This window comes from Mytilus trossulus, chromosome 10 (genome assembly GCF_036588685.1).
Source record: "Mytilus trossulus isolate FHL-02 chromosome 10, PNRI_Mtr1.1.1.hap1, whole genome shotgun sequence".
Classification (NCBI taxonomy): Eukaryota; Metazoa; Mollusca; class Bivalvia; order Mytilida; family Mytilidae; genus Mytilus; species Mytilus trossulus.
Window position 1 is genome coordinate 50264876 of NC_086382.1, and position 144179 is coordinate 50409054.

At 32.5% G+C, this 144179-nt stretch overlaps 4 protein-coding genes across 4 annotated transcripts; all 4 read left to right on the forward strand.

Moving 5' to 3' along the window:
- The first annotated feature begins 6092 nt into the window (after positions 1-6092).
- Positions 6093-50913, forward strand: LOC134687984 (protein mono-ADP-ribosyltransferase PARP4-like). The gene is made up of 28 exons (XM_063548448.1): positions 6093-6146; positions 7411-7546; positions 10579-10777; positions 11861-12003; positions 12935-13069; positions 13723-13875; positions 17234-17371; positions 17829-17996; positions 20211-20371; positions 20943-21080; positions 22723-22821; positions 23231-23414; positions 29018-29162; positions 29681-29814; positions 30645-30869; positions 31753-31908; positions 33866-33958; positions 34268-34402; positions 34790-34976; positions 39170-39243; positions 39493-39680; positions 40481-40580; positions 43069-43233; positions 43916-43996; positions 45007-45087; positions 45718-45819; positions 50503-50599; positions 50882-50913. Exons 2-28 carry the CDS (start codon positions 7418-7420, stop codon positions 50911-50913), a joined length of 3642 nt encoding a protein of 1213 aa, XP_063404518.1. The 5' UTR covers positions 6093-6146; positions 7411-7417.
- A 1700-nt stretch (positions 50914-52613) lies between these two features.
- LOC134687985 (charged multivesicular body protein 4c-like) lies at positions 52614-63603 on the forward strand. Its single transcript, XM_063548449.1, has 9 exons — positions 52614-52732; positions 54451-54594; positions 56148-56447; positions 57188-57376; positions 58381-58558; positions 59421-59505; positions 61766-61874; positions 62806-62878; positions 63477-63603. The coding sequence occupies exons 2-9, from the start codon at positions 54525-54527 to the stop codon at positions 63601-63603; spliced, it is 1131 nt and encodes a 376-aa protein (XP_063404519.1). The 5' UTR covers positions 52614-52732; positions 54451-54524.
- An 8906-nt stretch (positions 63604-72509) lies between these two features.
- LOC134687564 (uncharacterized) lies at positions 72510-113506 on the forward strand. Its single transcript, XM_063547959.1, has 15 exons — positions 72510-73135; positions 73893-74294; positions 74787-75320; positions 76775-76930; positions 80324-80428; positions 81146-81271; positions 93151-94108; positions 94687-94786; positions 95180-95287; positions 108072-108110; positions 108893-108940; positions 110220-110424; positions 111128-111252; positions 111698-111797; positions 112643-113506. Exons 1-15 carry the CDS (start codon positions 72520-72522, stop codon positions 112969-112971), a joined length of 3951 nt encoding a protein of 1316 aa, XP_063404029.1. The 5' UTR covers positions 72510-72519; the 3' UTR covers positions 112972-113506.
- A 22974-nt stretch (positions 113507-136480) lies between these two features.
- On the forward strand, positions 136481-138082 carry LOC134687986 (uncharacterized). The gene has a single exon (XM_063548451.1). It carries the CDS (start codon positions 136481-136483, stop codon positions 138080-138082), a length of 1602 nt encoding a protein of 533 aa, XP_063404521.1.
- The last annotated feature ends 6097 nt before the right edge of the window (positions 138083-144179 follow it).

Consider the following 144179-nt stretch of genomic DNA (forward strand, 5'->3'; position numbering starts at 1 on the left):
TCACTTATTAACGAAAAAGTTTCAAACTCCAATGAATACAGGTCTGCCAGCTCGCCCCACTTATAAAAAGATTTGCTTCCTTTAAGTATGTTAAATAACTGTTAGTTCGTATCCCTGAGTCGTATCCAGGCGTCCTGGACTGGTGTAGTGGTATGTGTCGTGGCTTGATGTGTTGAAGGTCTTGAGTTCGAATCCCACCATATACACTGGAGTTTTTCTACATGAAGATAGTCTCCGTATGATTAATTAAGTTTTATAGTGGATTTGACATTCCCGCTAAAATGTTCAAGAACTATTGGTGTTCTCCTGAATTGATTAGCTTTACCAATGTGTCCTTGGGCAATCTACGAAGTTATGAAAGGTATCAATCTTACAATTTGATACGCCTGAAGTGCGTTTCGTCTACATACGACTCACCAGTGAGGCTCACATTTAAAAAGTGAAAAGTCAAACAAGTACAAAGTTAAAGAGCATTGAGGCTTTAAAAATTCTGCCAAATATGGCTAAGGTAATCTAAGCCTGGAATTGGAATATCCTTAGTATTTCGAATAATTCACACTTTTGCAAACAGTCAATTTATACAATTGATATGCATGTCAACATCGAAGTGCTGACTACTGAGCTGGTGATACCATCAACTCAGTTAGGTCGTCTCTCTCCAATTTTAAATAGTTGAAAAGCGCTTGTCTCTTCTCGAGTTTCTTTTCAATAGCTTCCGATCGAAAACCCTATCAAGATCAAATTCCGTAATGGTGTTCTCCTGAATTAATTGACCATACAATTGATATGCATGTCAACACCGAAGTGCTGACTACTGAACTGGTGATACCATCAAGGACAAAACGTCTACCAGCAGTGGCATCGACATTGTACCCCATCTAGCCTTCTTTCCTTTCCTTACTGTTTCGTTCACCAGCATCTTTCTTCCTAGTCAGAGATTACTCAGATGTTCAACGGCTGTTTTGCTAGAAAATCTGGGGCCATGGGTCCTGTTGGACGTCAGAATAATCTCGGACTACTTTCTTCCGATCTCTATATTCCCATCGACCCAGTATTTGAATTGGGTTTTTCTATGTCTACAACATATGCATCTGTTCCATACTAGTTTGCTCATACAAAATCGCTTCTTTCTCTCAAGTGGATTTCTGCAATTGTTTGGTATTCGATCCTTGTCTTTGAAATAAACAAGGGAAATTCACTCTATTAAGATCTCAAATGCTCTAGTCTCGACAGATAAGCAGATCCTGATCCACATGTGGCATGCGTCGTGTTGTTCATGTAAGTACAAAAACGGGAAAAGACAGTTGATACATAACCTCCGTACAGCAATATTTACGCAAATCGAATGTTCTAAAAACAGAACCATTGACCGGTGATCACAGTGTGTCTTTATGGCCTTCTCATGTAGCTCTTCTCTGTTGCGTTGTTTGCCTCGTCCTCTGTTGGTCATTCAGAAAGAATGATATCATATGATCCATTGTTTTATTTGTACTGGTTGTAGACAGGACCTTCTTTAAAAGAATTAAAAGAAGCTAACATTATCCATTACCTTCACTTTCCATTATTTAGATAATTTTCTCACATTGGAATAGACACTTTCCGTTTTGAATTTCCTCGGAGTTCGGTATTTTTATAATTTTACTGTTCTCTCCTAATATGTGGTGACTTAGTTGAACGCATCGATCCCATCGAACTTGAAATAAAGGATTACTCACCTAATGTTAAGTCTGCCTAATATCTTATTTTTCTACTACATCTACTTATTGACAATGAGAATTGACAATGAGGGTTTGTTATGAATAAAATTTTATGACATATGAGATGGTTTCAGTTCACAGTTGTGAATACTCATTTTTTTTTAAATCACATTTCATCAAGATGAAGTATATGTTTTATGAGTTTGAAATATCAGCTAAATTAAAGCCTTGGCAGCATTCACCTCTTTAATAAGGTGGGTTTCATTAGAGTCCAAGCGTGACGCGGGATTGTCGATTTTTAGTAAGGGCGACACGTGGAAGTCTCGGAAGCGTATTAGGGACATAGAAAAAAATAAAATTGGTAGTGACTTTTTTTTTTCAAAGTCAAAATTTTGGCTTTTCAATCTCAAAATTTCGACTTTAACTCGAAATTTTAACTTTTCTTATCTTGAAATTTTAACTTTCTAAAATCTTGAAATTTCAACTTTTTTAAAACTCGAAATTTCGACTTTTTCTAAACTCGAAATTTCGACTTTTTCTTAACTCGAAATTTCAACTTCTTTTAAACTCAAAATTTTGACTTCTTTAAAACTCAAAATTTCGACTTTTTAAACTCGAAATTTCGTCTTTTATTAAACTCGAAATTTCGACTTTTTTTAAACTCGAAATTTCGACTTTTATTAAACTCGAAATTTCAACTTCTTTTAAACTCAAAATTTTGACTTCTTTAAAACTCAAAATTTCGACTTTTTAAACTCGAAATTTTGTCTTTTATTAAACTCGAAATTTCGACTTTTTTTAAACTCGAAATTTCGACTTTTATTAAACTCGAAATTTCAACTTTTTCTAAACTCAAAATTTCTACTTTTTCCACACATTTTGTCAATTTATATTCGTAATTGGTTTTGTTCTTAAATTAAGATATTGATCAGCATTTAATATTGAAGAAATCATTCGTAAAAAGAACATGCATGTTGACAGAAACACCCCCCCCCCCCCCCCCCCCCCCATATTTCATTTTTAAGTTTCCACGACACTGTCATAGGATCGTCAGATCTGAGGACATTTAGCATCACAGTTTCAAAGGCTTGTTTGGTATCCCAATAGCAAGTCACTGACTTTGCCTTGTTTAAACAAAATGCCATTCATATTCAGGACGACCAATGAGTTGCTCAGTTTTCTAGTTTTGGAAGTTTGCATTCTTATAACACAACTATTAACCCTTGTCTTTATATATTAGACTGTTGAATAAAAGTATGTCGTAATCTAGGTGTGTCGGAATAGCGGGGTGTCTTGATACATATATCTGAAGTTCAGACTTAAAGTATGTATTCGAACGTGAAACATATTTTATTTATTCTTCGCCAAGAACAAGATTTTCTATCTAAAACAACCTCTCTAACATGGTTTAATTTATTAAAATATGCTTATGAAGTTTGTGATGTATATGGCTCTCCGCCTTACTGATATAAATGACTGTGAATGTGGTAATCGCAAACGTATAAATATGGGGAAAAGTCGAAATTTTAAGTTTAAAGAAAGTTGAAATTTCGAGTTTAAATGAAGTCAAAATTTCGAGTTTCGAAAAAGTCGAAATTTCGAGTTTAAAAGAAGTTGAAATTTCGAGTTAAGAAAAAGTCGAAATATCGAGTTTAGAGAAGCCGAAATTTCAAGTTTAAAAAAAGTCAAAATTTCGAGTTTTAAAAAAGTTGAAATTTCAAGATTTTAGAAAGTCAAAATTTCAAGATAAGAAAAGTTAAAATTTCGAGTTAAAGTTAAAATTTTGAGATTTGAAATGCCAAAATTTTGACTTTGAAAAAAAAGGTCACTACCAATTTTATTTTTTTCTATGTCCCTTATACGCTTCCGTAGAAGTCAAATTATTTTGCCGTGAAAACGTAAATGAAGTGTAGCGGGACACGGGAAATTACAAAAAAAAGAATTAGTAACGTACATAGTGTACTATAGGCGAAATATAGGAATCTGACAAAACAGTAAGCGTGATCCGGGATCAGACCCTTTCCCCATGAAACCCCCTTAAACACTTCACTTTTTAGCTCACCTGGCCCACAGGGCCAAGTGAGCTTTTTCCATCACTTGGCGTCCGTCGTCCGTCGTCCGTCGTCTGTCGTCCGTCGTCCGGTGTCGTTAACTTTTACAAAAATCTTCTCCTCTGAAACTACTAGGCCAAATTTTACCAAACTTGGCCACAATCGTCATTAGGGTATCTAGTTTAAAAAATATGTCCGGTGACCCGGCCAACCATCCAAGATGGCCGCCATGGCTAAAAATAGAACATAAGGGTAAAATGCAGTTTTTGGCTTATAACTCAAATACAAAAGCATTTAGAGCAAATCTGACATGGGGTAAAATTGTTTATCAGGTCAAGATCTATCTGCCCTGAAATTTTCAGATAAATCAGATAACCTGTTAGTGGGTTGCTGCCCGTGAATTAGTAATTTTAAGGAAATTTTGCTGTTTTTGGATATTATCTTGAATATTATTATAGATAGAGATAAACTGTAAACAGCAATAATGTTCAGCAAAGTAAGATTTACAAATAAGACAACATGACCGAAATGGTCAGTTGCCCCTTTAGAAGTTATTGCCCTTTATAGTCAATTTTTAACCATTTTTCGTAAATCTTAGTAATCTTTTACTAAAATCTTCTTCTCTGAAACTACTGGGACAAATTAATCCAAACTTGGCAACAATCATCATTGGGGTATCTAGTTTAAAAAGTGTGTGGCGTGACCCGGCCAACTAACAAAGATGGCCGCCATGGCTAAAAATAGAACATAAGGGTAAAATGCAGTTTTTGGCTTATAACTCAAAAACCAAAGCTTTCAAAGCAAATCTGACATGAAGTAAAAATGTTTACAGGTCAAGATCTATCTGCCCTGAAATTTTCAGATGAATCAGTCAACCTGTTGTTGGGTTGCTGCCCCTGAATTGGTAATTTTAATGAAATTTTGCTGTTTTTTTTTATGATCTTGAATACTATTATAGATAGAGATAAACTGTAAAAAGCAATAAATGTCGACAAAGTAAGATCTACAAATAAGTCAACATGACCGAAATGGTCAGGAGTTATTGCCCTTTATAGTCAATTTTTAACCATTTTTCGTAAATCTTAGTAATCTTTTACAAAAATCTTCTCCTCTGAAACTACTGGGCCAAGTTCATTATAGATAAAGATAATTGTAAGCAGCAAGAATGTTCAGTAAAGTAAGATGTCCAAACACATCACCATCACCAAAATACAATTTTGTCATGAATCCATCTGTGTCCTTTGTTTAATATTCACATAGACCAAGGTTTTTCGAAAAACTCAAAGTTTTGTAAACAGGAAATTTATAAAAATGACCAAATTATTGATATTCATGTCAACACCGAAGCCACGAAACATCCACCAGTATCGACCCAGTGGTGTAAATAGTTGTCAAAGGTACCAGGATTATAATTTAGTACGTCAGACTCGTGTTTTGTCTACATAGGACTCATCAGTGACGCGCATATGAAAATAGTTATATGTTGAAGAGCATTGAGGATCCAAAATTCCAAAAAGTTGTGCCAACCCTGTTACTTATCGATAAAATACATTAGACAAAGAGAAAATAAACACATTAATTAATTTCATACTATAAGTACATACCTTGCAGGAGATAGCAGTCATGTTGTATGTTTTTTTTATATCTCTTTAATTTATATTGATTACGGTAATCCATGGTTTAAAGATGCACTCGATTATGTTAAAATGTTATGTGAATCTGGTTTAAAGGTGCACTCGTTTATGTTTTTATAATGTTATATTATTTACCACTAGTAGTACATTCTATAAAGATATTCCTTTTTCACTCATTGTCATATAAAAGAATATGAGTATTATAACATGTATGCTATTTTTTTCGGATAATACAGTGCACTTTTTTCAGCCTCCTGCTTCCCGGACAGTTGGTTTAAATGTAAACGGGAATCCACAGTTTGCATCCTGGGCAACTGAGGAAATTGTAAACAGAAAATATTTGGAATAAACAAGTATCAATTTAAAAAAAAAAAAAAGTTGTGCCAAATACGGCTAAAGTAATCTATGCCTGGTATAAGAAAATCCTTAGTTTTTCGAAAAATTCAAAGTTTTGTAAACAGGAAATTTTCGAAAATTCAACTTTAAAATGTGTTTTTATATAAAACCATCATTCACGCAATTAACCTTCAAATTTCATGCAAGGACCGAAGCCCCTAAATTCGGCAATTAATGTGTTAAACGCAAGACTTCAGGAATGTCCGTAGAACGGACAACCTTGGTTCGGAAGTTGAATTTTGACCTGTGAACTTTACTAATACTTTTAAAATTCCCGCCATTTAAACTTCAAATCATTTCTATATTTAGAACGACAGGAAGTTGTGAAAGAAGAAACTGAGTCAAACTGAAAACTGAAACATCAACATGTAATTCTTGCCAACATTCGCAGTGTTTACCTGTTAACTATCTCATATGTTCTTATAGCCACTTTTCCAATAATAGTTAAAAACTCTTCAGGTAAAAATTGTTGTTGGTGCCGAGTTGATTTATTTGTGCGTCGCGTAAAAAATATTATGCTACAAAAGGGGATTTCCATGTTTCACGACTCTGATCCAAATCAGCAAAAAGTGACTGACTTGTATACTATAGTCATGAGTCAATTAGATAAACATGAATTTAGACATGATATCAGAAGACACTAGATTATAAATACATTGTACATTACAAATGCATTAGGATCGTGATATGGTGTAGTATACTATATATTTTTATGAACAAATAAGAAAAATCATCTCCTGCTGTGAGTGATCTAAGTGTAGTGGGGTTGCTTCCCATTAGTACAGGTAGAACATATATAGCTAGTCTTAATCAACTGAGCTAGGGAATCGATTCTTTGGCTCAGTGGGTGAACGCACTGCGTGACTGTCACCCAGATGACAAGGGTTCGAATCTGGGTGATGACGATATGAATTTGTAGAGTAGATCTATACGTGCTATCCGGTGACATTTGGCGCCCGACTAAAAAATCCACGATGGTTATCTGGAGTATAGCCAGGGTTTGTGCTGTTAAGAGTCATATATGAAGATATGATGACTCTTGTTGTGGGGGAATAGTGTAGGGGGATTGCTTCCCCTCAGTACAGGTAGAACATATATATTGCCAGTCTTAATCAACTGAGCTAGGGAATCGATGCTTTGGCTCAGTGGGTTAACACACTGACTTCACCTAGACGACCAGAGTTCGAATCCCGGTGATAACGATATGAATTTGTAGAGTAGATACGTGCTCTCCGGTTACATAAGCATCACTTTATTTTAATTCAACAGATTTTCACTTTTCACCTAAAATAATGAAATATACAGTGACAATTAAAGCAAGGATTAACGCATGCAAAAGGGGCGTAAATTAGACCTTATTCAGTTATTCTGGATAATTTGAGACCTTTAATGATTACGAGGGGCGTTAAATTAAAATGTCTTGCAAGTTGAACTTTTAACCGATTTCATAAAACACAGTGAAAAACAAACTTTTTTTACGGATGCACTTTAAATATTGGATTTTCATCGAACTATGCAGCTATCTCAGATATATATTAAGCTTACTGAACCCCAGGTCATTTTGTTTTTTGTTGTATTGCTGAAAGTTTATCAATAGAAAATAAGAAAGTAATGATATATTTCTGTTTTCAGATAAAAAATGTCAATATTTAGTGATTGTCAGATAGTCCTGGACTTGACTACCAGTGTCAACTTAAAAAAAAAGACAGAAATCAGGAAAAAGATCACTGAAAATGGAGGAATTATTTCTTACCTTGTCACCAAGAAGGTATGTACAAGGCAATAATAAATTTTGAATGAAAATTTGCTTGTTGAACAATTCATATGAACTACTATTCAAAATTTTATTCAAAGTAATAGACCACTTTCGAGTTCATCCGTCACCGGAAAAAACTCGTCAATTATACGCGCCTTTATCATCGTCATTTGTGCGTTTAGGGGCGTCGTCACTTCCTTCCAATGTTGAGCGAGTGGTTGGAAAACTATAATTCTATATTGTACGAATTATTCGGCAAATTGAATTCTCAAAATTGACAATCAACACTGCTGTCATTAGGGAAATGTCAGTAAGTACCTACAGAGCAACCATTATTTCTAGTTTATCCTGCACAAAGACGATCACTAAGACGCTTGATGAACGTAAATAGTGCAGGGATACAGGCGAGCCCCTCTATCTGGTAAATGACGTCATAAAGGCGTGCATAATTGACGAGTTTTTGCCGGTGACGGATGAACTCGAAAGTGGTCTATTCAAAGTAAAAATTAGCTTCAGGTCACCCACACAATTGGTGTCCCTTTGATCATAGTTTTTGAAGAGATTTTATTGTAAAGCAAATATCCATCAGAATTTCAGTCTTATTTAACTTTATAAAAATAATGAGATGTGGTATGATTGCCAATGAGACAACTATCCACCAAAGTTCAAATGAAGTGGATGTAAGCAATTATTGGTTTGTTTTTTCTAAAAAACTAGTAATTACGATGCGAAATATGTTCTTGTTACCCCCCTTTGGCCGATCATTTGATATTCTCGCATAACTGATTTTGAATTGTGTTCACTCCACCTTTAGTTTTAAAGTGAATTCTTTTTCCTAGTCATTACATTAGAATATGTTAGAGTAATCAGATCGAAATACATGCTATTAATCATATGTAAATAATTTAGTATTTTGTATTTTGTCTTCATGTATGTCATTATTATTATTTAGTTTTTATAGGCTAGCCTAAAGGGAGTGTTTCATTCCTTAGGTGTTTGAATTTTCAAGGGAGTGTTTCATCCTTTGGATTCATCAGTGTATATATGTCTCTTTAAGGTACTCTACTTTTAGGAGAGATTTCCGTGAGTATCTCCTAAGTAGATCTAGCAGCTGAAGAAGTGTTTTATTCTTCCTGCTTGGAGTTGAACTTTCAAGAGAGTGTTACATCTCTTGGGTTTAACCACATCTGTAACTTGTTTGGTTTTGTTTGGCGGGCTAGTTTGGCGGATATTTAATTTTTGTGGCCCGCCTTAATTTATATTATTCTAGTTTAACTGAATAAGTATTAATATTTGTATATGTATTGGTAATTGTTCTTTATATTATTGTAATTCATGTATGTAAAGATTTATGTTTTCGGCCAAATAAATTTATATTATTATTACAGTCTTTTATGAAGCCAAGAAGTAATTGGTTTGTTTTTTCTAAAAAACTAGTAATTACGATGCGAAATATGTTCTAGTTACCCCCCTTTGGCCGATCATTTGATATTCTCGCATAACTGATTTTGAATTGTGTTCACTCCACCTTTAGTTTTAAAGTGAATTCTTTTTCCTAGTCATTACATTAGAATACGTTAGAGAAATCAGATCGAAATTTACCCACCCGCCCTCTCCTTTTTTTTTTATTTTTGTCAAATTTCTAGTTTATTTATTTTATTTTATTTTTGCATTTTATGCATCAGTAACTTATGTGGCGGATATTTAATTTTTGTGGCCCGCCTTAATTTATATTATTCTAGTTTAACTGAATAAGTATTAATATTTGTATATGTATTGGTAATTGTTCTTTATATTATTGTAATTCATGTATGTAAAGATTTATGTTTTCGGCCAAATAAATTTATATTATTATTACAGTCTTTTATGAAGCCAAGAAGTAATTGGCATCTGTACATGTAAGGCTTATATATGACAACAAGAAAAATCCATGCTGTTTAGTCTGCTATAAAAGTCTCCAAACATGAAAAATTAGAAAACAATTCAATTCAGCAAACACTGAATTACAGACTCTTTGATTGGTTATTAACTGCGCCCTGGTGTGTTGTTGTAGCATGCTTGCCTCAAGTGCAGGAGATTGTGGGTTTGAAACCAAGAAGTATAACACAAAAGACTTTATTATTGGGTATTTGCTTCTTTTCTGTGATGCAACCGCATTAAAAAAATAAGAACAAGGACTGGTTTACCCTGAGTAAGAATTATGTGTTAAGGGTATACTGAGATGATCTGATTAATAGGGTAAAATTAAATAAATCAAGAATTCAAAATTGATACTTTTAGCTTGAAGAGTATTAGTTCAGGATCAAAATAAGCTAAAATTGATAGGTCATGTAGCTCTTTTCAAGATATTTGACTTATGAAATATGGCAGAAAAAGGCTGACTTGGACTTTAACATTATATATGCAATGGTATTTTTTAGGTCTCAAATCAAAAGGAAGAAAATTAAGAATCTGCTTAAATTTTGTCAAATAACCTTTTATGAGCTATTAAGTCTCATGTAAAAAAGATAGATAGGTGTTATTGGGCAAAATATTTTACCTTGTTTGTATGGAAAATCACATTCAAGGAATCTGAACATTTGACACAAATTTCAAAACCTCCCTAATGGCTACATGTCTTCCGTAGAGACTCATTATCATCTTTATTGTCTAGCTTGTTATATGTTTCTGGTTTATTTACAGAGTACACATGTTGTTTGTAATGACCCAGAAAAGGCAGATATCAGTTACAAATGTAAAATGGCCACAAAGTATGGATTACCAGTAGTGTCACTTGATTATATCCATGATTGTGTAGACCAGGGGAGATTACTCAATACAGATAATTACATCCTTGTTGTCTAGTTTGTTATATGTTTCTGGTTTATTTACAGAGTACACATGTTGTATGTAATGACTCAGAAAAGGCAGATATCAGTTACAAATGTAAAATGGCCACAAAGTATGGATTACCAGTAGTGTCACTTGATTATATCCATGAGTGTGTAGACCAGGGGAAATCACTCTGTTGTCTAGCTTGTTATATATTTCTGGTTTATTTACAGAGTACACATGTTGTATGTAATGACCCAGAAAAGGCAGATATCAGTTACAAATGTAAAATGGCCACAAAGTATGGATTACCAGTGGTGTCACTTGATTATATCCTTGATTGTGTAGACCAGGGGAGATTACTCAATACAGATAATTACATCCTGGTTGGAAAGACAAAGTCACAAGAATTCAGCAGTGGCAAAGTACCAGGTAAGTATTTATGCCCCTGCCATAGGGGAGGGGGCAATAAAATTTACCCTTGTCTGTCTGTACCTCAGTCCATACATACATGTAGGTCCCACAGTTGCTTTCCGTTCTCTAACTTTATTTTGCCTCAACCAACTGTTATGAAACTTATACACAATGCTTAATACCACCAATTACAGATCAAGTTTGAATTTTGGTGGTGTCACTTTAACTTTTCTAGAGTTACAAATGTATGCCCCTTTACGAATGAAAACATTTCTGAATTTTTGTTTCCATTCTCTAACTTAAGTTTGCCTCAACCAAATAGTATGAAACTTTATAATACACAATGCTTATTACATGTACAACAAAATACAGATCAAGTTTGAATTTTGGTGATGTCACTTTAACAGTTCTAGAGTTATGCCTCTTTACAAATGTTATAAAACTTATTACTACAAACCCAGATCAATAACAAATTTGGAAAGTATCACTTTTGCCATTCTTCAGTTATGTCCCTTCATATGATATACAAGTGGGGGCATAATCTGTGTCCCATGGACACGTTCCCAATTTATTTATTTTTAAATTGGATAATTATTAAAAACAAAAGAAGTTTTTATCGGTATTTCTCGTTAACTTATTAACTTTTAACTTGGGTTGGCATATCTTTTATCATTTTTCTGTGACATGAAATTGTGTAACCTGATAAAAAGGTATACCAAGGAGAGTACATCAGCCTCCCTCAATAGGAGATCACTCTGACCTACATTTAACATTTTATCTACAATCACATCTTGTAGAATAAAGTAGACTCCATGAAAATAAATGACTCTAAACTAGATTTTATACTTCAATGACTCTATTTAGTTTTATCTCCAAAGTCATAGGTTTAAAGTTTCCTGATATTATATGAAGAATTGTTTGGTTATATATGTATAGGAATGTAGCAGTATCTGGCAAAAAGGGCACTAAATTTTACATTATAATTTATTTTGTAGACAATAAGTGACTTTTGGTTCAAGGGGAGATAAGTGCTGTTATATGTATCTTCAGTTTTGATAAATTAATTTATTTACATAACCCTGTTACTGTATTATTTTGTAGCAAGCAAGTATCAAAGTAAAGATGTGACAAAGAAGAAAATCAAAATAGATCCCAAAGGTGTTAAAGTGTGGCACCCTGGTAATAAAAATTCACCTGATTACAATGAGGAGAAATATGAAGTGGCCAAGTTTGCTATGTTTCAGGTAATACTATTTACCAATTATCACAATTTGATATTTGTATTAATTCATACATGATACATAATGATTGCAGTGAGTGCTATTAAAGCAATGTATTTTGATTTTTTTCAGATTAAATTTCTTGTAATTTTCAATTATTTTTTAAGAGGCCTATTCTTTTTAGTTTAAAATAATGGAGAATGCAAAGGAACAATTGTTGTATAGTTTGATCGGCCTTACTCTGTTACATTTGTATGTCAATCTGTGTTTAAGGAGGCTCCTGGGTACAAAAATTTTAGCAAAAAATTAAACCTTTACTTTTTCATTACAAATTTTATTTATTACACTATAAGTTGTTACTTTATGACATGGTACAAAAAACAACCCACAAAAATGATTTGGTTTGGCCCCAGATGACTTTAAAACTTGAAAAAGCTCCAAATTATCTCCCTTTGGTGCGAAAATGCCATTTTTTGGCCTTAAATTTGAAATATCTTGTTTAACTCATCGGTGACCTATATTTTTTATTATTGTTTTCAAATAAGCTGTACATAAACTAAATTATTGTAAAATTTAAGCGATTTTTTATATTAGGTTATTTTTTTATTTCGATATTTCCTCTTTTTCTCCTATTAGTTCAACAGAAAAAAAGGACATTAACAAAAATGTATGCTTTTTCCAGAGGCAGATTTTAGCTTAAATGAACGGTGACCCCATTTTTTTATTTCATTTTTCTTTTAAGTATATGATAAAGTTCAGTTATGAAAAAATATAGCGAAATCCTATATTAGAAAAAAAAAATCATTTATACCCAGGAGCCCCCTTAAGGGCTGGAAGTTTTTTAAAGTGTTTTAAAGAACTATAAAATAGTACCATTCTTTTTCTATTTATTAGAAACCTTTTTGTTTTATCATCCAAAATAAAATGAAGGTTCTATGAAGATTTTATATTTCAGAAATATGACAAGTTAAAAGAGACCACGCTGTTTTATAATTTGGAGATACATGTAGCTGAGCCGGTGGATTTGAACAGATCAGACTGTTATAGATTCAGGATATATTCACACTATGGTTCTACACAGGACATACAGGTAATGCTGCACATAAATTATCAATCAATAATAATACATTTCTTGTATTTTAAATATAATCAAAAGCATTCATCTGTTTCATAGTGGATCACAAGACCAGGTAGAGTGAGTTTTACTTTTGCACTTTAATTGTACTAAATGTATTTAAAGATAGGGATTTTGCATTTTCAGAAAGGTATTACACTGTTGAATAGCACTTAAGATTGTATGAAAGTCATGGAAAAAGGCAATTTAAATTTTCAAAACCAAAGTAATAATCTTAAAGATGAAGTGGACAGAAAATTCACAGATTCAGTCTTTTTTACCTGTCCTAAGTCAGGAATCTGATGTACAGTAGTTGTCGTTTGTTTATGAAATATATACGTGTTTCTCATTTCTCGTTTTTTATAAAGATTAGACAATTGGTTTTCCTGTTTGAATGGTTTTACACTAGTAATTTTGGGACCCTTTACAGCTTGTTGTTTGGTGTGAGCCAAGGCTCTGTGTTGAAGGCCATACATTGACCTATAATGGTTTACTTTTTTAAATTGTTATTTGCATGGAGAGTTGTCTCATTGGCACTCACACAGCATCTTCCTATATCTATTTTTGTTATTTTTAGGAAGTTGGCAGTCAACAAAGTAACCTACCTAATAATAAATTTTTATTTCCAGGAAGCTGTTGTGGAATATCGCTATATCATTACATCAGATGATGCTCTACATGTGTATGCTTATCTGTATACTGAACAGTCAAGACCTCCACGTAATATGAATGTCATTTATCAGCCAATGATGAGAAATATTGGATCTAGAAAATTTCAAAAGGTATATCATTTTGTTAAACAGATAATTGTATCATTAATAAAGTAAATTTTGATTTAAATAAATATATAGAAGTTTAACTTTTAAATCTTGAGAAGGACATAAGAAAGTGATGAATTCAAAGATAATGATGCATGTTCACACAGTAATATGTGTGTGAAGAATTATTGAAATCTGTGGATGATGCTTTGATAATAAAATAAATGCTTTAAAGGGAAACTTCGCAAAAAATCAAAAATTGATATTATGTCCATTCTGTATAAAAATGCTCAAATTTATAAATATTAAAGTTTTATTCCGCTAGATAAGAGATCACCATCGATTTTAAATTTTGAGTATCAGTTCTCTGCCTTCCGCCATTTTGTTATCTTGTCCAAATAAAAATCCCGATATGTCTATAAACCACAAAGACACAAAACTACAGTAACCGATGTAGTCTTTATTACGTGATGATATCTTGTCAATCGTACGATTGTTTTATCTGACTAACTAACTTGATACGGAAAATGTTCTTATTTTTTTAATAACCATATAGTCTGTTATTTTTAAACTGTTAATATTGGAATTAGTTAAAAAGTCAAAGTTCAAATCATAAATAAGTGTTCCGTGAAAATTGTTTTCGAAAATCTAATTCGTTCATAATTCTTTAAAGTAATATACTTTATTCAAATAAATTAGGATCTTCGCTCCACTGGTCACCCGCATGGCTTAAGGTATTACTCCCAAAGGTATTGTGAGGGGTGTAAGGTGACACGTCCAGGTATTCAAGCGATTTCCTGTCGGGCTTGCAAGTTCATGCATCGTTTCACTTCTGTAGGTATTGATCAGTGTACACGGCCGATAACTTATAACTTTCCATTTTGAACTATCAGGTGCATTTATAATATACATCTCTGTCTTGCGTGTCCGAAAGTGATGTAATATACTAGTCATTACTTAACTCATACGCTTGTTTATAAATAAAATTTCTATTGTAAAGAATATTATTTAAAAAAAAAAAAATGATACAAAAAAAAAAAAAAAATGGAGATATACAAATATACGCATTTTTTCCAAGGGTTAATTTGGGAAAATCAGAGACATATAATTGTATTATATGTCTCTGGGAAAATGTAATATTTACTCGTTGTCAATAGTAATGGACATAGTTGGATCATTCCAGAAATGTTGATAAAAAAAATGTGCGCACTTGTCGACGATTCGTTTATACGCCCGGATAGAAAGTTACGGAACTACAGCGCAATTTAAAATGTATACATGTATACATTGAAAGAAACATACCTTTTGTGCAAATTGGGGTAAAAGTTTTGTAAATAGACTAGTCCACGTATACCAACAGTATGTAATCATCCAATTCGATAGACTATCATATACCAAAAGAAGAAGAAGAAGAGGACCAATTTGATTTAAATACAGGTCGATCTATAACTTGCTTTGGTTCATCGAAGTTATGAACATAGTAAAATCACAGATTTATATATCAATTAGATTGTTCTCGAATAATAGATTGTTCTCGAATAAAGAAAGAAATTTGTCATCACCATAATTGTTCCGACATATGCACCTGGACGTACACTAATAATCCCCGAAGGATGTGAATATTTTCTAGGAAAGCTATTGAGTATTAAAGTTTCAAATCATTTTCGGGATTTATTTTCTTTCTTGATATTCAATGACAGCAAATTTAAAGAATAAACTGCTTGTCAGATATTTGTCCGCTTTAGGGGTATTCTTGCCAGTTGAACAGACTTATAATTACATTCAAAAATAGGGAAAGATGACATTAAATTCGTTGTCTTTTGTTTTTAAACATCTTTGGTCAAATAGTTATTAAGTATTATACGTTGTGAGACGAAGACTATTTTAATAAGGACGTCCCCGATTATGATTAAATTTGGTTGACCTTTTTCACACTTGATAAAAAAATATCTATTCGTAATTTTTCGATTCCTTTCCAAGAAGACCTTAAATTTGCTGTCAATTTTTTAAAACTTCTCAAGTAGAAAAATATTTTTTCTTTATTCGTTCATATTATATTCTACTTCGGTAGAGTTATCTTCAGTGAGTTCCAGTTATTAATTTATACGTGGCTTTTAAAAAGTCTAAATCTAAGTGTTCTCATTCATTTATTTGCCTAATAAAGACAAATAAAAATACTTTGGTAAAGCTATTTATAATTTCTAAGTACTCCTTTTTATTAGACATCAATCAAGGACAAAAGGTGTAAATCATTTTGATCGGACATATGATTTAAGTTTCCCTCTTTAACCGAAAATTGTGTATTTCTTAGTAAATTAACTTATTTAGATTCAAATAAATAATAGCACAAAACATAATTAAATAATTCCACGGCGATCAATTTTTATTTGTCACCAACTTGAATATATATTTTAAATATGTATATTGAATGCTCCCTTGTCTTATAATTCACTGATCCGAATAGACAGTCACACCTGGCAAAGTGTGCCCGAGAGGCGTGGTTAAATACCGAAGTGCAAATAACAATTTACCTTTCAACAAGCCATCTACGAGTATTGCCACAGAACCGTGAATACACACATCCTATCAACCAAGTCATAGCAGAGATAGTAAAAGGTCGATAAGAGTACACCAACATATTGTCTTTACAGATTATTGTTCTTTACTTTGTTCACCTTATCAGTCCGAAAATATATTAATTAAAAATAAATTTATAACTTTTTGTGTTGTCTACAAAAATAATTCGAATATATACGTTTAACATAGAAAATTTATCTCATGAATATGTACAATTGAATGTCTGTGCGTTTTATCTTCTTATTATCGGATGGTTATTTAGATAAAGCATAAGTCATCGGCGCGCTTACGATTACGTTAAAATATGATTAAAAACCAAGACTTTTAATGATTGTATTTTAAATCCCGGCATGCAAAAACCAGGAGAAAACGTCACGACCTACAGGAAGTAGTTAATATTTTTTCATTAAATATTGAATTTCTCCTTTATTACTGCACATATAGCGATAAAACTTTGTGAATATATATATTATGTCATAATGAACATATTTAAACCATAAGTAAAAAATCGTGAATTTTCCCTTTAATGACCATCATATACATTGAGTTTCAGAGGTATGGCCTTTTCATTGTTATATTTGTGTTTTAGGTAATTATATCTTTTCACCAAAACACAATTTGCTTTTGGAATATACAAATCTATGAATACAAATTTAGTTGTTTTAAGCTAGTTTCATTTTAGATTTTTTTTATTGATTTTATGCCTTTTATATCAAAGAATTTCATGAAGTTTGAAGGTTCACACTTGAAGTTTGACATGATAACTACCGGGTAAGTCTGATTGCATTAAATGTAAATTTTGTAGATGGTAGAAGAATATGGAATGGATACTCGTCCCTTATCTCCTTCTGTCGTAGAGTTGATGGAACATATCTGGAAAGAGGCTACAGGTGAAATTGAAGAAGTTATCAGTTCACCCTTACAGAGCCTCAAACTAGAACAGGTAAGTATATTTAAAAAAGAAGATGTGGTATGAATACCATTGAGACAATGTCTCACAAGCAACTAAATAACACAAAAAATTAATAACTACAGGTCACTGTTTGGCCTTCAACAATGAGAAAAGCTTAAATACATAGTCAGCTACAAAAGGCCCTGAAATGACAAATATAAAACAATTCAAACAAAAAAACACAAAAACAGCCTAATGTATGTACAAAAAAAATGGTTCATTTAAACTATCATTATGTCAGATCCATAAAAATTATTACTAAAAAATCACATAAATTTCAAAATTCATTTATTTGACCTATTTTATCAAATTTTATCCTAACTTTGAGTGAATTATATAAATTCATACACTGACACAGACTTATTCACTGCTCAATTACTTTAACTTTTAGTATTCAAGATCTGTATTTTATTTGTATATGCTATTTAAGTTTTTGTTACCATTTTAGATAGAGAAAGCAGAAGCTATTTTATTAAAATGTAAAAATTGCGGTGACAACCAACAGAGAACAGGTCTAGTCGATGAATTCTACAGCTGTTTGCCACATAGGAGAAAACATACACCATCAGACACAGAACTTAAAGCTTGGCTTTCTCAGAAACAAGATATATGTCAGGTAATGGTCGCATTTGACTGGTTAATATAAAAGAAACACTTTCTACAAAGTAATTACTATTAAAAAAAGATTGGTAGGTATCTATTTTTAATTGTTTATTTTTTTTCTGACTCACCTATTGCACCTAGGGGCATTATGTTTTTTGGTCTGTGCATCTATTAGTTCTTCCATCCTTCTGTCTGTTTGTCTGTCTTTGCCACTTCAGTTTAAAGTTCTTGGACAGGGTAGTTTTTGATGTAACTGAAGTCCAATCAACTTCAAAATTAGTACATGTTCTTTATGATATGATGTTATTTTAATGCCAAATAAGAGTTTTTACCTCAATTTAGAGGTCCACTGAACATAGAAAATGATAGTGTGAGTGGGGCATACATGTACTATGGAGATATTCATGTTTTATGACAGTTTCCTTGATAGCTTACATTATGGTTTTGGTTTTGCTTATTTTTATGCCCCACCTACGATAGTAGAGGGGCATTATGTTTTCTGGTCTGTGCCTCCGTTCGTCCCTTGGTCCGTTCGTTCGTCCTGCTTCAGGTTAAAGTTTTCGGTCGAGGTAGTTTTTGATGAAGTTGAAGTCCAATCAACTTGAACCTTAATACACATGTTCCCTATGATATGATCTTTCTAATTTTAATGTCAAATTAAAGTATTGACCCCAATTTCATGGTCCACTGAACAAAGAAAAAGATAGTGTGAAGCTCAGGTTAAAGTTTTTAATCAAGGTAGTTTTTGATGAAGTTGAAGTCCAATCAATTTGAAACTTAGTACACATGTTAACTATGATATAATCTTTCTAATTTTAATGCCAAATTAAAGTATTGACCCCAATTTCAGGGTCCAGTGAACATGTAAAATGATAGTGCGAGTGGGGCATCCGTGTACTATGGACACATTCTGTTCAACTTTATTGTTTACATCCTTTTCATTAAGTCTCGTGTGCAATATCTAATAAGCATATGACATTTCCATATTATTGCATAATAATTACATTAGATGTAAGTTTCATTATAATACGTTATTCTGATTGGCTAACATGTTATTCCGTAAACAATTGCATCAGACAATAACATTTATCATGCATGATGACACGAGGTCCCACAAAAAAGTGCACAGGTGAATTAAATAAAACTGGATAAAAATCGTGTTTTCATGATTTTAGCTAAAAAAAATGTAATTATTAGTATTGAATACTTCTTTTTGAAACTTTATAGGGTTGTAAAAGCGTTGACCGTGCGTACATTTTTAGAATGAAGCGCTTCCGCGCTTCATACAAAATGTACTTCGGTCAACGCTTTTACCACCCAATAAATTTACAAAAAGAGGCATTCAATTCTTAATTACTTGTCTCAAGATTCATACTTTGCACTCTATAAGTATAGATCATCGGGTTTTCTGCACATTGATATCGTAAATATCAGCCGTAAGCCACAAGGCCTAAATTAATATATTGTTTGTTTCCCCAATCCCAACCCTGCCAAGCAAGGTGTGGGTAGGTAGGTAGGGAAATCATTTTTTTTTTTCCAAAAAGCCTGAATAGTATCATAGTATTGGACGATGCTGCAAGCCGAAAAATCTGAAATGAATAAAATAATTTTCGACTTAGTTTTGACAATAAAGTTTTATGAGTAGCACCGTTTTTGAAAGGTTGTTCAGGATTGGGGAAACAAACAATATTTTATTTTAGGCCCAATGTGAACCTTGTTGGTGAGTGAGCTCAGGCAATGAGCAAAAAAGCTTCACATTGTGTGATATTTTACGTATCTGTTTGAAGAAAACATGATTATCAGTTTATCCTTCTTTTACTGTTTTTTCCCCCTCCCTAAAACAGTTTTACACTTGACAAAAGGAAGCTTGATAATGTCTCCTCTCTCATTGTGACGTTGCTGATAACTATTTGTCAGACATTGTGATGTTGCTAATAATGTCTGCTCTTTTCTCAAAGCCATGATACAAGAAATATGGAGCGACTAAGGAGGGTGATATATGCATAGGGAAAGAGGATAAATTAACATACAGCATAGCAGCATTGGAATATCAAGCAATTGAAACATTTTGTGAGAACTAATTAAAGTAAATTTACTAATTATTTTGGTTATATAAATAAGTATCTGTAAATCTGTCAGATTTTTCACATCTTAAGTTAGGGCTATGTAGATTAAACAATTGAACATATAGCTAGGCTAAACTTTAATTTAATTTGACATATTTCAGATGATTAAAGATATGGTAGCTGTGAGTGAGTCTACAAACTGGTCGACCAGAAGTAGTACGGAGGCCAAGTATAAAGCATTACGATGTAGACTGGATGGTTTAGAGATTACAGATACAGAATATAAACAGATCAAGGAACACATTATACAGTCTCTAAAACAGTTGGTATTATACTTGACATATTTGTGATTCAGTTATTCAGGTGTAAAATTTATTGAATTAGTGACTTGAAATTAAAAAATTACTTTGTGTGTTTATAATTTCAATTTTGACATGATTTGAGATTAATTATGGCAATTTCTGAATAAAGCTGCATACAGATATAATTAAATTAGTTAAAGGGCTTTTTTACTTCAGGAAAACTTTATAAAATATAGATTGACATATTTTAAAAGTAAATGAAGAGATGATAAAACCATTAACAAAAGAGGGACAAAAGATACCAAAGGGACAGTCAAACTCGTAAATCTAAAACAAACTGACAACGTCATGGCTAAAAATGAAAAAGACAAACAGAAAAACAATAGTACACATGACACAACATAGAAAACTAAAGAATAAACAACATGAACCCCACCAAAAACTAGGGATGATCTCAGGTGCTCAGGAATTAACAATTTACACAGTTGCATTATTTCTTACATGCACTACTGGATAAGGAATTATTATTTGTCAGAAAACAGTTTAGTGAACCTTTTTATTTTATAGTACTAACAATCACATTATTTTCAGAAATGACCAGCTTATAGTAGAAAATATATTCTGTGTTCATCGACAAGTAGAAGAAGACAATTTTAGGAAAGATTTGAGACCTCAGAAGTTGTTGTTTCATGCCTCAAAAGTACAGAACTTTGTAGGAATATTATCTAGGTGAGAACATACATATCAGAATAGAATGTTGATTTGCATTTTCTTAAAAGCATGTACATTTTTGTAATGAAATTGAGAATGGGAATTTTTTAAAGAGACAGCAACCTTACCAAAGAGCAGAAAACATCCTAAGGTCCACCAATGGGTGTTCAATCATGCAAAAAACTAAAACTGGAAGGGGCTTTTGCTGGACCCTAAACACAAATGTGTACTAGTTTAGTGAAAATTGACGTTACACTATAACTAGGACTATTTTCAATAGATAACAGTACATTAAAGAAGTTTTTGATATGCATGGAGTAAAAAAATTAAAAAAATATAACAGTAAGCTCATGAATATTGACCAACTAGATGATCTTTCATGTTAATTATATATAATTACATTAGATGTATGTTCATTATAATACGTTATTCTGATTGGCTAACTACACATCACATGTTATTCCGTAAGCAATTGCATCAGACAATAAAATTTATCATTCATGATGACACGAGGTCCCACAATAAAGTACACAGGTGAATTAAATAAAACTTGATAAAAACCATGTTTTCATGATCCTAGCTAAAAAATGTAATTATAAGTATTGAATGCTTCATTTTGTAACTTAATAGGGTTGTAAAAGGGTTGACCGTGCATACATTTTTAGAAGCGCTTCCGCGCTTCATACAAAATGTACTTCGGTCAACACTTTAACACCCAAATAAATTTACAAAAAGATGCATTCAGTTCTTAAATAATAAGAAAAAACACATAACATGATATGCCTCAATACTCAATTACTCAATATACTGTGGGTATTATTAGTTATCTTGGTGTAATCAGGGGTGTACGGAATTTTACACCGTTGTTGAAAATTTATACACCCTGAGGCGCAGCCGAATGGGTGTATGAATTTTCAATAACGGTGTTAAGTTCTGTACACCCCTGATTACACCAAGATAACGAATTTATCTCTTATGAGCAATATTCCTTTACTCATTTTGAAACCAGGATGTAAAATTGTAAAAATGGTAATGAAAAATTTCCAGCGTAATATTTTTTCAATGTCCATGCTGCTGCACATTGTCAAATACTTTTTTACTTTATTTTTTGGAAAAAATTCAGAAAATTTTGGTGTTTTAAGTTTACAAAAAAAAAAAATTTTCAAATTATTATTCATTTTCTTAATTTTCTTTATTTTTCTTTATTTTGGCAAATTTTTTGGGCAAAATTTCATTTTATTTTTAAATTTGGCAAAATTTTATTTATCCCTGGGTGAACTAGGGTGGGGTGTTATTTACGACGGGGTAGTCAACCAATCAGATTGCAGTATTTTTGCTGCATAAGAAATAAGATTTTTTATTGCTTGATGATCAATTGTATTTTTATGAATTTTTAATTCATGGCTTTAGCAAAGACTTCATACCAGCAATTAAATTTTCATTAAAAATTTGAAATTGTAGTTTATTTAAACCAATGAAATCTGTAAAATTATTTTATCCCACAATAGAAAATTATTCCACAGTAGTTACAGAAAAAGAAATTATATTAGATAAGATAACAAAATGTTTACAAATATAAAAGGAGACACCAATTTCTCATTAAACCTGCTCTTTAAAACACTGAAGGAAATTTTACTTTAAATGTAAATATTTTTTGCAGAGGATTAATGCTGCCTAAAGTTGTAGTGGACGATTTTGGGGGAACAAGAACAGATGCAGGAATGCTGGGAAATGGTGTCTACTTTGCCAGTTCTGCTAGGTAAGTAAATGTAATTCTGTTTAGATAGACGTGTAAATGCTACTTTGACTGCTATATATATTTAAGGTAAGATACATGTGAATAGAAATAGTGGAATTTCAGAAACTATTGCATGCATTTAAAATTGTCATTTTTTAAGATCTATTAACCAAAATGTGTGACTGATAATTCAATTTCAGCTTATATCAGAACATGCAAGTTCTTATTAATGCAATACTCATCCAGTCCCATTATTCACATTTATAAAACCCTTGCATCAATTTACTTAGAGATTGAAACATAAATGTTTGGAAATGCAACTTACTTTTATTTTTCAAAAGTGCAAAGTGCTAATTGTATAATTGGGTGCCAAAAAAGTTGATGATATCAAAATACATAATTAACAACACCTGGTACCTTTATATTGCAGTACCAGTATACAGTACTCAGACCAAAGTAAATGTAAGGGAACCAGGATGATGCTAGTCAGTAATGTTGCCCTTGGCAACTGTAAAGATTTCACAGAATACCACAAAGATCTACAGGGGCCTCCAGAGGGGTATGATAGCTGTCATGGTGTAGCGTCATCAGAAGAGCAACCATCAGAATTCAAGGTATAAAATCAGAGGCAAATGCACCTTCTATGTTGTGATGAAATTGAAAATAACTATCCTAATGTTTTGGGTGGTTTTTATACCCCCGCTTTACCCGCTTTAAAAAAGGGGGTATACTGTTTTACCTCTGTCTGTCTGTCCGTCAGTCCGTCCGTCAGTCCGTCCATCAGTCCGTCCATCAGTCCGTCCGTCAGTCAGTCCGTCCCATGAAACTTTCGTCACATTTTTCTCAGGAACTTACAATATAAGGATTTCTGAAATTTGGTTTCAGGGTTTATCTAAGTCACCTATACCGTGTGATGCGTTTTCAGATTGATCACTTGACAACTTCCTGTTTACCGAACACTTGTATGATTTTATACATGATAGCCAAGTTGAAAATTTTCGTCACATTTTTCTCAGGAACTACAATACAAGGATTTCTGAAATTTGGTTTCAGGGTTTATCTAAGTCAGGTATACCGTGTGATGCATTTTCAGATTCATCACTTGACAACTTCCTGTTTACCGAACACTTGCATATTTTTACACTATTAATATTATCCACTTGCGGTGGGGGTATCATCAGTGAGTAGTAGCTCACAGTTTACTTGTTATTATTGATCTTTTGCATTAGGATATACTCCAAAAAACTTTTCCTTTCTTTTAAGAATATGAATAAATTCACCACTTTTGACTTATTAAAAATCTAAGCAAGGTAAATAATTCTTTGCAGTTAATCCAGTTTCAGCTAATTTTGAAATAGAAGGTACAATGTCCAATGAATGTTAAGCAGGGGTTCTGATCCCGAATCCCACTTACTGTTTTGTAAGATTCCCTGTATCCCACTTGCACTACATGTATGTAAGTAACCAATTCTCTTTTTGTCGAGCCTTCGACTTTAGTCGAAAAAGCGAGACTAAGCGATCCTACTTTCCGTCGGCGTCTGCGGCGGCGGCGGCGTCAACAAATATTCACTCTGTGGTTAAAGTTTTTTATACGACCGCTTCAAAATTTTCGTCGTATATTGCTATCACGTTGGCGTCGTCGTCTGTGCGTCGTTGTCGTCGTCGTCGTCGTCGTCGTCCGAAAATACTTTTAGTTTTCGCACTCTAACTTTAGTAAAAGTGAATAGAAATCTATGAAATTTTAACACAAGGTTTATGACCATAAAAGGAAGGTTGGTATTGATTTTGGGAGTTTTGGTCCCAACATTTTAGGAATTAGGGGCCAAAAAGGGCCCAAATAAGCATTTTCTTGGTTTTCGCACTATAACTTTAGTTTAAGTTAATAGAAATCTATGAAATTTTGACACAAAGTTGATGACCACAAAAGAAAGGTTGGGATTGATTTTGGGAGTTTTGGTTTTAACAGTTTAGGAATTAGGGGCCAGAAAAGGGCCCAAATAAGCATTATTCTTGGTTTTCGCACAATAACTTTAGTTTAAGTAAATAGAAATCAATGAAATTTAAATATAATGTTTATGACCACAAAAGGAAGATTGGTATTGATTTTGGGAGTTTAGATCCAAACAGTTTAGGAATTAGGGGCCAAAAAGGGACCCAAATAAGCATTTTTCTTGGTTTTCGCACCATAACGATAGTATAAGTAAATAGAAATCTATGAAATTTAAACACAAGGTTAATGACCATAAAAGGAAAGTTGGTATTGATTTTGGGAGTTTTGGTCCCAACAGTTTAGGAAAAAGGGGCCCAAAGGGTCCAAAATTAAACTTTGTTTGATTTCATCAAAATTGAATAATTGGGGTTCTTTGATATGCCGAATCTAACTGTGTATGTAGATTCTTAACTTTTGGTCCCGTTTTCAAATTGGTCTACATTAAGGTCCAAAGGGTCCAAAATTAAACTTAGTTTGATTTTAACAAAAATTGAATCCTTGGAGTTCTTTGATATGCTGAATCTAAAAATGTACTTAGATTTTTGATTATTGGCCCAGTTTTCAAGTTGGCCCAAATCGGGGTCCAAAATTTAACTTTTTTGATTTCATCAAAAATTGAATAAATGGGGTTCTTTGATATGCCAAATCTAACTGTGTATGTAGATTCTTCATTTTTATACGACCGCAAATTTTGAAAAAATTTTCGTCGTATATTGCTATCACGTTGGCGTCGTCGTCGTTGTCGTCGTCGTCGTCGTCGTCGTCGTCGTCGTCCGAATACTTTTAGTTTTCGCACTCTAACTTTAGTAAAAGTGAATAGAAATCTATGAAATTTTAACACAAGGTTTATGACCATAAAAGGAAGGCTGGTATTGATTTTGGGAGTTTTGGTCCCAATATTTTAGGAATTAGGGGCCAAAAAGGGCCCAAATAAGCATTTTCTTGGTTTTCGCACTATAACTTTAGTTTAAGTTAATAGAAATCTATGAAATTTTGACACAAGGTTTATGACCACAAAAGCAAGGTTGGGATTGATTTTGGGAGTTTTGGTTTCAACAGTTTAGGAATTAGGGGCCAAAAAAGGGCCCAAATAAGCATTATTCTTGGTTTTCGTACAATAACTTTAGTTAAAGTAAATAGAAATCAATGAAATTTAAACACAATGTTTATGACCGCTAAAGGAAGGTTGGTATTGATTTTGGGAGTTTCGGTCCTAACAGTTTAGGAATTAGGGGCCAAAAAGGGACCCAAATAAGCATTTTTCTTGGTTTTTCGCACCATAGCGTTAGTATAAGTAAATAGAAATCTATGAAATTTAAACACAAGGTTTATGACTATAAAAGGAAGGTTGGTATTGATTTTGGGAGTTTGGGTCCCAACAGTTAAGGAAAAAGGGGCCCAAAGGGTCCAAAATTAAACTTTGTTTGATTTCATGAAAATTGAATAATTGGGGTTCTTTAATATGCCGAATCTAACTGTGTATGTAGATTCTTAATTTTTGGTCCTGTTTTCAAATTGGTCTACATTAAGGTCCAAAGGGTCCAAAATTAAACTTAGTTTGATTTTAACAAAAATCAAATTCTTGGGCCTCTTTGATATTCTGAATCTAAACATGTACTTAGATTTTTGATTATGGGCCCAGTTTTCAAGTTGGTCCAAATCAGGATCTAAAATTATTATATCAAGTCTTTTCAATTGCACAGTATTGTGCAATGGCAAGAAATATCTAATTTCACAATATTGTGAAATAGCAAATTTTTTTTTAATTAAGAGTTATCTTTCTTTGTCCAGTAAAGTAAGCAAGAAATATCTGCAAGATTTTTTTTTAATTGGAGTTATCTTTCTTTGTCCAGAATCAACTTAAATCTTTGTTATATACAATATACAATGTATATTCACTTTTTACTACCAACTGATAAATTTAAATAATCTTTACCATTCAGTGATAACAAGCAGTTTTTTTACATCTTAATATTTTATGATGTATTTAAATGAGTAGTAATTGTTGCAAACTTCATTAGAATATTTTAATTGAAATTAGTTTTGGAATAAGGGAGAGGGGGATGTGATTAAAAAATTGGGTTCAAATTTTTCTCATTTGAAATTTCATAAATAAAAAGAAAATTTCTTCAAACATTTTTTTGAGAGGATTAATATTCAACAGCATAGTGAATTGCTCTAAGAGAAAACAAAAAAATTAAGTTCATTTGAATACATTCATTCTGTGTCAGAAACCTATGCTGTGTCAACTATTTAATCACAATCCAAATTTAGAGCGGAATCCAGCTTGAATGTTGTGTCCATACTTGCCCCAACTGTTCAGGGTTCAACCTCTGCGGTCGTATAAAGCTACGCCCTGCGGAGCATCTGGTTGGTCCTGTTTTCAAATTGGCCTACATTAAGGTCCAAAGAGTCCAAAATTAAACTAAGTTTGATTTTAACAAAAATTAAATTCTTGGGCCTCTTTGATATGCTGAATCTAAACATGTACTTAGATTTTTGATTATGGGCCCAGTTTTCAAGTTGGTCCAAATCAGGATCTAAAATTATTATATTAAGTATTGTGGAATAGCAAGTCTTTTCAATTGCACAGTATTGTGCAATGGCAAGAAATATCTAATTTCACAATATTGTGAAATAGCAAATTTTTTTTTAATTAGAGTTATCTTTCTTTGTCCAAAATAGTAAGCAAGAAATATCTTATTGCAAGAATTTTTTTTAATTGGAGTTATCTTTCTTTGTCCAGAATCAACTTAAATCTTTGTTATATACAATATACAATGTATATTCACCTTTTACTACCAACTGATAAATTTAAATAATCTTTACCATTCAGTGATAACAAGCAGTTTTTTTACATTTTATTTACAGTTTATTTTATGATGTATTTAAATGAGTAGTTATTGTTGCAAACTCCATTAGAATATTTTAATTGAGATTAGTTTTGGAATAAGGGAAAGGGGGATGTGATTAAAAAATTGGGTTCAATTTTTCTCATTTGAAATTTCATAAATAAAAAGAAAATTTCTTCAAAAATTATTTTGAGAGGATTAATATTGAACAGCATAGTGAATTGCTCTAAGAGAAAACAAAAAAATTTAAGTTCATTAGAACACATTCATTCTGTGTCAGAAACCTATGCTGTGTCAACTATTTAATCACAATCCAAATTAAGAGCTGAATCCAGCTTGAATGTTGTGTCCATACTTGCCCCAACCGTTCAGGGTTCAACCTCTGCCGTCGTATAAAGCTACGCCCTGCAAAGCATCTGGTTGAAATTTTAATAACTTTCTTAAACTATAATGGATTTCTACCAAACTTGGACAGAAGCTTGTTTATGATCTTAAGATAGTATCCAGAAGTGAATTTTGTAAAAATAAAATTCAAATTTTTCCAAATTTTACTTATAAATGGACTTAGTTTTTCTACGGGGAAACATTACATTCACTCTGTGGTTAAAGTTTTTAGAATTTTAATAACTTTCTTAAACTATCCTGGGTTTGTACCAAACTTGGACAGAAGCTTGTTTATGATCATAAGATAGTAACCAGAAGTAAATTTTGTAAAATAATAAATCCATTTTTTCCATATTTTACTTTTAAATGGACTTAGTTTTTCTGCGGGGAAACATTACATTCACCCTGTGGTCAATGGTGGTTAAAGTTTTTAAAATTTTAATAACTTTCTTAAACTATCCTGGGTTTGTACCAAACTTGGACAGAAGCTTGTTTATGATCATAAGATAGTATCCAGAAGTGAATTTTGTAAAAAAATAAATCCATTTTTCCGTATTTTTCTTTTAAATGAACTTAAATTTTCTTCCAGTTAACCATACATACATGTACAGTCTGCAGTTGTTTTTAAAACATTTATTAGATTCATAAACTATCCTGGATTTTAACCAAACTTAGACAGAAGCTTCTTAAAATCAGAAGATTGTATCAAGAGGAATATTTTTATTGATTTTTTTCCGTATTTTTGTTGAACCTGCGATTTACAGCAAAAGTAGGCGAGACACCGGGTTCCGGGGAACCCTTACAACTTTTTTTTGTAATTTCCCGTGTCCCACTAGACTTTATTTCCAGTTTTCATGGCACAATAATTTGACTTTCAGGTGTCATGCTTATAACAAATCAGCCAATGCCGAGTCACACTTAGACCCCAATGAAGTATATAACTTTCTATTTAGAATTAGCTGTAGAATAAATAATTTGTCTTTAAATACAGGATGATGAGTTTGTGATTTACGAAACTGACCAACAGATGACACAATACTTGGTAGAGTTCTCTGTCAGGGGAGATAACAAGAAGACAATGAACATAGAGGAATTGTCAGACGAAATAGAGGAAGACACAGAAGTAGAAGACAAAAGTAAACCAGTTCAAATAATTATAATATTAAGAAAAACTATGCAGGAAATCAGGTTTCAAGGCCATATTTGAACACAGTATTATTTATAAAATTGATAGCCAATGAGATAACTCTCCAACAGTGATCAAATGACATAGAAGTTAAAAACTATAGATCACTGTACTACCATCAGCTGGTAAAACTTTGTCAAACTTGGGAAATCTTTTAAACATTTATCACTTTGTAAATTGCTTTGGAGGATTGTATCAGGTTTTAACTTTTTTCTTACAGTCTAAAATAAGTACAATCCTGTAAAAAATAATGTTAATATTTCTGAATGTTTTATTTTTTCAAATATGACAACTATTGCACCTATGCTAACTTATTTGGATCTTTTGATAAATATCTTCATAGCTGGCATGTGCTCTTGATATTATTAGCTGCAAAACAGCATAGATAGTTTTTATTTTGATTGGCAATCAGGTTTTTCCTAAAAATATGTTTCCTTGGCTAAATATTCATATTGTTTTGTATTTCAGTTGATTTAAAAGATGTATCTGGAATAAGGAATCCCATGGACAAAGTAGAGCCAGGATTGGTATCTACTTCAGGAGAATCATGTGTTCTTAAATCAGTCCATATCAGAGCTCAGCTTATGGACTTGGCCTCAAAGGTATGATTATAATGAAAACTGGTCATAGCAAAAATCATTTCATAGTTGATATGTTTTTAAAACAAAAGCTTCATCAGATAGATGGGTATCGACTTAAAATATTGATCTCAAGTAGTTTCAAAAAGACAAAGAAAATATTCAGTTTTGTAAGCCTCCTAATCAAGTTAATCTTCACATGCTGCAGGGATAGGAATGGGTTAAATATCTTTGAAAAAATTAGACACAATAGATCTGATACTACAACAACATATTATTTTTAGTTGTCACAAAAATACCTCACCAACCTTGTCTCTACTTTACAAACATATTATATCTTTTTCTTACATCATTTTATATTATACATCAAGTGGACTATCACCATCAAATGGTACAAGCTGGTTATAATAGTCCAAGGTGGATACTGATGTTGTCTTAAAAGCCTTGTGAAACTAAACCTATAAAAAGACAACTGCAAATTATATTATCTTGAAGACGCAACTGTTAGTTGCCAAAAAGCATTCCTTTCAAAAATTATGGGTGTTGTCTTTTATTATATAGATATAGGAAGATGTGGTATGAGTGCCAATGAGACAACTCTCCATCCAAATAACAATTTAAAAAAGTAAACCATTATAGGTCAAGGTACGGCCTTTAACACAGAGCCTTGACTCAAACCGTACAACAAGCTATAAAGGTCCCCAAAAATTACTAGTGTAAAACCATTCAAACAGGAAAACCAAAGGTTTATCTATATAAAAAAAAAACAAGAAAAGAGGGACATGTATAAATAATATAAACAAACCACAACTACTGTACGGGTACATCAGATTCCTGTTATTTTAAACTGTTAGGTTGTAGTACTCCAAGAATACCACAACACCAGTACCTCTACTCTAGAAGCTAAGTATGTATTCCCATTGGATGATATGGCTGCTGTTTGTGGATTTGAAGCTTTTATAAACGGTAAACATATCGTAGGAGAAGTAAAGGAGAAGGAGACGGCTCACAAGGAATACAAGAAGGCAATAAGTGAAGGACATGGAGCCTATCTCATGGATCAGGATGAAGAAACTCCTGTAAATAAATTCTAATGTATCAATGATTCTGACTGGGCTCTTAATATCAAAATTATGATAAGGAAAAAAAAAGAAGATGTGGTATGATTGCCAAAGAGACAATTCTCAACAAAAAAACAAATGACAAAAAATTTAACCACTGTAGGTCACCATATGGCCTTAATCAATGAGTAAATCCAATACCACATAGTCACCTGTAAAAGGCCCAGAAATTACAAATGAAAATTAATGTCCTCATATATAAACAAAATAATGAATGAACACTGTTATGATCTCTTCTTTTTGTTTGTGGTTTTTATTAAACGCAGCAAAAGAAAGTTAAATGAAAATTTAAAAAAATTAAAAATAAAATAAATTATAACCTTAAGTGAGGTGTTGAATACAAAAAAAATATATTTGTCTATGCAAAATTGGTTATGACTTAATAGATATTATACTCTATTCAGGACTTGCATGATATCTCTTATAAATATGGAAATTTAAACCATCCATGTTACTTAGAAATATATGTATTAAAATTGAGTTGGTCTGAGGTAAATTGATAGTTGCCATTGTCAATTGATGATTGCAGCTTTAAAATACAATACAGTTATTACAAACTTTAAAATTCAGCTCTGTGTCATTTTGTGTGTATGTATGTTGTGTGGTTTTTTTTGCTTCCTATTTTTTTCTTTTTTTATATAAAGAAAAGTTTTGGGCTGTAATAAAATTATCAAACTCAATAAATTTAAAAAAAAGATTGTTGATTATTTTTTCCATGGATACCACTGGCTTTGAATTACAAATATTAGTTAGACAAGGCTATTAGTATGTATGTTTTTCTGATTGTAATACATTTGTTGATGGTTCTGTTTAAAGGTTATAATAAGGAATTTCTTTTTAGGATGTATTTACAGTCAGTGTGGGTAATCTACCACCAGGGTGTGTGGCCCTCATCAAGATAACTTATGTATCAGAATTACAAGTAGAGGGAGAATTGATTAACTTTACAATTCCTGGATCTGTGGCTCCTTGGAAACAGGGACCCAGTAATACTGAGGTAAGGGAGGTAATCTACCACCAGGGTGTGTAGCCCTCATCAAGATAACTTATGTATCAGAATTACAAGTAGAGGGAGAATTGATTAACTTTACAATTCCTGGATCTGTGGCTCCTTGGAAAGAGGGACCCAGTAATACTGAGGTAAGGGAGGTAATCTACCACCAGGGTGTGTAGCCCTCATCAAGATAACTTATGTATCAGAATTACAAGTAGAAGGAGAATTAATTAACTTCACAATTCCTGGATCTGTGGCTCCTTGGAAACAGGGACCCAGTAATACTGAGGTAAGGGAGGTATTCTATAATATGGGGCTCTCATTATGGGTCTGATCCAGGATCCTGTTTATTGTTTTGTCAGATTAAAGAAGCCCACTTATCATTGTAATAAGTCAATGGAGATAATTGGGACAACACCTCAAAATGAGGAACTCAAAAGTCATGTGTAAAGAAAAATCTCTGTGTAGTGAAATTGGACATGTTTCTATTTTTTTCAAATGACTGAGCTTAACCATTTGTGGTGATTAGGAAAGTAAAGAAACAAAGAATAAATTTGTAAAAACTATGGAGCTATTGAATATGTTCAAAGTATTAAAATTTTCAAAGAACTTATTGTGTTAAAAAGGGGATACTTTACCACAAGGAGCCGCATCAAAAAGGATGTTCGGAGAATGCTAATTTACGAAAAAAGTAATCTCACTTCGTACCTTGAAAATTTAACCACATATGTTAAAATGTCACAAAAAAAGCTATCCTACATATCCAAGTTTACGATATGGATTAAGCTACAGGAAAAAACGTTACCATTACCGCCTATGAAAAAACAATAAAAGATATTGACCCAATTGCAAATAGACTGAGACAATGTGTTTGTCCCTAGATATGTTTTGTGCCAAAAATACAAGTCGTTCAATCTACAGTTCAAATGCTTGTTACAGGGAGAATGAGAAGGATAGACAATTAATACATAGAGAATAATACATGGCAAAATCCGTATTATATGTTGTATCATCCCGAGACATCAATATCAGCCCAAGGGCCTTTAGGCCCGAGGGATGATATTGGTTGAGGGTGATACGGCATGTGATATGGATTTTGCCATGTATTATACGCTTTATCATATATTTCAACAGAAGAGTATTATATTATATGAACTGTTATCTGATCCATAGCACTGGGTTACCTTCAGTTCTGCATTTGTCTTGTTTCAAAGCCTTAAAATAACTGCTCAATTATTTATACGAAGCACCTGGATTTTGCCATGTATTATCCTTACAATCTGTTGTTTTAAAAATATTTTGTTTATTATTGTATTTATTTGAGTATTTTGTATTTTTTATACATGTATAGTTGCATTCAGTGTACCAAAAAATATGTTGTGAAAACTTATGTTCATGACGTCACATACAATATTAAACTTGACGTTCGTGACGTTACATACCAAACAATGACGTCATTAAAAAAATTGACCTATTTTAAGGATTTTTTTCTTAAGCCAAAAATAAACAAAAACTGACTTCATGTAAAAAAAAAAAAAAAAAAAGGTATGCCATACGGGGTATGCGATACGGATTTAGCTATGCGATACAGGTATGCGATACAGGGTAAGTGATACAGACTGGAAAAACGAACCTTTATTAGATATACAAAATAGCTGTATTTTGTACTAAATATATGATAACGGAGTATATATAACTGCTTGATTTCTTGGTTCTGTTTGTCAGTAGAGAAGCAGAAAGCCTATAAAACTGATGTAAAAGAGATAACTTAGAGTAAAGGGAGAGAAATATTAATGACTTTATTATAATCTCTTATGAAAAAGGAAATCTGCATCCAAGAATAAATTGGAATAGTTTAAAGTTGCAAGAGTACCCATGAATTTCTGTATTCTTGGACCTGGTAATGTTTTTTGTTGTACCAAATAAAAAAGAGTAATGTGAACGATTACTATATTTTCAGAGTTCAGAAGACAGTTGTAGTATACAAGTCTCCGTACAGATGCCATTTGACATCAGAACTATAACATGCCCAACACATCAAATTAGAAAAAAGGTATGTATAAAAAAGAAGATGTGTTATGATTGCCAATGAGACAACTCTCCACAAGAAACCAAAATGACACAGAAATTAACAGCTATAGGTCACCGTACGGTCTTCAAGAATGAGCAAAGTCCATACTGCATAGTCCGCTATAAAAGGCCCCGAAATGACAATGTAAAACAATTCAAACCAGAAAACTAACAGCCTTATTTCTGGACATGGCATATAGTATTGACTTTTGTTTAGTTTTATTATCTATTTTGTCAGGTTGCTGTCACCCCCACTGCGTAATTCACATAACAATGCATTTTATAATTGTAGAAAACAGCCACTAGTTGTATCATTGAGATGATTGGACAGAAAATATCTGATGGATTTCAATTACTGATAGGACTTGCTGAAATACATGTTCCGAGGATGTGGGTTGAGGTGGATAGTGAAGGGACACAGACTGAGGTACGTGTAAATATCATTTGAAAAAAAATAACCATATTATTTACAAAACTAGTATATCAGTTATTGGCTATGCTTCTGGGAGAAACAAAACTTTTTATGCTACTATACATTTATATGCTTTTAGTAATACAAAGTTAAAACAGCCACCAGTAAATTTGACTAATTATTAGGGTTTAACTTGCTAAAATGAGTAGTCATTATTGTGAAATGCATTCATTCTCATTTTTCTCAAAAAAATTATCATTGAATATATATATAACTCTTAGTGCTGGTACTACAACTATAATGAAGTTAAAATATTGTTATCTTTCCATTATTTTCAATATGCCCTTTGACCTTACAATACAGTTTACAGAAACTTAAAATCACACAATATTATTTTTTTAGGCAGCCATGTTGACATTTTATCCAGAATTTGAAGCAGCAGAAGACAACGAAACAGAGATAATACTTGTCCTCGACCTTTCAAATTCAATGAAGGGGAAAGCTTTGTTGGAAGCGAAGAAAATTTTACTGCTGACATTAAACCACTTGACAGCTCATAGTTTGTTTAACATTGTAGTTTTTGGCACAAGTAAGTTCTGAACCATATATTTTATGCTGTATTTACAGGCTTAGTTAACTGAAAGAAACCTCACTAGCTTGAAGTTAAACCTTTGCTCAAAGACAAATCCCTCTATTGGTTATGCGCATATACCAGCGCAACAGTACTATGCCGTCAGTGTTTTATGACGTCGTGGTTTCCGCGAACTCGAAACGTTAATGAGAGTTATTCCTCTTTGAGCCGATGGAGAGAGTGACAAACGTTTTGATAAGTAGATTTTCCGAGAAGAAAATGAAAATTGTTTTTATATAATAGACATGTTCCAGAATTTGATTTATAGATTAATTATGTGAATTAAGTGTATCTGAAACAAACAACAAAACAGCAAATGATAAAATATATGAATAAAAAGAGAGGTAACTATACAGCAAACTAACAACTGTCAAGAAATGAAACAAAAATCTAGATACTCGATAACAAGATGGAGGAGGATATGACCTTTATCGGGACTATGGGATCGGGTGTTTTAAGCTCGGGATTTTGGGATCCGGGAATCCTTTTTAACTTTACTTTGTTTAAACTCGGGACCTCGGGATTTCGTTTTTTTAAGTCCGGGATTTCAGGATTGGCCAATCATATTATAATATAAAACTAATTTCCATAATTTCCTACGTGAATGGATTGATCTGTTCTATAGAGACAATCTCTTCGGTAGCCTAGGTTTTAAATTGTATTTATATTTCCACAAATCATTAAGAAAGTACGAAAATCATCAATCATGTCATCAAAATTCAATGTATCTATAGAATTAGAAACCTTACGTACCTATATGGCAAATTTCACATACGTCATTTTGAATGTGTAAGGCGATAACATTTTTACACGAATATAATATTCAGATTTCTGATAAGCACCAACAAATCAGTTACCCAATGACGCATACGTGTAAAATAAAAGAAAAGTTAACATTTACGCTTCTAACATTGTAGGTTTTTGTATTTGACCACTCCTGAGTATGATCCGATTTGCCGAATTTTAAATTTATGTACTAGGTGCGCAATTGTTTTTTAAAAAAACAACATAATCCTGCCTGTGTTTAAAAGTTGTCTGAATGAAGAATTAAAGAGAAATGCATATGAAACAAGAATGTGTCCAAAGTACATGGATGCCCAACTCACACTATCATTTTCCATGTTCAATAGACAGTGATATTGGGTAAAATAATCTAATTTGGTATTAAAATTAGAAAGATCATGTCATAAGCAACATGTTTACTAAGTTTCAAGTTGATTGGACTTCAGCTTCATAAAAAAACTACCTTGACCAAAAACTTTAACCTGAAACTTGCACTTTCATTTTCAATGTTCAGTGGACCTTGAAATTGGGGTCAAAAGTCAAATTTGGTCTTAAAATTAGAAAGATCATATCATAAGCAACAAGAACTTCAAAAACTACCTTGACTAAAAACTTAAACCTGAAGCGGGACAGACTGACGGAAGGAGGAACGGACGCACAGACCAGAAAACATAATGCCCCTCTAATAGTCTATCGTAGGTGGGGCATAAAAAAAGCAATATTTGTTTTGAGAAAAAAAGTCAGACTAGGTTCCATTCATTATCATGATATGACAACTGTATGAGTATACTTAGACTGAGTTTCTAGCAACATGACGGAATATTTTGATATGAAAGATGTCTATGGATGAATGATCAAAACAGTAGTATGTTAAATAGACCCCGTTAACACTTGCACTAAATTGAATCGATCTTTTAAGAGCATCTCTCATTTACTATTTTTTTAGAATTTGTGATTTTAAATTAAGTATACATTGCAATCCTAAAATAATCAGTCATTTCGTTAAAAAAAACCTCGTAGTAAATAGAATAACGGGAAGGAAATATTTGGTTCATTAGATGTGTTTCTGCATTTATTAATTATCTTTTTTTATTAATATGTCATAAGTCCTTTTAAAAACAAAGAAATTCCAGAATAATTTTACTTATAACTGTCATTTTGTTTGAAGATGAGGAATTTACAGAAAATAATATAAAAAAATAATAATGAATAAATACAATTGAAAAGATAGTTTTTAAAATGTGCACCGATTAACACACGTATATTTAGCGAATACGGAACGAATAAGTAACGGTATCAGTCGAGCACTGAAACGGGTCCTGTCCAAGGTCAGGAGCTTGTAATTAAGTAGTTGTCGTTTGTTTAAGTATTACATGTTTGTTTTTCATGTATTTATTTTTTGTTCATAAATTAAGCCTTTATTTTCTCGTTTTTCATTTGTCATTTCTGGACCTTTTATAGGTTTATATGAGATTTGCTCATTGTAGAAGGCCGTACGATGACCTTTTATAAATAGTTCCTGTGTCAATTGGTCTCTTGTGGAAATTTGTATTATTTGATATCATATCTTTATCTTTCAGGAAAATGACAAAAAAAACTACGTATACATTTTTTTTTAATCTTCATGTTCTCTCAAAATCATTTGAGTATACGGATGAAACTTTGAAATCAGTTACTTATAAGAATATATTAAACTGACCATGCGCAGTTTTATTTTCATATCTACATAAAACATTTTGAATTGTAGATCGATTTATCTAAGCGTTTAAACTTAAAAAAAGATCAGGTTGCGTTCAATATCGTAGCGGCTACATAGGGCTACGTAGATTTATGACTATTGAACATGTAGCTAGTCTAGCTGCTACATTATTGATTGCAGCTAGCCTAGCTACTCGTTCATAAGATCAAAATCTATGTAGAACTACGTAGCCTTTACGATATTGAATGCAACCCGGTCCATAAAAAAATCAATCTTTTTAAAACTACATTTGGAAGTGGTATTTTTAAGTCCGATCTTTCTGAGTCATATTTGCAATATCGGCTCCTCGATCTTTATTGTTAGGGGTCTTAGATTTCTCTTGATTTTAAGTTATTATCATCAAAATAAAAAGGAACAACATTCTTAACCTCGAAATTAGAATTCATGATATCGAAAGCAAAGGTCTGTCCTGTCTTTTAGATATACTTTGACTGAACTATGAAATAATATAACAAATGTATTCACTATTTTAAGAAGAATTTCTGTTCAACACATAAACACTATAAATAAGTTGAATAGAAATGTTGTTCATAGAAGCATAATCCATTCGCGTGTACATTTGTTCAACGCATTGTTATTCCAACCACCGCATTTATATTACGTGTCTGTGAAACTGACTGAAAACTAAGTACTATCACGTGTAAATTAATATGCATTAATAGTAGTTGAAAACAAACAAACAACATAACAGCAAATAACGAGAACTGCGTTGTCCGTAATTTGTATAGGAATAACGCCCAAAACCGGCGGAACGGCTTTCGACGTTATGTTAGAATTTGCGCAATGTATTCCCGCCATTTTAAATTGTTAAGCCTTTTATAGAAATATCTCTTTTTCCATTCCGGTGACCCCATCGTTTTATTTCATGATTTTATCTAGAAATAAACAATGCATATTCTGTTGAATACTCATCGAGAAATTATTGGTCAATTTTTTTAAAACATCATTCTTTTATAGTTATTTCACAATAAATAAAGGCGGGAAAATTATTATAGCAACTTATCGCTATTATTTTCCCCTCAGAAATTGGTAATATTATTAAAATAGTTTGTATTAACAACTTGGTTAACAGAACAAACAAGTTTTATGGGAAACTAACTTTTAAAAAAAATATTGCACTGCTATTGACTAGAGGTCTCGATTATCAAATTCCATGAAAAAGACGGCGTTCTAAATCGAAAACGAGGTCAGTGACCCCATTTTTTTATCTGCTTATTTTGAAGCTTTTACCTAACCTAAAGTAAATATAAAATATAAAGAAGATATTATTGGTTGATCTGAATAGAAGGATTTGTCTTTAATAATTCAGAACAATAAACATATGTTTATGTTTTGAAAATTTAACTGTAAAAGCAAGTATTATAGGATATAAATAGTATACTGTTTCATTAATTATATCAAATTACTGAATAGGATAAAACTTTAATCATGCCAAGTATTTCTTTATTTGAAACAAAGATAAATTCTGCACAATTTTTTGGGAAAGTGCAAATTTAACAAAGACTAATGGGGGAAAATCAATGGTAGTATTGCACATGAATCAGTATCTGACAGTATTTTGTTGTCATGCATTTGCTATCTCATATGACATTACTTTTGTATTACCTAGGTTATAAAGAATTATTCCCAACCAGCCAAATCAAATCAAAAAGTACTCTGAAGGTTGCAGAACAGTTTGTTCAGGTATTGCACTTTACTAGCTGTTAGTTTTTATATTCTTCACATTTATTGTTCACAATTGTTGAATTAATTTATAAAGTATTGTATAATAATATAATAAGTTGATTTGAGAGCAAAATTATAATTTCTTGATGAAAAATAAAAGTAAACAGTCATGTCTTTTGATTTGTATAATATTCTACATAAAATTATGAATGATTTCAGGAAGTCTTGATGAGATATCATAATTGAATATCTATTATACTTTTACAGGGAATACATGCTAGTATGGGTAGCACAGAGGTATATCGTCCCCTCCACAGTTTCTTCCTCCTAAAACCGGAGAACTCCTTGAGAAATGTCTTTATATTATCTGACGGCCATATTAACAATGAGGAGACAACTCTTAAAGCTGTTCATGACAACTGTCAGCACACTAGGATCTTTACATTCGGTGTCAGGTAAGCAAATGTTAAAATTTTGGTTGGTGTATTTGTCAATTTATTCAAATATTACAAGACAGAGTAATTTTTATTTTTAAAATATTCAGGATGGAACCATTAATTTGACATGGCTATGAACACTGCTCTGAAGCAGACCTTACACATTATTTTGTCTTTTTTCCAGCTGGTGTCTAGTTTTTATTTAAGAATTGAATGCTTCTTTTTGTAAATTTATTGGGGTGTAAAAGCGTTGAACGAATTACATTTTGTATGAAGCGCGGAAGCGCTTCATTCTAAAAATGTATGCACGCATTGCACGGTCAACGCTTTTACAACCCTATAAAGTTAAATTTTTAAATTCACCTGTGCACTTTATTATGGGACCTTGTGTCACCATGAATGAAATGTTATTGTCTCATGCAACTGCTTACGAAATAACATGTGATGTGCAATTAGCCAATCAGAATAACGTATTATAATGAAACATACATCTAATGTAATTATTCTATCTTATTAATACTGTATTGTTAGCAGAGAAGCAGCCAAATACAAAATTTAAAGTTTTTGTTTTGACTCTGATAACAAGCAAACCCATACCCTGCCACACACAATGTGAGTAAGATACCACATAAATACCATTGCAGTTGTGTTTTGTCGAGAGAAAAAACAACACTAGTATCTTGTACTGATATGCCACAAATAATAAAATAGATTGGAAGTACCTGTACTAATTTGATAATTATTAAGGTATCAGGACAAAAGGTAGTGTGCTGTGTGAGTACTGATGTAAATGAAAACATGGTTTACTTATATTTCAGTTCTATTGCTAACAAACATGTATTAAAGGCTATGTCCAGACTTGGAGCAGGTTCCTTTGAATATTTTGATTCTCATGCAAAATCAAAGTGGGAAAGTAAGGTAAGATGTGATATACAGATAGATGCATATTTTTTTTTAAAGTTTATAGGAATAAGTTACAATAAGCAAAGAACAGCATTACTTTATATATTTGTAAGTACATGTTTTTGTAATTTTATATTATATTGTTGTTTCAGTAAGGTTTCTTTGTGACTGTTTTTATTTCATGATAGCATATATATGTTATGGTAAATTCTATGTTTCACTATTATTTTTCTTAGTTCAGATAGGAGGAAGTGTGTTGCTGATACAGTAAATGTTTTGAAAATTTTAATGCCCGTGTCACACTGTCCCGATTTTTATATACGATGGACACCCGAATGTGAAAATTGTAAGCTCGTACGAAGTTAGTCCCGATCTCGTTAAAATACCAAAAAGTGACCGAAGCAAGAACGATGAAGAACGAAGTCTATACGATGGTGCCGAAATTATATACGATAGCAAAAGATGGACATACGAAGGTTAACCGAAGACGGTTATTTAAGCTTCATATCTCAGCCGAAGCCTACAAGTTGGATCACGAAGGCTACACGATGGATTACGTAGGCTACACGATGGATTACGATGATGGCGCGATGGCCATACGATGTCTAAAATGTGTTCTACCTGTTATGAACTTTTTATGATACGAACAGAATAACGACAACATATCGTTTCTGTACAAGTCCGCCATGCATGGCGGGAAATCGATCTTTTTATCTTATTCTTATGAAAGTTAGTTTATTATCCCCCTCGCCTACTTCATGTAAGTTGCGTGTAGATAAAATGTTATGGACACTCTAGAACCAAAACGTCAAAACTTGGTATGGTGTTACTCGTTAAGAATATCTTAAGCGCTTTTGACTTTAAAGTTCAAAGGTCAAGGTCACAGTGGCAGTTGTAATACAAGGCAATATCACCCTTGTGGACACTCTAAAACCAATATGCTTCAAAAGATTTTAACCACATTTGGTATATTGTTCCTCCTTGTATTAAATGATCTGACATTTTTTACGTTCAATGCCAAAGGTGAAGGTCATGCAGATGGACTTGTTTTTTCTCCTTGAAATAACATAATACACAGGAAATTGGTTGCTCAATTTTTTACCTGCTGGTTCTAAAGACACTATTTAGATATTTCCAGTTACATTGTACTCAATGTTTTGGTTGATTTCTAAAAAAATAGTTTATGTATCAAATATGCATATTCAATTTACCATTTTCTGCATGTGTCATATACACATATAGTGTCCATATTTGTCCCCAATATGTTACATACGAGGGGATGCCACGCTCGGCATTGTCTTGTTTTAACTGTAAAATGTGTAGACTAGTCTGAATAATCACCCATAATTAAGCCCATGTTTACTGATCTATCTTAAAGTTAAGGTAATGGGTTCGGTGATCCCTTTTATTCTAAAAGAGCTCTTTCCAGGAGAATATCATAATAACATAGACAAAATAAAGGATGTGGGGAAAGCAACAAATGCGGCAAAATATGACATATAGAAAACAAGATGGTTATGGAGTAAACATTCGTGTGACAACAACTCAGACGATACATAAAAAAATCAGAATAATGAAGAAAAAGTTGGTTTCCCTATATACGTGTACCTTCAGTGTTGGTGTACGAGGCGCGTTTATGATTTTCATTATGTTACTTGATATATTTATATGAAAAATTTACAAAAAATAATATTTGACTTGTAAAGGTAAATCCTTAGCCTGTAATAGCTGCTCTTCTTGTTCCATTTGAATTAATAGAAACAACGCTGTCGCCTTTCTTGATCTCATAGAATCATATGATAGGAGCTCCATGTTGTGTGAACGTCTTTCTTAACTGTTGTATTAGACTGACCAGTGCATATCGCGCATGGCACTTTTAATGTATTTTAGCGCTAAAATTAACTTAGATTTTGCTAGATTTATTGCCGTCGTAGATTCATCTTGTCGCCTTCGTACATTTATTCGATGGCAACACGACGGTATTACGAGGTATTCACGTAGTCGTGTTGCCATCATACGACCTTCGGGTAGCTTCGTGATTCATTCGTGTAGACATCGTAATGTCAAAACTGCCCGATGGAAACGATGGAAACACGAATGCAATACGATGTTCAAAGATGCATTCCCGGTGACATTACGATGGGAAGGATGGTGATACGAACTCAATACGAACCCTCAACATCGGACGCACCTTCGGGGATTTTTTAACATGTTAAAAAATTTAGAACCCTTCCCGAAGTTGTCCCCGAAGGCTAGAAAAAGTGGCCGATGGTTCTACGAAGGTTAAAGATGGCACTACGAATAGCCCGATATGGATACGATCAGTCCCGATTTTGAAAATTTCCATAATCGTGTTGCCATCGGCATAAAAATTGGGACAGTGTGACGCGGGCATAACAAATAACATTTTACTGCTTAATATATATGTGATGTCATTGTACATCTTTAAACGTTATGTTGATCATTTGATATATCACGGGGCTAATTAATTCTTTGTTTACAGGTGAAATCCCAAATTCAGAAGACCTCTCAACCAGTGCTGACCTCTGTATCAGTTGCTTGGCAACAGTTTGATAATCCTCCTCCAGTTCAAGCGCCACAACAAATCACAGCTCTGTTTAATGGCTCCAGACTTGTGGTATATGGATTTGTTAGCAATTGTAAAATGGTAATTGATTATGTAGGACAATTGTTGATTAGGCAAAGTGGAATTTCTCATCTTCAAGGAAATTGACAATTGTACAATTTATTTTGAAGTATAAAAACGATAAATAACTGATAAAAAAATAAATCAGTATTTTAGGACCTGATTTATTGTCCTCTCAGTAACTTATGTGGTAAACCTCACCAGATTGTTAAGCCATTTTGAGAGTTTTAAATGTCATTGTATTTAAATGAATTGAAATTTATATAGATAACCAAGAATTCAATAGATATAAGAAGATGTGATATGAGTGCCAATGAGACAACTCTCCATCAAAGTCACAATTTGTAGAGTTAACCAATATAGGGCAAAGTACAGCCTACAACACTTACCTTGGCTCACACCAAACAACAAGCTGTAAAGGGCTCCAAAAATGGCTAGTGTAAAACCATTCAAACAGGAAAACCACAAGTTTAATCTATATAAAAATCAAGAAATGAGAAACATTCATAAACCACATCAACAAACAACAATCACTAATCATCAGGTTTCTGGCTAAGGAAATTTTTGCAAACAAATGCAACAGCTTTAAATTTTAAATAGGAGCCAACCTTCCCCTTAACCTGAAACAATAGTGTTACATCCCAACATATAAAGTCACACTATACAATATCAATTGAAATGGCTTTAATTTTGTATATTATAGGCTACATTGAAGGCAGAAATAGGTGGGCAACAAATATCAACAGTAGTATATACATCAGAATTAAGTTTGACGAAAGGAAAGGTAAAAATTAAATAACAATTTTGAAATTTACAAGGTGCTACATATGTGTTTTACAATAGTAGGTATGAGAGCAGAGTTATCATCCTTTGCTTTTCTTTTTCTACAAATATAGTCTCTAGTGTGGACAGTGTATAACTTGCAATGTTTTTTTAGACTTTTTATAATTTAGATAAATTATTTACATTGTTATAAATCAAATATGAGTATATGAGTCAAATGTAGGAACATGAATTTAACAGCTAGTGCCCCTTCAATTCTTGAATACTATATTCATATGTATATTGGTAGATATAGTTATACTTAAATGACCAGATAATGTTAAAATAAGTTCTGAAGAAAATTTAAAAGCGTAATTTCAAAAGTGTTAAAAGCAATGTTTCTGATACAAATCACTATATTAAGGGGGCTTGCGGGTCTAAATCATTTTTTTTTTTTATTTAATATAAGTTTTCAATAATTTTTTCTATAAATGAACTTTATCTTATATCTAAGAGAAAAATAAAATAAAAAAGAGGGGTCACCGATCATTTACGCTCACAAAATGCCTTCGAAAGAAGCATACATTTTTGTAAAGGTACTTTTTTTTTTGTTGAACTAATAAGAGAAAAAGAGGTAATATCAAAATAAAAAAAACATCCTAATTACAGAAATCGCTTAAATTTTACAATTATTTAGTTTATGTATAGCTTATTTGAAAACAATAATAATAAATATAGGTCACTGATGAGCAAAAAAAAATATTTTAGTTTTAATGCCAAAATATAGCATTATTCACCAAAGGGAGATAATTTGGAGCTTTTTCAATAATACAAACATTTTAAAAGTCATCTGGGGCCAAACAGAATCGATTTTTTGGGTAAATTTTTGTATCCTATCATAAAGTAGTAACTAATAGTGTAATGAATAGAATTTGTTATGAAAAAACAAATGTTAAATTTTTTGCCGAAATTTTTGTACCCGCGAGCCTCCTTAAATCATCAAATATGAAAGTGTACCTTTAACATTGACAGGTTCTTCACTGCTTGACTGCTAAAGCTGTGATCAGAGACTGGGAAGATGGAGTACTCTCCCCTGACAGTATTGACCATCAGGTAAATATATACTTTATAATAGAGACTGGAAAGATGGAGTACTCTCCCCTGATAGTATTGACCATCAGGTAAATATATACTTTATAATAGAGACTGGGAAGATGCAGTACTCTCCCCTGATAGTATTGACCATTATGTATGCTTTATAATAGAGCTGACCCTACATGCAATAGATATTATCACTTCTAACTTTCATCACACTTAGTAAAATGATAAATACAGGGTATCTTAGATAAAAGTATTAAAAAGGGTACAGATTTGACATACAAAAAATTCTGAGAAACTTCATGACTGATCTTAGTGCAAAAACATCATGGCTAAACGTGATGTCATACAAATGAAAACTTACAAAATGAAGGTTATTATGTTACCTCTACGATTCAAATTTAATTTGAATAAAATTACATTGAAACAAAGAAATCGAGGTAGGTGTTGTTTTACTTTCGATAATTTTGTAGTAATAGAACATTTGTTGATCAAATCAAATAAAAAAACTTAGTTACGCCTGGTCAACTGTGGATTTGACGGTAAACTGTTAGCCAATGAAAAAAATCATTACATACTTATCGCATTAGAAATGTACTTCATCTGGACTATTTCTTCAACTTGCATTCAATTTCTATATTTTAGTTAAAGAAGATGAATATGAAAGACTATATAATAGAACTGAGTAAGAAATATTCCATTGTTACACAGCTGACAAGTTTTATTGCTGTAGAGAAAAGAGAAAAGGTAATACTGAAATTTTGTGTATAAAAAAAACAGACAAAATTTTTCCGTAGTCATCTCAAAGTCTTGTTGCTGATTGCTTGAATTACCTATTTATGAATCTCCCAGTAAAATAACATATCTTACACAAAAGTGATAGACCACATAAAACATGTTATTCTATTTACAAATATGCACACTGTTTAAAAAAAATATACCTAATACTTTTGTTCTTTTATTAATGTTAAGGTGAACTTAGGTGAAAATAAAAAAAATCAAGAATTAAAAATTGATACTTTAAGTCAAATGAGTCTACCTTAAGAAACAAAATCAGCTTAAAATATTGATAGGTTAAGGAGATCCTTTTCAAGATATTTGATTTATAAAAAATGGGGTAAATGGTTACCTTATATTTGCATTGGTATTAGTTGGGTTTCAAATCAAAAGAAAAGAAATCAAGAATTTGCTAAAACTTTGGTAAATCATGGCTTTCATGAGCTATAAAGTCCTATATGAAAAGAAAAATGGGCGTAATGGGGCAAAATATGTTACCCTGCATATTAAAAAACAAGGAACATCTGACATCTTTTCCTAAACTGCACCCAAGTACATCCTTAATGTAAAATTAAAATAAAACTTGATGAAATGTTATGTTCAGGCCTGTAGCCAGGAATTTCCAAAGATGGTGTTATTTTGACTCACTAACTCGACTTTAACAGTCACAATTCAAACAGAACGTTGACTTTAACAGTGCTTATTTGTTTTCAAGGGGGTAGGTTGTACGAACCTATGAACCCCCTGGCTATGGGTATGATGTTAACATCTTTATATTGTGGATCATTAACTGATTATGATTAATTTTTATGCCCCACCTACGATAGTAGAGGGGCATTATGTTTTCTGGTCTGTGCCTCCGTTCGTTTGTTATCTGTCCAATCACTTTTGGTCAAGGTAGTTTTTGAAGAAGTTGAAGTCCAATCAACTTGAAACTTAGTACACATGTTCCCCATGATATGATCTTTCTAATTTTAATGCCAAATTATAGCTTTGACCCCAATTTTATGGTCCACTGAACATAGACAATGATAGTGCGAAGTTCAGGTTAAAGTTTTTGGTCAAGGTAGTTTTTGATGATGTTAAGGTTACATCAACTTGAAACTTGAAACTCAGTACACATGTTCCCTATGATATGGTCTTTCTAATTTTAATTCCAAATTAGTTTTGACCCCAATTACACGGTCCACTGAACATAGAAAATGATAGTGCAAGTGGGTGATCCGTGTACTATGGACACATTCATGTTTTAGAAATGATATAAAATCTGTCTTCTGCAATTGATGTATCCAACCTGAGTCACTGTCATTATATCTAACAGATATTTTTTAAAAAGATTCAACTATTTCTAAAACTTGGGAATATGTATGTGGCTTCTCAAAATCCTGAAGAGATCTAATATATTGAAAAATTTTAGAATGATTTTTTTTATTGTGATGGATTTTTGATTAATTGACAAAATTGGAAGATTAATTATTTAAATTTTTAAATACAAATAAAACAAGCAAAATTTGAAAAAGAAGTTTTCATTTTTGCAAAGCTTATACTGTTGCAATTTTCTCAATATTAAAAACATCACAAATTATATCTGAATTTACTGTTTTAAAAGCAACACATTTATGAAGGCTGTCTTGATTATATACACAAACATTTTAAAAGCCTCTACTTGTTTGTTAAAGATTGTTTATTAAACATTTGTAGGATGAGGTAATATTGTCAGAGGGATCATTTATATTAGAGTTAGTTGATAGTTTGTTAGAGATTGTTTATTAAACATTTGTAGGATGAGGAAGTATCGTCAGAGGGATCATTTATATCAGAGTTAGTTGATAGTTTGTTAGAGATTGTTTATTAAACATTTGTAGGATGAGGTAGTATCGTCAGAGGGATCATTTATATCAGAGTTAGTTGATAGTTTGTTAGAGATTGTTTATTAAACATTTGTAGGATGAGGTAGTATCGTCAGATGGACCTTTTATATCAGAGTTAGTTGATAGTTTGTTAGAGATTGTTTATTAAACATTTGTAGGATGAGGAAGTATCATCAGATGGACCTTTTATATCAGAGTTAGTTGATAGTTTGTTAGAGATTGTTTATTAAACATTTGTAGGATGAGGAAGTATCATCAGATGGACCTTTTTTATCAGAGTTAGTTGATAGTTTGTTAGAGATTGTTTATTAAACATTTGTAGGATGAGGTAGTATCGTCAGAGGGATCATTTATATCAGAGTTAGTTGATAGTTTGTTAGAGATTGTTTATTAAACATTTGTAGGATGAGGAAGTATCATCAGATGGACCTTTTATATCAGAGTTAGTTGATAGTTTGTTAGAGATTGTTTATTAAACATTTGTAGGATGAGGTAGTATCATCAGAGGGATCATTTATATCAGAGTTAGTTGATAGTTTGTTAGAGATTGTTTATTAAACATTTGTAGGATGAGGTAGAATCGTCAGATGGACCTTTTATATCAGAGTTAGTTGATAGTTTGTTAGAGATTGTTTATTAAACATTTGTAGGATGAGGAAGTATCATCAGATGGACCTTTTATATCAGAGTTAGTTGATAGTTTGTTAGAGATTGTTTATTAAACATTTGTAGGATGAGGTAGTATCATCAGATGGACCTTTTATATCAGAGTTAGTTGATAGTTTGTTAGAGATTGTTTATTAAACATTTGTAGGATGAGGTAGAATCGTCAGATGGACCTTTTATATCAGAGTTAGTTGATAGTTTGTTAGAGATTGTTTATTAAACATTTGTAGGATGAGGAAGTATCATCAGATGGACCTTTTATATCAGAGTTAGTTGATAGTTTGTTAGAGATTGTTTATTAAACATTTGTAGGATGAGGTAGTATCGTCAGAGGGATCATTTATATCAGAGTTAGTTGATAGTTTGTTAGAGATTGTTTATTAAACATTTGTAGGATGAGGTAGAATCGTCAGATGGACCTTTTATATCAGAGTTAGTTGATAGTTTGTTAGAGATTGTTTATTAAACATTTGTAGGATGAGGAAGTATCATCAGATGGACCTTTTATATCAGAGTTAGTTGATAGTTTGTTAGAGATTGTTTATTAAACATTTGTAGGATGAGGTAGTATCGTCAGAGGGATCATTTATATCAGAGTTAGTTGATAGTTTGTTAGAGATTGTTTATTAAACATTTGTAGGATGAGGTAGAATCGTCAGATGGACCTTTTATATCAGAGTTAGTTGATAGTTTGTTAGAGATTGTTTATTAAACATTTGTAGGATGAGGAAGTATCATCAGATGGACCTTTTATATCAGAGTTAGTTGATAGTTTGTTAGAGATTGTTTATTAAACATTTGTAGGATGAGGTAGTATCGTCAGAGGGATCATTTATATCAGAGTTAGTTGATAGTTTGTTAGAGATTGTTTATTAAACATTTGTAGGATGAGGTAGAATCGTCAGATGGACCTTTTATATCAGAGTTAGTTGATAGTTTGTTAGAGATTGTTTATTAAACATTTGTAGGATGAGGAAGTATCATCAGATGGACCTTTTATATCAGAGTTAGTTGATAGTTTGTTAGAGATTGTTTATTAAACATTTGTAGGATGAGGTAGAATCGTCAGATGGACCTTTTATATCAGAGTTAGTTGATAGTTTGTTAGAGATTGTTTATTAAACATTTGTAGGATGAGGAAGTATCATCAGATGGACCTTTTATATCAGAGTTAGTTGATAGTTTGTTAGAGATTGTTTATTAAACATTTGTAGGATGAGGTAGTATCGTCAGAGGGATCATTTATATCAGAGTTAGTTGATAGTTTGTTAGAGATTGTTTATTAAACATTTGTAGGATGAGGAAGTATCATCAGATGGACCTTTTATATCAGAGTTAGTTGATAGTTTGTTAGAGATTGTTTATTAAACATTTGTAGGATGAGGAAGTATCATCAGATGGACCTTTTATATCAGAGTTAGTTGATAGTTTGTTAGAGATTGTTTATTAAACATTTGTAGGATGAGGTAGTATCGTCAGAGGGATCATTTATATCAGAGTTAGTTGATAGTTTGTTAGAGATTGTTTATTAAACATTTGTAGGATGAGGTAGAATCGTCAGATGGACCTTTTATATCAGAGTTAGTTGATAGTTTGTTAGAGATTGTTTATTAAACATTTGTAGGATGAGGAAGTATCGTCAGATGGACCTTTTATATCAGAGTTAGTTGATAGTTTGTTAGAGATTGTTTATTAAACATTTGTAGGATGAGGAAGTATCATCAGATGGACCTTTTATATCAGAGTTAGTTGATAGTTTGTTAGAGATTGTTTATTAAACATTTGTAGGATGAGGTAGTATCGTCAGAGGGATCATTTATATCAGAGTTAGTTGATAGTTTGTTAGAGATTGTTTATTAAACATTTGTAGGATGAGGAAGTATCATCAGATGGACCTTTTATATCAGAGTTAGTTGATAGTTTGTTAGAGATTGTTTATTAAACATTTGTAGGATGAGGAAGTATCATCAGATGGACCTTTTATATCAGAGTTAGTTGATAGTTTGTTAGAGATTGTTTATTAAACATTTGTAGGATGAGGAAGTATCGTCAGATGGACCTTTTATATCAGAGTTAGTTGATAGTTTGTTAGAGATTGTTTATTAAACATTTGTAGGATGAGGAAGTATCGTCAGATGGACCTTTTATATCAGAGTTAGTTGATAGAGAAGATGTGGACTTCCTTAACTACCTCAACTGGGAGGGAGAGACAGGTAAGTAATCAATAGACTTTTCTCATAATACCCACTTTTGACTTCAGATTTTTTTTTCTGTCAAAAGGTACCTATTATGTGGTAAACATCTTAGTACTCAGACAAGTCAAGAAAGAGCAACAAGAAGAAGTAAAATCAAACATCTAATTGGTTCAATTTTTGGGAAAAGTTTTCTGTTTCCCATAATTTGTCCTATAAAGAAAAAGTAAAACTAAATTTCCCCTTAAATTGTAAAGATTGTAAGCTTGGCTTCTTTAACTGAAAGTTGCTCCTACTTGTCAGAGTACCAGGATGTCCAACTACAGATAAGTTAACCTGTCTAAAAAAACAAACTACGGAGTCAAAAGTTGGTAATATGAAAATAGTCTTATGTTCTAAAAATTCATCTGCTTACCAAAGAAGTATTTTTTGCCATAATTTGTAGATGTTTATATTTAACCTTCTGTGTGATCCTAACATATTTTGGAGTTTTGTGACTGTAACACCTTGTGGAGGAATCTCTTCTGAGACGATTTCACAGAAAGCTCTCACATGCATATCAGTCAACTGACCCGTATTCTGCGGGTGTGACCCGAGATTTTCACAATTATGAAGGATCACCCGGGACACCCGCCGGGTCATTCAAATAACCCGGGAATTCCGAAAATGACCCGATTTCACCCGTTTTTCTTAGCTTTGAGATTGATTTCATAAGTAATATATTCCTTTGAAATACCGGAATATTCGTAATTCTTCCATGAACAGGAAGTTCATTTAGCTATACAAACTGTCAAATTAAGTGACCCATTAAGGGTATGGCTTCACTTGACAGCTTTGGTGTCAAACAAACTGTTAATTAACACCAATTACCTTAGCTTTAGGTCGTAAATAAATTGTAAACATATTTCAAATAGACGTCTAGAGTTACTTCCCCTTATTTGTCACCATTCAAAATTATTCCTTATATTTACGTTTTGTGGGTGAAAAAGATTAAATCATTAATAAATATAAAATTCAAATACATATTGAAAACTAAATTTTTATTTATATAGATATAGGAAGATGTGGTGTGAGTGCCAATGAGACAACTCTCCATCCAAATAACAATTTAAAAATTAAACCATTATAGGTTAAAGTACGGCCTTCAACACGGAGCCTTGTACCTTTATACAATTTTAAAAAAAAAGTTGAAAATTATTTTTTACATTTATACCTTCTTTAACTATATTACTATATTTTTTCTTCTATAATCAAAAATGGTATGTTAAAAGGCTACATAGCCAGCAATTTCAAACATTTATAAATCACTTTTGAACAATTTTAATTCTTTATTTGGATGAATACAAATAGTAATGAACATAAGACTGTTACACAGAATTATAAAAATCTTTAAAAGTGCAATGAAGTAATAATTAATAGGATTTAAAATGACTTAACCAAGTGAACATGCATTGATGTTGTGGTATCTTTGATATACTTTACAAGAAAATGTACCATAAATACTGAAATTCAGCTCGAAAAAGTTCGTACGCGTTATGACCTGAGATTTGATTCTTCAATGCAGGTCATGACCTGCATTTTCATCATCACAGGTTGACAGGTATGCACATGTGTTACTATTGTTACTGTCATTATATTCTAAAATATAAAAGTGAGGAAACCTTGACAATATTTTGAAGCTTATGACAATAACACCCTGTGAATGCAGCTACTATGAGACCATTTTATAAATTTCTCATACTTGGTAAGATTGGTTCTTATTGTATATAGTTGATTAATTGATTGTTGGTGTTTAACTCCTCTTTGTAGTGCCACTTTAAGGCAATTACATAGCGGCCAGTTTTTAATGGTGACGGAAGCCCAGTGAAAACAACTAACCTTCGTTTGGAAAACCGACAATTCCTGTCAAGATTGGAGTCAAGTGTACCTATACCAGCAGGGTTTCAAAACTCACAACTTCAATTTTATAATTTCATGCATCAAAGGTGTTCAAAGGAAATTTTATGAGCCTCCATGAATTTATTATTTAAGGAAGTGTCTATAGTAGTAGCAATGAGGAAGAAAGCACTAGTGAGGATGAAAGTCTAAGTAGTGGAGGATTTGTAAAAGGAGTTCAAAGAGGAGCAGTGGATGGGGAAGATCTTATTACTTCAGGTAAAATAGAGGCATTTGTGCTATAGGAGATTAAGATTAAGACAAAAAAGTCAAGTTTTGAAAATACTAAAGAACTGAAGATCATTTTGAAAAAATATGGTTAGTTAATGTGATTAATGAAGGGAGAGGTATATTTTGAGGCTCTTGATCATAAATATAATAGGACAATTCTGTTTTTGATAACCTTTTGACTCCAAAGCTTATGTGAATGATCTTCATCACTTTGGTATTGGTCATCCTCTGCCTTAAGCTATTTTTGGGCTGGCAAATTTAACAAAAAGCATAGATTTAAAAATAAGGAGACGTGGTATGATTGCCAATGAGACATCTATCCAACAAAGTTCAAATAAGTGGATGCATGACACCAGTTGTAATCTGTTCAGATTGACCAGTTTGCAAATTTTTCTTCTCTGAAACTAAATTGTGAAATGAATTTGAAATTTCTTAGGATTGATGATTCTAAGACCCTCCACAACTGTCCTCATTTTATGTCAATTTAGTGGCAGATATGACATCATCTTGATACATTGCTACCATTTGAAAACAATTAATAAAAAGCAGAGGCAGATTTAGGGCCCTTTAGTGGAAACATTTTGGTTGGTTATATAGGGAATCACCGAAGCGTGATTGGAGCGGGCCCCCTCATAGGCAGCCAGTGAGCCCCCACTTAGGAAAATTTCTGGATCCGCCACTGAAAAGCATCATTAAACTGTTTAAATCATGACTAAAACTGTGATCACTTTGATAGTAAAACACTTTGATTTTCACCGTAGCACTAATATTGAAAAAACTTTTTTGCTGAAGCACAATGGGATTAGGATATTTAAAATGCCAAAATCATATAACTCTTACCTTGACCCTTGACCCATATGATAGATATTTGAGTTCAGGGCATAATTGCATGTTCTTTGAAAACTTAGAATAACCAAAAATAAGTCAAACTTAGTGCGCAGATGCATTATGGGAAGGCGATTTTTCAGTGACATTTTTGTCATTGTGGCATTTACCTTTGACCCCCAAAAAGTTTTTGAACTTTACATTTGCTATCAGCAAAAATGGTAGTTGAATATCCAATAAATATCAAATGATCATATAAAATGAATGACTGACTAGACGAACAAGCCAGAAGTTAATATTTATGTACAGTGGTTGAGGGGCTGGTTCCCCCTATATTGAACCAGACGAATTCCTCAAAAAAGCATGTCCAAAGAGAACCATAACTGCCTAGAGATTTGAAGAATACCACACAACAAATATTGTGGAAAAGCAAGTAAAGAATAACTCTAAGTGTTTTGACATTTCACCAAGCAAAACACCACAATACTCAAACTCAATCTTTGTAAAGACAATGATCGTGTGGAATCAGCTAGATGTCACTGTAGTGCTTGCATCAAGTGTAGAGAGCTTCAAATCTGCTCTCATGCCCCATCAATGAATTGGTGTCACTCTCTCAAACCATTGTATGAAAGCAAGTATTGGTACAGACAACGTATTCATACAGGTACAGATGACTGAAAGCAAAAAATCGCAAAATGACATTGTCTCAATACGCAATTTCACTGCAACACCTAGAATACATGTGCAGGTATTAGTCTGAAACTATATGTTGGAAAAGCTCTAACTGTAATTGGGTAAATGTCTCATTGATGTTTACCACACATTTGGTTTTGTTTATGTATATTTTTGATTTTGATATTTAATAATATGTATATTTTCAGAACTGAAAGAAGCTTTCCATTTATTTTCTGAAGATGATGGGCATACAATTTCTACAAAAGATGTTGGGCCTCTCATGAAGGCTTTGGGTCAAAATCCAACAGAAGCAGAACTACAAATCATAATAAATGATCTTGACTTTGATGGTAATCTATTCCAAGCATAATTTGTATCAATGAAAAATAATCTATAAGATATAGATAGAAATTTATAAATTATGTCTGCAAGCAAGCTAATTTTAAGTGGTATAAACTAGTGTTGTCGGTTAACCGTCGTAAGGACCAAATACCGAATACCAAAAACGCTAAGCGGTTAACCGGGCGGGTTTTTTTTCTTCAAATTTTTAGATTTGAAATAAATGTATTGAAATCATTAATTAATATATAATAAACGCCATAGTAGTTACAGAGTATGGGATTATTAAAAGTCAAACTTCCGCAGGAATCCTCACAGACAACGCTTTATAATGTCAAAGGACAAACTTTAGTTCATGGTATATAATATTAAAACGTACATTTAAAAGTTGCAACAGATAAGGCCGTCAAACATTAACTTAAACTACTGGTTAACCGGTTAATCGGTCGAACGATACTTCGAGTAACCGGTTAGGCAAAACTGTACAATTTGACAACACTAGTATAAACTGTACTCAACTGAAATAAAAACTTGTTTTTGTTTGCTAAAAAATTATCATGTATTGTTTTCAGTGTAATGCCATTGTTAAAAGATACTTACATATATAAAGGACAAGGTACGATAAGGCCCAACTTTCTGGTTTTATACAAATATTGTAATTATTATTGACTTTGTAGGTGTTCAGTACAACTAATTTTTAGTTTTTTAGTGCCTGCCCGAACGTGACCCAGGATTTTTTTTATTCCAATGTCATGAGAACTGTTTTTGCTGTCTAAATCGCCATAATTTTCTCTTGGTCACGTAGGCACACACTATTAAATTTTAAGAAACAATGGCCGAAAAACGTTATTTTCCTTCTTTTGGATTTTTTATGCCCTTTTACCCTCCTCACCTCACCCATTTTCTGAAATTGATGGTTTTGAAGTTCATCCAAACAAACTTCAAACCTAAGGGAATATTTTAACGTGATAAGAAGCTTTCCAAAACAAAATTTGAAAATGAGAAAATAGGGGGGCCAAAAACCAGCCTTATAGTACCTTGTCCTATATATAATATGAGGCAGGCATTACCTGTAAATGGGGACGAAGTCTGTATGAATTATATTTTTGTAACTTAAATATTTGTTAAAAAAAGAAACGGAAATATACCGTCATGTTTCCGATATTGGTTCTGTCGTTAGGGAGTTTAGTTGTGACGTTATTTAAGTTATGACGTCATATGCAATGTAAACAAAGAAACACTATCATCAGGTAACGTTTTTTCATTAAAAATGAAATTGATATTGCGTTTCTTCCTTTTTATAATAGATTGGTAAATATATATTTTACTTAAAGATTCATACAAACAAAACCGGAAAAAGGAAGTACATTGTAGATTTCTGCGCAAGTCCGGGATTTCAAAACATGACATAAAAAAAATTGAATGATTTTGAGTTCATTAGTACAATGAAAAATTCGGGAAATTTTCCCGATTTTTTTTTTTATATTGAAATTTCTACTGTTATTGGGGACTTCGTCACCATATAAAAAAATATATAAATTTAGATTTTAAATTTGTATTTTAGATAGAGGTACAGTTGACTTTCCAGGATTTTACACATTAATGACACATAAAATGAAAGATACTGATGCAGAAGAAGAAATAATGGAAGCATTCAAAGTATTTGACAAAGATGGTAAAGGATCTATCAGCATGTCAGATTTAAGACATGTGATGACAAACTTAGGGGAGAAATTAACAGACGAGGAGATTGAAGAAATGATGAGAGAAGCTGATGTGGACAGTACTGACCAACAGATTGATTATTTTGCCTTTGTAAAGAGGATGATGGACGAGGAAAAATGTGAACCAGTTCAGCCTTCGGGTAATTAAAGTGTCCTGTATATTTATCTTTCAAATATAAACTGATTAATAGTATAGTATAGTTATAGATGAAAAAAAAATGCTAAATTCAGGTTGTTTGGTTTCATTTAAGTCATAAGAAACCTCAAATAAACAAAAATATGCATATGTTTTTTTATAACTAAATAGATAGTTTTCATTATACAACTTATGTACATGTACTTTTTTCTGAGGAAAATTCTTTAATTTGTCCACATTTAGAAGAAGTTTTCTTATTTTTCATTGCTTCCAGGAAGCAATTCGCTGACATAATTTCCGTATGCATAGTGACCTGAGCGTAACCCTCCTCGTTAAAATCCGGTGATCGCAATATGCATGGATCTGTCATTAAAATAAACAATTATCTGATTGTACATGTTAAACACATGCTCAATACCTATGCTTTTTGTTATTTGTTTACTATAAGGTGACAATAGGTAAACTTCGTCTTCAAAATACGGTATTTAATGAGCAGCCATATTTGTTAAATCATAACAGACAGGAAGAGAGAAAAAAATGACGATTAAATGATATATTTGCGTAAAAAATGATAAATTCCTGCCCAGTCTGGACTAAGTTTAAGATATATACTTGCATTGGTTCAAGAATTGGATAACATTATTTTTCACCACTCACTCGTTTCTTATGACTTTAATGATCATTGATATGCAGATAAATTTCAAACATTTATATGAATAGAAAATGATCTACTGTTAATTTCAGAACAAGACACAAGATCCAAATCCAGCCAAATAAAGAACAAAGGTGGTTTTAAAACTCCTGCAGCACAAGAAACTGTGGAAAACTTAAAGGAAAAAGAAGTCATGTTAGGGAAAAAACAAGATTTCCTTGAAAAGAAGGTGGACAAGGAACTGAAGTTGGCAAAAGAAAATGCTGCCACAAACAAAACAGGTAATTATTGCAAGTAATCTTAAAAATTGGAGTTATCTTCTTATGTAAACAATTGTAGTTGATTCAGCTACAACCAATGCTTATACAATGCAATATTTAATTTTACTTAAGAATTGAATGCATCTTTTTGTAAATTTATTGGAGTGTAAAAGCCTGGACTGAAGTACATTTTGTATGAAGCACGGAAGTGCTTCATTTTTAAAAATGTGTGTACGGTCAACACTTTTATAACCCTATAAAGTTACAAAAAGAAGCATTCAATACTTATAATTACATTTTTTAGCTAGGATAATGAAACACGATTTTTATCAAGTTTTTATTTAATTCACCTGTGTACTTTATTATGGGACCTCGTGTCATTATGAATAGTTTTATTGTGTAATGTAATTGCTTATGGAATAACACGTGCTGTGCAGTTAGCCAATCAAAATTAACGTATTATAATGAAACATACATCTAATGTAATTATTTTCCATTGATAAGTTGAATCAATCTACCATTCAGTACTGATAATTATTTAAATTTACTGTTTTGCCTAATACCTGTATGTTGAATACTTTTAAAATTGTTAGATATAACCTTTAATTAGTAGATATGAAGCTTCATCAGTATTTGAAAACATTGATCCAAGAAATTTTGAATGTAGCACTGCAGTAAAAAGTGTGCAGTGCTGTTACTTTAAAGATCCCATAGGACAACAAAACAGAAACCTTCAATAAAAAAAAATGGCTATTTTAATGCTAGCACCTAGAAATCACTAGTTAAAAACTGTCTGCACACAGTTTTTTGATGATCAATGATTGCTCCTTGGATCCTGTTTTGATTCAAGTGTCACTCATGAGTCTTTTGTAGACCAAACACATGATCAGTGTACACAGTTTTAATCCTGGTATTGTGAGTTTATTATATTTAATGGCAATATGATTGAATGAATATTCCATTTAAATCTTCATCTTTGTGTGCATTAACATGGAAATTTATAGTGAGTTTTCACCTATCAATAGTTGCTCTGCAAGCTTTAAAGAGAAAAAAGAGGTATGAAAAACAGTTACAGCAAGTGGATGGAACACTAACAACTATGGAATTTCAGCGAGAGGCATTGGAGCAGGCAACAACTAACAAAGAAGTTTTGAGTTGTTTGGGTGGGGCTACTAAAGCCTTAAAGATGATCGAGCAACACGGGTAAGAATCCAAACATGCATTAAATGTTTAATATCTCATATTTTTTAATTCTTTACTAAAGAATCCAATTTGATTTTCTTCATCCGACTTCAACAATGAACAAAACCCTTACTATTTAGTAGCTTTAACAATTAAGGAAAACAAATGTGTAGGACAGCTATCAAAGCAACCCAATAACATGCTCCCACCTTTATATACAAAATGTGGTAGGTTATACAGATTTGTGAGCACTTATTCTCACCTTACCTTGGACAGAAGTGTAACAGCACAACATAAGAACAAACTATGGTATTCAATTTACATAGAACAGAAAACAACGAATAAATATACTAAAGAAACAAAGTACAGATCTAAGATGACTGGCAGCTTGTGAAGGTCTATGTATGATCTTAGTTAAAAAGTTTTCCCTTCAGACTTCATTCTTTATTAGCACTGAAGCAATTTTTCAAAGATTTTATGCTTATATTTAAGGATTTATTTGTAAAGGTATGTAAAATAATTCTCGATGGATTTAACTTGATGTCATTTCTCATCTAGAAGACTGTTTATCTTTATTTTGCTTTATTTATAGCATTACAGCTGACTGTGATAGGTTTCCCAAAACACAAAAACAGATCTATTACTGACTTATATTAAGTTTTATGTATTTCATTCAATTCAAAATAAATCTCTAATATTTTAGTAACCTTTCCTAAAGTATTTGCTGTGACAATACAATTTTTCATGGAAAAGCATGGACGATTTCATTTTTTTTTTTAAAAGGATGAAATTCTCTGAGAGGAAGAAATCATTCTGCCACAAAGTTGACTATTTTTTTTTCTTCCTCATATAACATATATGTAGTTTTTATGTTTTTTTCCAGGGATATTGTTCATGTTCATGATCTATTGTCTGATGAAATATGTGATGCTATTTCTTCTAATTATTTTGGATTGACAGCAGATGAGGTTAGTATTGTCATGAAAATGCATGATATATTTGCCACTGGAAATTAAAACAACTTACACTCAACAGTATATATGCATATCAGAAACACAAGGGTGATCTGATAACTGTTAGAAAATAAAGGGGATCTGGGATATACATCAGTTAGACAGCAACAAAAACAATCAAAGAATTGACTACAATCAAGTTTTTTCTGGTATATTCTTGATTGAGGTCTGAGAGTTTATTCACATTTCTCAAACATTTAAATAAAAATCTAGTTCATGTTCAACCAACAATTGTCAAACAATATCTTGGTATTTATTAAGGAATTCCATGTATTTTTATTGAAAAGGTTATGTAAGATCACTATATATATCTATATGATTGTCCCTTTCAACAGCTGAAAATGAAATGCAGGTCGTGTTCTACATTGAGGAAGAAAAAGTCCAGTCAAAATATGAGGTATTTTGTGTTTTGATATGTTCATCCCTTCATCTGTCAGTTTGTTTGTTCGTCCACTCTTCTTTCTGTTCCACTTCAGGTTAAAGTTCCTGGTTAAAATTGAGGAAGTTTTTGATGAAGTAAAAATGTTCATGTACTATGAACACATTTTTATACGACTGCCAAAAAAATTGCATTTGTATAATGGTATGATGTCGTCTGCATCGTTGTCTGAGTCGTCGTCTGCGTCCTTGTTCTAAGAAACATTTGGTGTGCGGACAATAACTTTAGTTAAAGTAAATGGATCACTATGAAATTTTACAAAAAGGTTCAATACCTCAAAAGGAAGGTTGGGATTGATTTTGGATAGGATGATTCCTACTGTTTTGGAATTAGGGGCCCAAAAGGAGCCCAAAAAAAAACATTTTTCGACTTTCAGGATATCAACTTTTGTATAATCATTGTAAAATTTTTCTCATTTGAGATTTCAGAAATTAAAAGAATTTTTCTACAAATATTTTTTTTGATGGGATTAATATTCAACAGCATAGTGTATTGCTCAATAGCAAAAAAAAATAATTTATAAGTTCATTAGACCACATTCATTCTGTGCCAGAAACCTATGCTGTGTCAACTACTTAATCACAATCCAAATTCAGAGCTGTATCAAGCTTGAATGTTGTGTCAATACTTGCCCCAACTGTTCAGGGTTTGACCACTGTGGTCGCATAAAGCTGTGCCCTGCAAAGCATCTGGTTGTGAGTGAATTTCAATATTTAAGGATTTTCTTAATTTTCTTTTACTCATACCAGTTTCCTACAAATATTCATGATTTGTGAAGTATTAAATTAGGACATCAAATTGTATGTCAACCATGACTATCTTTAATCTATCTGTCAGCAATTTGCAATTTTTCTTTCACTTGGGTCAATTTTGTCTTTCATTTACACCAATTTTGTACAGGTAAATAACAGGTGAATGTTATTTTTTATTTATCATTATAAACCTCTTCCTTTAGCCAGTTGTTTATATATTATAAATCATCAATTACAATAATTATAGAAAAATAGAGGTAGGTTGACTTTATACCTGGAAAATATGTGTCAGTTGACAGGTATGGCTGATGTATGATATAATTATCATACTAAATACTTCTTATAAGACATGTCAACTGATAAATCGATAAATAAATTAGATTGAGTACTTAAATTACAATAATATTTCAATAATATTCCTCTTTTGATATAGTCTAAAATATGTAATGCTACACAAATAACGTTGTAAATAAATAACTAGGTTTACAGAAAGGACATATCTAGTGCTGAATACCTGTGCCAGTGTACATGATATGTTCATCAATAACCTATATAGGACTAATAGCTTTACTTAAGTTAGCAATTTATTTGTGTTAAAGATCCTTGCACCTTATTTTTTCCATAAGGAAAAACATGGGTATCTTCCTAAATTTAGCCATGATTGATCGATTGATTTTGTCATTATGACTAGCATGAAATATTTGCTGCAGGAAGTTAAGTTAACAAACATCAAAAGTAAAATAACAAAATACAGAACTCCAAGAATTCAAAACAGAAAGTCTCTTATAAAATGGCAAAATCAAAAGCTCAAACACAGCAATCACATGGAAACCAACTGTCATATTCCTGACTATCTCAGGCATTTCCTTATGTAACAAATTGTGGATTAAACTTGGTTTTATTGTATGAAAGTCACATAGAATTCTATTGTATTGACAACAATATGTGAGCACTTAATAGATTTTTGGCTTTCAAGTTGGAAAACAAATTGTATTTTGTATTTGATTTGACATTTATTTTACAGGATGATGATCTGTTAGCAGAATTAGAAGAATTAGAACAAGAGGAACTAGATCAACCCCTTGGAGAATATTTATTAGGGTTGAACTTGAATATGTATTTGACTGATATTGGTAAAAATATTGATTTTATGCCCCACCTACGATAGTAGAGAGGCATTATGTTTTCTGGTCTGTGCCTCTGTTCGTTCGTCTGTGCGTCCGTCTGTGCGTCCGTCCGTCCCACTTCAGGTTAAAGTTTTTGGTCAAGGTAGTTTTTGATGAAGTTGAAGTCCAATCAACTTGAAACTTAGTATACATGTGCCCTATGATATGATCTTTCTAATTTAAATGCCAAATTAGAGTTTTGACCCCAATTTAACGGTTCACTGAACATAGAAAATGATAGTGCAAATTTCAGGTTAAAGTTTTTGGTCAAGGTAGTTTTTGATAAAGTAGAAGTCCAATCAACTTGAAACTTAGTGTACATGTTCCCTTTGATAACATCATTCTTATTTAATGCCAAATTAGAGAATTTATTGCAAATTCACGGTCCACTAAACATAGAAATGATAGTGCGAGTGGGGCATCCGTGTACTGTGGACACATTCTTGGTTTTTTTTTAAAGTTGTGGTTGCTTGATATGCTGAATCTAGGTGTGTATTTAGATTTTTAATATGTGCAAATTATTCAAGTCCCAAATTAAACTGTGTTTGATTTCATCTAAAGTTGAATTATTGATGTTCCTTGATATGCATAATCCAACAGTGTTTTGTGTTTTTGAATTTTGGCCTGTTTTTCAAAATGGTTTACATTAGGGTCCAAAGTATGCTGACCAGGTTTTCAGATCAAATACATCAAGAGACCCAGATCATGTGGGAAATAAAGCTAAGCTTCCAAATCAAAAATTATATTTGACTCCATTCAACTAGAAATGAGATCAAAGTTTAACATTTATTCATTTCCATTCATTTAGCGCTAATTCAAAAAAGACCAAGTCCTAAAAAGAGGTTGGTATATTAGATTTTGTATATTTCATATAATAACTGTTTTTGTTTTGTTGCAGATGAAAGTGATCCATTGAAAAGATCAGTGGCTGAGAAAAATATTGAGAAGGAAAAACAAAGTGGCATGGATCAGTATGTATTTGTATGATTCGATTGTCATTTAAAATTTTTCAAACCAGTAATATGATGAAGGATTTGGATGAAGGTGGATGATTTATAATTTAGTTATTACAATATGTTTAACCCTTGCTTGTTAAAATTATGAAATTATGGTATTGTGAACGTTTTTGTAAGAACTGAGATTTTCTCTTTAATGTAGTGTAATCATTGTTTAGTACAATATAAATGTCTAAAAAAAAAGATAAGTTTTGATAATTGATTGATTGATCGTTGGTGTTTACTATAAAACTGCTATATTAAACTACTTAGACCACTTGGTAACGAAGGCTCACTGTACTGCTTTCACCAATGAGAAAAAATGCATGCCTCATAGTTAGCTAAGAATGGCCCAAAATGTAAAACAAATCATTTTCTATATGCAAAAGTTTGAGCTAAACCTGATTGTCCTGACGAATAAAAGTTGATGAATGTATAATGAACAGTTGCTTTTGTTATTAGCAAGAAAAATTGTTTTTTTGTTCTATTTCGTTCTTGTATTATGCTGCTGAATCAACAAATGAATTTAAGTTTCTACTCTCATTGAAAATCTTTTATAACTTCCATGTTTTAGGAACTTAGGCGATATAGCTTCAATGCTAGGAAACCTAAGACATATGGCTCTAGATATGGGAACTGAGATTTCAGAACAGAATGCACAACTGGATAGAATATCAACTAAGGTTAGTGATTTAAACTAAAATGAATAGATATATTTTCAGTAAGACAGGTCTGTAACAATGTTTCAATGCTGTAATAATTTATCATGTTTAATACTTTTAGTAGAACTTGTGTTTGTGTTTCACCAAGTTAGGAGATTGTGATATTAGAATACACAGAAATATGCTCTTGTATCTAAGGATTGAGGCTAAGTAGTTTGTTTGAGATGTCAATACTTTTTTTTGGTAAACTGTGTCAGAAAAATAGGACATTTAGATCTCTAAATCAACATATTTTTGTAACAGGATAGTTTTGTTTTCAAAATATAATACATTATAAATGACAACTTTCGAGTTTGATGCATTTCCGTCAAAAAGTCTGGTTTTAGTGAACATCATTTGTGTGTTTAGTGGTATTGTCACTTCCTTTCCAATGTTGACGGAGTGGTTGGCAAATTATAATACTATATTGCATGATTTATTCAGAAAACTAAATTCTCATAATTGACAATCAAGCACTGCTGTCATTAGGGAATTGTGATTAAGTACTTACATAACAAAAAATATTTCTAGTTTATCCTGCACAATGACAATCACTAAGACGCTTGATATACGTTAATAGTGCAGGGATACAGGCAATCCCCTCTATATAGTAAATGACATCTGGAAGATGATGCCTCTGTTGAGGCATTGCTTGGTGTTTGGGCATAGATCCTCCAGGCATCTGGAAGGAGATGTATTTGTTGAGGCATTGCTTGGTGTTTGGGCATAGATCCTCCAGGCATCTGGAAGGAGATGTCTTTGTTGAGGCATTGCTTGGTGTTTGGGCATAGATCCTCCAGGCATCTGGAAGGAGATGTCTTTGTTGAGGCATTGCTTGGTGTTTGGGCATAGATCCTCCAGGCATTTGGAAGGAGATGTCTTTGTTGAGGCATTGCTTGGTGTTTGGGCATAGATCCTCCAGGCATCTAGAAGGAGATGTCTTTGTTGAGGCATTGCTTGGTGTTTGGGCATAGATCCTCCAGGCATCTGGAAGGAGATGTCTTTGTTGAGGCATTGCTTGGTGTTTGGGCATAGATCCTCCAGGCATTAAGAAGGAGATGTCTTTGTTGAGGCATTGCTTGGTGTTTGGGCATAGATCCTCCAGGCATCTGGAAGGAGATGTCTTTGTTGAGGCATTGCTTGGTGTTTGGGCATAGATCCTCCAGGCATTTGGAAGGAGATGTCTTTGTTGAGGCATTGCTTGGTGTTTGGGCATAGATCCTCCAGGCATCTGGAAGGAGATGTCTTTGTTGAGGCATTGCTTGGTGTTTGGGCAAAGATCCTCCAGGCATTAAGAAGGAGATGTCTTTGTTGAGGCATTGCTTGGTGTTTGGGCATAGATCCTCCAGGCTTCTGGAAGGAGATGTCTTTGTTGAGGCATTGCTTGGTGTTTGGGCATAGATCCTCCAGGCATCTGGAAGGAGATGTCTTTGTTGAGGCATTGCTTGGTGTTTGGGCATAGATCCTCCAGGCATCTGGAAGGAGATGTCTTTGTTGAGGCATTGCTTGGTGTTTGGGCATAGATCCTCCAGGCATCTAGAAGGAGATGTCTTTGTTGAGGCATTGCTTGGTGTTTGGGCATAGATCCTCCAGGCATTTGGAAGGAGATGTCTTTGTTGAGGCATTGCTTGGTGTTTGGGCATAGATCCTCCAGGCATCTAGAAGGAGATGTCTTTGTTGAGGCATTGCTTGGTGTTTGGGCATAGATCCTCCAGGCATCTGGAAGGAGATGTCTTTGTTGAGGCATTGCTTGGTGTTTGGGCATAGATCCTCCAGGCATTAAGAAGGAGATGTCTTTGTTGAGGCATTGCTTGGTGTTTGGGCATAGATCCTCCAGGCATCTGGAAGGAGATGTCTTTGTTGAGGCATTGCTTGGTGCATGAGCATAGATCCTCCGGCATCTGGAAGGTGATGTGTTTGTTGAGGCATTGCTTGGTGCCGGGGCATAGATCCTCCAGGCATCTGGAAGGTGATGTCTTTGTTGAGGCATTGCTTGTTCCATGGACATTGATCCTCAAGGCACCATTTACCTTGAAAGTGTTCTTCATGAAAAATCTTGTTGTTTTTCACAATGAAATTTCAAAGATAGGAAATTTGATGGATAAATAAGAAAGTAAGTTGTGGAGTGAACTGAATTATTTATTATATATTTTCAGAGTTTAGTATCTGACGGTCGATTACAAGCAGCTAACAAAAAAGCTATGAGAATTTTAGCCAATGACTCAAGTGACTCCAGTGTAAGTACAGTAAAAAAGTTTTTGTGTTAAAGTCCTCCTTTTCTCAAAGAACACCCAGTGTTTATACAGTATAATCAGAGCATGTGCAGATAAGATTTAGGCAGGAGGAATCAAATCCATTTAAATTTAGACTTGAGTTTCCTAACAAAGTTGACCTTTAATTAATCCCATATATTGATCTCTTAATTAGGGGAATTATAGGACTTTTACCTTAGTATGACTTTGGTATCACATTGACACAGTATGGAACACAATTTGATAGATATAGGAAGATATGGTATTTTTGAGAATGAGACAACTCTTTATTCAAGTCACAATTTATAAAAGTAAATCATTATAGGTCAAGGTACAGTCTTCAATACAGAGCCTTATTCACACGGAACAGCAAGCTATAAAGGGATCTAAAACACCAATACATCACAGGGGAAATGTTGCTAGGATGTAGCAATCTTGTTAAACTTGTTGTGCTTATGTTTGTGGAAAAACAGATTTGAAAGTCACTGATTTTTGATTTGCTTACATTTTCTGAAAGGTTCATGTAAAGCGATAATTGCTTGTGTATTGTTTTGAAAGTAATATGATTTTAACAAATCATTGGAGAATACAACTCAATCTGAAGAATCAAAACTTGTCAGCTTTACTGAAGGATCATCATATCACAAAAAGAACAAAACAATGTTTTTTTTTAAAAGTTACTACAGTGAACATTATGTTCTACATTAAAATATACGTTGAGCTTCTTTTTTATAAATTTTCATACTTTTAAATACTTATCAGTGAATTCATTTAGGCCCCTTGATTCAGTCATACTTTCAACCAGTTTTCAGATTTTTCAGTAATTTTAGTCGAATACAATTGAGAATGGAAATGTGTAATATGTCAAAGAGACAACAACCCGTTCAAAGAGTAAAATCTACCCTTTGACCTATCCTCACCAATTACATACCAAAAATTGCATCATATAAGGAATTACCTTTGATATAATTATAATTTTTACATTTAATGTTATAGGAAGAAGAAAATGATATGTTTCCATCCATGAATATGACAAGAGGTTCAAAACTGAAAGCTGTTGACAGTACTACTGAAAGAAGAGGTAAAATCAGTCTTTTTCATGCTTAACATATCAAATATTTTATTGCTTAATTCATTGTATTGAATGTTTGTCTTTTTAGAAAAATATACTCAATTTCAATAATAGCATCATACTTAAGCTAAGAATTAATCATACCCCAACAATAATCTTACAACAACTCCTCTTGTTGTCACTGATGAACAACAGTCTTACAACTGTTCACCTGTTTTGTTACTTTATTTAGACTACTGTAAATTCAGAAATTATTGCATGCATTTATTATTGCAATTTTGTCATTTTAGACTTAAACGGAATTTTAATTTTTACAATTTGAGAAAAATCCTGTTAAATTCATATGAAATACTTCAAAATGCGAGTTTGAATTATTGCGTTTACAACTCATTTGCATTTTTTGTAATAATAAAATCCTCGCATTAATTTCTGAATTTACAGTAATACATACTTATGATATTATTTGTCCCTGTGACCACCTGCAACACCTTTCATTATCTTTCATTTTTGGGATACGATTGCTGTCAAGCAATCTGTAGACTTTTACCATTGACCCTATGACACACTCCCTCACGTCACTCGTTTTATTCTAAACATTCGGCAACATCTCAGATTCTTATGATTGTCTTGCTTTAAAAGGTAAAAACAAGCAAAACAATTGAACATAAACAACTTTCCTGTAATGTTTTACTCATAATCTTCATGTATGATATTTTCCTTGACTTATCTGCGTGTTTTTAACAATACGGAAAATCAGAATTAAACAGTATTTATATTTAGTGTTTTTATAAATTTAGAAACACGTCAGAGGGAATTCCCAAATTTTGATAACTTGCGAGAGTTCTCTGAAAGCCGATCGATAATTCTATTTCTGTCACAAGAACTGAAGTGGAGTATTTCTATATTTTACCGTTATGAAACTGATATTTGATACTGTACTCTCATAAAGAAATGGAGAACCATTCACCATATCATTTAATAAACGTTCTTGTTCCAAATCGCAAGTCTCGGTTTGTTTATGTATTAATGTCCATGCGTGGTCTCACTAATTAGAGACAAAAAGAATTGTAGAGACAAAAAGCGTCAAGAAGCGACAAGAAGAATAATATTAGCAACAAGAAACTATTTAGCGACAAGAAAACATTTTTTTATTTATATTACTTATTCGAAATAAATATTAAAAAAATATGCAAAAGAAAACAATTTCAACGACAGGAAAGTTAATTTTGTTAGGGGGGAAAAATGAAACTTGTAAATCTAATTCAGTTGCTACACTTATTTACATGCTATTTTATAAGGTATCACAGGAAGTATATTTTGTCTTTTTATTTGTTTTTAAAACCATTTTTGTACAATATATAATTAACTTGCAAAATGCATTATTTGTGCATAATTGTCCAGAAAATTCATACACAAATTGTAAATACAAATTAAGAACTGAAATCAAACAAGAGGAAAACATGATTAAAATGTGAATATTTTTCATCATTTTATTTAGTGTATTGTCTCATTTAACGATATTTATCATGTTTATGCATATAGATTGAAGATTAAAGGAAACTGATGACAATCTTGAGTTTTCAACAGGTGTTCACTATTCGGTACAATAATTTTATATTCTGGTGCGTGTAATTGATGAAGGTGTTAATGGATGTTATTGTTGCAATAAAACAAAGGACACGCACCTAGTTAATCTCATTTGTTGCTCTTAATTGTGTATTACCTTAGAGTGAAGCCACAGCTAATGTTGGTCCTATCAGGAAAAATTAATTGTACAGTTAGGAAGGAAATAATATTTCATGTTTTTGTTTTATTAACCCTTTCCTCCATGGATTTTTTTTCTACACATACTTGATTCGCATAGGATTTTTTTCAATAAGAAAAATTCATCAGGTTTAAAGCAATAATGCATTGTCAAAAACGAATATTTCATCAATGAAATTCAAGTCAGATATCCTCATAAATATTTTTTTCATATTGGATACAAACTTTTTTAAGTCTGATGGAGACATTTAGTAGTCAAAGCATTTCAACTGAGGTGCTACACAGGCGTCAAAAGGTGTCATTATGGAGTAAAGGGGGTGGCGTCAAAAAGCGTCAATATGGAGGAAAGGGTTAAATCCTTCAAAAGGAAGGTGACAAATCTTTGTTTTTATTTTCATTTTATAGCGTTTACATTTCCTTTGCTCTTACACATGTTTAATTTCTACATCTATCAATATGATAATAAAAAGTACACAATCTCTTCATCGATTTTTTTTTTATTTCTTCATCTTTCAATAGAAAAAATATTTTAATGTTTGTGATAACAAAATGTATTCTTGTCGCTAAATAGCTTCTTGTTGCTTTTTGTCACTTATTATTTTTCTTCTTGTCGCTTCTTGACGCTTTTTGTCGCTAATTAGTAAGACCCCACATGCGTGTAGTTTTCCTGATTTCAAGGGGTATCAGATTGAGTGATTCCCCGCTTCATTGATTAATTTGAAACTCATGGGATTCTTTCTATGTCTGTCTGCATATGGAGGGCTATTGTTGTTGCATAATTTTAAATCACATGCATAATTTAAATTAAAATAAATGTTTCATCGTAAAAATTACCTATAACACCCCTTCAGCAGAAATGGAATCTTCCATGTTATCGTTTCGAGTTGTCTCCCTTTTCGAAGTATTCGTCAAGAAGAATTAACTCGTTAATGCCGGTAAACGTCGTATTATATTAAGAACGATCTCAATGTAAACAGAGGAGTGTGTACGGAAAGGAGTCATGCCCTCTGACCCAAAGGAACTTCAATAATTAAAGAGTAAGAAATGGGGGTTCCTCCTAAACTGGTCCGCCGTTCTATGTATAGCTTCGCACCGAAGGTCAGTGTAGCGATAAGTGAACACAATATGATAGGGATCCAGTTTAGGGTTCCTCCTAGAATTACGGTGATAAGATACGGAAGCAAGTTAACTCGTACCATGGCATTGGAACCAAAAAAGTTAACTTGTACTACTGGGAAGTCGTAACATTCAGAAAAATATATAAAAAATATGATGTTTTATGGGTTTCTGTTTGTAAACTTAATAGAAATAAAGTTGAATTACTTGAATTTTACACAGGAGTTAAATGAAAACTTAGACAAAAATAAAGAATGTTTTAAAGCATTAATGTTTTAACTGATCTTTCAAACTTAGAACATAGGCGGATTCAGCCCCCCCCCCCCCCCCCCCCCCCCCCCTTTTTTTGTGGAAAAAATTTGGTTGATAATAAAGGGAATCATTGAAGCATGACTGGAGCGGGCCCCCTCTTAGGTCAGTCAGCGGGCTCCCCCTTAGGAAAAGTTCTGGATCTGCCACTAGAACTTAATCCAGAGGAAAGTTAAAACATTGCTTTAACTGTACCTTATTAAAATTGAACATGTTGAATATGTATATATCCAATTTAAGTTAATTAAAGCTGTAATCCATGACCACAAATTGAATGCTATGTTTACAATTGTTGAAAGCCATGTGCTTTTTTTGCGGGGAAAATGCGGACCCCCTTAACAGGAATCAGTTAAATTTCATTGTTACATTTATTTATAGACAGTAAAAATAATTTTGGCAATCATTTTGACTAACTGCTAAGATTTTATTATTCATGAAAAATTTTCTTCGGGTGAAACTGTATATACCTTAATTATCTACATCTGCCACAGTATTTTCTATCCAATATACAAGGAACATAAGCTTCAAATTGGTCATTGTACTTTCAAATTATATACATTTTACAGACTTAAGAGGTATTGGGTGAAAGTAATAAAATCAACGGTACCAATTTTGTTGCACCAGATGCACATTTCGACAACACATGTCTCTTCAGTGATGCTCGTGGCCAAAATATTTGAAATCCAAAACTTATTTAAAGGATGAAGAGCTATAATCCAAAAGGTCCAAAAAGTATAGTCAAATTCTAGAAACGTATATCATGTATATTCATCATTTAACACCATTTGAATGCATTTAAATAAGTTGATACGAGTTAGCAATGGTTCGATTTTTCTTTTTTTAATGGTACGAGTTTACAATGGTACAGGATAACTATAATTCGACAAAACACAATAAGTACATGGCTCGTACACTTGTAACGGGGATTGGCTATTCTTTAAGTTGAGTGACTATTCAGATTGTTACATTTTGCATGTGCAGTTGAATTAGTTTAGAGAATAATACTATCCAGCTGTACCAGGGTTACCGGCCAAAAATGCTTGAGACTCGCGCATGTTCATGCTTTTTTTGCAACAGTATTCTTGGATCTATTTCTTTCCTCTTTGATCTTTTGAATTTTGGCCAAATCTCATGCATTTGTTTAATGAAAATTTGGCAGAACTGCTATACATGTGTCAATGAAAACTATCGCAATCGTATCCCTCAGAGCATTCTGCTCTTTGATTACAATTATGTTTGTGATTTGCACAAATTTTGTCATTCTTACCTCCATCTTTTAGAAAGTTTGCTTCTCTCCATGCAGGTTATTAGTTGACTGTTGACAAGTAATGAAGAAAGTTAATGATGGCCATTATTGCTTGGTGTTTTTAAAATTCTAGTTGTTACAAATACACACTATATATTTTACTAATTTGCTAACAATTCTAAAGTTCACCTTTAAATTCTCACCACAATGATTACTGTAAATTCAGAAACTATTGCGTGCATTTATTATTGCAATTTTAGTCTAAAATGCAATTTTAATTTTCATGATATTGAGAAGAATTCTGTTTAATTCATATACAAAATTTCAAAATGCAAATTTAAACTATTGCGATTATGACCCTGCCACATTTTTTGCAATAATAAAAACATCACAATAATTTCTGAAATTACAGTATCATATAAATAATTATGGGTAAAGAAAAATGAAAGATGTATGATTAACTGCAGAGAAGTATGACATTCACTTCATGGGTAGTCAAGATAGTTACAATGAAGCCTTGTCATCGTGTGCGCTATCTTTCTGCACAAGAGCTTTCCTTGACCATATCATTTTGCACATGAGTTTTCCTTGACCAAATCATTTTGCACATGAGTTTTCATTGACAGATTATGTTCTGCACGAAAGCTTTCCTTGACTGAATTCTTTCTGCACAATCCCTTCCATTGACTGAAGTCTCCTTCACTATTTGAATTTCCTGGGATATGCAGTGTATACATTGTTTATACCATACACTTATATCAACAGTGCATAGAGGATACAGCAATATCAACAAGCATATTTCTAACTCAGTCATTACAGACAGTGTAAAACAGTAAGTTGATGTAGATTGATAATATTTCCTTTAAAAGTTTTCTTAGGGCTTAACAGACCTCACATGGAAAAAAAAGTTGAATGAGTAATTTTAATTTTGTAAAATAAAATGCAAAATGTAGAAATTTTTATATTTTAAGTGTATCTGATATCATTTGTAATGAAAAACAAAAAAATCTTCTAAGTCTTCTAAAGTTCTGTCAACAGATGTGTTTCTTTACGATATGTTCAGCTCTTAAACAGTGTCTATAAAGTTATAAATAAAAGCTTGTTTATATGCCTTTTTCTCATTTGAAGATTTAATTTTCAGAGAAGAGAATATAGGGATGGAATCTGTCCATGCTGCTGTGAAATCCTACAAAGTAAGCACTATTAGTAATGGGAGAATTGATATGGAAACAGATAGGAATAAAGATAGAAATTTCTCATCCTTCCCACCTCTTTCATTTGGATCTGATGAAGAGCAGGGATTTAGACAAAATATAAGGGAGGAAGAAAGTAGAAAACTCAATCCAAAAAGAATGATCGACCAAAGTAGTAAGGAAGACAGAGGAAGGGAAGATGAAAAGAAAAGGAGAACATTAAATCAAGAAGGGTTGAAAGAGCTGATGTGTGAAAGAAAAAGGCAGAATGATGAAGCCGGGAGGAGAGAAGAAATAAGGCAAGAGAAACAAAAACAAATTATTGATCACAGTACTAAGAAAGATAGAGGAGGGGAAGATGAAAAGCTTTCTGAAAAGAAAAGGAGAACATTAGATCAAGAAGGGTTGGAGAAACAACAGTGTGAAAGGAGAAGACAGGCTGATGAAGCCAGGTGGAGAGAAGAAATAAGGCAATTGGAACTAGAAAATAAACAGAAACTAGAAGAAAATGAAAGAGAGAGAGAAAAGATAAGAAATGAAAGAAGAGCTGCTTTCGTTGAAAGAAAAACAAAACGAAATGGTATGAATAAATTAAGAGTATAATTTAAGTATTCCAACTGTTTAAAATATCATGAAAATGTCAAATGGTCAGTTCCTTGTATGTTTTTTAATAAATGAAAGCTGTATTCACCATTGAATGATACATGTAGTTGTATGTGTGACATTTTTATGTCATAGTATATATGAGAGTATAGAAGGAAACTTTAGAATTTTCAATCAGCCATCACCTTGAAAAAACCTTGGTGGTCAAATTGCAATTGTTTTCCATTCAGAAGTTTAGGCCCTTAAAGAAATAATTTGTTGTGATTCAAAAATTATTTGCTTAGTTTCAAATGAGTGGTAGATGGTACCAATTGCAACAGATTTTTAAACTGAGGACACCCTTGCAAAAACAAAATGAGTATAAAGACAGTCTACAAAACTCACAAAAAAGAAAGCAAAAACAAAAATCTTCCTTTTGTGAGGCCATGCAAAAAGATATCTTCTATTCTGGTTTCTCTACCTTTTCTTTGTTTTGGGAAGTTACCCTAAAGATTGGGGGTATTTTTGAATGAGTGCTAATAAAATAACAATATGTATTCTATATATATTCAATACAAAAAAAATGCCCTAATTTTTTATCTTTATATAACAGGACCCACAAATATCATTTCAATTGGCCTAAAGCAAAATGTTATACCAACAACAACAACAATACTTTATTTTAATGATCACTTTTGAAACCAGTAGTATTGATTGTAAAATTAAGTCCTCTCATTTTATATTGTATATTTTAGCTGCACAGTCAGGCAGGTCACCAGTTTACAGGAGAGCAGAAATACAAGACTTACTTTTGTTGGATGTCACTCCACTGTCGCTTGGTATAGAAACAGTTGATGGTCTCATGACACCTGTTATCAAACGTAATACAACAGTTCCAACTAGAAAGAGCCAGACTTTCACTACTTTAGAGGACTATCAGATCAGTGTGTTAATTCAGGTTTATGAAGGGGAGAGAACTATGGCCAAGAACAATAACTCTCTGGGAACATTTGTTCTAACTGGAATACCGGCTGCACCAAAAGGGGTACCTCAGATTGTTGTCACCTTTGACATTGATGCCAATGGTATTTTTACAATTTCTGCTGAAGACAAGCTTACTGGAAAGAGGAATAGCCTCACAATTACTAATGACAAAGGTAAGGATTGTTATGCCCCACCTAAGATAGTTGAGGGGCATTATGTTTCTGATCTGTGTGTCTGTTTGTCCATTTGTTTGTTCGTCTGTCTGTCCCGCTTCAGATTTAATTTCTTTTGTCAAGTTGAAGTCCAATCAACTAGAAACTTTGTACACATGTTCCCTATGATATAATATTTCTAATTTAATTCTAATGCCTAATTAGATTTTTGACCACAATTTAAAGGTCCATGTAGCATAGAAAATGATAGTGCAAGTGGGGCATCCGTGTACTATGAACTTATTCTTGTTAATGATTAGTTGACTACAAATGCCAAAAAATACAGCATTTTCTGTGTGTCTTGCAGCTCTTCATCTTTTTATTATTAGATAATCCTAAAATATCAATTATAACTTGATCATAATAACAAACGAATTTTTAATAGTGAGGAAATTGGGAATATATTGCAATGAAAATTACTGTTGATGTTTTATTTTTAACTTTGTTCTTTAGGTCGTTTGGGGTCAAAAGAAATAGATAAAATGGTCAATGAAGCAGAGAAATTTAAGGCTGAGGATGAACAACAGAGAAAATGTATTTCCGCAAAGAACGCTTTGAAAGGCTATACACTTAACATGGTATCAACAATTGATTTTGACAAACAAGAAGTTTACAGAATCAAAAAAATACAAGACTTACTTTTGTTGGATGTCACTCCACTGTCGCTTGGTATAGAAACAGTTGATGGTCTCATGACACCTGTTATCAAACGTAATACAACAGTTCCAACTAGAAAGAGCCAGACTTTCACTACTTTAGAGGACTATCAGATCAGTGTGTTAATTCAGGTTTATGAAGGGGAGAGAACTATGGCCAAGAACAATAACTCTCTGGGAACATTTGTTCTGACTGGATTACCTGCTGCACCAAAAGGGGTACCTCAGATTGATGTCACCTTTGATATTGATGCCAATGGTATTTTGACAATTTCTGCAGAAGATAAACTTACTGATAAGAGGAATAGCATTACAATTTCTAATGAAAAAGGTAAGAATTTTTTATTATTAGTGGAGCAAAATTAACAAAAAATACAGCAGTACTGTTTGTTTTGCAGTTCTTCATCTTTTTGTTAATAAATAATCCTAAAATATCAATTTTAACTCTATCAAAATGATAAAAGAAATTGAATAGTTAGGAAATTCAGAATATATTGCAATGAAAATTACTGCTGAATATATTTAGCTCACCTGGCTCGAAGGGCCAAGTGAGCTTATGCCATCACTTGGTGTCCGTCGTCGTCCGTCGTCGTCTGTCGTCGTAAACTATTTCAAGAATCTTCTCCTCTGAAACTACTGGGCCAAATACTTCCAAACTTTAACTCAATGTTCCTTAGGGTATCTAGTTTATAAATATTGTTTATCAGGTCAAGATCTATCTGCCCTGAAATTTTCAGATGAATCAGACAACCTGTTGTTGGGTTGCTGCCCCTGAATTGGTAATTTTAAGGAAATTTTGCTGTTTTTGGTTATTATCTTGAATATTATTATAGATAAAGATAAACTGTAAACAGCAATAATGTTCAGCAAAGTAAGATTTACAAATAAGTCAATATGACCGAAATGGTCAGTTGACCCCTTTAGGAGTTATGGCCCTTTATAGTCAATTTTTAACCATTTTTCGTAAATCTTAGTTATCTTTTACAAAAATCTTCTCCTCTGAAACTACTGTGCCAAATACTTCCAAACTTTTACTGAATGTTCCTTAGGGTATCTAGTTTATAAATTGTATCCGAAGTTTTGATCTATCAACAAACATGGTCGCCATTACTAAAAATAGAACATAGGGGTCAAATGCAGTTTTTGGCTTATAACTCAAAAACCAAAGCATTTAGAGCAAATCTGACATGGGGTAATATTGTTAATCAGGTCCAGATCTATTTCAGATGAATCAGACAACCTGTTGTTGGGTTGCTGCCCCTGAATTGATAATTTTAAGGAAATTTTGCTGTTTTTGGTTATTATCTTGAATATTATTATAGATAGAGATAAACTTTAAAGTGAGCAATAATGTTCAGCAAAGTAAGTTCTACCAATAAGTCTATCTGATCAAAATTGTCAATTGACCCCTTAAGGAGTTATTGCCCTTTAAAGACTTTTTTCACAATTTGTTCATCATGTTGACTTACTTTAAAAAATCTTCTCCTTTGAAACTGCTGTATCAACTTCAGCCAAACTTAGGCCAGATGAGTTTCATAGTATCTAGTAAAAATTTTATATTTTATTTCCTTGTATGTCAAGAAACATAGCTTCTATGGCTAAAATAGAACATCTGAGAAAATGTTTTTTTTTTTGCCTTATGAAGAAAATAGGACGATCCAAAAAACATTTAAATAAATTGAAAAGCCAAATTAATCATTGTTGAGAGATTTAACCAAAAGAATTAAGGTGAGCGATTCAGGCTCTTGAGAGCCTCTTGTTTTATTTTGAACTTTGTTCTTTAAGGTCGTTTGGGGTCAAAAGAAATAGATGAAATGGTCACTGAAGCATACAAATATAAGGTTGAGGCTAAACAACAGGAAAAATGTATTTCTTCAAAGAATTCTTTGAAAGGTTGTATGCTTAACATGGTATCAGCAATTGAATTTGGAAAACGCAAAGGTAAATTGAAAATGGATTGCAATGTAAAAAGAATGCTACAATGTGCAAATGGATGACTGTGCTACAAGACTGAGTGATATTGATAAAATGGAAAATATATACATAGTGCTGAGCTTTTATGGAACAATGACTTTCAGTCAACTATTGGAGCTTGAAGTGAAGTCATCAGGGGATATGCCAAGTTACTCATAGTAGCACTTCAAAAAAGATCACAGAAAAATGAGATCATTGTCAGCCTTCTAAATGTCCCTCGCTGCAGTACAGTATGAGTGAATGGCTTGGCCTCAATCTGGTGGTGTTTCTAAATATTTTTGTATCAATAAAAGTGTTTGTTGACTGCTGAAAAATCAATTAAAATTATATTTAGCAATTTCTTTCTCTGTTTTTAATATGGACTCAATACCTACTACAAAAGTAAAGGTACTGATAAAACCAAAAGGGACAAAAGAAAAGCCAAACCCAGTAGTTTTGCTATAATTGTAGTCAACTGAGAAAATACATCAGTAATGAAATTTGCCCTCTTATATAACAACCAAGGGAACTAACTCCCATATTATTTACTACAATGGAAATATCCTATTAATTAAAGTTACAATTGTTATGAGCTGATTATATATAAGTAACTTATAATGCATCATTTTACTAAAATTCTGCTTTATTTATCATTTCACTAACTTATAACTTGTAAACATTTTCTATTCTCTTATGTTGAATATTTTTAAATATTGAATTTGAATTCTGATAAACCAGTTTAGATTGAATGTCCTGTCTATAAGGGTGTCCATCCATTTCAGATTGAATGTCCTGTCTAAGAGGGTGTCCATCCATTTCAAATTGAATGTCCTGTCTAAGAGGGTGTCCATCCATTTAAGATTGAATGTCCTGTCTAAGAGGGTGAACATCCATTTCAGATTGAATGTCCTGTCTAAGAGGGTGTCCATCCATTTCAGATTGAATGTCCTGTCTATGAGGGTGTCCATCCATTTCAGATTGAATGTCCTGTCTAAGAGGGTGTCAATCCATTTAAGATTGAATGTCCTGTCTAAGAGGGTGTCCATCCATTTAAGATTGAATGTCCTGTCTAAGAGGGTGTCCATCCATTTAAGATTGAATGTCCTGTCTAAGAGGGTGTCCATCCATTTAAGATTGAATGTCCTGTCTAAGAGGGTGAACATCCATTTAAGATTGAATGTCCTGTCTAAGAGGGTGAACATCCATTTAAGATTGAATGTCCTGTCTAAGAGGGTGTCCATCCATTTCAGATTGAATGTCCTGTCTAAGAGGGTGTCCATCCATTTCAGATTGAATGTCCTGTCTAAGAGGGTGTCCATCCATTTCAGATTGAATGTCCTGTCTAAGAGGGTGTCCATCCATTTAAGATTGAATGTCCTGTCTAAGAGGGTGTCCATCCATTTAAGATTGAATGTCCTGTCTAAGAGGGTGAACATCCATTTCAGATTGAATGTCCTGTCTAAGAGGGTGAACATCCATTTAAGATTGAATGTCCTGTCTATGAGGGTGTCCATCCATTTCAGATTGAATGTCCTGTCTAAGAGGGTGTCCATCCATTTTAGATTGAATGTCCTGTCTAAGAGGGTGTCCATCCATTTAAGATTGAATGTCCTGTATAAGAGGGTGTCCATCCATTTAAGATTGAATGTCCTGTCTAAGAGGGTAAACATCCATTTAAGATTGAATGTCCTGTCTATGAGGGTGTCCATCCATTTCAGATTGAATGTCCTGTCTAAGAGGGTGAACATCCATTTAAGATTGAATGTCCTGTCTATGAGGGTGTCCATCAATTTCAGATTGAATGTCCTGTCTATGAGGGTGTCCATCCATTTCTCATTAAATATGTCTGTTCCTATTGTCATATGGATGACAAGGAAGTTGTGTTATAAAAGGTGGTTTATTTTATTTGAAATACCTCATTGGACAAGAAAAATGCTTCTAACACTATTTTGTCTAGTTGCTTTAAATACAAATCAAGTTTAAATATTTTAATCAGAATTAAGGAAGCATAAACCATTTCTGAATAGTTAATATATGGATCTCCCTAGTTAAATATATATCTGTATAGGATTCCTATATCAGCATATCTTAGGTTCTTTGTTCTTAAGTTAGGATTATTTCTTTTGTTATGAATCTGTCCATATCCAATCAGAAACTATTTGTTAAATTACCTTATTTTTATTATCTTCAGTAGATTTCTTTCAATTTGTGGTAATAAAGAGAATTATGTATTGAAAAAAAAAGTTTTATTGATATTTCTCTTTGTCAAAATTCAGCATACCAATACATCTGATTTTTTTTGCGCAGGATTCTGCTCAAATTGGTGCTAGGGGCCTTCTTAAACTTACAGTGAGATTGGAGCTTTTTGCTCCGTGTTGAAGGCTTTGCAGTGACTGAGTTGAGGAACAGCAAACTAAGCGCTGTTCATTTGCCCTTCATGTGTTTATATGTGCATGAACTGAATTTGTGTCATAGATGGATACCAGATATTCTTTGTTTTTCTATTATAGAAAAGGATGAACATTTAAATTTTTGGTTTACTTATATCATGAAATCCACAAAATTGGTAACCACCCAATAAAGGTATAGATCCACAGTAATTGATTTGTTCTCTAGTTACAACTAGATCTGATCCAGGTTGGTCCTTTGACATTAAATTGAGAATGAAAATGGGGAATGTATCAAAGAGACAACAACCCGTTCCATAGAAAAAACAACAACAGAAGGTCACCAACAGGTCTTCAATGTAACGAGAAATTCCCGCACCCAGAGGCGTCCTTCAGCTGGCCCTTTAACAAATATATACTAGTTCAGTAATAATGAACACCATACTAATTTCCAAAGTGTACACAATGCATAGTTCCTGTCAATTCTTTTACAAGAATGAATGCTTGGCTAATTTGGGTCTGAAAATTTGAAAAATATTATTAACCCATGAGATCATAGCTAGTGACTGTTTAGAATTTAGATTCACTTTGGGATTGATAACGTCTGGTTACATGTCCAGGTGAAGCCAAAAATAAAAAAAAATATGATTTTTTGTGAAATGGCAAAGAGAGACAACAAGTTGAAACTCAAAATGTTTAGTCCCTTACTGACAAAGCCAAGGGGGCTTTATTTAGTTTAACTTTTGTTTTACAACATTTCAATGTTTATCATTCTGAAGTGATAGTGAGATTTAAAGATATTTTTCACATGTCACTTATCAACTCAAGTCATGTCACTCATGTGTGGCCTGGATCAATTTACTATTTATAATATAGCATCAAATATGAAACTCCCACTCTGGGAATGAAGCTATATCACATTCATTTTGCTACATGTCCATTAGTCCCTTCATTCATCTGTTTGTTCAACAAATATTGTTGTCACTCTTTACAGAGAAACCAGTACTGCTGCAAACATATGCTGCAAGATGTTCATCTTTGCTAGAAAGTGAAGAAAGTGAAAGTGATGTATGCATGGATTTTAATTTATTTGAAGATGGTAAATATATTTGATATTGATTTCAAAATTAATTGTTGACTCTACTTAATGCTTTTGCTTATTATGTTTCTCAGATTTAAGTTGCAGTTTCAGCCCAAAAATGGAATCTGGGGGGAAAAAGGTAATTAGACCTCCCATTTCTACCTGCAGTATAGAAGTCTGGAAATTGATAAAATGAGAACGATCTACTGACTGTTTCAAAATTAAGATACCCTTTTGGAGTAACAACTTCTGGTTACAGGACTAGGTGAATTCAGTAAAAAACAAATAAAAAAATGGATAAATATTGATTTTTTTGGTGAAATGGCCTTCTTTAGAATGTTTAGATGTCAATATAACCAGAACAGTTTCTCTCAAACTTAACCACTCTTACAATCGGTGTATTCTTTTGGCTTCACTCTCTATGGAGACTATAGTAAGCTACGCCTATCATAATCCACGAGTCTTGTGAGTAAAGAAAGAGGACCCAAACAAATTGTTAGCTAAGTTTTTTGCAGCAGAAGGCCAATTTTTGGCAAAATACTGGATGAACTAAAATTTTTCATCACAAACAGACTTCATAATAGGTGAGTTGATTGACAGTAATTTCAACATTTAAGGATTGTTTTAGGATATTTCAGACACTTCTTTCTGTTTTCTGATATACATTTTCTGAAGTATTATGTTTGGGTATGATGCATAGCATGACAACAAATGGATTTAAAAATCTCATTGTAGAACCAGCTCTGTTGGACATAATACCAGTTAAAGAAAGTTCTAAGGCAATTCGAACTCCTAAGGTTGCATCTTGTAAAGAAAGTGAAAGTGAGGATGATGACTTAGGTTTCGGCTTATTTGATGATGGTAAGATTAACCTAGAATATGTTAACAGTTTTAATACGCTCATTTACAGGAAATACATATTATATATGGTAAAGTTAAACTGTTGTCCGCCCATCATCAACATGTTGGACATTAACTCAAAATTTCTTTAACCAATTTGCATGAAACTGTAATGAATTGTTTATATCTGTTGACGTGAGCTCCCTTTTAATTTTGTTTTAATTTTGGATTTACATTTCCAAGTTATTTGGTGTGATTACATCAAAAAGGGGGATTTTCTAGTTTTTCGGATATTAACTCAAAATGGCTTTGAGCAGTTTTCTTGAAACTGTGGTGAATTGTTTATATCTACTGATTGTAGCTCCCTTTTGATATTTATGCTCCCTTATTGGACAATAAATCAAAAGTTTTTTAAGTAGTTTTAATGAAACTTTGGTCACTGGTTTTTATGTATTAAAGTAATCTCCCTTTATTTTTTTCCATGAAATTCAGATATGACATTGAGGAGTTTTGAAACTTTATTCTTTGAAAAAAAGCCCTCTATTGAAAAATATCACCACTCATATATTTAGTTGTTGTATATCAAAATTATTATGAGAATAAAATTAAAAATTTCTATGCACATTTTTAACTTAAAAAGTCTATGGAAAATGTGAGGAGTTGTTAAAAAAAATCAAATGGAAGTTTTTCCAGTATTTCTTCTAAAATTTGTGTTTTTCTACACATGCCACATAGCTTACTTTGAATTGATATCTAGAATACTTGGTGAAAGGTATACCTTATGTCATTTGGTCTCTGGTGGAGAGATGGCTCATTTGCAATCATGCACATTTTTAGCTCACCTGGCCTGAAGGGCCAAGTGAGCTTTTCCCATCACTTTGCGTCCGGCGTCCGGCGTCGTCTGTCGTCGTTGTTAACTTTTACAAAAATCTTCTCCTCTGAAACTACTGGGCCAAATCAAACCAAACTTGGCCACAATCAACATTGGGGTATCTAGTTCAAAAAATGTGTGGCGTGACCCGGTCAACCAACCAAGATGGCCGCCAGGGCTAAAAATAGAACATAGGGGTAAAATGCAGTTTTTGGCTTATAACTCAAAAACCAAAGCATTTAGAGCAAATCTGACATGGATTTAATATGTTTATCAGGTCAAGATCTATCTGCCCTGAAATTTTCAGATGAATCGGTCAATCGGTTGTTGGGTTGCTGCCCCTGAATTGGTAATTTTAAGGAAATTTTGCTGTTTTTATACGACCGCAAATTTTGAAAAAATTTTCGTCGTATATTGCTATCACGTTGGCGTCGTCGTCGTCGTCGTCGTCGTCGTCCGAATACTTTTAGTTTTCGCACTCTAACTTTAGTAAAAGTGAATAGAAATCTAGGAAATTTTAACACAAGGTTTATGACCATAAAAGGAAGGCTGGTATTGATTTTGGGAGTTTTGGTCCCAACATTTTAGGAATTAGGGGCCAAAAAGGGCCCAAATAAGCATTTTCTTGGTTTTCGCACTATAACTTTAGTTAAAGTGAATAGAAATCAATGAAATTTAAACACAATGTTTATGACCACAAAAGGAAGGTTGGTATTGATTTTGGGAGTTTCGGTCCCAACAGTTTAGGAATTAGGGGCCAAAAAGGGACCCAAATAAGCATTTTTCTTGGTTTTCGCACCATAGCGTTAGTATAAGTAAATAGAAATCTATGAAATTTAAACATAAGGTTTATGACTATAAAAGGAAGGTTGGTATTGATTTTGGGAGTTTTGGTCCCAACAGTTAAGGAAAAAGGGGCCCAAAGGGTCCAAAATTAAACTTTGTTTGATTTCATCAAAATTGAATAATTGGGGTTCTTTAATATGCTGAATCTAACTGTGTATGTAGATTCTTAATTTTTGGTCCCGTTTTCAAATTGGTCTACATTAAGGTCCAAAGGGTCCAAAATTAAACTTAGTTTGATTTTAACAAAAATTGAAACCTTGGGGTTCTTTGATATGCTGAATCTAAAAATGTACTTAGATTTTTGATTATTGGTCCAGTTTTCAAGTTGGCCTAAATCGAGGTCCAAAATTAAACATTGTTTGATTTCATCAAAAATTGAATAATTGGGGTTCTTTGATATGCCAAATCTAACTGTGTATGTAGATTCCTAATTTTTGGCCCAGTTTTAAAATTGGTCTAAATTAAAGTGCAAAGGGTCCAAAATTAAACAAAGTTTGATTTTAACAAAAATTAAATTCTTGGGCCTCTTTGATATGCTGAATCTAAACATGTACTTAGATTTTTGATTATTGGCCCAGTTTTCAAGTTGGTCCAAATCAGGATCTAAAATTATTATATTAAGTATTGTGCAATAGCAAGTCTTTTCAATTGCACAGTATTGTGCAATGGCAAGAAATATCTAATTTCACAATATTGTGAAATAGCAAATTTTTTTTTAATTAAGAGTTATCTTTCTTTGTCCAGTATAGTAAGCAAGAAATATCTGCAAGAATTTTTTTTAATTGGAGTTATCTTTCTTTGTCCAGAATCAACTTAAATCTTTGTTATATACAATATACAATGTATATTCACTTTTTACTACCAACTGGTAAATTTAAATAATCTTTACCATTCAGTGATAACAAGCAGTTTTTTTACATCTTAATATTTTATGATGTATTTAAATGAGTAGTAATTGTTGCAAACTCCATTAGAATATTTTAATTGAAATTAGTTTTGGAATAAGGGAAAGGGGGATGTGAATAAAAAATTGGGTTCAATTTTTATACGACCGCAAATTTTGAAAAAAATTTCGTCGTATATTGCTATCACGTCGTCGTCGTCGTCCGAATACTTTTAGTTTTCGCACTCTAACTTTAGTAAAAGTGAATAGAAATCTATGAAATTTTAACACAAGGTTTATGACCATAAAAGGAAGGCTGGTATTGATTTTGGGAGTTTTGGTCCCAATATTTTAGGAATTAGGGGCCAAAAAGGGCCCAAATAAGCATTTTCTTGGTTTTCGCACTATAACTTTAGTTTAAGTTAATAGAAATCTATGAAATTTTGACACAAGGTTTATGACCACAAAAGAAAGGATGGGATTGATTTTGGGAGTTTTGGTTTCAACTGTTTAGGAATTAGGGGCCAAAAAAGGGCCCAAATAAGCATTATTCTTGGTTTTCGCACTATAACTTTAGTTAAAGTAAATAGAAATCAATGAAATTTAAACACAATGTTTATGACCACAAAAGGAAGGTTGGTATTGATTTTGGGAGTTTCGGTCCCAACAGTTTAGGAATTAGGGGCCAAAAAGGGACCCAAATAAGCATTTTTCTTGGTTTCGCACCATAGCGTTAGTATAAGTAAATAGAAATCTATGAAATTTAAACACAAGGTTTATGACTATAAAAGGAAGGTTGGTAATGATTTTGGGAGTTTTGGTCCCAACAGTTAAGGAAAAAGGGGCCCAAAGGGTCCAAAATTAAACTTTGTTTGATTTCATCAAAATTGAATAAATGGGGTTATTTAATATGCCGAATCTAACTGTGTATGTAGATTCTTAATTTTTGGTCCCGTTTTCAAATTGGTCTACATTAAGGTCCTAAGGGTCCAAAATTAAACTTAGTTTGATTTTAATAAAAATTGAAACCTTGGGGTTCTTTGATATGCTGAATCTAAAAATGTACTTAGATTTTTGATTATTGGCCCAGTTTTCAAGTTGGCCCAAATCAAGGTCCAAAATTAAACATTGTTTGATTTCATCAAAAATTGAATAATTGGGGTTCTTTGATATGCCAAATCTATTTGGTCCAGTTTAAAATTGGTCTAAATTAAAGTGCAAAGGGTCCAAAATTAAACTAAGTTTGATTTTAACAAAAATCAAATTCTTGGGCCTCTTTGATATGCTGAATCTAAACATGTATTTAGATTTTTGATTATGGGCCCAGTTTTCAAGTTGGTCCAAATCAGGATCTAAAATTATTATATTAAGTATTGTGCAATAGCAAGTCTTTTCAATTGCACAGTATTGTGCAATGGCAAGAAATATCTTATTTCACAATATTGTGAAATAGCAAATTTTTTTTAAATTAAGAGTTATCTTTCTTTGTCCAGTAAAGTAAGCAAGAAATATCTGCAAGAATTTTTTTTAATTGGAGTTATCTTTCTTTGTCCAGAATCAACTTAAATCTTCGTTATATACAATATACAATGTATATTCACTTTTTACTACCAACTGATAAATTTAAATAATCTTTACCATTCAGTGATAACAAGCAGTTTTTTTTACATCTTAATATTTTATGATGTATTTAAATGAGTAGTAATTGTTGCAAACTCCATTAGAATATCTTAATTGAAATTAGTTTTGGAATAAGGGAAAGGGGGATGTGATTAAAAAATTGGGTTCAATTTTTCTCATTTGAAATTTCATAAATAAAAAGAAAATTTCTTCAAACATTTTTTTGAGAGGATTAATATTCAACAGCATAGTGAATTGCTCTAAGAGAAAACAAAAATTTTAAGTTCATTTGAATACATTCATTCTGTGTCAGAAACCTATGCTGTGTCAACTATTTAATCACAATCCAAATTTAGAGCGGACTCCAGCTTGAATGTTGTGTCCATACTTGCCCCAACTGTTCAGGGTTCAACCTCTGCGGTCGTATAAAGCTACGCCCTGCGGAGCATCTGGTTGGTTTTTATCTTGAATATTATTATAGATAGAGATAAACTGTAAACAGCAATAATGTTCAGCAAAGTAAGATCTACAAATAAGTCAACATGACCAAAATGGTCAGTTGACCCGTTTAGGAGTTATTGCCCTTTATAGTAAATTTTTAACCATTTTTCGTAAATTAAAGTAATCTTTTACAAAAATCTTCTCCTCTGAAACTACTCGGCCAAGTTAATCCAAACTTGGCCACAATCATCTTTGGGGTATCTAGTTTTAAAAATGTGTGGCGTGACCTGGTCAACCAACCAAGATGGCCGCCACGGCTAAAAATAGAACATAGGGGTAAAATGCAGTTTTTGGCTTATAACTCAAAAACCAAAACCTTTTGAGGAAATCTGACATGAGATAAAAATGTTTATCAGGTCAAGATCTATCTGCCCTGAAATTTTCAGATGAATCAGTCAATTGGTTGTTGGGTTGCTGCTCCTGAATTGGTAATTTTAAGGAAATTTTGCTGTTTTTGGTTTTTATCTTGAATATTATTATAGATAGAGATAAACTGTAAACAGCAATAATGTTCAACAAAGTATTATCTACAAATAAGTCAACATGACCGAAATGGTCAGTTGACCCGTTTAGGAGTTATTGCCCTTTATAGTCAATTTTTAACCATTTTTTCTTAAATCTTAGTTATCTTTACAAAAATCTTCTCCTCTGAAACTACTGGGCCAAATTAATCCAAACTTGGCAACAATCATCTTTGGGGTATCTAGTTTAAAAAATGTGTGGCGTGACCAGGTCAACCAACCAAGATGGCCACAAAGGCTAAAAATAGAACATAGGGGTAAAATGCAGTTTTTGGCTTATAACTCAAAACCAAAGCATTTAGAGCAATCTGACTTGGGGTGAATTTGTTTATCAGATCAATATCTATCTGCCCTGTAATTGGAAGATGAATCTGACAACCTGTTGTTGGGTTGCTGCCCGTGAATCGGTAATTTTAAGGAAATTTTGCTGTTTTTGGTTATTATTTTGAATATTATTATAGATAAAGATAAACTGTAAACAGCAATAATGTTCAGCAAAGTAGGATCTATAAATAAGTCAACATGACCGAAATGGTCAATTGACCCCCTAAGGAGTTATTGTCCTTTATAGTCAATTTTTAACAATTTTCATAAAATTTGTAAATTTTTAATTAACATTTCCACTGATACTACTGGGCCAATTTCATTATAGATAGAGATAATTGTAAGCAGCAAGACTGTTTAGTAAAGTAAGATTTAAAAACACATCACCATCAACAAAACACAATTTTGTCATGAATTCATTTGCTTCCTTTGTTTAATGTTCACATATACCAAGGTGAGCGACACAGGCTCTTTAGAGCCTCTAGTTTTTTAATCTCTAAGGCGATCGGAAGTGTACATAATATACCAACTCAACAGATTTGTTTTAAATTTACATTTTGATTCTGCTTGTAAAAATACATCAGAACATAAAATAAAAAAGGGGGTAACCGTTTTTGTTTTTCAGATACAAACTGTTGAAACTGACAGCTTGATACACCAGAAATACAATGGGTATATAGGGAAAATCATAAAAACTGGCAGATATATTTTTACTTTATAATGATTTTCTTAATTTGTTGGTCAACAGAATTTTTTTTAATTCTAATTTCGATAAAAATAAATCGCGCACTCTGATGTCTTGACTCTGAGTTGCTATGGCAGTTGGGTAATAATTTGTACCATTTGAACAGACTAATTTGATAAAACAAATTGTTAGAATTTTAAATTACGTGCATAAGATGAGTAACGCATACAGTCAAGTCACAGTAAAATTATTATTCATGCAAAGCCAATAATTTGGTAAGACATCTATGTGTGTCCACATATGTATCTGTTACACTAGAGAAGGTGCTGATCCATGAAATAATAACACTTATTTTACTATCTTTTTAACTGAGTTGGTATTTGGAGTTATGTAAAAACTACTCATGAACAAGATCACACATTTATACCTCAGGCTGTTTATTCATGTGTGAAGGGTTCCATAATAATCTAACTTTAACAGTTCAACAGAGAACTGATAGATTGACCAGTGTTATTATCTCACTTCTGGATGTTATTCTGGTCGGGGATATTGTTTACAAAATGTTGTTTGAAGAAGCAGGTTTGTTTTATATTTGATAATTCAATTTATTCTTGAATTTTGAGTAGTGCATTTATTTATGGATATAGGTCTCATTCGTAATCTTTATGTAAAGATTAAATGTTGGTTTTCCTTTTTGAATTGAAGACTGTACTTTGAGCAATAATTTTTAACGTTTTATACATTGTGTCTTATTGACACTCATACAGGGGCAGATCCAGCAATTTATAAAAGGGGGGTCCTAACCCAGGACAAAGAGGGGATTCCAACCACATGTCATGATGATGTCCCCATACAAATTCATTGATCGTCAAAAAAGGGGGAAGGAGTTCCAACCCCCCCTCCCCACCCCACCTGGGATCAACCACTGCTCATACCACATCTTGTTTATATGAATATGTAGAGTTGATAGCTTTAGCTGTTTGAGAGTTAGACATTACTCCTCAAATTAGTCAGCAACTCCCATCAAGTACTCAATTGTCACTTAGAAGAGTAGGAATGCCCTTTATTGTCAAGCATCTAATCTCTGTTTTAAATATGTCTACTGTCAAACTGGCCTTAATTTTTTATGACCACCAAAATTTTTGCTGTTGTATTTTTGTATCACATCATTGTCCGAAAAGACACTTAGTTTCCAGACAATAACTTTGATTTTTAAAAGTGAATGGATCTCTATGAAATTTAAACACAAGGTTTGAAACCACAAAAGGAAAGCTTGGTTTGATTTTGAGGGTTAGGTTCCCAACAGTTTAGGAAATAAGGGTCTTCAAAGGGGTCCAAATAAACATTTTTATAGTTTCCAGACAGTAACTTCTGTGTAAGTGTATGGATGTTTCTGAAATTGTACTACAAGTTTCTATACCAAAATGGAAGGTTGGGATTGATTTTGGGGGTTATGGCCCTTACTGATTAGGAATAAGGGCCCACAAACAATACTTTTCTAATGCTTTGTATAAATTGCTGAATTGTTGTCCAATTTAAATGGGGTGTTCTTGAGTTCTTGTGTTCTTTAATATGCTGAACTTAACAATGTATTAAGATTTGGATATTTAGCCCTGTTTTTAAGTTGGTTCACATTGAGGTCCAAAGGGTCCAAATTTAAACTTTGTTTGATTTCATCAAAAATTAAAGTTTTGGGGTTGTTTGATATGCTGAAAATAACCGTGTATTTCAATTTTTTATTTTTGGTCCCATATTTAAATTGGTCTACATTAAGGTCCAAAGGGTCCAAAATTAAACTTAGTTTGATTTTAACAAAAATTGAATTCTTTGGGTTCTTTGATATGCTGAATTCTAACATGTATTTAGATTTTTGATAATAGGCCTAGTTTTCAAATTGGTTCAAATCAGGGTCCAAATTAAACTTTGTTTGATTTCAACAAAAATTGAATGCATGAGGGTCTTTGATATGCTAGATCTAACCGTGTATTTAAATTTTTGATTTTAAGTTCTGTTTTCAAATAAGTCTACATTAAGGTCCATAGGGTTAAATATTAAATTTAGTTTGCCTTTAATAAAAATTGAATTTTTGAGGTTCTTTGATATGCTGAATCTAAACATGTATAAGTACCCGGCCACGTCCACTTTTATTTTTTGTCTATCTGATGAGTTAAGCCTTTTTCAACTGATTTTTATAGTATGTTCTTATGTTGTACTGTTATTCCACTGTCCCAGGTTAGGGGAGGGTTGGGATCCCGCTAACATGTTTAACCCCGCCACATTATTCATGTATGTGCCTGTCCCAAGTCAGGAGCCTGGAATTCAGTGGTTGTCGTTTGTTTATGTGTTACATATTTGTTTTTCGTTAATTTTTTTACATAAACAAGGCTGTTAGTTTTCTCGTTTGAATTGTTTTACATTGTCTTATTGGGGCCTTTTATAGCTGACTATATGCGGTATGGGCTTTGCTCATTGTTGAAGGCCGTATGGTGACCTATAATTGTTAATGTTTGTGTCATTTTGGTCTTTTGTAGATAGTTATCTCATTGGCAATCATACCACATCTTCTTTTTTATGTATTTAGATTTTTGATTATAGGCCCAGTTTTCAAGTAAGTTGAAATCGGGGTTAAAATTAATCTTTGTGTTATTTCAACAAAGATTGAATATATTGGGCTCTTTGATATGCTGAATTTAACCATGTATTTAGATTTTTGATTTTTGGGCCCAGTTATTGAATTGGTTCACATTGAGGTCAAAAGGGTCCAAAATTTAACTTTATTTGATTTCATCAATAATTGAATTCTTGGCCTTCTCTGTTATGCTGAATCTAACCATGTATTTAGATTTAGGGTATTGGACAATAATAGGTAAAAGTCCAATATGAAATTTTACCACATTCATTCTGTGTCAGAAACCTATGCTGTGTCAAATATTTAATCAAAATCCAAATTTAGAGATGTATCAAGCTTAAATATAGTGTCCATACTTACCCCAACTGTTCAGGGTATCAACCTCTACGGTCCTATCAAGCTGTGCCATGCGGAGCATTTTATTTTAATATCATTTGTCAAATCTCATTTTGTAGCAATTATTAGCATCAAATTGAGTAAAATGTTTACCTTTATCATTATTTTAACAGTCTTTCATCATGATGGGCACCCAATTTCTATCCTCACTTAGAATACACAAGTACTGTGGATTCATTTATTTTCGTGGGTATCAATTTTCGCGGAATGCTGAAAACTTGCATATTCGTGGATATTAGATTTCGTGGTTTTGCTAATCTCTGTATACAAGGCCTATTGAAAATATGTTATTCGTTGAACATTTGAATTCGTGGTTCACCTTTTTCCACAAAACCCACGAAAATTGGTATCCAACGAATATTAATGAATCCACAGTATCAAGGAAATATTTTACATTAACACTTTTATATATATTTCTTAAAGGGGCATTAGATGTCAAACAGTCAAATTCATATTCACTGATTAGACTCCAATTCTCATATTTGATTTTTAACCTACTAAAGGTCACATGAATACAGTTCAATAGGATCCAGTTTATAGTGGTGGCAAGAATTTATTTGTTTTACATAAAAGGTTTATATCAGCAATTTCTTAGACTAATTAAAAAGTAGGGATGATCAATAATTTAATTCATCTGCCCTAGACATATGCAGATCAGACATGGTTCACCTGGCCTCTCGGTCATAAAACTTTGCTCAGTGCTCGGAGCACAAAAATCATGCTCGAAACATGAAATCCAGCAATTTGATTGGTTGATTTTCGAGTCTGAGTACAAAAATCATGCTCGAAAGTTTTATGACCGTGAGGCCTGACCTTAACCTCATTTCAAGGGATATAGTAATTAATCTTAAAGTTTTGTGTTTAGGTTTATGTTTAGATTCTATAAGCAAAGGGTCAAGTTAATGTTGTGTATTGAATATAAAATGGAATGTAATTGAAGAGGTACATTTCAGTTTGGCAGGTTTTATCTAACATTGACATCATTTTCATGGTTCATTGGTTATTATCAAATTTTCATATTTTGGTCTGTTATTCAAATACTATAAGCAATAGGTAAACAGAATTTGATGTATTAAATTATTATAAGGTAAACATGTATGGCTGATAGGGTTCATCTGTTCTTGATCTTTTTCATGGTTTATTGGTCAATATTTAGTTTTTCGGGTTTTGTTTGTTTTTTTCATGCAATAAGCAAAATGTCAACTATATTTGATATATGAAAAGATTGTAAGTTTTACATGTATATCTTCTTCGGTTTATCTGACCTTGACCTTGATGTAGCTGATCATTGATAGATATAAAAAAAGAAGATGTGGTATGATGGCCAATGAGAACTCTCCACAAGAGACCAAAATGACATAGAAATTAACAACTATAGGTAACTATAGGGCCTTCAACAATGAACAAAACCCACACTGCATAGTCAGCTTTAAAAGGCTACAAAATGACAATGGAAAATAATTTAAACGAGAAAACTAACAGCCTTATTTATGTACCAAAAATTAACATAAAACAAATATGTAACAAATAAACAATTGGCAGTCACTGAAAAACAGTCTCCTGACTTGGGACAGGCACATACATAATGTGGTGGGGTTAAAAGTTTAGTTTATGTGATACCAGTACTGTAAAACCTTTATTTTTATGACTTTTAAATCAAACCTGGTTTAAGTAAGGCAAGAATAACATTGTAAAACTGTTATTTTATTAAATAGTCTCTTTAAAACTGTCATGAAGATTTGATCAAAGTAACAGCAGGATTAATAAATGAGTTTTAGAAGATTGTATATAAAACTTTATTTGGTTAAAATGTGTGAAAGACATTTCTGTGTTACAATTTTTTACAGTTTGGTTATACATGTGTATGTGTAACAGCCACTATGTTTCGTCAGTTACTTTGTTCCAGCGGAATTTTTCAAGTAGTTATTTCGTTCCAATGGAACTTTCCAACTAGTTGTTTTATTTCAAGTGAGTGGAAAAGTTCTGGAAAAAAAGAAGGTAGTTGAAAAGTCCTGGAACAATGTAGCTATTTGAATAGTGAAGCCTAACAAACCCTAACCCTAACAAAAAGGAATTTTGTGACTAGTTGATAAGATCCGTTTGTCTTTTGTGGCTTGTATCTTTGTTCCCCTTTGAAAAGGTTCAAAGACAATATGTTGCGCTTTTACTTTGCATCAATTCTCCAAATGGAACTTTGTGACTGGTTGATAAGTTCCATTGGAACTTTTGGGCTAGTTTGTTAGTTCTGGTTTTGACTTTTTTGACAAAGAGGAACTTTGTGGCTAGTTGATAAGTTCCTTTTGACTTTTGTAATCAGTAGTATCTTGTTTTCCCTTTGAAAAGGTTCAAATATGATATTTTGCACTTTTACTTTGCATCAATTCTCCATATGGAACTTTCTGCCTGGTTGATGCTAGTTTGTTAGTTCTGGTTTTGACTAATTTGGCAAAAAGGAACTTTCTAACTAGTCACTTTGTTCACTGTGGAACTTTTAAACCAGAGGAAGAACACAGTAACTTCTTAATAAGTTCCTCCATATCTTTTCGGCTAATTAGTTCTTTCTGCCCGGTACTTTATAACTTCGGAACAAAAGAGCATTTACATATGTACAATTTTTCTTTTAGGAACCATAGTAAAAGATGATTTTGTATCAAAACCAACTCAACTAGAATCAGATATGATACACATAGGTGACACAGACATCGCTCCAGCCCGTAAAAAAGTGCATGGAGGCATAGCTTGCATGCCACAGTCAACACCTAGCTACAAAAAACATGGAGGTAAACAGTCATCCTTAGTCCCATCTAGCAGGAAGACAGATGAAGTCACAGGGTATTCATCATCAGTAAATCAGAGAAGTCAAGCAATTCCACCTCAGAGTATGCAACCTCAGGCAATGCAAGCATCTTCACCCAAAATGATGCAACCAGCATCACCTCAGACACAGCGAGCAACGTTACCCAAAATAATGCAACCCACATCACCTCAGAGACGCCAAGATTTTTTTACCCGAAGTATGCAACCAGCATCACCTCAGGTAATGCAAGCATCATCACCCCAAAGTATACAGTCGCCTGCTCCTGCAATAATGGTTTCAGAAGCAAGTCCTGAAAAGCATAAACCAATTTCATTATCAAAGTATAATGAACACCCAAAAAAGTCTGGCTGTATGGGATCACCTGAGGGTAATATATGTATTGGTGACTCAGCACCTCTAAGACAACAAACAACAAGTTCATCAGAAAGTCAAAGCCAGCCAAACACGGCTTCACCTCAATTAGCAGGAAGTTCAAGATTTAGAGGAGGGGTGACACCACCTCCACTCTCACAGGTGCCTCAAATATCAAAGAGACCACTCCCAACACCCTCTCCAGCAGCTGTTAAAACAAATACCAGTAATAAAACACCATCTTCCTTTCTAACAATACCAGAGCAACAGAGATCCAAAATAACACCAACCCAATCACATCTACAGGCTGAGGAGATACCAGGAGCACCAAGGCCTAGAGCTCCTGCCAGACGGATGTCTGGGTCATTAGGTTTGCAGTCCAAATCATGGGGTTCCCCAGCCTCTGCACTGCAGTAAGTAATGAAAGGAGTTTTCTTTTTCTACTGAAGCCATATATCCAGTATCAGTTAATTTTTCTCAGAGACAAAGTAAATTTATGCATCTTTAAACAATTGTTTAGCACTTAACTTATTATAACAAAAAATTTTAATTATCATTTTTTATTCATTTCTTTTTTTGCTATATTGGATCTGTAAAGAGTTGTTGTAAATTGTGCATATTGTTCAAAAACTGTCATCTAACCTTGACTATATTTTCATTATTTATTTTGATGATAAAGTAATTTTTTCATGTACTGCAGGTTCATTTATATTTGTGCATACCAATTTTCAATTTTCAAGGATTGGGTAAAACTTACAATTTTATTTTCGTGGTAAAGCCCGAATCTGCATACAAGTTGATTTTCTTTGAAAATTTAAATTTTAAATTCACCCTTACGGGCCTTACCCACAAAATCTACAAATAACAATGAATCCACAGTACTATAAGTTATTAATGAAAATTACGCAGGTGAAACATTTCAAAGTTTCCATGTTCTGCTTGTGTATACCTATCACTCATAAGTTTGACATGTATTGTATATATCTTGCAGGAACAGGTCCTTTGATGAAGGTTATTTAAGTGATGCAAGAAGATTATCTGTTGACTTGACTCGTGAAATGTTAGCGCAGACCAAAGAACCATCACTTATGGTATGATGTCTGGGTTAAATATATTCTTAAGTTATGGAATAACATCAAACGTTTTGAGGATTGATTTCCAACGCATGCCTGTATGGGGTTGTATGTTCACTTTCTAATATAGGTTATTACTGTATATGCATGAGAGAGAGTTCTAGACATATAAAGCCAGTAGAATCTTTTTTCCTTTCTTATTTAAACATAAAAAGTAGGTGTTTGACATAAAGTTTCCTATTGAAATTTGCATATTTTTTTTTAATTTTTGGGTCATGGTAGTCTTTGATTAAGTTAAGGTTCAATCAATGCAAAAACATTCCAGTTTTAGATATAGGTTAGAAAATTTGATTCTTTGGAACATTAACCTAAATAGTGAAATAAAAATATGTTTACTGGCTATACTTACAGGAGGAAACAGAAGATGTCTCAGAACTTTTACATGAATTGGAGTTGGAGGATGATAACAAAAGTCTGGATGATATTGTGTATATTGATGAAATAGAAGAAGTAAAACCAGTAAGTTTATTCAACATTTTGAAAATTATCATAACTCTTTATGAGGTCCCCTTGCCAGAAATTGGATATTTGGACCTTAATTCCATGTATTATAGAATTGAGAATGGAAATGGGGAATGTGTGAAAGAGACAACAACCCCATCAAAGTGCTGAAAACAGCCAAAGGCAACCAATGGATCTTCAATCCCGCACGGGAGGCAGTCTCTAGCTGGCCCCAAAACAAAAATGTGTACTAGTTAAGTGAAAATGGACGTCATTCTACACTCCAAAACATATAAATAAACTAATATTAAAAAACATACAAGACTGACAAAGGCCAATGGCTCATGACTTGGAACACACGCAAAAATGTGGCAGGGTTACCGTGTTAAGTGTGATCTTACCCCTCAACCTATACCTCTAGCTAATGTAGAAAAAAAAACACAGCAATACACACAGTATGTCAGTTTCATGAAAAGGAGATGCAGAGTGAATGTCAATTAACCCAAAAATGAGTATCCAGTGGCAAATATTACATGTATATAAAGAGCCCCGGTGGTCGTGTGGTCTAGCGGGACGGCTGCAGTGCAGGTGATTTGGTGTCACAATATCACAGTAGCATGGGATCGAATCCCGGCGAGGGAAGAACCAAAAATTTGCGAAATCAAATTTACAGATCTACCATTGTTGGGTTGATGTTTAGACGAGTTGTATATATATATATATATATATTTGCGAAAGCAAATTTACAGATCTAACATTGTTGGGTTGATGTTTAGATGAGTTATATATACAGAATGTACACAGCTATGTATCACCATCACTGCTGGTGATACGATGGATAAATTTGTTGTAGATTTGTCACTGGTTCAGACATACTTATAAATATAATTAGGGCCCCGACTAAAAGTCGGGGCGCCCTATAGTGATCAGTCTGTCCGTCTGTCGTACCGTCCGTCCATCCGTCCGTCCGTCCGTAACACTTTAACTTTGTGTCCGCTCCATATCTAGAAAACCATTATGATTTCATACTTTATACTTTACATGTTTATTAACCACCACCAGAGGGCGTGTCATGATGTATGTACAACTTTCTAGGTCAAAGGTCAAGGTAAAAAAAACTTTGGTTTCAGTTGACAACCCTGTGTCCTGTGGTGATGATCGTGTCCGCTCTATATCTTGAGAACCCTTATGATTTCAAAGTTTATACTTGACATCCATTTTAACCTACACCAGAGGGTGTGTCATGATGTATGTACAACTTCCTAGGTCAAAGGTCAAGGTCAAAAACTTTGGTTTCAGTTGACAACCCGTGTCCTGTGATGAAGATCGTGTCCGCTACATATCTAGATAACTGTTCTGATTTTATACTTAATACTTAACATGTTTATTAACCAACACCAGAGGGGGTGTCATGATGTATGTACAGCTGCCTAGGTCAAAGGTCAAGGTCAAAAACTTTGGTTTCAGTTGACAACCCTGTGTCCTGTGGTAAAGATCGTGTCCGCTCCATTTCTGGATAACCTTTATGATTTCAAAGTTTATACTTGACATCCATTTTAACCACCATCAGAGAGCGTGTCATGATGTATGTACAACTTCCTAGGTCAAAGGTCAAGGTGAAAAAAACTTTGGTTTTAGTTGACAACCCTGTGTCCTGAGTTGAAGATTGTGTCCGCTCTATATCTTGGGAACCGTTTTGATTTCAAATATTATACTTGACATCCATTTTAACCAACACCAGAGGGTGTGTCATGATGTATGTACAATTTCCTAGGTCAAAGGTCTGTCTGTCTGTTGGTCTGTCCATCGCTTACAATTTTGATTCACACTATATTTATTTACCCAACGTTATTGACAGCGGGGCCCACAGAGATGGCTTCCATCTCAATGATATCTAGTTATTTCTGTGACTGAATCTTACATTCATTTGTAGGATCCTTTACTATAGATAATTTAGCTGATCTGTAAAAATAACATCTTCATGCCTTATATATCATGTACTGTAGTACAAAGCTAGATTAAAACTGGCGTGGAAAGGGAACACCCGGCCACCAAAAGCTTCATTTTTAGCTCACCTGACCTGAAAGGTCAAGTGAGCTTTTCTCATCACTTGGCGTCCGTCGTCCGTCGTCCCGCGTCCGTCGTCCGTCGTCCGTAAACTTTTACAAAAATCTTCTTCTCTGAAACTACTGGGCCAAATTTAACCAAACTTGGCCACAATCATCCTTGGGGTATCTAGTTTAAAAAATGTGTCCGGTGACCTGGTCATCTAACCAAGATGGCCGCCATGGCTAAAAATAGAACATAGGGGTAAAATACAGTTTTTGGCTTAGAACTCAAAAACCAAAGCATTTAGAGCAATTTGTCAAAGGGTAAAATTGTTGTTCAGGTCAAGATCTATCTGCCCTGAAATTTTCAGATGAATATGACAACTTGTTGTTGGGTTGCTGCCCTGAATTGGTTATTTTAAGGAAATTTTGCAATTTTTGGTTATTATCTTGAATACTATTATAGATAGAGATAAACTGTGAACAGCAATAATGTTCAGCAAAGAAAGACCTACAAATAAGTCATCATGACCGAAATTGTCAGTCAACCCCTTAAGGAGTTATTGCCCTTTATAGTCAATTTTTAACCACTTTTCGTCATTTTTTGTAACTTGTACAAAAATCTTCTCCTCTGAAACTACTGGGCCAAATTAAACCAAACTTGGTTACAATCATCCTTGGGGTATCTAGTTTTAAAAATGTGTCCGATGACCCCGCCTACCAAACAAAATGGCTGACATGGCTAAAATTAGAACATGGTGGTAAAATGCAGTTTTTTATTTATATATTTGAAACTAAGACATTTAGGGTAAATCTTACAAGATGTAAATGTCCATCAGAAAAAGATCTATTCCCTCACAAATTTTCAGATGAATCTGACAACTCGTTGTTGGGTTGCTGCCCTAAAATTGGTACTTTTAAGGAAATTTTGCAGTTTTTTGCTATTATCTTGAATACTATTATAAATAGAGATAAACTGTAAACAGCAATAATGTTCAGCAAAATAAGATCTACAAATAAGTCAGCATGATCAAAATTGTTAGAGGACCCCTTAAGGAGTTATTGCCCTTTATAGTCAATATTGAACAACTTTTCGTCATTTTTGTAACTTGTACAAAAATTTCTTTTCTAAAACTATGGGCCATTTTTAACCAAACTTGGCCACAATCATAACTAGGGTATCTATTAAAAAAGTGTCTAATGACCCAACCTACCAACCAAGATGACCGACATCAGTAAATACAGTAACAGGTGAGCGACACAGGCTCTTGAGAGCCTCTAGTTATGAAGCCCAGGTGGTCGTGTGGTCTAGCGTGCTGGTTACAGTGCAAGTGATTTGGTGTCACAATTTCTCAGTAGCATGGGTTCAAATCCCAGAAAGGGAAGAACAAAATATTTGCGAAAGCAAATTTACAGATCTAACATTGTTGGGTTGATGTCTGGGTTATATCATCTTCATGCCTTATATATCATGTACTGTAGTACGCTGCTAGATTAAAACTGACGTGGAAAGGTAACATATGGCCACCGAAAGCTCTTTTTTTGAGAGCCCAGGTGGTCGTGTGGTCTAGTGGGACGGCTGCAGTGCAGGCGATTTGGTGTCACGATATCACAGTAGCATGGGTTCGAATCCCGGCGAGGGAAGAACCAAAAATTTGCGAAAGCAAATTTACAGATCTAACATTGTTGGGTTGATGTTTAGACGAGTTGTATATATATATATATATATATATGAATAGGGATGGAACCAACATCCTTTTGAGCTCAAAGCAAGCAGGATAATGTGATGTAACTGATGAAAATCACTAATATCAGAGAGAAGATATGAAAGAGACATTCAAAACTAATTAGTTGAAGAAAAAGAAGCACCACATGCAAAAGTTCTTATAACATAGAAAAAGAGATTGAATGTCCTCATATATACACATGGAAAAAAGTATTGCAACACCTTGGTTTTTTAAAACTTGAAAAATCAGCCTCTTATTTTGGATGGAAGATGATAAAATATTTGTAAAATAATATTGAAACGTAGTTAATGATAACATAGGCATTAAAACGAACAAAAAATGTATGCAAAAAAGATGTTTTATCTTATCAACATTTTTATAACAAAGTGTTCTTTTTTACGAAAAAAAAGCATCTTACAAACTTTTAATGTAGTCAAACTTTACAATGTCAGACATTCCAAAATAATCTTTAGATGATTGTTCACACCATGGTTGATCGTTATATGCCAAAGAATTACAAATGTAGTACTTTCAAATGGATAACCACATCTTAACGTCTTCTGATTCCTGCCATAAGTCAACTTATTTGTTGCTAAGGTAGTAGCAATCATACCTGACGAAGGGTATTGTTTATTTCATGACGTGTTTGAACTGGGGTGTCCTTTCATGCACTTTACGCCCAATAGTATCCCATATATGCATGCTATGGTTCAAATTCGGGCTACGATCGGGCCAAGGAAGATTAACAGAATTCCATTGGATCAATGGATCTTCCTCCATGATACTAATTTCCAACTTTGGCCAGCTCTGCACTATATTGGATACAGGCAACTGTGTGTCTGATCAAAGGCAAAGGTCCCCTAAATGGTCTTATCGCATGATAACTAGTAGCAATGAGCCGATCTCGAACAGTTCTTGTTTAAAGGCTCCTGTATGGTCATCACTCTCTTTTTATACGACCGCAAAATTTGAAAAAATTTTCGTCGTATATTGCTATCACGTTGGCGTCGTCGTCGTAGTCATTGTCCGAATACTTTTAGTTTTCGCACTCTAACTTTAGTAAAAGTGAATAGAAATCTATGAAATTATAACACAAGGTTTATGACCACAAAAGGAAGGATGGGATTGATTTTGGGAGTTTTGGTCCCAATATTTTAGGAATAAGGGGCCAAAATGGGCCCAAATAAGCATTTTCTTGGTTTTCGCACTATAACTTTAGTTTAAGCATGGAAGTATTATATTGACAGGAACTCCAATGAAAAATTAGCACATTCCCCTCCCACTGATTTCTTTAAGAAAATAAAAGGTTCCGACTCAGTTTGTCAAGTACGTGATAACTCCTTTGTGGGGTATCTGCGATGCCGACTTCGCCTGTTCTTTTAACTGAATCTAGTCTCATCACGTGATTTGATATCGATGGTCTTATCTACCTACCAATGTAAATATACACGGAAACTCCCGTGGTTATTTGTGAATCGCCACATGGATAACAACACCTGTGTCCGTTCAATAGATAAAGAACAAAGCTGAAAAGATCGAAAAAATCGGTCCACATTTAACAAAATAACATAAGAAAATCAACTGCATTCGGAAAGAGGGCAAGCTTATTTTTAGTTTTGTTGAGTATGTTTAAATCCCTGGAACTTGGAAATCGGGAAGTATCTGATTATGAAAATTACATGATTCTGAAGTAGAGTGTTTGCAGAAAATAATGGAATGCTCATGTAGTGTGCCAGATATTGCCAGATAACTCAAATTTTAAGTTAAAGATTGAAAACTTTTATCTAGTGTATCACAAATATTTATGGTTTTCTCTATCGTAAAATATCGTAAAATGTTTTTAACTTATTTATCAAATATGTTTTAAAGACTAAAAGAGGTTAATAATTATGTGATGACCTCTACATAGCAATATCAGGTTACAAGACATGCAGATGAATTGTTACACCTTTTATGGTAATTCCAAAACCCTAAACATTCAACCTAGTCCGAGATTACTTTGACGTCTGACAGATTTATTTTTACAGATAACTTTAATATATCTGAATACATTTAAAGAGATCACTATGATGGGCCCTAAGCAGTTTAATTTTTTTTCTATCATGGAAACCAAATTAGAATTTATTTATGTGTTTAAAAGCTTAACCGTTCTCAGTGGCGGATCCAGAAATTTTCATAAGTGGGGGCCCACTGACTGACCTAAGAGGGGGCCCACTCCAGTCACACTTCAATGATTCCCTATAAGCAACCAAATTTTTTCCCCAAAAGGGGGGGCCTGGCCCCCCCCCCCCCCCCCCCCCCCCTAAATCTGCCTCTGGTTCTGAAACATCTTACACCGTATGCTAATCAATTTATGTTTCTGTTTCTTGTTTAATTGCATGAAATATTTGCCATTGGACTTTCAGTAAACAATATATCAAAATATTTGATATTTTTTCGGATCAGAGCTCTTTAATCCTGTACCCCCACCCGGCCAACTTTTACTTTTGTTGGAAATTCTTTCATTAAAATATTTGTCAAAGTTAGCAGTAAAACGCGATAATAATTACTGATAAAAACTTTTCTGTTCACTTTACATGAGAATTTTATGATTATAACAGTTACACGTGTTTAGCCAACGGCCTTCTCGTGAATAAAAATCTTACTTTTTTAAAATTGATTTCAACTTAAACTGAAATCTTTTTACTCTTCAGTTACTCTTCAGTTTTTTAGTTTTTCTTTTTTTTAATTTGGTGAAAACAGTCGCGGGGATTTCATTTGATTTCTTTTTATTTGTTTTTAAGCAGCAATACCCGTAAAAACTGACATATTTGTCATTCACATGGTCGATAAATGTCATTTCCTTGACAATTAAGTACACATCCGGGTATTTCGGTATGTTCCGTAATTACGATCATTCACGAGGTTCCAAAAATTTGATCGGAACCCATGCATCCATTGACATGTTGAGTTAATTAACAGATACTTAACGATTTTGCGGCATCACACTATAAACGTTTGAAGTCCGCTTGTTGGAGTTCCTGTCAATATAATACTTCCATGGTTTAAGTGAATAGAAATCTATGAAATTCTAACACAAGGTTTATGACCACAAAAGGAAGGTTGGGATTGATTTTGGGAGTTTTTGTTCTAACTGTTTAGGAATAAAGGGCCAAAAAAGGGCCCAAATAAGCATTATTCTTGGTTTTTGCACAATAACTTTAGTAAAAGTGAATAGAAATCAATGAAATTTAAACACAAGGTTTATGAACACAAAAGGAAGGTTGGGATTGATTTTGGGAGTTTTGGTCCCAACAGTTTGGGAACAAGGGACCCAAAGGGTCCAAAACTAAACTTTGTTTGATTTCATCAAAAATTGAATAATTGGGGTTCTTTGATATGCCGAATCTAACTGTGTATGTAGATTTTTAATTTTTGGTCCCGTTTTCAAATTGGTCTACATTAAGGTCCAAAGGGTCCAAAATTAAACTTAGTTTGATTTTAACAAAAATTGAATCTTTGGGGTTCTTTGATATGCTGAATCTAAAAATGTACTTAGATTTTTTATTATTGGCCCAGTTTTCAAGATTTTTATACGACCGCAAAATTTGAAAAAAATTTCGTCGTATATTGCTATCACGTTGGGGTCGTCGTCTGCGTCATCGTCGTCGTCAGCGTCTGAATACTTTTAGTTTTCGCACTCTAACTTAAGTAAAAGTGAATAGAAATCTATGAAATTTTAAAACAAGGTTTATGACCACAAAAGAAAGGTTGGGATTGATTTTGGGAGGTTTGGTCCCAACATTTTAGGAATTGGGGGCCAAAAAGGGCCCAAATTAGCATTTTCTTGGTTTTCGCACTATAACTGTAGTTTTAGTTAATAGAAATCTATGAAATTTTGACACAAGGTTTATGACGACAAATGAAAGGTTGGGATTGATTTTGGGAATTTTGGTTTCAACAATTAAGGAATTAGGGGCCAAAAAAGGGCCCAAATAAGCATTATTCTTGGTTTTCGCACAATAACTTTAGTTTAAGTAAATAGAAATCAATGAAATTTAAACACAATGTTTATGACCACAAAAACAAATATCTAATTACACAATATTGTGAAATAGCAAGGTTTTTTTTAATTAGAGTTATCTTTCTTTGTCCAGAATAGTAAGCAAGAAATATCTAATTGCACAATATTGTGCAATTGCAAGAATTTTTTTTAATTGGAGTTATCTTTCTTTGTCCAGAATCAACTTAAATCTTTGTTATATACAATATACAATGTATATTCACTTTTTACTACCAACTGATAAATTAAAATAATCTTTACCATTCAGTGATCACAAGCAGTTTTTAGCTCACCTGGCCCGAAGGGCCAAGTGAGCTTTTCTCATCACTTGGCGTCCGGCGTCGTCGTCCGTCGTCGTCGTCCGGCGTTAACTTTTACAAAAATCTTCTCCTCTGAAACTACTAGGCCAAATTTAACCAAACTTGGCCACAATCATCATTGGGGTATCTAGTTTAAAAATTGTGTCCGGTGACCCCGCCAACTAACCAAGATGGCCGCCATGGCTATAAATAGAACATAGGGGTAAAATGCAGTTTTTGGCTTATAACTCAAAAACCAAAGCATTTAGGGCAAATCTGACATGGGGTAATATTGTTAATCAAGTTAAGATCTATCTGCCCTGAAATTTTCAGATGAATCTGACATTCCGTTGTTAGGTTGCTGCCCCTGAATTGGTAATTTTAAGGAAATTTTGTTGTTTTTGGTTATTATCTTGAATATTATTTCAGATAGAGATAAACTGTAAAAGGCAATAATGTTCAGCAAAGTAAGATCTACAAATAAGTCAACATGACCAAAATGATCAGTTGACCACTTTAGGAGTTATTGCCCTTTATAGTCAATTTTTAACCATTTTTCATAAATCTTAGTAATCTTTTAGAAAAATCTTCTCCTCTGAAACTGCTGGGCCAAATTATTTGAAACTTGGCCACAATCATCATTGGGGTATCTAGTTTAAAAATTGTGTCCGGTGACCCCGCCAACTAACCAAAATGACCGCCATGGCTATAAATAGAACATAGGGGTAAAATGCAGTTTTTGGCTTATAACTCAAAAACCAAAGCATTTAGAGCAAATCTGACACGAGTAAAATTGTTAATCAGGTGAAGATCTATCTGCCCTGAAATTTTCAGATGAATTGGACAACCTGTGTTTGGGTTGCAGCCCCTGAATTGGTAATTTTAAGGAAATTTTGCTGTTTTTGGTTATTATATTGAATATTATTATAGATATAGGTAAACTGTAAACAGCAATAATGTTCAGCAAGGTCAGATTTACAAATAAGTCAACATGACCAAAATGGTCAGTTGACCTCTTTAGGAGTAATTGCCCTTTAAAGTCAATTTTAACCATTTTTCGTAAATTTTATATATCTTTTACTAAAATCTTCTTCTCTGAAACTGCTGTGCCAAATTGATCCAAACTTGGCCACAATCATCTTTGGGGTTTCTTGTTTAAAAAATGTGTCCGGTGACCTGGCCATCAAACCAAGATGGTCGCCACGTCTAAAAATAGAACATAGGGGTAAAATGCAGTTTTTGGCTTATAACTCAAAAACCAAATAATTTAGAGAAAATCTGACATGTAGTAAAATTGTTAATCAGGTCAAGATCTATCTGCCCTGAAATTTTCAGATGAATTGGACTACCTGTTTTTGGGTTGCGGCCCCTGAATTGGTAATTTTAAGGAAATTTTGCTGTTTTTGGTTATTATATTGAATATTATTAAAGATATAGGTAAACTGTAAACAGCAATAATGTTCAGGAAAGTAAGATCTACAAATAAGTCAACATGAACGAAATGGTCAATTGACCCCTGTAGGAGTTATTGACCTTTGTAGTCAATTTTCAATCTGCTTCCTTTGTTTAATATTCACATAGACCAAGGTGAGCGACACAGGCTCTTTAGAGCCTCTAGTTTTACATCTTAATATTTTATGATGTATTTAAATGAGTAGTTATTGTTGCAAACTCCATTAGAAATTTTAATTGAGATTAGTTTTGGAATAAGGGAAAGGGGGATGTGATTAAAAAAATTGGGTTCAATTTTCTCATTTGAAATTTCATAAATAAAAAGAAAATTTCTTCAAACATTTTTTTGAGAGGATTAATATTCAACAGCATAGTGAATTGCTGTAAGAGAAAACCAAAATTTTAAGTTCATTAGAACACATTCATTCTGTGTCAGAAACCTATGCTGTGTCAACTATTTAATCACAATCCAAATTTAGAGCTGAATCCAGCTTGAATGTTGTGTCCATACTTGCCCCAACCATTTCGGTTTCAACTTCTGCGGTCGTATAAAGCTACGCCCTGAGGAGCATCTGGTTTATTATTGGCCCAGTTTTCAAGTTGGTCCAAATCAGGGTCCAAAATTTAACTTTGTTTGATTTCATCAAAAATTGAATAATTGGGGTTCTTTGATATGCGAAATCCAACTGTGTTAGTAGATTCTTAATTTTTGGTCCCGTTTTCAAATTGGTCTTCATTAAGGTCCAAAGGGTCCAAATTTAAACTAAGTTTGATTTTAACAAAAATTAAATTCTTGGGCTTCTTTGATATGCTGAATCTAAACATTACTTAGATTTTTGATTATGGCAAAGTTTTCAAGTTGGTCCAAATCAGGATTGAAAATTATTATATTAAGTATTGTGCAATAGCAAGAAATTTTCAATTGCACAGTATTCAGCAATAGCAAGAAATCTTCAATTGTACAGTATTGTGCAATAGCAAGAAATTTTCAATTGCACAGTATTGTTCAATAGCAAGAAATCTTCAATTGACAGTATTGGGCAATAGGAAGAAATATCTAATTTCACAATATTGTGCAATAGCAATCAATTTTCAATTGAAGTTATCTTTCTTTGTCCAGAATAAATATTTGTGCAATAGCAAGATATTTTCAATTGACAGTATTGCGCAATAGCAAGAAATATATAATTTCACAATATTATGCAATAGCAATCAATTTTCAATTGGAGTTATCTTTCTTTGTCCAGAATAGATATTTGTGCAAAAGCAAGATATTTTCAATATTCTTTGTAAATCTTAGTTATCTTTCTTTGTCCAGAATAGTAGTTGAATCAACTCAAATCATTGTTTTATACAATAATCAATGTATTTTCACCATTACTACCAACTGATAAATTAAAACAATCTTTACCATTCAGTGATAACAAGCACTTTTTTTTTACATTTTTATATTTTATGATGTATTTAAATGAGCAGTTATTGTTGCAAACTCCATTAGAAATTTGAATTGAGATCAGTTTTGGAATAAGGGAAAGTTTTTCTCATTTCAGATTTCATAAATAAATATAAAATTTCTTCAAATATTTTTTTGAGAGGATTTTTATTCAACAGCATAGTGAATTGCTCAAAGGCAAATTATTTTTTTAAGTTCATTAGACCACATTCATTCTGTGTCAGAAACCTATGCTGTGTCAACTATTTAATCACAATCAAAATTTAGAGCTGAATCCAGCTTGAATGTTGTGTCCATACTTTCCTCAACCGTTCAGAGTTCAACTTCTGCGGTCATATAAAGCTGCGCCCTGCGAAGCATCTGGTTAAGATTGTATTGTTTGCAATTGGTTTCCTTCTGACCAACCTTCATTATGCTTAATTTTCCTAAGCAGATGTTATAGGGGGTCTTCTTGATCTCGGAAGGTCTTTAACATCATTTGTTGCCTGATTTTTTTCTCAAAACGACTTATAGTGGAATGGTGATGACCTGAACAATATATGCAATTGTAACAGCCACATACCTGCTTCTCTCATGCTGATTATCTGCAATCTTGCTGCAGTTATGAGTTGTGGATGACCAATAACAAGGTGTCAATCACATAACTTTATAAATTTGGTTATTTAAAGTGTTGAAAACAATGAGGATAAAAACATCTGTTTTATTGTTTAGGAGAACAGAAGCTGCATGTGCAGATAAGAACTTATCGAGTCGATATTTATTGATTAATTTAAGGTGATATTTAAATAATGTTTAACTAGTTCTATATCTACAAATTGTATCATAAAAAAATAAAGAGTGGTTTTTTAATTTGAATTTCAATTTGGTGTTGCAATACTTTTTTCCATGTGTATAGATTGGATCTAATGTGAAAGATTTTTATGACCATAAGTTGAACCTACAATCAAAGGTCTTATGAATTTCTATAATGGATGATCATGACAAAATTGTTCATAGAAATAAGAAGATGTGGTATGAGAGCCAATGAGACAACTCTCCAATCATGTCACAATTTATAAAAGTATACCATTATAGATTTAAGAACTGTCCAACACAGAGCCTTGGCTCAAACCAAAGTGCAAGCTATAGAGGGCCTCAAAAATAACTAATGTAAAACCATTCAAAAGGGAAATCCAAGGGTGGAATCTATATAAAAATGAGAAACACTTATGAACCATATCAACATATGACAACTACTGAACATCAGATTACTGACTTAGGATGTGCAAACAATTACAATGGGTTTAAACTTTTAATAGGTACCAACCTTCACCCTTACATGAAACAATAGTGTAACATCACAACATAGAAAGACACACTTTACAATATCATTTGAAATGGCTTAACTCAATTAAAAGACATTTTAAACAAGTGAACTTTCACTGAACGAATAAATTTGATTTATGATACAATGAAACTACAAAATCAATAAAATAAGAGGTAAATAATTAAAGTAACAGTAATTTACTGCTGTGAAATGTTGAACAATTTCAGAAAAACAACAATAACCTTAAACAAAAATCCGATATTTACAATAATATACACAGGTAAATAAAAATAGATTTGTTGCAAGATATACAGATCAAATGGAAATTTTTTTTACAAAATAATTAATTTTGATGTTTATAGTACATATAAGTGAAAATAAAGCCTTAAAATATGAATAAAATTCAAAATAGTGTGTTTTTCCTCTTGTTTCAGTGCAATATAAGATAATAAAAAAAATTATTTTATTTTCCTAGAGTAAAAAGAAAAAGATGAAGAAAAAGGCTGTCTTGGATGTAAGTAATACTACTCCTACAATCAATCAAAATTTAGAGAATAAAAATTGAGTCACTGAAAATTGACTTAAAAATTTATATATGGTATTATCAAATAACTTAGTGAATGTTGGGACATGGTAACAAAATTAAATGCAAACAAAGAAATGACAATGTACAACAAATTAAAGGTAAAGAAAAACTATTATTTTTTTGTACTTTAGGTATAATTTCCTTTTATTACATGCATATAATTTGCTGTCTACAAATTGTAAATTTCACTAAAAGACAAGATGTTCTCCTACACTTCTGTAATAACAAGGCAAAATATAAGAAACACTACGAATCATCAGTACAATGGAAGCATTTGAAGTACTTCAAGTATGCAAGAGCCACATCCAAAATATTTTTGTTGGATGTAACTATCCAGTCAAGTAAGGAAAAAATCATATAATTATCTATTTCAATAAATTAATTTTGCTGGAGATGTTTCATTGTATATAATATGTGTAAAAAGAGAGGATATCAAAGGGCACTAAAACATAGGTCTAATAAAAATGACAGAATTATGACCGAAATGAAAACTGATGAAAATACAAACATGTAAACAAAACACTTCACTGAAAGTTTAAACTTGGGTGAACCTAGGGATGGAGAGTTTCTGCTGCATTAGTGGCAACATTCAAGTTACTCATTGTAAGTTAAAATTTTTGAAGTTTAGCTCATAATTGTTTAATCAGATCACATAGATTAATTTATAGTATTGAATTTGTTGATTCTAACTTATTCTCTTATGATTTTAGAATTCATTTGATCACTTGGTGGAAAGATGCAGTATAGAAGCTGAACATGTAAGGACCATAGATAGTCATTATACCCAAAGCATAGACATATAAAGATTCTTACATTGATACCAGTGGATTATCTGATCTATCCAATTGAGATAGTTAAATTATCAATTTTAAAGTCTGAGCCTACAATGGGTGCAGAAAGGGATAAATTTACGAAGAATTAGAGAAACTTATTTATGCTTGTATGAAAATGTCTTCACATTATTTGAAATTAACTATTCCAGAAAAATTTTACATTGTAATGTCAAAAATGTGAGGTCATAATTATAAAGTGATTTTTGAGTGATGCCAAAAGTAAATTAAATAATTTTCAGATTTAATTTATGATTTAAATACTCATTTTTAGCTCACCTGCCCCAAAGGGCCAAGTTAACTTTTCTCATCACTTGGCGTCTGTCGTTGTCCTGTGTCTGTCATCTTTAACTTTTACAAAAATCTTCTCCTCTGAAACTACTAGGCCAAATTTAACCAAACTTGACCACAATCATTATTGGGGTATCTAGTTTTAAAAATGTGTCCGTTGACCCGGCCAACCAACCAAGATAGCCGCCATGGCTAAAAACAGAACATAGGGGTAAAATGTAGATTTTGGCTTATAACTCTGAAACCAAAGCATTTATAGCAAATCTGACATGTGGTTAAATTGTTTATCATGTGAAGATCTATCTGCTCTTTAATTTTCAGATGAATTGGACAACTGGTTGTTGGGTTGCTGCCCCCAATTTGGTGATTTTTAAAGAAATTTTGCTGTTTTAGATTATTATCATGAATACTATTATAGATAGAGATAAACTGTAAACAGCAATAATGTTCAGCAAAGTAAGAACTACAAATAAGTCAAATGACCAAAATGGTCAGTTGACCCCTTAAGGAGTAATTGCCCTTTAAAGTAAATTATTAACAATTTTCATTGATTTGGTAATTTTTTCTAAATTTTTACCAAATAATTTCCTCTGTTACTAATGGGCTAAGTTCATTATAGATATAATTGTAAGTAGCAAGAACATTCAATAAAGTAAGAACTTCAAACACATCACCATCACCAAAACACAAATTTGTCATAAATCCATCTGTGTCCATTGTTTAATATGCACATAGGCCAAGGTGAGCAACACAGGCTATTTAGAGCCTCTAGTTATCTCACCTGGCCCAAAGGTCTCATGACATTTCCTACCATAAATATAATGTTTTCCATTAGAAGATCCCTTAGCATTTTGCCAAGTTAGATATATAAATCTTATATATGATATTCATCTAACCTATTTCAATTTTGATTCAGGTGCAAAGTTTTTATAAGACAGCTGGCAAAAAGAAGTCAACAAGTTACTTTTCATCAATTGGGGATAGTACTAGATATGTAGTGGATAAAGTCAAATCAGTTGGAGATTACATCTTTAAGGACAGGGGTGTTAGAGAGGCAGATATAGCTTACTACAGAGATGATAGTGTTGGTGATATTTTATCTTACCATTCTGCATCAACAGGTATATACCCTATTTTTCATTAGTTGCAGCATTTGTGAGGGGGGATAGGAGGGGTCATGATCCCGAAATCCCAAGCTTAAACATGAAATCCTGAGGTCCTGAAACATCCAATCCCGGAGTCCAGATAAAGGTCCTATCCCCCCTCATTTGTTTTATGCAATATTGTCCGATTCTCTTTGCACTGATTTTGAATTAGTGTTGTCTTTTTGAAAACAAATATATATGGTTTTTTTCTTTTTTGTGGTTGATTAATTGTTTCTTAACATTAAAATTAAGAACAAAATTATTTGACTAAAATTTTCAAATACCTGTACATGTAATATTTTATATTATGATAAGATGCCATATAAAAAAGAAGATGAGGTATGATTGCCAATGAGACAACTATCCACAAAAGACCAAAATTACACAGACATTAACAACTATGGTCACCGTACGGCCTTCAACAATGAGCAAAGCCCATATAATCATTATATCTGTAATATAGAATAAGGTCCTGTACAAAATTGATAGGTATTAAGATGGGTTCAGCTAAGTTTTCTTGCTACCTTCATCACAGTATTATCATAGTTAATGACTTCTATATATATCTTTCAATGTCAAAATATCAAAACATTATTCAAGCTACTTTCATCGGGAGTTGTCTCATGAACAATCATACCTACATATTCTGATTTATGATAATTTGATTTGAATTTTTCAGGTCAAGTTGAACCAACAAAGAGCCTTAGTGACTTTGGTATAGGATCAATAATTAAACCGATCAGGACACAACATTGTTTAGTGGACAAACATAATCTGGATAAACTGTTCGAATTACAAGGGGAGGTAATTTGTTAGAAAAGTCATAATTTAATTTAAAAATAATTTAAAATCAGTAAGTAGGTGTTACCATGATAGTTAGTCACTGAAAGAATTTCAACTAATGACAGCAATTTAGGCACACTCCTTTCAGCATCAAAATGTCTGCAACATCAACAATTTATAAAGTTTGTGACTGGTTTGTTGGAGAGAAGTTCTTTATTATAAGTCGATACTTTATGGTATGCAAATGTATCATCAGTGGCACATTTTAATCCCATGGAGATCAATTGGCTATGGTTGCCTCTATAAAAAAGGCTCTCATGGGTCAGATCCTTAGCTTGCTTCATATGAAATTTTTGTCAGACTTTTTCTCAGGAACTACAATTCGGAGCTTTAAGAAAGTTGTAAGCAAGCTATACCACGAAAAATAGTATTTCATCCCTAACAATGTGATAATATATAATTACAGGATGGTAGCTGGTGTTTGACAGAAAGGTTGTGCAATCTACTGGGAATTGATTATAATGTCTGTATGAATATTCTTAAAGAGGCTGGCATTAAGTCTTTAGGTAGGTGTTTCATATAAAAAAGAAGATGTGGTATGATTGCCAATGAGACAACTGTCCACAAGAGACCAAATGACACAGACAGTAACAACTATAGGCCTTCAATATGTTTATATTACAGTGTAACCTGTGTAATTCTACACACTAGGGGACCAGAAAAAAAATGTTGGATTGAGCAGCGTGTCAGAATACTCTGGTGTTGGATAAGACAGGTTACACTGTACTTACATTAAGTATGAACTTAGGAACATTATTTCAAACAGATAAAACCCGTTGAGTAGTCTTTTGAATATTAAGTTTCAATTAATACTAAAGAAACATTTATTTTCATGAGATCAAAATTTTGTGGTTTTGTCTCTAAGTAAGATTTCATGAGGATTTAATTTCATGGGTTCCATTAAATGGAAGTGATATTTTATGAAGGTTAATATTTTAAATAAAATAAACAAAATTATATCCTCCATGAAAATTCTGTTTTTACACTAATTAAGGAAAAGGTTCAATTTTGGGTTTTTACCCTGATATTTTATACATTTCATGCTTTAGTCATTTAGCAGAATCAGGATTTGATTTTTAAACTAGCATTAAAGTTTGCAGTAATAAAATGCAAATGAATATGGTTAAGTCGCAAACTAATGCAAAATCTTGACTATAAGTATTTGACGTGGCAAAAGATACCAAAGAAACATTTCAACTCACAAAGTAAAAAATTAATTTGACAATGCCGTGGAAAAAAAAGTAAAAAGGACAAATAACAGTATACAAAACATAGAACATATGGAAATTAGAGTGATGACATAAATTGAAACAATCAAATTTTAATTAAAGGTATCAATATTCTATTACAGCATTAAAAGTACAGGATGAGATTACGACATTACTGGCAACCTGTATTGCCCTGCTGGTTATTATACAATTGGAGTCTCCAGACTGGGTTCCAAGTCATGTTAAAGGCAATAACTTTTGGCAAAAAGAGCTGACAAAATGGCTGTCAGAAAGTACTGAGGGTGGTAGACAGCAAGTTGACGATGAAAATTTTCCTAAACATAGTCGTATGATAAAAACTGTCAATTTTTATCAGCAGAAAGAGGAAGAGCATAAATTGACATCAAGTATGCTGGAGTTAGGTCACTCCTGGGGTGAGGTAGCAGCCAAGATGTTAGGTGTTGCACAGTAACGTATCTTTCTTGGGGTGAGGTAGCAGCCATGATTATAGGTGTCAATTTATAACATCTCTCTCCTGGGGTGAGGTAGCAGCCAAGATCTTAGATGTTGCCTAGTCACATCTTTAATACTGATCTTCTGTCATTGATTGAAAATGGTTATGCAAAACAAAATAAAAATTGATGCAATAGGATAGAATTGGGGTTGTACCTGCATCGTCTTTATCCTGTAAGGCATAACAATTGTTAACTGTGAGAATTTATTTTCATCATATCATTTACAATCAGGGATCAAATATACAACTTTAATAACATTTAATAGATTATTTATTATAATGAGATTGATATTTTGTTTTACATGAGGCTACACATTTGTATTTCCTTATCTATTTACAATTTAGTGATAACAATAATGTGATAATTAGTTCAGGTGATATTGTCCCGAAGAAGTAGTAAAACACTGCTGTTGTTGTATATCTGATTGTAGAATACACTTAATGTTAATGATCAAAATGAAAAATATGTTGCAGATATTGGTTAAATGATATAATTTTTATACGACCGCAAATTTTGAAAAAATTTTCGTCGTATATTGCTATCACGTTGGCGTCGTCGTCGTCGTCGTCGTCGTCGTCGTCAGTCGTCGTCGTCGTCGACGTCGTCGTCCGAATACTTTTAGTTTTCGCACTCTAACTTTAGTAAAAGTGAATAGAAATCTATGAAATTTTAACACAAGGTTTATGACCATAAAAGGAAGCCTGGTATTGATTTTGGGAGTTTTGGTCCCAACATTTTAGGAATTAGGGGCCAAAAAGGGCCCAAATAAGCAATTTCTTGGTTTTCGCACTATAACTTTAGTTTAAGTTAATAGAAATCTATGAAATTTCGACACAAGGTTGATGACCACAAAAGAAAGGTTGGGATTGATTTTGGGAGTTTTGGTTTCAACAGTTTAGGAATTAGGTGCCAAAAAAGGGCCCAAATAAGCATTATTCTTAGTTTTCGCACAATAACTTTAGTTAAAGTAAATAGAAATCAATGAAATTTAAACACAATGTTTATGGCCACATAAGGAAGGTTGGTATTGATTTTGGGAGTTTTGGTCCCAACAGTTAAGGAAAAAGGGGCCCAAAGGGTCCAAAATTAAACTTTGTTTGATTTCATCAAAATTGAATAATTGGGGTTCTTTAATATGCCGAATCTAACTGTGTATGTAGGTTCTTAATTTTTGGTCCAGTTTTAAAATTGGTCTAAATTAAAGTGCAAAGGGTCCAAAATTAAACTAAGTTTGATTTTAACAAAAATTAAATTCTTGGGCCTCTTTGATATGCTGAATCTAAACATGTACTTAGATTTTTGATTATGGGCCCAGTTTTCAAGTTGGTCCAAATCAGGATCTAAAATTATTATATTAAGTATTGTGCAATAGCAAGTCTTTTCAATTGCGCACAGTATTGTGCAATGGCAAGAAATATCTAATTTCACAATATTGTGAAATTGCAAATTTTTTTTTAATTAAGAGTTATCTTTCTTTGTCCAGTATAGTAAGCAAGAAATATCTGCAAGAATTTTTTTTAATTGGAGTTATCTTTCTTTGTCCAGAATCAACTTAAATCTTTGTTATATACAATATACAATGTATATTCACTTTTTACTACCAACTGATAAATTTAAATAATCTTTACCATTCAGTGATAACAAGCAGTTTTTTTACATCTTAATATTTTATGATGTATTTAAATGAGTAGTAATTGTTGCAAACTCCATTAGAATATTTTAATTGAAGTTAGTTTTGGAATAAGGGAAAGGGGGATGTGATTAAAAAATTGGGTTCAATTTTTCTCATTTGAAATTTCATAAATAAAAAGAAAATTTCTTCAAACATTTTTTTGAGAGGATTAATATTCAACAGCATAGTGAATTGCTCTTAGAGAAAACAAAAATTTTAAGTTCATTTGAATACATTCATTCTGTGTCAGAAACCTATGCTGTGTCAACTATTTAATCACAATCCAAATTTAGAGCGGAATCCAGCTTGAATGTTGTGTCAATACTTGCCCCAACCGTTCAGGGTTCAACCTCTTCGTCGTCGTCGTCGTCGTCAGTCGTCGTCGTCGTCCGAATACTTTTAGTTTTCGCACTCTAACTTTAGTAAAAGTGAATAGAAATCTATGAAATTTTAACACAAGGTTTATGACCATAAAAGGAAGCCTGGTATTGATTTTGGGAGTTTTGGTCCCAACATTTTAGGAATTAGGGGCCAAAAAGGGCCCAAATAAGCAATTTCTTGGTTTTCGCACTATAACTTTAGTTTAAGTTAATAGAAATCTATGAAATTTCGACACAAGGTTGATGACCACAAAAGAAAGGTTGGGATTGATTTTGGGAGTTTTGGTTTCAACAGTTTAGGAATTAGGGGCCAAAAAAGGGCCCAAATAAGCATTATTCTTAGTTTTCGCACAATAACTTTAGTTAAAGTAAATAGAAATCAATGAAATTTAAACACAATGTTTATGGCCACATAAGGAAGGTTGGTATTGATTTTGGGAGTTTTGGTCCCAACAGTTAAGGAAAAAGGGGCCCAAAGGGTCCAAAATTAAACTTTGTTTGATTTCATCAAAATTGAATAATTGGGGTTCTTTAATATGCCGAATCTAACTGTGTATGTAGGTTCTTAATTTTTGGTCCCATTTTCAAATTGGTCTACATTAAGGTCCAAAGGGTCCAAAATTAAACTTAGTTTGATTTTAACAAAAATTGAAACCTTGGGGTTCTTTGATATGCTGAATCTAAAAATGTACTTAGATTTTTGATTATTGGCCCAGTTTTCAAGTTGGCCCAAATCGAGGTCCAAAATTAAACATAGTTTGATTTCATCAAAAATTGAATAATTGGGGTTCTTTGATATGCCAAATCTAACTGTGTATGTAGATTCTTAATTTTTGGTCCAGTTTTAAAATTGGTCTAAATTAAAGTGCAAAGGGTCCAAAATTAAACTAAGTTTGATTTTAACAAAAATTAAATTCTTGGGCCTCTTTGATATGCTGAATCTAAACATGTACTTAGATTTTTGATTATGGGCCCAGTTTTCAAGTTGGTCCAAATCAGGATCTAAAATTATTATATTAAGTATTGTGCAATAGCAAGTCTTTTCAATTGCGCACAGTATTGTGCAATGGCAAGAAATATCTAATTTCACAATATTGTGAAATTGCAAATTTTTTTTTAATTAAGAGTTATCTTTCTTTGTCCAGTATAGTAAGCAAGAAATATCTGCAAGAATTTTTTTTAATTGGAGTTATCTTTCTTTGTCCAGAATCAACTTAAATCTTTGTTATATACAATATACAATGTATATTCACTTTTTACTACCAACTGATAAATTTAAATAATCTTTACCATTCAGTGATAACAAGCAGTTTTTTTACATCTTAATATTTTATGATGTATTTAAATGAGTAGTAATTGTTGCAAACTCCATTAGAATATTTTAATTGAAGTTAGTTTTGGAATAAGGGAAAGGGGGATGTGATTAAAAAATTGGGTTCAATTTTTCTCATTTGAAATTTCATAAAGAAAAAGAAAATTTCTTCAAACATTTTTTTGAGAGGATTAATATTCAACAGCATAGTGAATTGCTCTTAGAGAAAACAAAAATTTTAAGTTCATTTGAATACATTCATTCTGTGTCAGAAACCTATGCTGTGTCAACTATTTAATCACAATCCAAATTTAGAGCGGAATCCAGCTTGAATGTTGTGTCAATACTTGCCCCAACCGTTCAGGGTTCAACCTCTGCGGTCGTATAAAGCTACGCCCTGCGGAGCATCTGGTTCAATTTTACTATTTATCAATTCATAATTATAATAAAAAAATAATATTGATTAAAAAAAAATGTCTTCATCCAGTAAAGATTTATTGTTATCATTTTCACAATTACAAATAACAATATACAATATATTTATAGAAATAAAATTTCACATTTTATTTTTACCTAATTTAATTGTGTCATAACGCAACTGATTGAAAAGTCATAGAAGGTTTTAAAGACTTTGCTCCCTTCTATAATCAAAATAACTGCTTTTGGTAATGAAATTGGAAAATTTGAATTTATTAAAGAAAGAATAAAAAATGAATTCTAGTTCTGAAAATGGCAAAATTACTTATTTTCTGCAGGAATTTGTGATTTATAAATGTGTAAGTAGGCTGCACAAAATTCAATATTTGATTGTTGGGTTATTTTTTCATGAAGACCAACACTTTGTAAATTATGTGGATTGTTTTGATGAATTAAAAGGGGACATTTCTGAAAAATCTTTTAAATATTATTGTTTGGAAATGTTCATAGTGCTATAAAAAGTTTTTTTCATTTATAGTACAATGTTTATATATAATTGTTTAATTATTTATGATAATGTGTTTATATATAGTTGTTTAATTATTTATATTATAGGGTTTATATATAATTGTTTGATTATTTATGATATTATGTTTATATATAATTTTTATCAATTTATTTTAAAATCTGTGATATATTTGTTTACATTTTGTATTTTTTGTATTTTTTTTGTTTGTATTTACTATTTATTTGTACAGTTTAATGAATTTGTACTATATTTGTGACTGCATTGATAACTATAGAAAAAATGTTAGCTGTCAGGAATGTATATAAAATTGAGAAAAGTTTATTCTTCGGTGTAAACTAAAACTCTTACTGCAACAGAGATCAGTGTATGGCTTGTTGCAAGTATTACAAATTTAGTCCCTATCCCTAATAAGGATTTACCAGTGACCATCAAAATTACGTACTTTTGTTATTTATTGAATTTATGAATGGCTATTATTTATTTTGAATTTATTGAACCATAAAATTAATTTTTGACTCTTCACATTGAATAATCCCCGAAGCGGATTATGTAAAATGTGAAGAGTCAAAAATTAATTTTATGGGTCAATAAATTCAAAATAAATTATTGCCGTTCATTATAAATAAATTTCTATCAAAAATAAAGCTCAAAGAACTTTTTATTTTAACAATAACAACATACACACATGTTGGCGTATGAATACACAAAGTCAGAGTGGGCGTGTCGCCATATAAATTGACAACATTGAAAATAAAACTAATACTTTCAACCAATCAGAAGACAGTAAATACACCAAATTTATTTATTATGTATCCTAGATATACATGAAATATTTTCATTAGGTTATTGTGGATAAGACAATCAATAAATCATATATTTGTATAAATTTTTGTTGATTTATTTCCAATGATTTTCTAAATACATTTGAGATACATATTGGAGATATTTCATAGCAAAACCAACAGAAATACAATGTTCTGCCTTGTGTGACTATCTCATGCATCTAATAAAAATTCTAGAGTTTGATATCTTTGTTATTTTTGTAATACTAAAGATACAGAATGGACTACTGTTGTAATTTTAATGTCCATGATGATGATCCTTTAAACAGCTATGATCATTGAAATATTCAATTACTTGAAATCAAACTTGAACAGCCTTCTTTTAATTGTTTACCAGTTTATATGGCAGCATTCAAAATATATAGAAGAGTGAAATAGACAAAATTGTCATATTTAATGGCCAATGCTGTTGACTTCAATCTGATTTTTTTCTACCATCGAATGGTATGGTTGAATGCAATACATGGGTTCTTTATTTATCTGGCAATATTCATTCAGGAAATGACAGAAGAATGTATTGCAGAATTATTAGTACCCTACAGACAAAGTCGAAGGAGACTTTAAGTTTGCACTCCTTCCAATCTGTCTGTCTGTCCATTAGTCAGCAAATCATTTTTTCACACTTTATTTTAGTGCTTGATAATATTGATTTGATGTTTGATGCAATGTTTAATCTTGACAAGTTACAGATCAAGTTCGAATTTTAGTCATGTCTAATGATTCTGTGCAGAGTTATAGTCCTTGACAGGCTAGTGATACAGTAGTCTACTTAGATTGTTTGTTGCTTTTAAAAACAGGCAAAAACACAACTGACCTTAAAGAAATAAGCTGGTTTATTGAGCAGAATATGATTGCAATGCCCCTGTTAATTGATACATGTATTTACTGTAGTATATTAAAGATCTTCATCCGTTTTTTTAAAATTCACAAATCAAACGCAAGTATCAAATTTTGTCAGTGGATAAGATGATTCAATTAATATCAGAATTTCCTTCCATTGATGCAGTTAAAGCCCAATTACTGCCATGGTAAATGTTCATGAAATTAATTAATTTGAAGAAAGATGTCCTCTGTTATTTCCCCCAATGAAAATTTACAGTTGATATATATATTTAGAAACTGTGCAATCTACTTGTTATCTTGAGTTTCATATCGTCAAACGTATTTGTTTAGTGAGGATGAATGCAAATATTTTCATGGCTCTAGATTAAGGTTTTATTTATAAAATTTACAATATATGGCATAAATGTCAATGAGAAAAACTCTTGACTTAAGACCAAATGACGTAGGAGTTTTAAAAAAGTTACAGGTCATCCAATGTTTGGTTTTTGGTTAAATTTTACATTCATCTCTCAGAAATCTACAATCATGAATTAGAGAGAGGCAAATAAAGGCAACAGTAGTATACCGCTGTTTGAAATTTATAAATCGATTTGAGAAAAAGAATACTGGTTACAAACTAAAACTGAGGGAAATACATCAAATATAAGAGGAGAACTACGACACAACAGAAACACAACACTGAAATGGAACACACACAGAAACGAAATATAAAATAACAATGGCAATTTTCCTGACTTATTACAGAACATTTTTAGAAAAAAAAGGGTGGCTTGAACCTGGTTTTGTTGCTAGCCAAACCTCTCACTTTAATGTCAATGTTTAATATTAAATTAAAATGTCAACATTTCATGACATGACCACAATACAAATAAATGGGAGAACATATAGCACAAAGAAAGAAACACGAATAATAGCTATCAAAAGGTACCAGATTTATAATTTGATACGTCAGACGCTCGTTTCGTCCACTTATGACTAACCAGTCTCACTCAGATCATAAAGTTTAAAAGCCAAAACAAGCGCAAAGTTGAAGAGCGTTAAGGACCAAAAGTTCCAAAAAGTTGTGCCTAATAGGACTACGGTTTTCTGCCTGGGATAAGAACATCCTTATTATTAAGAATTATTCATACTTTTGCACTTATTCACTAAAGATACGATACAACATGTCGTATCGTAATTATTTATCGTAAATATACGACATGCATACGATATGTCGTAATTTGTATTCTCCAACGTTGTCGTAGTACTGTTGTAATTTTCTCGCAGTTGCTAATGTCGTAAATCAACAGAACAATCATTTTACGTAACAGAGGAGGATTTTGGTCAGCAAGTGCCCGATTTGAAATCAAATTAAAATTTGAATTTAAACACTTTCAATATATGATGTCATATTAAATGCATTCGAACGATCCGTGTTACACTCAAAATTCAAAATAAAAAATGTTTATACCAGGATTTTTTTTATCAAGTATTCAAATATAAGTATTCTAACTTTTTTTCCAGCAATTTTTCGAGATTGAAGTCGTTTTCAAGCATATTTATTGTTCATTTTGTATTTTTCGAAGCCTTGTGATTAACTTCGTTGTACGGGGCGCCGAATGGGACTCTTATGGTTTTGTACAAAATTCAATTTTGTCATAACAAAATCATTTTTGTCTTACAAAACTATGTGCTACAGACTTGTTTTGTGAGAACTTCAATTTTGTGATGACAAAATTCATTTGTGTAGACAAAATTCATTTTTGTCATTACAAAATTCATTTTTGTAGACAAAATTCATATTTGTCATGACAAAAGTCAATTTTGTCTAAAAGGTATGCAAATATAAACATATTTGCATACAAAACTGACTTTTGTTACCTGATATGGAAATTAAATCACAAAAGTCAATTGTGTGAGGTAAGATTCAATTTTGTTAGACAAAATTAACTTTTGTGAGACAAAATTCAATTTTGTTAATTTTGATGAGACAAAAGTGAATTTTGTCAATTTTGTTGAGACAAAAGTCAATTTTGTGACGACAAAATTCATTTTTGTGACGACAAAATTCAATTTTGTAACAACAAAATTGACTTTTATGAGACAAAATTGACTTTCGTGAGACAAAAATCAATTTTGTTGAGACAAAATTCAATTTTGTCAATTTTGTTGAGACAAAATTCAATTTTGTTGAGACAAAATTCAATTTTGTTGAGACAAAAGTCAATTTTGTCACACATTGGTCAATTTTGTCTCACATTGGTCAATTTTGTCTCACAAAAGTCAATTTTGTCAATTTTGTTGAGACAAAAGTCAATTTTGTCAATTTTGTTGAGTCAAAAGTCAATTTTGTGTAACAAAAGTCAATTTTGTGTAACAAAAGTTAATTTTGTGTAACAAAAGTCAATTTTGTGTAACAAAAGTCAATTTTGTGTAACAAAAGTCAATTTTGTGTAACAAAAGTCGATTTTGTATGCAAATTAGTTCACAGAAACCAAACTTAACTAATTTGAATACAAAATTCACTTTTGTCGCCCAATTTTCAAATTAGGTAACAAAATTCAATTCTGTGTAACAAAAATGAATTTTGTCATGACAAAAGTGACTTTTGTCCGCTGATAGATAATTTTGTATGACAAAATTTTAAATTAGTAGTATGATACAAATTTTGTTAAACTGAACTCATTTTTGTTGAACAAAAGTCTCTTTTGTCCGTACAAAATTGAATTTTGAGTACAAAACCACAAGAGTCCCATTCGGCGCCCCGTACGTTGTTTGGTTTCGTTGTTTATTAGTTTTTGTTGAATTTAACGGGAAAAGTGAATATCATTGTAGGGTTGGTTTGGTTTTGAGGTGTGTTTGATTTGATTTTTATTTTATCAACTAGACAAGTTGTCAGTCTCATTAAAACTAGCGCAGACACTCGTCTTGATTGTAGATTGGTTTGCATAGGAACACAGAATCAAAATAAAATGCTCGCATGGTATTCAGATTCTGTTTTGGGACTCCAGCTTTATAACTGTAGCTTTATAAACTCATAGTATGCCATATGAATATCTTAGTGCGTAAGTAAGGGGTGTGAGAATATTGTTGTAGATTTTTCTAATTTGTAGGATACCTTGTCATCATAACTTGAAGTTCTACGCGGAACAGGAACATTAATATATATACATATATATTGTTTACATCTGTCCGTCCATCCGTTAGTCAGTCACTAGTGATTGTAGATTGTTGACAGGGTGGACTTTGGCGGTTTCTGTTAGAATCTTTAATTTCTCGCTAATTTTAACTCACAAGATTTCGAAATACCTACATTGCACCCCTTTAGAAGAATATTTCAATAATTTTACCTAATAGGAAATCCTGGATCCGCCCCTGACTACGTACTGTAATTCCTATACGCTTACGGCTAAACTCTAGAAAAACTTCAGGGATACCATTGTATTTTTTGCTCAACAAGGACAAGGTAAATCTAGCATTGGGTTTGCTAGTGATATTTCCAATGGAGACGATCAAGGCAGAATTAGAAATGTTTGAGATAAAAGCCGACTTAAGTACATGTAGCTCCACCAAAACCAATGAAAAAAACTGAGATGCATGTACTTTATGCAGCCGCCTCAATAATTAGATAAACAATGGAAAATATCTCTGGGGATTATTATTCTGCAAGTGACGAAGTATCGTTGGAAATGTCAGAAGCAATGTTGTCACCTTGTTTCATAAGTTTTGTTACTTGGCTTCTTCACAAAAAAGTCTTTTGAAACATTCTCTTCGGTATCAATGACATTCGGAGAAACTGTGCGGCTCTCGCAGAGTGCCTGGTGTCAAATTGTATAATAACGTAATGACTTCATTTAGTCGTGGTCTTGCAGTTCAGTTGAATCATCAGTCCGGATTGAAGTCTGTGTTCGAAAATTTAAATGCACATGGTTTCTGTCAAGTTTGACGATGTTCGGAGGTTTTTGACTAGTGTAGGGATACAAAAAATCCTTTTTATATTTTCTTAGTGAATATGTCACATCAAATACAAATACCAAGCGCTTTGTAAATAACGCCATTCAAAATAATGGCTCCCCGTGTGCTTTTGGTTGGAAAACTGCACAAAATAAAAAGTTAGAGCCAGTTTTCTTTAAGGGACAAATGACATCAGACTTTTTACAAGATCTAATTTGTTCGTGTAAGGGGGGAAAGGCATGCCAGGCAGCATGTGTTTGCAAAGAGCATGGTCTTGTTTCTCTAAATGAATAATAGACTTTTTTTAGTGATGACCTTTGACATTGATTTTCGGCATAATTGTACAAGATTTTATATTTACGACACATATTTTCAAACAGTACACGATTTCAGCTTTCCAATGAGCTATTGAAATTCAATGAGGTATTTAGGTAATTTAAATTTCTAAAATTGTCCTCTCCGCCGCTCCACTAATAAGGTATCAGTAAGATTTTTTACATTAAAAAAAACAAAACAATTTCTTAACCTCACTAAAGTTATATTAAACATATTATTATTCTTACAGTTAAAGATCTCTAACAACAGCTAATTGTTTCAAATAATCTATTAAGAACTATTTGTTTTTCACAACTAATCAAAATAAGATAACCGCGAATTTTGATTTTATTGGTCATGACGGACAAACTTCATTCTCGGTTGGATAGTTTACTCCCATTTATAACTGTATTTGTTCTTTAGTACTTTTGTCCTGACTCAATTCCTTGATATTTAGCGCCCATCATTTAGGAGAACAGTTAAACTAACCAACTATAGTAGTAATAAAGAACGCCATGACTGCCTTATGTTGATGATCATCATTATATACAGTGATCACAACATCATATGCAGTCGTGCCAACATTATATGCAGTTTTTTTAATATATATGCAGTGGTAACACCATTATATGCAATGGTCACAACATTATATGCAGTGGTTACACCATTATATGCAATGATTACAACATTATATGCAATGGTCACACCATTATATGCAATGATCACAACATTATATGCAATGGTCACACCATTATATGCAATGATCACACCATTATATGCAATGATCACAACATTATATGCATTGGTTACAACATTATATGCAGTTGTCGGAACATTATATGCAGTAGTCACAACATTATATGCAGTGGTGATTCAGATTCGGGAAAACTTAAATGCATTTTGAATCAAATAGTCAGCTTTCTATGAGACCTAAATCCCATATTACTTGAATGGCTTTGTATTTTTCATGATTTAGTATCTAACAGATATGAAAAAAAATGCAATCCAAAGCGTTTCATTGTAAGTGTTTAACATAACTTAACATCAATTGTATATCAAACTTTTTTTATAAGCTTTTAAACACGTAAAACAGTTTGTCTTCTAACTAAGAACAGCAGCCTTTCATAAAAGGCACTGGCTACGGTTACATGGAAATGCACTTTAATGCAAAAAATATTGTTACATTGGAGACTAATTGCTCGAATACAAGGCTGGGTAAGGAACCGATTAATTACGATTGTAACAATATAATTTATTGTGTTATTGTTAGTTATATTTATGCAATTCAAAGTACGTTGGGACTAATAATATTAAAACTTTTATTTCAGTTTACAATATTGCATACAATTATTTTTTTTAATTTACTATGAAAGTTTTTACAAATCCCGTATGTTGTTTTGGGAGCATGTTCTAGTCCGACACATTTTGGTGAAACCACACAAAGCATCCATCACAAACGAGTGATGCAGCAATGTGCAAATCTGTAAATGCATTATGATTATGTACAATTCCATTATGCACTACATATATATATATTGTATTTTATAGCTGTCTATTGTTGCCAACTGTAAGACGCCAGTGAGACACAATTATCTTTGTCGTTGATTTGCTGTCTCGTTGACGCATGTCCATATCTATTTTTGTCATAGAACAGTGGCGGATCCAGAAATTTTCATAAGTGGAGGCCCGTTGACTGCCTAAGAGGAGGCCGGCTCCAGTCATGCTTCAGTGAATCCCTATATAATCAACCAATTTTTTTCCACAATAGGAGGGGAGGAGGCAGTCCCCCTGGTCCCTCCCCCAAAATTTGTCTCTCATGAATTTGTAAGGAATTATCGGAAGTTGTACGTATCTTTTGAGTGCATGTGGATCTACGTGTTTCTTGTATGCTAAATATGTCTGTACAAGAGCAATCTGCTGTCGGTGGTTGACCGTCCCTGTCATTTATGTTCGTTTTTTTAAATTTGTTTTAGTTCATTCTTTCCGCCGGGATGATTTTTTTGTTTGTTCCCATGCATAAGCCACTGTCATATGTGTAAAATAATTCAAAAAAATATTTGTTTATTTGGACAGCATTATAAAAAAACAAAACGATCACTTCGCAGAATATGAAAAAAAGTTGAAACAAATAATATAATAATATAAGACATTGAAAAGAGGAGACTTATCGTTAGTTTTGGTGTAAAGTTCTCATGGCACAATATGAATTCAGGAACGGACCTCGACCATAGGTTCCCGGTGGACGCCGATCCCAGTTTTAAATATTATGTATGAGATATAGCACTGAATATTGACTAAACACATTAAGAGGCTTATGACTTTTGATTTTTAATTACATCATTCTTTGCGTATTTCTTAAGATAAATAGAAATGGGGAATATTTCAAAGAGACAACAACCGACCGAAAGAGCAGAAAACAGTCTAAGGCCACAAATGGGTCTTCTACACAACGAAAAATCACGCACCCAACTGACCCCTAAACAAAAAGATGTTCCGTGGATATTGACGTCACGCTAACTCCGTAGCATATAAACGTACTAAAATAAAAAATAAAACACACAAGACTAGCATAGACCAGAGGGTCCTTAATTGGTACAGGCGCAAAACTGGAGTGGGGTTATACATGTTTTCTGAGATCTCAACCCTCCCATTATACCTCTAGCCAATAAGGAAAAAACACAGCATTTACGCACATTAAATTTCTGACTTGGGACAGTCGCGTATGTACCTTGGACTACCAAATAAATATTCATAGATTAATTGGTCATAGGAATTATATATTATTATTTCGCCTTTCCCATTTCCCACTTAAATCTAAATGCATTTATCATATATGAGAAACAAATTAAACAGTCATACCCATACTAAGATTCTGTGGTTATGGTATTTAAATTAGATAAACAAAAACAAGATATGATTTTATCCTGCTACTTATACTTTTTTTATTTATATTTGGTGCACACGTAATTATTTCATGAACATTAATTATTTTTCCACTACTTCACTTAATATTTAGACGGATAATTATAACCCATTCTAAACTCTCGGAATATCATATACTGTCATTGCGCACCCTCTGTATTGCTAATACCCTCCCCCCCCCCCCCCCCAATTAAATTTACTAGGATGTTTAATAATGTTTCATACCCATATTTGCTTATATCAAGTTTACAAAATGTATTTCCACTATAGAGACTCCTAATTTTTATTTATTGACTCGAAAATCTGAAAAATTAATAGCAAATCATCGGCCTTTCATAGGGGTAGAATCTATCCAAAAGTATCCTTGTTCGTCTGATGAATTGTTCTTTTTCTCTCATATTAGCGCTGCCTCCATTTTCTACGATCACAATTGCAACTTACGACAGGCCTCGAGCAGTCGTAAGTCTATAACAATATTTACAACATCTCGCATCGTAAGTTTCTTTCATGAATACAAGTTACAACTTACGATATCGTAAACCTTACCTTACGACAATCGTAGAGTTACGATAGTTTTGTGAATACGGGGCCAAAAATTACTATATAAAAGCTATACATGATAACACCGAAGAGCTACAGAATGAAAACGAATACATAAAACAACATAAACTAGCACATAAAAGGTCACAGCCGAATTAGAAAACGAGATCAACGCACAAAGTGAAGTCACATTTGAGTCTAAAAATTTCCCAAAAATAGGATAGAATTCGGATAGAAATCAAGATTAGGTTTGAAATACTCATATAACACTTATCAATAACAAAGAAAATTACAATACTAATTAATATGAAATTGTGATAGTAATAACATAATTAATTGTATCAAACAGCTATGTCGGTGTTTCTTCTAAACCAAACTGTAAACCATATATATCGTATATAGATCTGCGTTAGGAGCACACTCCTGTATATGAAGTCCGTATAGTATGAACATGCACGAGCATAACGTATCAACTGAGATATGCCAACAATAACAAAGGAGCAGAGAGGGTATGTTACTGCAGAGAAATGGAAAATTGAAAATTGGGAAGATGCCAAAGGTACTTTCATAAGTAGAAAATAAGCTGACAGAGCAATGACTGAAAAGAAGAATAAATGAAACAAACAACATGCAGAACATAGAGAACTAAAGACTGAGAAACACGAGCTCAAAGGTACAAGATTGTCAAAGGTAATGAAATGATCATAAGTATGATCGAAGATTAGCTTTAAGTTGCAGGACATCAAAAGAAATAATGAAACATATTTTCTTTAATTATGGAAATTTAAGTTCACTTAATTAATTAAATGCATTTGTTTATGTATAAAAAAATAAACTTTAGGTTCGCATGCATTATAATTGATTTTGAATGTTTAAATTTTTTCATCGACCAGAATACTTTAAATCTAGTAAACAGCATGGATGATGGTAGTTTCTCTTCATTGTAAATCATTACAGTTTTGTCTTGTTGAGAAAAGTGTTAAATTTAAAGCATGGAGAAGTTTGTGACTTTTTTCATTTTTAAACCAAGAGTTCCAGATGGCGAAGTTGAAGTCATCACTTTTTAAATTTTTTACGGAAGCCATCATGACTAATATGTCTATTAAAAGGTTTTGTTTGTTTCTGCGGTGAATACTGACATTTTTGTGCTTTATAAAGAATATTTCCATAAAAAATTGGATGTGAAATGCCTAAACGTATAAGAAGTCTGCATGTTGAGCTATACATACGAATCATGTCCTCATACCGATGATAAAATTTAGTAAATGTTTTGACTAGTTTGTGATATCGAAAACCCTGGTGTAATAATTTTTCAGTGATACATATTTTTTTCTCGTTAAAATCTAAAACATTGTTACAAACACGAGCGAATCGTACAAGTTGAGAGATATAAACACCGTAAGATGGTGACAAGGGAACGTCACCATCTAAAAATGGATAATTGACGATAGGAAATGAAAAATCATCTCTTTTATCATAAATTTTAGTATTAAACTTTCCGTTAGTGATATAGATATCAAGATCGAGTAAAGGGCAGTGGTCATTGTTAATTTTAGCTTTATTTAAAGTAAGTTCAACAGGATAAATTTCTTTAGTATACATATTCAAGATGTCATTATTGAGAGCCAAAATGTCATCCAAATATCTAAAAGTATTATTACATTTGTTTATCAGATGTTGTTTCGATGGGTCTTTGCTGATTTTTGTCATAAATCATAACTCATAGCAATACAAAAACAGGTCCGCAATAAGTGGTGCACAGTTAGTCCCCATTGTAATTCCGATAACCTGTCGATATACGGAATCTCCAAAGCGAACAAAATTGTTATCTAGTAAAAATTCAAGGGCATATATAGTATCAAAGCATGTCCAATTGACATAGTTTTTTTTTGTTTATTGCTACTAAAAAATGACCTAAAAGAGTTTGAACATTTATATTCACATTCTGACTTTTTAAATGCCCATTTAATTAGGTGGGTGAATTTTTTCTTAATGAAAATGTAGTGATGCTTGATTGAAAATAGGTTGTGATATTTTATCTATGAATATCTTAAAATGTCTTAGTTTATAGTGCCTAACAGGATTGTGTGAGGTAGAAAAACATGATTTAAAACGATCGTATTGAATTATGACATACAAAAATTGGCAGACTTTAATTACTTACTACTTCTGTTTGGGTTTAATTGTAATATTGAAATTAGAATGAAAACTGGTTTTTTTTGTCAAGATAAACAATCATTTTACCTGGCAAAGCCGTGCGTAAAATGAGGGGGGATAGGACCTTTATCGGGACTTCGGGATTTCGTGTTTTTAAGTCAGGGATTTCGGGATCAGGACCCCTCCTATCCCCCCTCTAAAATGAATTTCGGCGTTTCTCTTTAAAAATGACTTGTTTTGGTGGATCAAAACGTGAAGTTAGTTAACTTCCAGCATTTTCTCAAGAACAGGATATCCATGAATAATGTAATTGCTCCAAATAAGAAGCATTTTGAGAAAATACAAGAATTCGCAATTACAACCTTTCATACCTTTAGTTTCATTGATAAAAATAATATGGGCCCGTCCACTGTCCAGTTTGAAGTTACATTTATTTTACCCGTTCTGATTGAATAAACGTAGATGTATACTCTTTAAAGGTAAACTAATGATAACATTTCTTAAGCCAATCAAATTGCGCAACTTTCCATAACAATGACCGGTCCACATCATCATAAGTGATGGGGGTAGTTTGGGTGGGGAGAAAATGGAAGATTTTTTAAGTTAATTTTTTGTAAAAACGACTGAAAATTTGTGAACCAACAGTTTTGCTATTATTTAATAAACAGGCCGCAATGTTTGCATCTCTCGGTTGCGTAGTTCATGCAATAAACAGTTCGGTCTCCAAAAGTCAACATAGTTTTTGACTTTATACAGAAAATAAGCTCTATTAAAAGATTTACTTTTTAACAAAATATTCATGTAAACAACGTAAAATAATTTCTCAACACACTTAAAAAAATCATTCTGATTGGTTAAGTAGTTTTGTCAAAAACTGCAATGAAATGAAATATGGTATAGCAAACATCGAATTCCCTCACAGAATGTTATCACACACTATAGTAACAAAAGGAGTAGGTTCAGTAAGACCCCTTTTTGGCCCCAAAATATAGCAGTTTTAGAAAATTGTGAAAATGTAATCTTTTAGCTATATTTTGGAAAGTAAAATGCTTTTGGTAAATAAATATGAGCTGTTTTTGACAATACATTGCACAAATATCGCGTTCTAGCATCATAAAGTTATGCTAAATTACTGAAATCTTCAACATTTAAGCATTTTGGTTAATTTATAGACGGTTTCCGTCTAAAAAGAAAGTGGCCGCATTCGGGTTCATTCATAATATGGAAATGTAAGTTGTATTTGATGATAATACAAAACATATATAAAGGTTGAGAATGAACACGGATGCGGCCACTTTCATTTTTAGACAAAAACCATTAGAAAATTGACTTTTTTGGCATATTTGATAGATTTTTCATATTTAAGCTTGAATCAGAGCGTTTTTAGTGATTAAATCAGTTAACATCTTTCACATCAACTAATCAAATCAATTGAAATAGACACTTAAATGTTTAAAAAGTGTCCAAAAACTTTCGTTAGAAGAACCTGAAGTTTGAGGCCAAAATCGGCCCTTACCGCACCTACTCCTTTTGTGGTATACTCATCTGTGTCTAAAAACGATACAAATAATAAGTCTTCGGACGCACAAAATTTATTACACGCTGATATCAAATTCACATATTTCAAACATTATTTCATTGTACTATACAATTTCCGTTATTTCAAATAGATGAAGAAGAAATTTACATAAGGCCTTAATCAAGTGGATATCAAAATACATAGGGTCGGGATACCATAATGGCTGGTTGGCACTGCACCAGTCATATGTAAGCATTTTTAGAATAAATGTTATAGTTTTAAAAGGTATATGCATTTACTATAACGGTTTATTTAAAGTATTAGAAAAAAATTACATGGTCGTAATAATTATTACAAATTTCCTGTTTACAAACTTTTTCAAATACAAAGACTTTTCTACCTTAGGAATAGATAACCTTAGCTGTATTTGGCAAAACTTTTAGTAAATTTTGGTTTTCAATGCTCTTCAACTTCGTACTTTATTTGGCTTTTTTATTCGAGTGTCACTGATGAGTTTTTTGTAGACAAAACGAGTGTCTGGCGTAAATACAAAATTTCAATCTAATCCTGGTATTTATGATGAGTTAGTATATTTCCAAAATATGACTATCGACTGTAAATATACAATGATATTTTATCAAGTCTAAATATTTTGCGGTATTTTTTATACATCTTTGTAAACATGCATTTTACACCTTTATATACAGCTGTCTTTTTTTCCTGAAGTATTGTTTATTTCAGTTTTTAAAAATCTGGTGCTTGAAAGTACTACATACGTAAAGGCAGATGATTTTGTAGTACTTAAGGATGGGTCTGTATAAGTGCTTAACCACGATGATAGATTTATCAAAAAGCTTCTACCAGGTAGAAGACTTGTACCGTTTTCTTGTATGGATAGTTACTACCCTAGAAGTCTTTGTTTAGCGGAGAAATCTGTTTTTATAAATCTGTGTTACTTCGACTGCAATAATACCCGAATAGTTCTCAGTAAGATGAACACTTTTGATTTTGATTGCATCATGTCATCAACATGGAATTTATCTGCTCTAAATCCAAGTGGATCACCAGAATCAGTTATATATATATTAATGATAAAGAAATGCTATTTTGTATTTTATGCAGATATCACACAGGAAGCGATTACTTATCTACAATACATTTGGTTAATCAGAAGAAAAAAGAGTCTAAACCAACAAACTCTGATCGTAAATCTTTTCGAGGTTCTTTTAGTATTTCTCCTTGGTCTCATTTCGTGTGTAAAGGCATTTGTGTTAACATTACCATTTTGTATTCTGATGCAACTTACAGATGTGTTAATGCATTAAATGAAGAACTGAAATTCAAGAAGTTTGTTGTTAGCGGCAGTGACTATAACCTAGAATCGCCCGGTCCGATTGCAATATACAATGATCATTTGTGGGTTGTAGATAGCAAAAAGATAGTGATACTCAGGTACAATGCTGACGAAATAGAAACATATTGAAACATATGAGTCAAATAACATTTTAATTTCCGTTCAGACTTTGCATTAAGGTACTAATTTATCTACGATGAGTTTATTAAGGTTCCATTTAGTTATATAAAGAATGAATTTCTAGAATTCTGCATTCCCATCCTGTGGTTGAGGTTTACTGAAATAAACGCAGAAAATTAAGTGCCTTTAACTTTACTCAAACTACAAGGCGTCGATATCACTATTCCCTCATAACAGTTTTAATTGCCACTAACATACTTTACCAAAGAATTATACATCAAATTGTACAAATTCCTTAACGATGGACCGCCATTTTGATTGGCAATATCGGGCTAGCGGAAAGAGTAAATGCATATGTGTGTAATGTGTGTATTTTTAAATTTTAACTTTTGATATCAATAGTTTAGTTCATAAACAATTGGCAAAACTACTTGTATCACTTCAATATATCATACTTTGCATGGAAGGTAGATATATCATTCCGGTTATTGGAATTACAGCACGAAATAACTAATTTCAGGACGACAAAAAAAGCTGTAGATATAAAAAGATGTGGTATGAGTGCAAATGGGACAACTCTCCATCCAAGTTACAATTTATGAAAGTAAACCATTATAGGTCACAGTACAGAGTTCAACACGGAACCGAACAGCCAACTGAAAAGCGTCCCAAAAATAACTAGTGTAAAACCATTAAAACAGGAAAATCAACGGTCTAATATATATAAATAAAGGCAACTATGTATACCACCGTTCAAAATTCATCGATTGAGAAGAAAACAAATCCGGTTTACAAACAAAAACTGAGGGAAACACATCAAATATAAGAGGAGAACTACGACACAACAGTAAAAAACGAGAACCTGAACATCAGATTCTATGTTGTGTCATGTGTAATTTTGTTTTTCTGTTTGTCCTTTTCATTTTTAGCCATGGTTTTGTCAGTTTATTTTCGATTTATGAGTTTGGATGTCCCACTGGTATCTTTCGTCCCTCTTTTCTACGTGTAATTCGCTTGCAGTTTGTAATAGAAAAAAAACTGTCCTACATTTGTTTTCAATTTTCGATACAAAGTCAAATAAAAAAATAAATCTTCAAATTAATTTTTTGACAAAAACTATGTGTTTAGATTGCTTTCAAGACATTAAAATACAAACAGACATTAATAATTTAAGTTCTTATAACTTAAGATCATAAAACATTTTCCATTGTGTACAGATAACATTTGAAAGGATCGGGAAAAACTTTGAATGAAAGTCGCAATCTCAGCAACCAAGCTTGCTTTGCTTATCCCATATAACATAGATAAAGAAAGGCAACAGTAGTATACCGCTGTTCAAAACTCATAAATCCATGGACAAAAACAAAATCGGGGTAACAAACCAAAACCGAGCTAAACGCATTAAATATAAGAGGAGAACAACGACACAACACCGAAACGCAACACACACAGAAACGAACCAAGCATCAGACAAAACACCACGAGAATAACAAATATAACATGAAAACCAAATACATGAATTTGGGATAGACAAGTACCGTGCCACGTCTTATCTCAATATCTCAAAAATAAGAGGAAACACAAACGACTCAACGTTAAAATGCAACACACAGAGAAACGAACAATGATATAACAATGACCATCTTCCTGACTTGGTACAGGACACTTTTAAAGGGGAATACAAGTTGTGGGTTGAACCTGGTTTTATGGCATGCCAAACCTCGCACTTTAATGGCAAAGTTAAATATAACATTGAAATTGACAACATAATATTACAGGACTACAATGCAAATAAATAGGAGAACATATTAGACAAAGAAAAACATGATTAATAAATTAACAAAAAGCATCAGGTTTAAAATTCAATACGCCAAAAACGCGACTTGTCCACACAAGACTCACCAGTGACGCCCAGATATAAAAGATCGAAAGTGAAAAAAGTACAAAGTTGTACAGCACTGAAGATCAAAAGTTGAAAAGGTTTCGCCAATTACGGCATTGTTTTTATGCCCGGGATAAGAACATTCTTATTATATAGAACAATTCATGCTATTGCAAACAGTAAATTTTATCAAATGAAAATGAAAGAGATATACACAAAGAAACTGAAGTATTTTAACTAATTACAGAAAACTAAACCTGAATACATAACGCCTAGATATAAAAGATCGAACGTGAAAAAGGTACAAAGTTGTACAGCACTGAAGATCAAAAGTTGAAAAGGTTTTGACAAATACGGCATTGTTTTTTATGCACGGGATAAGAACATCCTTAGTATATAGAACACTTAATGCTATTGCAAACAGTAAATTTTAAAAAATGAATATGAAAGAGATATACATAATGAAACTGAACATAGACTTTGATTTGAATAAAAATAATTTCTCAAATATTTATTTGCATATTAAACATATTCACGTGCTGTTGTGCTAATAAACCCTTAGGTACTATATAATTTACATACACAAATATACTAATGTAGCTGTGTTCATCAACATTCAACAATATCCAGGAAAGTTTCGAAAAACACAAATTATGCGTCTGACAGATCCTAAAAGCATACACAAGTTTAACAACCTATCACTACTGAAATGTTGAAAAAAAAATCAAAGAATTGACAAGTAGAAAGCAACTTATCTCTGATGAGCTGCTTTTGAAATTTAAAGTCATTCTGTTCGGTTTTGTTTGATCTAACTTAAGTGTGACGAAAACTACAACCATGGCTTCTGTAAATTTTTTGCCTGTTTTAAACTTGTAATCAACAATATGATGGACTGGTCTTGTCTGTCTTCTTTTCACTTACTAAAGTTCTCAGCATTAATTTATCTCTGTGTATTTTACGATGTATTTCTTATTCTTTCCGAGTGATTGAGATGTTTTGTTGCAGCTGTAACATTGCTATTCAATCAGCATGGCTTTTTGGTATTTTCGTGGTTTAAAATCTTTAAATAGGATTAATTTGTTCCTATCTATTTTTTACCAATGATGTCTGAGAATGTCTGATATAAGAAAAACTGAATGGCTATCAACTGTACTTTTGTTTCAGCCATTATTCAAATCTGACTTCTGTAATACGTTTTCACTCTTTACAGCCTACTCTATTAAGTCGGCATACCTTTTTGTTTTAAAGACATGTGTATGATCAAATCTTATTTTTTTCTTTTTAAGTGTGTCATAACTGATAAAATTAGGTTGGAAACCTAACATAAGTATTAATTATGAATTCCTTCATTATTGGTTGGTCATGATTTACACAAACCATATTTTGATCTGTCAAAATATTTGCTTTAATGTGACTGATTTGTTTGATTCAATTTCCCTCGATCCCTGACTTTTTGCTTTTGGATCTCCTGCTATTATAGAGGGTACACTGTTCTTATATATTTTTTTTATTGTAGCATAGTTTTTTTATACTATTAAAAACAATCATGCGTATGCTATCATGTCATCGGAATCTTCGTCGTCGTCGTTGTCGTCGTCCTAAGACACATTTGTAATTATTTGTAATTATAAAATATGAATGTAATTATTGTAATTGTACATGTATATTCTATAAGCTGTGTTGCTTCTTAATAAAAGACTATTATCAATGTTAATTTATTGTAATTGGTTTCTGGTCAATAACTTTAGTTTAAGTGAGTGAATATCTCTGAAAATTTACCAGAATGTTCAATACGGCAATGGGAAGTTTGGGATTGATTTTGGGGGTTTTGGTATTAACGTTAAAAATGAGGGGACAAAAAAAGCATTTTTATAGTTTCTTGACAACAACTTGTGTGTCTTACATAACAAGTGTATGAATCTCTCCGACTCACTGTCTAAATTCGCAAGTCATGGTCCTTATTAATATTGTGCACACCTTTCATAAAAATTTGTATGGTTAAAACTTAAGTAAAATTAAGTGCAGAAACGAGATTGAGACGAACGGAAAGACGGACGGACGAACATTAAGGGATAAAACTTAAAGCCCAAATTGCCTGCGGCATGAGCACAAAAAACGAATGCTTTGGAATACTAAAAACCAGAATATCAATATACGGCAAGCTCTGTTAGTTTAGTTTACATACTGTAAAATAAAATCACAAAATATCAAATGTCAAAATCAAATAATAAAACACATTTAACACGTTAAACTAATGAACATCAACTGAGGGTAATATCATGTTGGCTGGTTGGCACTGCAACAGTCAATTGCTTTATTCACATGTCAGCTTTTGTTATGTATAAATAATTATTATAGTTTTAAAAGCTGTTTTCAAATATTTAATAGCAATCGTGTAACAGTCAACAGTAACTACAATGATATTAGATTTTAAATTTGATTCAAATCTATTGCTATGTCTTATATCTTTGTAAACATGCATTGCGCACCTTCATTATAGATAGATGTCCCACGAGATGTGCTGTCCTCTATAAATGAAATATTGAATACGATCTAGTGTAGGTCTTCTATTCGATTCAGTGGACAATTCATTTACAAATAAAAACATGTTTATGTTATATCGATTTGTCTTCACTTCCTAGCTTAAATACCTATAAAATTTAGGTTAAACATTTATTATGTAACTAAACGTGTCTATTAATAGAAAACCTTTAAACGTAAGTTGTAAAATGGCGGACAACAGCAACATAAAATGCAGTTTTCATAATCAGGATTACAAACTGTACTGCAAGGACTGTAAGGACTGTATTTGCATGGAATGTTTAGATGAAGACCTGCATCACATGCATAGCTTCTGTAAGTTAAAGGATGCCAGGATTGATATACTGAAAGAATTACAAACATTCATAGCTGACAATGGCGAAACTAAAAGTGAAACAGCTGACTACTTTTCTGAAGCGTTGAAACGTAAGATGGAAGAATTCAAAGATGCTGAATTGTTGATAAAGAATCAAGTAATAGATGGTGCGGAAGAAATGATACAGCATATAAAGGCTTCAAAAGATGAACTCCTTTCTTCATTAGAACAACAGTTTTATAAACGTTATAAACATAACAAAAGTGTTCAAGACAGTTTGAAAACAATCTACTCATGCGTTAATAATGTAGACCCCGACACTATTAAGGACGATCAGGTAGTTAATTTACATGTTGAGATGAGAAGGTGTGTTTCGACATGTAAACATATACTATCAAAGGATGAAAAGCCGACTTTTATTCAAAATCCAAATTGTACTCTAGGATACTTAACTACTATTTCTGATGACATTACAAATGCAGAAACAATAAGTAAATCTGATGATGAAATTGATAAAAACAAAAAGCTACATAACTCTAGTGTGACTGTCGTGGTGCAGACAGATTATAACAATAGTGTTCTCGCAAAAGAACGTGAAGCAAACCAAGAAGAAAGTTCGTCAGATGAATTGCAAGATGATTATCCAATAACCATCAGTTTCGATAACAACGAAGGAGAGATTGACAAAATTATTCCAATATCAGATCAAGATGCATGGGTAATTATCAGCAGAAAACTGAGAAAAATAAAAAATCGGATGCTTGAAAGTACTCAATACACATCAGCAGATGACTTTGTAGTACTCAAGGATGGGTCTGTAGTGTTGCTTTGTACGAATGATAAATTTATTAAAAAGCTACTCCTAGACGGAAGAGTTGTACCGTTTGCTTTTATGGATAGTTACTACCCTTATGGTCTTTGTTTAACGGAAAATTCTGTTTTTATAAACTTGTGTTACTACAACAGTAAAGATTTCCGAATAATGTTCAGTAAAATGAACTCTTTTGGTTTTGACGGCATAATATCAACAACCTGGGATTTAGAAACTTTAAATCTATCGGGATTGCCAGAATCAGTATTGCATATCGATGGGGAAGAAACTGTTTTTTGTATTTTGAGTAAATATTATTCAGGAAATGAAGGATTGTCAATTATTTATCTTGTAAAGAGGAACAAAAAAGACACTGACTCGACGGGCTCGGTTGATGTTAAATATTTTCAAGGTTCCTTTGGTATGTCTCCGAGTATTAAGTTCAAGTGTAATGGCATTTGTTCTGATAAAAACAATACCATTGTAGTCTCTGATACAATTTACAGATGTGTATATGCTCTAGATGAAAATATGAAATTCAAAAAGTTTGTTGTGAGCAGTAGTGACTATAACCTTGAATCTCCCGGTGCGATTGCAATATACAATGAGAATTTGTGGGTAGCAGATGGCAAAAAGATATTGATATTCAAATATGATGCTTAGGAATTAAAATAAATTGAAATTTGATTATTTTCCTCCATTTGTAACTGGAGGGTCGGTGGCTATACGTCACCGTTCCCTCTTGTCGATTAATGGTTCGTTACGTTGAGACTAGGTTCTGGCAAATGAAACCCAATAGAGATGTTCAGATACTTTATATCATATATAAATTTACACGTAAACGTTGTAGTCAAAATATTAGTTTAGTAATCTAAAGGATATTTAACATTAAATGAGTGAGGAGCTGTGCTATTTTAGCTCCTCTACGTAGTTTCACATTTAAGAGTTCATTTATAAGATATAATTCCTCTATAAGAATGGCAAAGTTTTCTATAAAATATCTTAAAAGTTGTAACAACGTCTTTAAACAATCATAATATAATTTCATTTATGTCTTCACTTTGATATTTCGTTCTTGTACAGTAATATAGTTCTTTTTACGTCATCATGTATTCTAGCAAAGGGAGATAACTACAGCATTTCCGTTACACATTCAAAGTTGACATTATATTGGAGCGGCGGAGCGTAGAGGAGGACTTTAGAAATTTAAATTACCTAAATACTTCATTAAAAATCTGAAATCTAGTACTTTTTGAAAATATGTGTCGTAAATATAAAAGCTGGTACAATTATATAAAAAAATCGATATCAAAGGTCACCACTGAAAAAAGTTCTATTTTCATCTAGAAAAACAATACCATCGATATTTTTCAAAATTAATATTCTATTCATTAAATTATAGGAGTAGTATTATGTATTCATGCGTTAGTTCATACACATTTTTACTCATATTAGCACATGACGTCAGAACAACGTTTTATTTAACTTTTTTTAAGGTCCGTGGTATACAAATTTTAAACCCTAATAAAAAAACAGTAACCGAAAAACCTTTAAATTTGACCTCGACAAATGGCATTTCATGGATACTTTAGGATAACAAAAATTTAAAAGATTATCCGAAATGTATAGTTAATAAATCAAACAAAATATGCAGTCATGTTCAATTTCCTTTCAGTTTTCAAGCATTCGACATGTCTCTGAGTTTCTTAAAATGAATACCAACTATCTCAATACAAGATACATTTTCATACAATCTAGTTATTGGAGTGATATATTAATCACTGAGTGCAAGCGTGTTGTACAACAAATTGAGACATGACCGTTTTGGTATCCATGATCAGTTTAATTTCATACCAAATGAAACGTCAAAAACATTATAGCAAATTGATATAAAGTTCCCAAATATTACAACAAGAACTATGTTTATGATATTTCATCTGAGTCATCAGCTATGTCGGCTGATACTGCCTGGACATTGTAACAACTACAAAATGTACCTACATTTTGACAAAAACATATATCAGTTCAAGGAAGTCAGACCCTGCTCCTTGCAAACATATGCTGCCTGGCATGTACCGATTAACAGGTGGTATGCATGTTGTTATCGTTAAATATCAGCTGCGAGACATAATATGAAGCTTTTTGTTGAGTGAGCGCAGTGAACCAGATGAAAAAGCCTTCATATTATGTCGAGCGGCTGATATTTTACAATATCAATATGCCGATAACCTGATAATCGATTTATCGGGCTGTATTTGTGTCTTTTGGACGTGTTTTCTTAGTGTTGCCAGCAACATGAAGATGACTTGATAAGTTCGGGTCAAACTTATCAACGTCGGTTCAAACATTATGCCGTCGCTGATATATCTGGGTCGAAGTATCAAAGTATTTGACGTCACAAATCTGTGATATGGAGTTTTATTAAAAGCTGAACAAATTGATATAGACAGTGGGACGACCGATTAGTATAGATTAATGCGTTTTCTACACATTTATATCGTTAAATATCAGTCGCGAGCCACAATGTGAACCTTTTAGTCGAGCGGCTGATATTTTACGATATCTATACGAAGAAAATCTCGAATATCTGTTTATCGTTCTATTACTGGACTTTTCCTACTCTCTAAGACAGAAGTTATCAGCAACGTCACAATGCGAGAGGAAATGTTATCAAACTTGCTTTGGTCAAGCGTAAAACTGCCTTAGAGAGAGGGAACGACTAGGAATAGAACAATAAACAGATAATCTGGATTTTTTTCGTATATATGTCGTGTACAAGTTGCGATTTTGTACATGTTATAACATTACAAAAATGTTGCCACGTTACGCACGATATTGGTGTCACTTTGGAAATATGGATTAGATGGCGGGTTATTCAAAATAAATCTCTTATCATATACAATAAATAGCCATGTTATGTATATCATTCGAAAGGAAATAAACCATAGAAATCAATAACATAGATGATTTTGTGCTTCGGATATTTTTTAATGAAAAACTTTGCTCATTTCCATGCCTATAACGTCATTTTAAGGGTGTCCCGCTGTTACAATTTTGTTTTGTGTGCGTCTTTGAAATCCCAGTGCGGATTCATAAGTAAGTAGAATGGTTTAAAATTTTACAAATTTAGTGTTTACATTATACGTTATTTGAAATAATAGACGTTTTTAACTGTAAGAGAAGGAACATTGTCAGAAGAGCATAAATAAAAAAGTGAAAAAATGTCCCAATTAGCTGCTCAATCCGTAAAAAAACTTTCTGTCTTCATTTTCATAAGATATAACGGACGAAAATGGATTTTAATAATATCAGAAAAATTATACATGTCCTGAAGAAGCTTTATGAAGTCATCTTTATGTAACTGCGATCTTATTTTAAAAACATCGTCAATTTTCCCGTGTCCAATAAAATGTCCCGATGGACAAAATAACACAAAAAATAATTCAGAGGCTTTTTATCAAACGAAATTCTACTATATTTCGAATTTTTAACACATGTTAACTGATATGAATGGAAAATACATTTAATTTCCTTTAAAATGATATGATATGAACTGTTGATTGAGTTGTAGGTAGAAAATCCGAAACGATCTAAGATGTCCAATGAAATGTCCCCGTAACCGTAATTTAACGTTCGCGTTATCATAACGTTAAACTGTATACGAATTTTCTGGCATATTTGTCATAACATAATTTCATGAAATGGTCTGATTTATATAAAATAAAGTTCTCGTTTAATATGCATAAAAATACAGATCTGCATTAATTCATGCATGTAAGATGTCGAAATATTTAACTCGGATATTTCATAAAGACAAGACAGAAGAGGTATAACAAAGAGATAACTTACAAATGACCACACTCCCACTTTATAAAAGCAAGATACATTGAAAAAGAATATGCGATCGTCTTAATTATCCTCCTAAGCCAGATAATATATGTAGTTCCTAGAGTTGCTATTAAAAGATTCGAAGCTATATCAAATGAATGAAAATTCTCACAAAAATTAAATGAGAAAAAGTACACCTTAGTCGTGACCATTTCAGTAAAACGTGCAATCATATTTTTTTTTTTATCGCATCGACTCATTTAACAAAAAGTTTTATCAGAGAAATACTTGTATGTCATAAACATTGCAGTATAGCTAACGATATTTTTTTTTATCTAGTTGTGAGTAGAACAACTCCTAGTCATCTACCTAGCAATATGTGTATGAAAAACAAGGTTATTACATTAATAGTATATTGAAATTGAAACTTTTCTTTTGCCATAATTTGAGAAATAACGAAAGAGTGAGAGTGAGAGAGTGGTTATCCGACATATATGATGGATGGCACACAAACATGTAGCAGCTAGCTCCAAGGTATTTTACAGACACTCCCAACTCATTCTAGAAAAAAAAATCAACCAATCAATCTGTGGTGTAGAGTAAATCCTTTTTTTTTTTATCTTCGCAGAACGCCATAAAACATAGCTTGAATATTAATTTTTACATCGCGATAACCGTGAGGGCATTCCGATGTATTGTTTCCAGAGAGATTTGACTTTCGTTTTTGACTTGTAACCGATCGTATAAATACGCGGATATCATCGAGTAAAAAAATTACATTTCTTATATCGCTTGTTATAAATTCACTTCTTCAATAAATACTAATAAGAACAGAAATTGATAATACGAAAAAAGTATGTCATTACAAATATTTATATGCAATAAAATATATGCACACGTACAGAAAATTTGTTAACGCATGCGAAAGAATATAACAAGAAAGATATTTGGGAAAATATGAATGTCTACTCAAATCCAATCTATTGGAAAAATCGAATTGTTATAGAAGAGTGTCCTCCATGCACTTGTACTGCACTTTTATGAGAATCGTAGAATAGAATGATATAAAATTGAATGAAAATTATACATACATGTAACTGCTATATACAATTATCAATATAATATACCAATATAATATATAACAACAAACCAGAGTATACGTTTTTGTATCATCACAATATACTAGATATTAAAGCAGTGAAGTTGAATTCTTTGGCATTTATTCATCATCCACACACGTACTTGTCTCAGAAAAATGTATCTTTGTACATAAACCTCAGTTTTCCGGTATAGAAATGGTTTTTTTTCTGAGACAAGTGCTTGTGACCATCCACAAGAACTGCGGTCATCCTAGGTTCAGTACTTCAGTACTTTGATTATACTTTTAAAACAATGTAATAACAAAACCAAAAAGATTGAAACCGAATACATAAAAATAATCAGATGAACGTCAAAGAAGATTTAGTGTAAACCGATACTCAGTTATATGTTGAAAATGGAAGCGCTGAACTAAAAATATTGTATACTATAAAAAAGGCCATGCAATGCATTCCTGGTCCATAGTTGTTCGCTTGAGAATACACTGATCTATGTTAACATGCACATATAGCAGTTACTTAAAAAATCACATCTAGTAAAAAAAATGTATTATTCAAAATCGGATTTCAACCTGCTGTTAATCTGTGAGGTAAGTATTGGTCTGTGTGAGAGTTTTCCATACTTTGCAAAATTCTATATTTTCAAACATTTTAAAAAAAAAAGTATTGATTGCCGACCATTTTTTTCAAGAGTTTGTGAAAAAATATCAGATGAAATGATAGCTTGTAAAATATGTTTCCGAAAGCAAAAACAAAACAATACATAATTACGGTTCTCATTTTCAAAATAAAGTAGAAGATGCGGCCGTATATTAATAATTTCTATATGCAAACAACAATTAGCAAAACCCTTACCTCGGCAGTGGTCAGCTATAAAAAGCCCCGAAATGACAAATGTAAAACAATTCAAACGAGAGAACTAACGATTTATGTACAAAATGTGTAAATACCTACATCATATGAATTTTCTTAATTATTTGCCTGGTAAAACAATCCTGATTAAAAAAAAAATCAATGAAAACATTTTCTTTTTAAAAAATATAATTTAGACCCCGACCAACTTTAAATCATTAAAAGTTGGCAACGGCAGCATAAGAGCATGATGCTCATTTTATATATTTTTTTTTGTTAGAGATTTTTGAAATAATGATATATTTAACATTTTCTATAAAATCGGGATTGATGTTAAGATTGTGGACTTACTTATACGTTAAAATAAATAATATGAATTATAAGTCACTGTTTAAGAATATATTAACGTTAGTATATATTAGTCCCAGGATTAAAGTGTTGATAAAATAAGATTATGAAAAGAAAAAAAGCTGGCGATATACTACCTACATCTTTCACATAATCAAAGACAAAATGTGAATCAAAAAGAATTTGAATAATAATTGAGGGACCGAAATTACCAAATTACAACAAACATATATAAACATGTTATTGGGGACAAGAGACAGAAACAAGAAACAAAATATTTACAATTTCACTAGCAAAGATAGGAGACGTCTTCTGGCAGAGAGAACATTGCTTAACTTTTAAGAAAGAAAAGAAAATGATTGTTGAAGGCCGTGCAGTGGACTATATAGATATAGGAAGATGTGGTGTGAGTGCCAATGAGACAACTCTCCATCCAAATAACAATTTAAAAATTAAACCATTATAGGTTAAAGTACGGCCTTCAACGCGGAGCCTTGGCTCACACCGAACAACAAGCTATAAAGGGCCCCAAAATTACTAGTGTAAAACCATTCAAACGGGAAAACCAACGGTCTAATATAGTTGTTAATTTCTGTGTCATTTTGATCTCTTGTGGAGATTGGTAATTATACCAC

Coding starts and splice junctions, on each gene's coding strand:
- LOC134687984 (XM_063548448.1), top strand. CDS start 7,418: ATGTCAATATTTAGTGATTGTCAGATAGTCCTGGACTTGACTACCAGT. Junction 7,547..10,578: donor CTTACCTTGTCACCAAGAAG/GTATGTACAAGG, acceptor GTTTATTTACAG/AGTACACATGTTGTATGTAA. Junction 10,778..11,860: donor CAGCAGTGGCAAAGTACCAG/GTAAGTATTTAT, acceptor ATTATTTTGTAG/CAAGCAAGTATCAAAGTAAA.
- LOC134687985 (XM_063548449.1), top strand. CDS start 54,525: ATGAAGGCTTTGGGTCAAAATCCAACAGAAGCAGAACTACAAATCATA. Junction 56,448..57,187: donor TGAACCAGTTCAGCCTTCGG/GTAATTAAAGTG, acceptor TGTTAATTTCAG/AACAAGACACAAGATCCAAA. Junction 59,506..61,765: donor TTGGATTGACAGCAGATGAG/GTTAGTATTGTC, acceptor TTTATTTTACAG/GATGATGATCTGTTAGCAGA.
- LOC134687564 (XM_063547959.1), top strand. CDS start 72,520: ATGGAATCTGTCCATGCTGCTGTGAAATCCTACAAAGTAAGCACTATT. Junction 73,136..73,892: donor AAGAAAAACAAAACGAAATG/GTATGAATAAAT, acceptor TGTATATTTTAG/CTGCACAGTCAGGCAGGTCA. Junction 81,272..93,150: donor TTTCGGCTTATTTGATGATG/GTAAGATTAACC, acceptor TTTTTCTTTTAG/GAACCATAGTAAAAGATGAT.
- LOC134687986 (XM_063548451.1), top strand. CDS start 136,481: ATGGCGGACAACAGCAACATAAAATGCAGTTTTCATAATCAGGATTAC.